Source organism: Eleginops maclovinus, chromosome 6 (assembly GCF_036324505.1).
Source record: "Eleginops maclovinus isolate JMC-PN-2008 ecotype Puerto Natales chromosome 6, JC_Emac_rtc_rv5, whole genome shotgun sequence".
In the NCBI taxonomy this organism is placed as follows: domain Eukaryota; kingdom Metazoa; phylum Chordata; class Actinopteri; order Perciformes; family Eleginopidae; genus Eleginops; species Eleginops maclovinus.
Genome location: NC_086354.1, coordinates 18,688,868 through 18,833,046, shown reverse-complemented (window position 1 = coordinate 18,833,046; position 144,179 = coordinate 18,688,868). Strand labels below are relative to the sequence as shown.

The 144,179-nt window shown below is 39.7% G+C and overlaps 7 protein-coding genes across 12 annotated transcripts in view; 5 read left to right on the top strand and 2 right to left on the bottom strand.

Moving 5' to 3' along the window:
* The window catches only part of and2 (actinodin2), a 5,969-nt gene extending 1,792 nt beyond the window's left edge, over nt 1-4,177 (top strand). Inside the window, 5 exon segments of the mRNA XM_063885928.1 lie at nt 1,176-1,220; nt 1,755-1,933; nt 2,668-3,085; nt 3,088-3,563; nt 3,785-4,177. Of these exon segments, the coding sequence (XP_063741998.1) occupies nt 1,176-1,220; nt 1,755-1,933; nt 2,668-3,085; nt 3,088-3,563; nt 3,785-4,177 (1,511 nt within the window).
* A 26,285-nt stretch (nt 4,178-30,462) lies between these two features.
* LOC134865600 (RNA-binding Raly-like protein) lies at nt 30,463-70,460 on the top strand. Of its 4 annotated transcripts, none has more exons than XM_063885229.1 (9): nt 30,463-30,573; nt 45,977-46,251; nt 63,454-63,529; nt 64,336-64,383; nt 65,178-65,368; nt 66,340-66,453; nt 66,645-66,802; nt 68,302-68,339; nt 69,072-70,460. In XM_063885229.1, exons 2-8 carry the CDS (start codon nt 45,996-45,998, stop codon nt 68,332-68,334), a joined length of 876 nt encoding a protein of 291 aa, XP_063741299.1. In that variant the 5' UTR covers nt 30,463-30,573; nt 45,977-45,995; the 3' UTR covers nt 68,335-68,339; nt 69,072-70,460. The 4 variants fall into 4 exon arrangements, with proteins under 4 accessions (XP_063741299.1, XP_063741300.1, XP_063741298.1 ...); XM_063885230.1 differs by having other exon boundaries at nt 30,498-30,573; nt 45,974-46,251; nt 69,076-70,460; XM_063885228.1 differs by having other exon boundaries at nt 30,498-30,573; nt 45,974-46,251.
* A 1,460-nt stretch (nt 70,461-71,920) lies between these two features.
* On the top strand, nt 71,921-86,021 carry lrrcc1 (leucine rich repeat and coiled-coil centrosomal protein 1). Of its 2 annotated transcripts, XM_063885095.1 has the most exons (19): nt 71,921-72,309; nt 72,800-73,005; nt 73,139-73,204; nt 73,307-73,474; nt 74,718-74,884; nt 75,878-76,069; nt 76,349-76,542; nt 77,337-77,511; nt 78,447-78,595; nt 79,998-80,202; nt 80,425-80,564; nt 81,071-81,272; nt 81,837-82,022; nt 83,902-84,076; nt 84,468-84,631; nt 84,822-85,030; nt 85,120-85,257; nt 85,516-85,651; nt 85,738-86,021. In XM_063885095.1, the coding sequence occupies exons 1-19, from the start codon at nt 72,266-72,268 to the stop codon at nt 85,846-85,848; spliced, it is 3,027 nt and encodes a 1,008-aa protein (XP_063741165.1). In that variant the 5' UTR covers nt 71,921-72,265; the 3' UTR covers nt 85,849-86,021. The 2 variants fall into 2 exon arrangements, with proteins under 2 accessions (XP_063741165.1, XP_063741166.1); XM_063885096.1 differs by lacking the exons at nt 71,921-72,309; nt 72,800-73,005; nt 73,139-73,204; nt 73,307-73,474; nt 74,718-74,884 and having other exon boundaries at nt 76,052-76,137.
* Nucleotides 86,022-86,573: 552 nt separating this feature from the next.
* On the top strand, nt 86,574-97,426 carry e2f5 (E2F transcription factor 5). The gene is made up of 8 exons (XM_063886775.1): nt 86,574-86,881; nt 88,744-88,853; nt 89,130-89,291; nt 89,700-89,808; nt 90,703-91,027; nt 94,214-94,348; nt 94,495-94,533; nt 94,812-97,426. The coding sequence occupies exons 1-8, from the start codon at nt 86,753-86,755 to the stop codon at nt 94,886-94,888; spliced, it is 1,086 nt and encodes a 361-aa protein (XP_063742845.1). The 5' UTR covers nt 86,574-86,752; the 3' UTR covers nt 94,889-97,426.
* Nucleotides 97,242-100,618, bottom strand: ackr4a (atypical chemokine receptor 4a). The gene is made up of 2 exons (XM_063886774.1): nt 100,005-100,618; nt 97,242-98,809 (listed from the first exon to the last, which is right to left on the bottom strand). The coding sequence occupies exon 2, from the start codon at nt 98,790-98,792 to the stop codon at nt 97,680-97,682; it is 1,113 nt and encodes a 370-aa protein (XP_063742844.1). The 5' UTR covers nt 98,793-98,809; nt 100,005-100,618; the 3' UTR covers nt 97,242-97,679.
* Nucleotides 100,619-113,856: 13,238 nt separating this feature from the next.
* On the top strand, nt 113,857-136,262 carry myripa (myosin VIIA and Rab interacting protein a). 2 transcript variants are annotated; one of them, XM_063886921.1, is made up of 17 exons: nt 113,857-114,093; nt 115,560-115,730; nt 122,156-122,377; nt 124,030-124,166; nt 126,949-127,029; nt 128,134-128,231; nt 128,962-129,042; nt 129,238-129,390; nt 129,754-129,880; nt 129,989-130,518; nt 130,786-132,708; nt 133,281-133,337; nt 133,766-133,948; nt 134,267-134,428; nt 134,604-134,705; nt 134,810-134,870; nt 135,457-136,262. In XM_063886921.1, exons 2-17 carry the CDS (start codon nt 115,621-115,623, stop codon nt 135,474-135,476), a joined length of 4,047 nt encoding a protein of 1,348 aa, XP_063742991.1. In that variant the 5' UTR covers nt 113,857-114,093; nt 115,560-115,620; the 3' UTR covers nt 135,477-136,262. The 2 variants fall into 2 exon arrangements, with proteins under 2 accessions (XP_063742991.1, XP_063742992.1); XM_063886922.1 differs by lacking the exon at nt 133,281-133,337 and having other exon boundaries at nt 135,457-136,260.
* On the bottom strand, nt 135,388-143,704 carry plxdc2a (plexin domain containing 2a). The gene is given in 14 exon segments (XM_063886924.1): nt 135,388-136,739; nt 137,065-137,208; nt 137,464-137,519; nt 138,241-138,332; nt 138,480-138,620; nt 139,597-139,678; nt 139,960-140,055; nt 140,172-140,271; nt 140,342-140,460; nt 140,558-140,680; nt 141,029-141,098; nt 141,407-141,550; nt 141,746-141,954; nt 143,413-143,704. Coding segments are annotated over 14 exon segments (1,707 nt in total). The 5' UTR covers nt 143,534-143,704; the 3' UTR covers nt 135,388-136,529.
* Between the last annotated feature and the right edge of the window lie 475 nt (nt 143,705-144,179).

The window sequence follows — 144,179 nt, the reverse complement described above, 5'->3', positions numbered from 1 at the left end:
ACGAAGATTCAGATCGCAGGCAGATGGAAACTTACTTTAATAACCTGCTAAGGATTTCACATTTAACACAGATACTTCTAAAGGTTACATTTTGAAACTTGGCAATAAATTAGGGCTGCCCACTATTAGTCAAATCGTAAACAAATTCCTAGTTTTCGTCTTGACTAACTATGATTTCTTATGTTGACTATGAGATCACTGGTAATCACAAGATTTCAAGGGGAAAACTTTGTTTATGTTTCACTGTGGATATTTAACAAACTATTAGTCGAAAAAGTTGTATGAGTCTTTCCGAGTAAACCCTACAAAAAATTAACAGTGGTTCATCTCAGCTTGGTTCATTTGAAGGATTTTCACTGGCCTTACAATTCTGTCTAATCCATTTAGTCATCTCCCTTCCTTCAGGCGAAGCCTTTGTTGAATAATGTGTGTTTTTGCCAGCAGTGGAATTTAGCACAGTGTTCTGCATCCTAGAGGAGAACTCATCCTTGGTTCCCTTGAAAAGCAAAAATGCATTTTATTATTAATATTATTTGTATTTCTAAGTCCATGAGCATTGGCTTATTATTGTCCCATAATCACAAATTACTTTCTATACTACAAAGAACATTCTGTGTTGTATGCATGGTAGCCATCTCCCTAGAGTCATAACAAACATGAACACCTTCTCCTCTGGGAGGTTTTCCACATTAATAAATGAAAAGGACCAGAAGTTTCTGCCATAATCAGCTGACTAGCTTGTTTTTTCTCATAGTCATTAACTCTGAAGGAAACCCCCGATGGAGCAGAAGAGCGCGATGTACAGAGACATGTCCCCTCCCTCCCACCTCTCACTTTTACAGTGCATTGGTAATTGGTTTGTGTGAGGGCCCACTCTTTGTAGTTTTACAGGTTAACTTTAAGGAGGCCCCCAGAAGCTGCACAAGCGGTCTGGCTCAAAGCCCAGCAGAGTGTGGGGCTGGATGGGGGTCTGCAGGACGAGTGTGGGGGGGGGGGATGTTTAATCTGCAGGATGCTGCATGTGTTGGGGCGCCAGGGCCCCAGCACCTGCCGTGTTTCACCCGTGGGCTTATTAGCAGGTCAGCGTTTTCCCTGATGTTGAGAGAAAGCTCAACATCTGGTCCCAGTCAGCGAGCGTCTCTGCTGCTGCTAATGTGGCTGCTTGTGTTTTACAGAGTTTCTGGGGGCCGTGCCAGTGGAGCAGCGCAGGGAGGAGGAAGGTGAGCATCTGTGATGTGGCATGTGGGACACGATGGCAGTTTAGTCAGTTAAAATATATATTAGGGAGGTGGACTTTAAAAACCTCAATCATGGAAACTTATAAGAGATCATTCCAATGTTCTTCCTTTGTTTCACACAGTCAGTAACTCACAGATGTTGGTCACAAAAACTATCCGCTGCAATTTGGTGAGGTGCAAAGTAGAGCTTAAACACATTTTAGTGACATCACTATTTAACACTCGCGTTTCTATTGGCTAATGTTCCAACACATTGTACGTCATATAATGGGGGGCATCTCTACGCGGTTAGCCAATCACAACAGAGCCTACCAGCCACCCAATCAGAGCAGACTGGACTCTGGTTTCAGACAGGGTGAAAAAAGATGCTGCAGCACAGGCAGTATGAGAAAAATGTAAACATGTCACAGTAGAGGCACAACATACAAATATTAACCTGAAAATGAACATAATTTGTACTCTTAACACCATTTGTCAGTTACTCATCGAGCACAATTCATTTCTCTCTCTCTTCAGTTACTGCAGTGTCTGACGATGTGAGAGTCGAGGCCATGGAGAGCCTGAAGACACTCGTTCGCAACAGAAGGAACATCTTCCCCGTCATGGCTCCAGTGGCCCATGTACCCCATTTCAAACGCCTGCCCGACTTCTGGGGATGGTACAAGTACTTCATGACCAGCAACAACCAGGAGGGAGTGAGTGCAATTTGTTTCACACTAATCAGTTTTTACCAGGGAAGATTATGAAACAGTGCTCTTTTTTAACACTTGATTATAGATGAACTCAACGTTTTATACTTAAAAATACTTATTAAACAGTTTTCGGCCTTCTGAATATGATAAATTAGCAATGTGCTCGAGCATGTTATTACCATTGAGAGCTCAGTGTTTTAAGATCCAGGCTGTATAGATGAGAAACAACACAGTGAGCTGAAAAAAGACAAACTCCTCCACAGACTTTTTGTGTGAAAGTGTTCATCTATCAAGGACTTTGTTTGAAGGTCCCATAGTGTAAAAAGTGAGATGTATTCATGTGTATCTTAGTGCTAGATAATGACTGTGAAAGCCTCAAAACAGTCAGTCTGAGAAATACACACAGCCTTTCTCCGATATCTTAAGCCTTTCACAGGTCGCCAAGACTGCTGCAATGTTGTGCTGTCAAAACTATTCATCTATTCATATATTAATACATTTGTTTTCTGAAAGCAATTCTTTGGTTTAAAGAAACAGGCGCTAAACATAGTGTTTCTTACAGGTATCTGCAGGCAGACAATATGAGAATGAATGTTTTTAACCATGTAGAAAATGACCAAACAAACAAGTATAAATCTGGAAATAAGTATAATATGTTTTATTTAAATTCTTCTTTCTGGCCCGTAAATCCTATTGAATTAAATTATAAATGTTTACTTTTTCACCCAATATTCCAGGTTGAGGATCTAGATCGTCTGTACAGGAACTTCCTGCAGAACAAGCACAGGTCAGAGGAGGGCCCGACCTTCAACCACTACCTGAAGCACCTCAGTGAAATCTACAAATCCTGTGCCGACTCTGATGATCCCGAGTGCATCTCCGAGTCCACCAGCAAGCCTAAGGCTGCCATGGTGATGCCCGAGGCCATCAAGGCTGCTGACGTCAGGATGTGCAACCCTTACCTGGACCCCTACTGCCTCTTCCCCATCGCCCCCAAAGCTGCTGAGCCCGTGCCTGCACCAGCTCCGGTTAAATTGCCCACCCCCATCCTCACCCCCATGCTGCCCATGCCCCTTAAGAGCCCCACCGGCTTCTACTACTACGCCCCCGTCCTGGAGCCCTTCCTCAGTGACGTGCAGAGGGCCGAGCTGCTGAGATCTGCAACTCTGAAGATGTGGAGTGTCTGCAGTATCACCTGAGAGCTGCCTATGGCTACCGCCCAGCCCCTGGCCCCGCCCCATCCTACGCCGCCCTGAAATGCGACCCCAGGGACCCATACTGCATGCCTCCCCTGGTCCAGAAATCCCCCACCGGCTTCTACCACATGTTGTACCCCAGCTGTGACCCAGCAGTGGATCCTCTGTGTGTGACCAACGTCGCTGCCCCGGCTCCCCTCACTGCAGAGGAGGAACCCAAAGAGCAGCACTGCAACCCTCTGTTTGACGGCGGCTGCAACCCTCTGACTGCCACCAAGCTGTCCGGACTCACCAAGCCTGTGTTGGAGTTCGCCCCTAAGGCGGCGGCTGCATCTGGTCCTGCTCCTCTGGCCTGCGACCCCCGCTACGACCCATACTGCATACTGGCCTCAGCTGCCGCCCTGCGCAGGCCCGCCCCGCAGATCCCTGAGCACCAGGTCTGAATTTCAAGTCCTGCTACTAGATAAAGTTGGATGTTTTGACTAATCTAGTGAAATACTGCTTGTTGAATGGTTCTACTAATTTTCTCTTTGTTTTCATTCAGTTTATTAAATGATTTAGTCAAATTAAATGGGTGTTGCATAATGCTTTCACTTGCTTTGTATGATCTGTTTTGCATCTGTTTTGAACCAAAAACACAAATCAATCAATTAACCAGGTCCGCTACAAGCTCGGCGTCCAAGGCAAGACCAAGGATGGCCACGACTGCTACGTGCACTACGACAAGGACTGCACGCCCGTGAAGTCTGGCTCCGAGGCCAAGGCCGACATTAAGGCTCCAGCCAAGCCTTTCTGCCATCCCTTCGACCCAAACTGCGGCAAGTTCGCTCCAGGATCCTCTGCCCTTGGGGCCACAAAGCCCAACGAGGATGGCATCATCCTGCCCGACCCCGACTGCGACCCCGAGATCGACTACAACTGCCGTCTGCGTCGCGCCAAGCCCGTTGAAGCTGCCGCTGATGAGCCCGCCGCTGCTGACGAGCCCGCCAAAGAGGCCGCCATGCCACGCTTTGAAGACTTCCTGCGGGGCGTCATGAGCAAGCACCAGTAGAAACAAAAAAATCAATGCCTGCTAGGTCATTCACAAGGCAGAAATGGAGCTCACTGTGTTGTCCTTAATCTTTACGGACTTCATGGACCACCTTTCACAGTATCACCATACCAAACTATAAAATCAGTCAGAAAATATTGCAGCTGATTTTCCCTGAAAATCTGAACGCATCTTAATTTTGGTCTGCTTTACAAAAGGGGAACAATTCAAGAGGGCCAAGCAACATAGATCTTGTGAAACTTGTGTTTTAAATACTTCATGTATGTATGTTTGTAGAAAGAGTTTTATGTATAGATGTGTAATAGATTAGGGTTAGTTCAATTTGTGTTAGTGGGCAATAATTTCTTTCTGTTGTACATTCTCTGTTTCCATTTGAGTTACCCTATTTAATGTTGTTTTTCACATTTTTCTGTAACTCTAAACCTCATAATGCTTCATCTGTTTAGTTTTTATGAAGTTCTTAATAAAAGAAGAGTAGAAAAACTTCTGAATTTTCTTTCTAGATCAGCTCTTTGAGGTCACAGAACGAGATATGAAAGTATATTACTTGATGATGATAGCAGCAAAACACCACTGGTTAAGTTTCAATATTTTAAAGTTTTTAACATCATTTTTTAAAGTTTACTCTTCAAACAGCATTTCATCACATCAGTCCCCAGATGTTTCAACCAACATGCAGCACGATGTTCAGCCTTGCAGCCAGCTGGCACCAGTTTATTACCCACCATTATAAAAATAGCTCATTGTTGCTACATCTGCACGTTTATATTCAAACATAATTTCCCAAAATATGTATTTCCAAGTTAGAAACACTGACAAACTTCTACACAATTAGAGATGCATTAAAACAGTGTTTTCTGACCGTTATACTTTGGTGATTTTCAACCAGCTTTGTGTCTTTTCAAAGTGGGTAGTACATGCAAATAAACAATGTTCGGCTTCTCTTGATGTTACAGCAGCCTGTAAAGATGGCTGCTGTTAAAAGGGCCTATCTAGCATGCTGATGTTTGAGAGGTACACTCGTGCAGCTGAGGCGTATGGGAGTGTACGTACAGGTATTTGGTCTTTACCAACGTATTGTAAAATTATGACACCGTATCAAAGTATCTCGAAAGACGGTTTTATGACCAAAAGCCAATAGATTCTCAGATTGGGACCAAAGCAGTTGATCATCCATGCTAACAAGGCTAATACAGCAAGATGTGTTTCTAGAAACAATGTCACAGTTGTCCACAGTTGTCTAAGTAATTAACAGTGAGAAGTGGAATTCAGTAACGCCTGGAGCAACGTGATGAAATAATCCTGAACTTTGTCATCACCTGTCCTGTGACATGCTCACACACACTTGTCTTTGTAAGTTGTGAGCATGTTGTATTGACCCACATAAGCTAAAACTAACTGCTAACCTTAATTCAATTAAAATGCTATCTGTAAAATGAATGGTTATAAAGATTTTGGCCCCAAGATTGGAGAGGACCTGGCTGTCTGAAAAAGGTGAACATAGCCATGGACAAAACGAACATGTTTTTTCATGTACTATGGTGTATGAGCAGAAGGATCCATATTTGCAAGTCAATAATTAAAGTAACAACAGATGCATAGTTCATCTACCATCAATAAGGAAAATAGGAATAAATCTTAGTTGACAATAAGTTGACAAAAGCACAATCACAAATTCAGGGCTTTGATATATTAATGTATTTTTAAAAAATGTGAGCAGCCTTATTCAAGAAATCCTGAATGATGAACTACTGTATGTTCCCTTCCACAGCTGAACAGTGTATTTTAGAAACCAGCTCCAGCCCTGGGCTACAAGGACTGCAGTCTCTTTTTCAATAACCAACTTTTCAACAGCTCCAGCACACAGCCGTCTCCTCAAGGAGACAAACGCCGCCGCCGCTGCTGCTCCTGACACTTTTAAAGGCAGATAACACACAGCCGGGCCGGTAATGACTACCTGAATACAACATGCACTCAAGAAAGCACCATGAAGGTATGTTCCTAATTGCAGCTGCTGTCCTGTAAAGTTTGGACTGCAGAATTCTCCTGTCATGCTGAAAAAACAGCGAAACTTTCTGAAGCAAAACAAACTTTAAACTGCATTCAAGTTCAGTCAGGGTTATCAGCTTCAGCGTAAAAAGCCGGCTGTGCTTTTATCTCTTTGTTACCCGAGTCCTTTAGGTACTCAGAGGCACTTTTTTGATAGCATAAGTTACTTTATTTATCCTGGGAGAAAATACAAAGTAATGCAAAACTTATAATATAGTAAACATGATGCCACATAATAAATACTTGTATGCTTAGTACTTCAAGCTAATGTTGATGCTATAGTTAAGTTCAAGATTGAAAGCAAGTCATATTTAAGTAGTTCCTCCCTGTTGAATTTCTAATCTATTTTTTCCCCCATTACTGCTTTTCAGGAAGTAAATACAAACTTTTAAACGGAAACTTTCTAATTAGGTTTCACATTTTAAAGTGTCTTTACTCTGCCTAAACCAAATATCTGTTGTTTTTAACCAAGCAAAATGTTTAAATGTGATGGTGTCAGTACTTGCAGAGGTGCGTCCACGCTATATTGTTGAATATTTACCTGCAGTCTCCAGCAGGTAGCGCTGATCTCCCAGAGCCGTAGAGACCGAGGCTGTCGTCTGTCTGCACCTGCTGTCACCATAAATAATCTCCATCAGTCTGTGTCAGAGGTGTTTTGTAATAACAGCTAGACAGCTCACAGACAACACTTAACAGCATTTAAACCGCGCACAACATTCATTAATAATCATAATTAGACCATTAATCCAACGTCAGTTAGACTACCTCCTCTCATATTTATTATATCTGTTCTTAATTCAAAACCTTAGAAAACAATTTATCATAGATGAAAGTTTAATATCTTGAGGTGAGATATTGTGAAAGCTGCATCGTTGCTCAAAATTGAATTTCATCGAGGGTCGTGTCGGGGGAGCAGAGATCAAACAGTGTGAGGAGGAGAAAGAGAAAATGTTTGGAATCAATTTCACGCCTCCGTGAAGAATAATTGCTGTGGATTTTAAACATTATGATATTAAGATAAGCGCCTTTCAGCTTGCCTCAGTGGAACGAATTTAGTCTACTGGTTTTATCACGGCTGTCTGTTTTGTGTTAATTACTAAATAACTGATGAATTTATCTAACGTGAAAAACCTTTCCACGCCTGCTCCTCTGTGACAGACAGACAGGCAGACAGACAGACAGACAGACAGACAGACAGACAGACAGACAGACAGACAGACAGACAGACAAAAAAAATATTCAACAAAAGATGGGATTGCAAAGCTTGTTTATGATTTCTATATTTAATGAGATAAAATAAAAGATCCAAGCACACACATTGTTTTTTCCTCTCAAATGTCGCTCAATGTAGTGTTACTACTCTTTCTTTGCCAAGGTGATCCATCCACCTGTGTTGCTTATCAAGGTGCTGATTAAACAACGTCATTATTACAGGTGTACCTTGTGCCGGTCACAATTAAAGTCCACTTTAAATGTGCAGTTTTGTCACACAGCACACTGCAACAGATGCCACTACTTTTGAGGAAACGTCCTTTGGCGTGTTGAATTCAGAACTGTTGCCCATTTAATAAATGATGTATGTAGCAGAGTTGTGGACTCGAGTCACATGACTTGGACTCGAGTCAGACTCGAGTCATGCATTTGATGACTTTAGACTTGACGTGACAAAATCTAAAAAGACTTGCACTTTGACTTGGACTTTAACATCAGTGACTCGCATTTGGACTTGGACTTGCCCCTTTTGACTCGAAAAGACTTGCTACTTTCCCCAAACCCAAAGATTAAAAAGTATGTTGACATGGACCGCACTATCTCTCTTTGCACCTTTGTGCATCTGTGTGCGTAACGTGTGTGTGGCATGACATCCAATCAAATTAGATCCACGTTGTTTTGATCTGACAGCATCCAACCAATCAAAGTACTGGACAACCAATGAGGCGGAACAAACTATAAGGCGCCAAGTAGGCACAGATGATACCACAGGTAGTTTCATTTGGATTTAAAAACGTTGAGGTGGTCAACAAAAAAAGAACTGCAGTCTGTAAAACATGCGGGACGAAGATAACAGACGGAGACGCGACAACTTCCAACTTCGTTCGACATTTGAAGTTGCACAAAGAACGGTAAGTTTTGAATGAAAGCCAACACTAGCTTATTGGCTAATTGCTAGCTAGCTACATATCAATGAGACTGTAAACGTCACCTTGGCTTACGAACACGCTAAACGGTATCTCCTGTGGGTTCATTAATGGATAAGTTCACTATTTCGCACTTTGAGCCCCCTTTCTGGGTCGTCTTGGATGAAATAGAAATGTTGACGATTGGTCCAGTCTCCAGCTTTTGGCCAATTTGGAATCACCCCCTGCTTCAGAATGGTTGGCGACAGGCATTCATAACATTGTCCTTAAAACAACCCTAAACACTCGTTTTCAAGGATGAGCAACTCACCGAGTGGTACGTGGTGTTCGTAGTTGTTTTTAAAAATATATCGGCGAAATACTTGGTTTCCATCCGTGTTATTTGCTATTGTGGAACTAGCTATGTCTTCAGATACCTCACTGAGTATAGGCTATTATCTTCCGCTTGATATTTGGAATACAAAATGGCAAATTAAACACGACATAAACTGTATTTCGACTAAGACACTCGCTTTGGAGCATCACCACTAACCAGTGACCACTCGGTGAGTTGCACATCTTTGAAAACGAACGTTTAAGGTTGATTTAAGGACCACTTTATGAATGCCCTTACATGAAGCATGGGGGACCAATCGTTAACATGTCGTTGTCAAACACACTATTTCATCCTAGACAAACCAGAAATGGGGCTCAAAGTGCAACATAGTGAACTTATCCATACAAATATTGTAAAAGGATAGTTTAGGATTTTTTGAAGCGAGATTGTATGTACTTAGCAGCTAGCCAGTGGATCATACACAGTAGACTGCTGCCAGCAGCAAAATTAAAGCAAGCCTAATCAAATCAAGGTCAGTTTAATGTACTTTATATTATAAATATGTGTGCCATTTTAGCTTGCTGCCAGACGATTTTTTCCGATAGGAAAACTAAGTACATCTCACTCTCTCCAGCACACCAGATTCCATTGACAAAAATGGCTATTTTGCTTTGCAGCACAAATGAGTTACTAGTCTACTGCTGCCTCATTGATGTCGTTTGTAATTTAGGTAAATCACAACGAAGCTGAACTATCAACAAAGACATAGAATAGCACAATTAAACTTAATCATTGAGCCAGCATAGACCAGCAATTTCTGTGTGATGCTGGTAAAATTGCTGTTTTTGCCAAAGGAATCAGGTGTGCTGGAGAGAGTGAATTAACAAGCATACTTCAGTTTCCTGTCGGAAAGGGCTGCTTGATGGCAAGGTAAAGCAGGAAAAATATAAATTAATATAGTAAGTGTACACTGAAAATGGAAATGTATTTAATCAATGTTAAAACAAACACAATCTTACAGTATACAATACAATTCATAATAATACAAAAACAAATATTAACACAATGTTAGCATTGATATATGAGGAGATAGTTTCAAATGCAATTTGTGTGGCTATAAGGGACTTTCTGACATCTGTTTTATATGCTTACCTGTTACAGATTTGAAGAATACCAGATGAGTAGAAGCATCATAGATGAACCACAACAGCCTTCAATCTCACAATTCTTGGACAGTCGTGTAGCGCATTACAGCATGAGTCATCCACAGCAGAAGGCTGTCAGTAATGCAATACTGTCCGACTTGATTATTGATTGCAACCCTCCCCTGTCTATTGTGGAACACAAGAGTTTTCGGCACTTTCTGAAAGTAATTGACAGTAAGTACAGCCCAGTGTGTTGCAGAATGTTGCCATCAAAAACAGAGAGCCTCGCTGGGGAGAGACGTTCAAGATTAAAAACTCAATTGAGCAACACTGAGCATGTTTCAGTCACTGTGGACATTTGGTCTGACTGAAAGATGAGGGGATTCCTTCGTGTCACTGTCCACTGGATAGAGAAAGAGACAGCTAAAGAGAGGATACAGCTAAATGCAAATCTCTTGGCCTGCAATCGCTTCAAAGGCTCACACACAGCTGAACGAATCTGTGACCAATTTGGGTCAATATGCGATGAATACAACATCAAAGATAAATTGGACTACATTTTTAGTGACAATGCTGCTAACATGCGAAAGGCATTCACTGTGTGCTTCCCCAGTGAACAAGAGGATGATGACGGAGATCACCTTGATGACCCTGATCTCTGGTGTGACTTAACCCCGGAAGAACAGCAAACGGTAGATGCTGCTATGGCAAAGAAACAGCGCCTGCAGTGTTTTGCGCATACACTTCAGCTGGTGCTGGGAGACGGTTTGAAAGAAACAAAAGTGGCATGTCGTTCTCTTTCCAAGTTATCAAAACTACTAACATTGCTGCACACAAGCACAACATTCAAAGATGTGGTTGATAGTGAATTTGGGGGACAGAAAGGCATCCCTGCTGCAGTCAACACAAAATGGAACTCAACACTGAGGCAAGTAAAGGCAGTTCTCCAGTGTTATCATCTAAAGCTCTGTGCCATTCTAGAAAAGGCTGGGCATAAGGAGTTGTCATTCAGACCACGAGAATCTGTTGAAGGCGTTGGTGGACATCTTAATACCGTTTGGAGAAGCAACTGATTTGACACAGGGAGAGAAGGTCGTCACAATCAGTGCAGTTGTTCCATCCATCTTGTCCCTCCATCTTCATCTTGAGAAGCTGAAGCCTCAAGTTCGTTTCCTGAGCGGCCTGGTCGGAGGTCTCCAGGCATCCCTGAACAAAGGTTTTCTTGGGATCTTCATTAACGTGAAAATGGCCAGGACTCAAGATGGGATCACTGCCCCCTTTTCAGACCCAGTCTACCTCAAAGCAGCTGCCTTGGATCCAGCCTTTTCTCTGCTGTGAGTGGAGCACCATGTACTGGTCAATCGTGACATCAAAGCAGAGGTGGCACAACAAGTTAAAGGTTAATATTATTGACTTCAATGCAACTTTTTTTCTCGTAGTCTGATCTTATTGACAGCATCAATAATAGCATTTTTCAGTCTAACACTGTATCACCAACACCAATGGTAGTAAGGGCTCTTTTGTTTCTGCTGTTAAATGTTTTTCCAGAATTGATCCTGCAAGATGCTGCAGAGACTGAGCAACCTGTGCCTCTGGTTGATGAAGAAGAGCAAGAGGACCTTGGACAAGGAGAAGGGCTGTTTGCTGCATACCATAAGAGGCAAAAGAAGGATGTTGGGACCACTCCAGCACTACAGCTAAGTCACTACCTAGACACAGCCGAAGGACAGAACGCCCTTTTGCTCTGGGCACTGAACATGAAGTCTCTTCCTTCACTCTTCCGAGTGGCCACCAGAGTCTTGGCAGTGCCTGCATCTAGTGCTCCAGTGTAGCGAGTTTTCAGCCATGGTGGCATCATACTACGTCCCCATCGTGCACAAATGACTGACAGACTTTTGGCCAATTTGATCTTTTGCAAATGCAATGCAGCATAGGGCCCTGACATAGAAAAGCACAACTCTGTTCATTGTCATGTTCGTGACACTTCACATCTAATCCACGTCCAGACACAGACAGACACACACACACACACACACACACACACACACACACACACACACACACACACACACACACACACACACACACACACACACACACACACACACACACACACACACACACACTTTTCTGGGAGTGAGGATATTTTAGGGCGGTGGTGGCGAAGTCCATAGGGTCTTGTATAAAGTGGTGACATGTTTGAAAAGGTTAAGGTTACACTTAGGTTTTGAAATGAGTTAAAAAGACTGAAAATATTTTGTATAAAGTGGTAACACATTTGGAAAAGTTACATTCAACAGTTTTTGTGATCCTCCAAATACCTGTTTGAGGGTGAAGACATGTTTTTTAGTTCAAGGCTAGATTTAAGTTTTAAGGTGAAGAGTGTTTTGCAAAAATGAGGATCTTTTGAGACAGTGATAGTGCAATGGAAATACAATGTCAGCCCTTTCTGTGGAAATTACATTTGCCTTTGTTTATTTCAAATGTGTTTGAACAATGTTCTTGGTTTGATAAATATATACAGATCTTAAAAGCATACATGATTTGTGTAAGTATTATTTCGCCGTTGTTAAAAGGACTCGAAAGGACTTGAAACTCAAACGGTAGGACTTGGAACTTGACTTGAGACTTTTCGGTCTTGCCTTGGGACTTGACTCATGACTTGCTTGTCTTTACTCGGGACTTGAAAGCAAAGACTTGAGACTAACTTGCAAAACAATGACTTGGTCGATAGATAGAAAGATATACCTGAATTCCTGAATGATTCACGTCAGTACATTCATATTAACAGCCCTACATGTATTACATTATGCATGAAGAGTCCATGGTCAGCTGCTGCTCTTTGGGGACACGGTTTGATAAACACGAAAGAGCTCCAGTGAAGGTTTTCCTTGTCGTGTCGTTTCCTTGAGTGAGCCACCTTTTATACACTGAATCTATTCTTTATATGGAGGCTTGGCTGTCAAAAAATAATGGACACAGCATGTATTATAAGTCACTAGTGAATACTCTTCTGTGGTGCAGAAATGGTGCCAAAGCTAAGAGTGGTTTGCTGTGTTTGAGGTCTGTGGTCAAGTAAAAATTCTCCAGTCTAAAGTAGCAATATGAGAAAGTTCATTTTCTTTCTCAAATGCTTTTTATGAGTGAGGCATTACAGGGGAAGGGGTGCACTTAACTAAAGCGTTAAATGGACATGGGCTTGTATCTGTAGGGACTCGGGAACTTGTGCTACAAATGCTAATTCTGTTTTGTTCACCGGGCTCTGTATTATTATTTTTCTGCTATTTCAGAGCGATGTGATGGAAAATGCAAATGATTAGTAGAGTGGGAGACTAAAAGTTGTACGTGAGGAAAGTGAGTGCGACAGGCAGTGAGAGTGAATCATTTAAAAAGGTCACGGCACCGTGTTCGCTCTCAGCGCGTTTCTGGATTAAGTGATATAATGAACTTTCTGCATATAGATGTGTTTTCAGCTGTAGCTGATTCTGGACAAAGGTGGCTCAGGGTTGTTTTGGGGTTTTCTTTCTGCCCTAGTTTGCTTTGCTGATGTACTTTACAATTTAGTTTTGTAAAATGAAGTTTTTTTGAATAAATAATTGAATGTGGCAGTAATGGTTGCGTTATGCTGCAGTGCACCCCTTGCATCACCTTGTTGTCCTTTAAGCATTAATTGTGTTTCAAGTCAGCGGTAAGTCACAGCAAGACCACAAACATGAGAGAAACCCCACAGAGATCGAACAGTGCTGCTCCTGTTCCTAAAATCTGTTTTCCTGCACTAACATCCTCCCTTATAAATATGGCCTTCTATATTTTTAAACAGAGAGAAAGCCTGCAGCTTTGTAGGGAAGTAATTGCACTAAAACATTTCAAGAGCTTCTTCCTTCGCCAAAAGACTGCATAAGCCTGAATCCCACTGGATGGGCTTCAAGAGACATTTGGAATATGAAGAGAGACTCAGGTCAATTTATTTTACATATTTTCCTGTCATTTTCCCATTTAGCCACAAAGTTGCTGCCCAGCAAAAGTTGCTGGCAAACAAATGTTCAACACAGACAGGAAGTAATTCAAATAAAGTCAAATTGTGAGATCTCTAAATGTATTTTCAACTTAAGGAATGAATCTTTAAGTGAGGTAGTTATAAAGTCTCTCTTTAAGTCAATGTCTGTGTCTTAGCTTTGGAGCTTACTGCAATTAAATAATTCAGTGGTCGTCAGAAGTGTTGTTAACAACACTTCACTGTTCAGCCACACAACTCCACACTCACAATGGGTCCTCAACAATACACACTACATGACATAGTTGCATCACTTCCCGGTGCTTTCATACAGTATACAGTTACACGAAATGGCCTAACTGCTGGCAATTAGGCACCAGGCTACTTGCTGAAACATAACGTGTGGGTCTTGAAATGTCTGGCTATGCAACACAACGTCAGTCCCTCTTTCTTCATCTGTTCTTGAATGCAGCAAGTGAGGAAAAGATCATGGTGTTGGTCACAATAGATCCTTTCTGGCTGAAATCCCTGAGGGCGGCCTTCTCTGATGTGCTGAGCGAGTTGTGCCCAGCATGTCAAAAGAGGGTTAAAAGGGAGTTTCCTCTCCATATACTACACAGTGTTCACATAACCCACTTACAGTCCTTTCTAGTTAGATACACAGGCAGTAGTCCAATAGTGTTTTTGGTTTAAGAGGTTCGTAACTGCGTAAAATAACAGGAAGGTTTCTATGTTAAGGGGGCTTTGATGCTTCATTTCTCATCTACTTTAAAGTGAAGTCTCGTCAATAACACCTGCGGTCACTATCTAATTAAACACTATGGATTCATTTCAAACATCCTTCCTAGGAGATGTGATTGTGTTTTGGGTAGAACAGCATTGAGTTTGCCACTGTACTTTTTTCCCAAAACGTTCTTCAACAAAAACATCCGACGTAGCTTATTTAAAGTGCAGTCTGATTCTCTCAGCACAGCGGTTTTCTTTTTTACGTCATGATCAATTCTCCTTCTCATCTTTCCTTGACCTTATGCCGTTCTCCAGTGAGGTCAAGGAAAAGTGGCTAAAGACACGAGTAATTTCTTTGACTCTTTGACTGCACCCTGTGAGCCAAACCAGCACAGGGATTGGTGACATCACTCTGCATTTCCTCCTATAAAGGCCATAAAAAAGAAAGACATTGACGTGTGTCAGCTGACGTAGGCTGGCCACTTCTTTAAATCACTAACCGCATGGTGCACAGTCTTTCAGATGCAATCTAGCCTTGAATAACTGTGAGCTGTTCTGACAGGCTTTGTCATCGATCTGTCGCTGCTCAGCAGCTCTGCCAGTGGAGATCAGACCGACGGGTAAACCTGGAGACGCCTGTCGTTCGTCAGCGTTGACTCACAGCACGATGAAGAGAGAAGGAGGAGGGCGAAGGAGACAGTGGGAACGAGTGGAAAGCTGAGATTTAGGTTGGATATTTGCAGAAAGATAGAGCGGGCAGATGGAGACTTGGAGAAAGACTGAGGAGGAGAGATATAAAAATGACTGAAGGAATTGACAGACAAACAGTTACAACCTGTGTCGGTGAAGGAGTCAGACAGCCCTGAGGTGGCGGTGGATAGCAATGATACGAACCAAAAAATAATTGTTATTCAGCTGGCAGTCATCCCCGTTCCTGTGGACAACCATTTCAGCTGACTTTGCTACAAAATCAGCACCTTGCTAAGTCTTGGCCTCGGAGGTTGCGAGGGATACCCAGGCGCTGCGGGAGTTTTGTCGGCTGCTTGAGTCAGCATGAGGTGAGGATTGTGCTGACGGCGAGGCCTCAGCTCTCCGCACCTCCAGAGAGCGGGGGGAATATCATTACCTCCAATCAAACCTGCAGTCTATGAATGGCAATGAGGAGGAGCAGAAAAAAAAAACAGAAGCTAACTGAAATTAGCTTCTCTGTACACCCAGTGCCTCCGCCAGAGTGTGCACCACGTTTTAGATTCAGCACACTTCTGAAGTCTGTTCATCAAAAGTTAAAAGTGAATAGTATCAATAAGAGCTCTTCAAAGTAAAGTTTTCTAATATTCATCGGGTCTATGTAACTTAGAGGATTGACTGTGTTTTTACATTGTTTGAATAAGAATCCCAGAAGATAAGATCTGAAATGGAAAACACATCGTATTCATCACGCAGCAGCAAACAGACTCTGCAGTGTATTACCATTTCATTTGATGTGCTGCTTGTTGAGGGAGATACAGTACACAGCAGAGGGAGATTGTTTGGAGGCAGACAGGGTTGGAAAGGAAGATGTTCTGCTTGTGAATTCAGAAAGTTGCTTTTAATGCATGCAACTAAATTCAAGTCATTTAAAGCGAAAACAAAAAGAATCAGAAAGGTTTCTCTCAGGAGAGCGACTGACATTTTGGGGAGAATGGGAATATTTCATCAGCAGTACAAAGACATAAAACCATTCATTTTAAATCTAAAACAAAGTAAAGATAAATATCAAATGGCACATTTCCTCTAAGTGTGTATTTCTCTCTTTTTTCATCCTTTGGATAAAAAAACCGTTTTGTGTTCAAAGGGAGTGATGATATCAAAGTGCTTCCTAGCCTCAGGGTTCATTCATAATTTAAAGCATTCCTACTTTTTACAGAAGAAGTGGACCAGGTTTGACTAAATACATAATTTGAAGTGTATTAGAAGAAATATGTGCATTTTTACCTCAGATTTTGGGGCAAATGTGAGTCATTTCTTGCTTATTTTTGGCTGTTTCTCCCAGAATCCTTTTTTTGTGCATGACGCATTTTGAAAAGCATTCAAGGAACCCCGTGGAGCTCAATGGTATTGACCATAATATGGATGGCACACACACACACACAAACACTGCAGAGCACTTGCTTTGAAGCATCTGCTGCCCAGAATATTTCTGTCAGTATGAATTTCTTATATAGTTGCTGAATCTTTTACTCTTGTGCTCTTGATGTTAGATGGAAGTAGACTTCACATGTCAGTCTCTACAGCTCTTGACCCAAATACTCCTCGATTTTTTGCTGTCAAACAAGCCACACGTTTATGCTGAACACAGATTTTGTGTTGTGGAAACATCTTCAAAGCCTTCAACGGAAAACAACATACCTCAAGATATATCAAGCATGGCTCATTCTGTAGGTGGAGATGATGTTTTCCCTAGGTGGAGCTTCTGTAAAGTCAGGAGAAGAATAATGTATGAGGGCCTATAAGGACCAATGTAGGTTAAAGTAAATAAAACGAGGAGGAGGGGGTGGTATTGAAACTTGAATATCCACTGAGATCATATTTCATAAATTAAGAAAAATAGCAGTTTATGATCGTTTTGTTTGTTTTGTGTTTTATTTTGAGATGTATTCCCTCTATGTATCTTGTAGTATTTTACTTCCCCTCTTTGGGTTTTATCCAATGCCCTGATTCTTTCCACCTGTGTGTGATCTCCTAGCTGCCTTGTGTCTTGCCCTCTCAGGCTGTGTCTTGTTAATGTAGTCCTGTCTCTATGTGTCTGTCTGTCCAAATGTACTCTGTCAGCTCGTCTTCGTTGTACCCATCAACGTTCCCCCTGATCTGGTTCTTCTCGTCAAGGTTCTTGTCCACGATTCCAGTCTGTGTTTGCTACCTGTAGATTTTGCTCCTTGTGTTTGTCGTATCCTGCTGGTTTTTTCTGTTTGCTACTTTCCCTTTGTTTCACATGGGCTGCTCGTTTATTTTTTGGGTTTTTTTTTTTGGGTACCAGCTTCAATTTAAACAGGCCCTATTATGCCCTTTTCCAGGTTTCACAAGTGTATTTTGTACCTCTACTACTTCTCGCTTTATCTTTCTCATCTCAGCACCTTTTTTGACCCTCTGTCTGAAACCAGAGCCCAGTCTGCTCTGATTGGTTAGCTGGCTAGCTCTGTTGTAAACAGTCAACCAATTGTCGATGCCTCGCCCCTTCACCTACAATGTGGTAGAGGGCTAGTCAAAGGAAGCGCTAGTGTTTCATAGTGATGTCACTATGTTGTGGAGGTAAACAAAGGTCTGAGTGTGACCCTCCCCCATCTTTGTGTTTTTATTAGCATATAACCTACAATGGCCCTATTACGCCATAATAATTATGTGTTTCCTCTGCAGGAAGCATACTGCAGTCTCTGTCCCTGAAACTCACAAGACATTAACGGATGGTCCATTGACTGCAGCAGAGTGGAAGAGAAAGCAGGCATGAGGCAACATGACATCCTTTTGTGTGTGAAAGCAACACACCGTCTGTGTGAGACAAAGGGTAACTGGCAAAGCTATCTTGCTTGGTAATCTTCAATTCTGTGACAGCACCCTTGGAAAACTTCATGATTTCTTTTTGTCTTCTTTCTGTATTACTTGCAGATGGATGCCCCTGTGGTACGCCCACATCGTGAATCTTACCTTTGTTTTTTGCTGAGACAAAAGTTTTTGTGGTTAGTGTATTTCAGATGCAAGAAGGAAGAGTCTATGGTGAAGGAAAGTCTCACGTATCGTAGATACTTTTATGCTTCCTTGATGAGAGTGAGATTTTTGTGTGCAAGGGGATGGTTCGTTTAGCTAAACAAATGACCTCACAACATAGCCGACCAGCCAACCAATCAGAGCAGACTGACCTCTGGTTTCAGAGAGAGGGTGAAAAGAGGTGCTGCCACATAGGCCGTATGTCACAGTAGAGGCACAACATACAAATATGAACCTGAAAATGAGACATTTTAAAAACCCCAATGCTTGTTTTTACAAGTAGGGATAAACAAATTCACAAAGAGTCAGTGATCTTTAGAGCCGCTGGTAGGGGGATTCCTCCACTAATTTAACTTTCAGGAGAAATGTGAAAAGAGCATTTCCCAAATATAAGTCCACTGGGAACAGGAGATGACATGAATACGTTTTACTCTTCATTCCTCTGCTACAGAGAAACACCTTGACAGCTCCTCCTGTGTACTCTGTGCGGCCATTTGTAGACGTTCTTATCTTTCACACACTCTTTTTTTGTAATATTATTTACTCTTTTTATTAAATCAATGCACCGCTGTGTCTGAGGGTATACAGCAATGTAAGAAACCTTGGAAAACTGCATATCTGTAGCTGCACTACGGCAGTAGGGTTTTTTTCTTTCTTGGACTTTATGTGTTTTTAATTTGCTCAGTCTCTGTAGCAAACAGAGAGGACCAGTCTGCAGGTCGGAGGCAGACATAATGAAACAAATGCACGGCAGATGTCAAGGTTCAAACGTGTTTGAAGGAATTCACTTTCTGTTCAACGTGCCCGGTGACAACATGCCTTTTTATCTGTGGCCTGCAGAAGTGGACCCTAGACAGTGTAGTTGTGTATTTCCAGGTTGATTTCAAGGAATGAATACATGCATTTTAAACTCTTGACTTTTCCATGTATGTTTTGGCAATCAAAGCTCTGTTTTTCTTTTGGGTTTTGAGCTGGGATAGGATAGAAACCCCAGGTCTGGAGGAAACATCGACAAAGCACACAGTCGTGAATTTAGATGACTCTCTGCTCTCTTGTGTTTGAGATTGAAGGCAGCTGCCAGCCAAGAAGATGATCATTTTCAAAATTCAACTTAAGATGGAGGCCTGCTGCCTTTTTGAAACTTATAATAATAGCAGCTCTCGTCTTTTCAGATACAGCATGTGGGAGAGAAGCACCTAGAGGGAACGTACCAAAAAGTAGATGTCTTGTCTGAAGCTGTCAACGCTATACGGAAAAAGCCTTGTGGGCTTTTTTCATTGAAAGTTATGAGTTCCCTGCTGCTTTGTTTCAAAGAAAGTTTGACACATATAGAACATACTTGAATACATTACTGATTTTCTCCAATTTTACTGAACATGTACCATAAAAGGAGGCCTAACTCTATGCAGTGTAATTATATGGACACAGTTTCATCTGTTTGGTGGAAACTACCTCTTTAGGAGGATGCTGTGAGTGACATTTTGAGATTTATGGCACTGTAGAGACAGAGAGGAGGCTTCGGATACTTTTTCATCTCTGACAGTAACTAGTTTTCAGCAGCACAGCCCTCCCATTAGTGGAAGGACTACCATTACTTCCCAGCTGCATGCACAAACTGGTCTTCAGAGCTCATTTGGAGGAGAGTGAGCTCTTTGCATTTCTCTTTACTTTGCAACCTCACGTCTTTATGCACGATGAATTGTGTAGTTCTGATATTATTATTTGTTTTATCTAGTTGTTGTTCTGCTTGACATTGAATAAACAGACTTTCTGAAAATGAGCATGGCTGTGTCTTTGGAGAGGCAGCAGGGGTGGGTATGATACTGCAAAATTAACCACCTGATGCTTGCAGTACACACACACACACACTTTGCTCTTTCACTATTTGATAATCAGCTGCAGCAACTATCAGAATAGGAAACAAGCAGCCATAGATCTGTGTGCCTCTTGAGTGCACATTGCATGCAATAAATATGGCTGCAGATCACTCTCCAGTTTTATCCTCAGCCAACCCTGCTCTGCTACTAGTTGTAAGTGATGATTTATTAATCTGTTCTTACTAATACCCTCCAATCATGCCCTGCACCGTGCGGCCTGCAGGGAGAAAGATGTAGTCACCTCTCACTCTCTGCCATCGCTTCAGGTCAACGTCAGGTCAGTCTAACAGAACCTGTTCCATAATTCAAGCGCTGGACCACAGGGTAGGGACCTTCATGTCACACACAATGAGGATGCACACGGCACTAAACTCCAGCCAGGCACTCAAAACTCATCATCAGCCGCCGACGGGTAATGAACCCAAATGACCTGACATGAGCAGAGGGAGATAAATTAAGTGCTGTGCAACTGAAGAGCATGCACAGTGGATATCCAGGCTTCAGATGCTAACTTTATCCCCGATTTAGGTTTATATTATGCCTCAAGAAAAGTTGTGTATTTGTGAGGGTATGATTATTAGATTTTTTTTTTGTTGGATGAGGAGAAGAAAAGCGATAACCCGGTTCTGTCTAAAGGTAACACAATCTGGAAACAAGCATCTCTAAAGCTCACTAATTATACCCGGCAGCAAGTCGGTTTGTTTATGTGTTCATCAGCTGGATTACACATCAACTACTGGCCTGATTTTCATGAAACTTGTTGAAAGGTTGTAGCATGTGCCAAGAAAGAAACCATTACATTTAAGAGCAAATGTGAATAACTGGGCTATTGAAGGTCTGTGCTCTACGAGTGTGCACAACGATTACAGGGGGTTATGTGCAACAGTGTTTTTTGGTTGGACCAAAAAGTTAATTGAGTCAAAAAAGAAGTTGTGTTTGGTAAACTGGTTAGGTGTACCTAACAATTTTTTCCTGTGTACTTTAGAGGGTCTATTGCATGTTTCTCTTCATCGTGATGTTATTTTAAATGTCTGTTTCCTTGTATCTTGTCTCAAATATTTATTGGAGCTGCTGTGATGCAAAACAAATGTCAGACTTTATCTGACAATTAAGTTTTATCGTATCGAACGTATCGTATCGTGTAGGCTATTAACAGCCTATACATGAGAATCTGCAGTCAACGGGACAAGATTTGTGTTTCGAAAGCATTGTGCTTTCCTTTTAGTTTTAGCAGGCTTTGTTTGCATGCAGGTAAAAAATCTGTGTGTAGAGCAAATAAATGCATCTTTTGGATTCCAACCCAGCTATTATCTAACAACAATCAAGCCTTTTCTTAAGTTATAAAATAAACAATTAACTGAGTGTATATTGGCCACTTGTGATTGTAGACATTTATCTCTCAACACAAACTCCATTAGTTAGCAGAATCTAAAGGAAAAAGAAGGCTTGCAAGATATCTGAAATATTGTCTGTTGCTAAATAGTCATTTGACCGAAAGCAGATGAGTTCAGATTTTGGAACCAAGCTTAGCTAACTGGCTGCTCAAATAGCTTCATTTTTTTATTTTTATTGAGTAAACGTGCTTTTAATTCACCTGTTTCATCTTTGTTCATTTACAGAAACGACCTGTGTGTAGCATGCTAAGCCCCCTTATATTGCTGTTGAGCAAGGACTCACTGAAAGATTTTGAGAACTGGTGAGCCTATTAAATCCCTACTGGAAGCTTAATAATCACCCTTGAGCTTTAACTAAGGAGTGAAATGAGGGAGAGCATCAAACTTCTCCATCAGCTGAATTAATTAAGAGTCTGAGAAGTACTCTTCACAGAGCGGGAAAGCTTCACGTCTAATGACTCCAAGTCCAAGCACAACGTGTCCGTAATTGAACTTTCAGCCTCAGAGAAACACAAGGCGCGGCGGACAGAAATAACGCTGTGTTCCCATTACTCTTCACACAGCAGAGGGAAAGCAAGGTTGAATTCTTGATGGGATATAAAGATACAAGTTCCCTCTCGGGTTGAAACGTGCAAACACAGATTTCCACTGGAACGAGAGTCACGATGAATCCTCTGGGTCTGCAGGTCAGGCCTGTTTTTAGAGCAGATGCAGAGTCTATTCTTACTGAACGGGCATTTTCAGAGTACTCATCGTGCAGTAAGACCTTGCTTTTTGCAATAAGTCCGTATTCCCAAGTGTGCTATAATACATCACGGAGTTTGCATAGCAGGCAAGTCAGTAGATTTACATTTGCAATTCATAGCAGCTGCCCCCACACGCCTGCTCAATCTCTGGAGTAATAGACTCCCGTCATTGATGAGTCCCCGGGGTTTGCAGAGTGAAATCCTTTCTCACGTCTGCATCGATCGGCCCGAGAGTCCTACCTGATTTACATTGACAAGAGCACAGGGGTCCAAATGAAAGTAAGCATGTTTTTCAAATTGGAAACACAAGGGACACTTCGCTCTGCAAACAAACAGCTGGGAAAGTAAACGCTGACATTTACACGCTGTGGTAGAAAGCTGACTTTGCTGCTTTTCTGGCTCTTCCCTTCAGTGGTCACTTTATACAAAGTGTGTCTCAGGTTTCAAGGATCATTTTAGGTGTTTGATTTAGATAAAGCAAAACACATATGCATACTCAGGTGACTCATGAGTCATGTTTGCATATTTGAAGGTTTCTTTATTATTTTTTGATTGCAAGGTTTTGAGTGCTTTGAACTTACCATTATAAACTCCACTGACCCTGACCCTACAGTCATACAGATAGTGTAAACTGAAAATCCAAATAGTATATAGATGGGGTCTTGTGTAAAAACAAATGTTTGAACATAAAGTTAAAACTTTATTTAGATATTTCTATAAGAAAACAGGCTGTAAAAACAACGCTGACATGTTGCTACCCTATATGATATTTATGAGCTGTATGTTATTTGCATATCTAGCAGAAGCTGAGGAACATTAACATTTATGCTTGTGTCTTCCAGATGAAAGTAAGTCCAATATTTCTCTCTTGTTGCTCGGTTTTGGTCTGTCTCGTTAGCTGCTAAACGCTTTGATATGTTCCCCAGCTAGTCTTTAACTGTGTCTGCCGTTTGATGCTCAATAGTTGGCGATTTCAGATTTTTGTTGTGCTGAAAACAACTGCCTGCTGTGTATGAAAAATACGATGTAGAGAACTGTGAGAGTGAAGTTAAAAACAGTAAACTTGAAGGCCAAAAAACAAAAACAAGGACCTGAAAGATACTTCCTGTTATCATAACAGGCAGCATCTTTAAAATGTTCTTCAACATGTGATCAGTACATTCATTTCAATGGTTAAAGCTCCACTTTTGGTCTATTTGTTCAGAATAATAACATCATGAGGTGAACCACTGCCTTCGCCAGGTTAATTCCCAGTATGATACCGAGACCCACAACATATGGGCGGCCATAATGAGAAGCCAAATGAACAGATGGACTTAAACCCCTCACAGCCATGAGGTGTCAGGGCTCATTTAAGAAACAGTATCATAGGCTGGATGTTTGATTTTAAGAAGGCAGTGTTGGTTTTTAATTAGATTCTGTGGAGTTTGATGGAAGCAGAGAGAGAAGCATCAGATTTTTTTTTAAAAGACTTCAAATAAACCCATTGACACTGTAGGTTGAAAAATCAAATGGAAGTATTTTACAAAGTCATGAGTGGACAAGATGACAATGAAATAAACTATTCCTCCCACGAGGACGGATCAAGATGATGAGATGTCGAAATGACGTCACACACATACAGTTTGTTTTAAAGCAAAAACATTCATTTAAATTCAGATTTGACATCGGTGGGGGCAGATGAGGTAGTGCAGCTGATGTAATTATGTTGTTATGCTGGTTTTTGCCTGGTTTCAAAGCTGACAGGACAACTCAGGGAAATGTGAGCTTCAAGAATGTCAAGGGTTTTAGATTCACATAGGAACACAACAGATCTCAGGAAATGTCAATGTGTAAACACATTGAAAGGTTATGCTTCATCAGTCGCGTGCACAGACAAACACATGATCCGCACATGCACTAGCTCTCACTCTCAGACACACACACACACACACACACACAGTGACTGCATCTGAAAATGACCTTTTGTCTGATCATTACTTTTGAGTAAGCAGCACAAATGGCGTTTTCATGAATCTCTCAGACACTCGAATTACTTTTCTTTCCGTAGTAATTTCTGTGAAAAATGGCAGTGTATATGCAAAGAAATGCCTGGAAAAATGGGGCAGAGCTCAACAGAACAAAACAGAAAAAGCCACAAAGGCGAAAAGAAGCACTCAACATTTCCTCCGATCTGTAACTTAGACACCATTAAAATGTGCTTTTTTTCATATGACTAAATAATACGGGCATCATTTTACCAGGACAAAGCTGCATGGTTTACATATATACCCAGCTCAATGGCCCACTCTCACTTCCCTTTCCACATTTCCTAAATTGATTTAATAGCTCCAATCAGTGTGGGGATAGTGAATCCCTGCTGTTAATGCACTATTCATGTTTGAAAAGGGAACACTGTGGGCGAAGCATCAGTCCCTTTGCCATTACATGTTCTGTTCCACACAGCAATTACAGCTGAGTGCAGACACATGACTCGACCTGAGGCTTAAAAGACTCGGCCTGCAAGACACACACACACACACACACACACACACACACACACACACACACACACACACACACACACACACACACACACACACACACACACACACACACACACACACACACACACACACACACACACACACACACACACACACACACACACACACACACACACTGTCAGGCAGCATGGCTCAAAGCTGAGAATGTCAGCTAAGGCGAGGTGCATGCCAGACACTGTTGGTCTCTGCACACAGAGCTTTGGATCCCAGCCAGAGGATCACCATGTGTACTGGGGTAGAGGAATGTGGATAGAGATGAGCAGATACAGAAAGCCTTGGTCACACTGTGCTGAAGTGGCAGCTGCTCAGAGACTTGTGTGTGACACTGAGCAGAGAAGAGAGTCTGAGTTCATTTTTTTTTTTTTTTTTGACTGAAGTGAACTCTCTGGATGGGGTGTGTTGCTGGAGGAATGACAGGCATCATATTCCCACAGCAAGGGAGCCTGGTCCCACCAAAATGCAATTTTCGCGATTTTTAGCAACACATATTTAGATTTTTGCGTTTCGATATAAGACCCTAAGTGCAAATGCTCCAGACTTCAGCAGACGCAGTGAAGACAGTTAAAAAAACATCTTTTAGCGGGGCTGTTTGTGTCCCATGTGAAACAAAAGTAAACTGTGACTTCTTAAAGGGACCCTTTTATTCTTATCCTTTTATTCTCGTTTTCATTTTCAGCTTCATATTTTATTTCGTTCCTCTAATGTGACATGTCAAGATGCTTTAATGTTCAAAAACGTCTTTGTTTTTCTCATACTGCCTGAGCTGCAGCACTTCTTTTCACCCTCTGTCTGAAACCAGAGCCCAGTCTGCTCTGATTGGTTAGCTGGCTGGCTTTGTTGTGATTGGTCAACCACTTAGAGATGTCCCCTTCCCTTAGCCTTATCACGTACAATGTGATTGAGCTCTAGCCAATAGAAGCGCGAGTGTTAGATAATGATGTCACTGTGTTAAGAAAGTTAATAAAGGAGTCCAGTGGAGGTATTTCATGTAGTGTGTGGGAGACAAACTCACTCTGGAGGGAACTTTGGGATTTTAGACTTTGCAGACCATTAACATGCACGAAAACCTATATAACACACACGAAAGGGAAAACCCCCAAAAGCATAACAGGGCCCCTTTAACTTGTGTACGCAACTTTCAAACTATCCAAACCAGGATCTTTGCATAAACGCAATAATGTAGTAAACCACACGGTGAACACTATGACCATGGGTTAGGTTTGACCAGATAGGAAGGAGACAAAAAAAACTTAAAATGCCACGTGAAATATCCTAAAAGTAGCATGTTATCAACACACCATGATTACTTCTGCTGCTCTTACTTGAAATGCAACAGAGAATCATCCTCTGACTGCTGCTCCCTCTAGGCTCCATGGACCATTAGGCTTCTTTTAGCTTGTTTTGGTATTTCTCCACGGATGCAAACAAATGAATGCAATCAGGATGGATATCAACAACACTGTGAGCGGAGAACCTGTTTTCATGTTGCACCTTCCATAGACTTAACAATCACAATGTATGTAATGTTTAACGTTATCAAGAGCGCAGAGTTTAAGCAATCCAACATAAAGAGAAGCACAGAGTCACAACCAAGCCACATCCCCTTCGAATAAAGGAAATTATAATTCATTAAAGTTGAAATAACTTTCCTTGGGTTTTAATGGTGCAACCAGAGCTGCAAATGCAACCTTGTGAGTCGAGCAGCAAGCTTTTTATTCTAACTATAATTAACGCCACCAGTTTGACACAGTGAGATTTTAACACCATCCCTAATCATGTTTCATGAAGTCACAGGAGAACCAAATCATGTCTGATACTTGCCGCTCCTGTAATATTTGCCAAAATCTATCAACCAATTCATCCTTGTGAGGGGAAAACAAAGAGTCGCTGCAGGAAGCCCGCTGCCTTTACATCTGTCTGTCTCAGCTGATCAGCCCCTCGAGGAGCCATTGATCCGTGTGGACCCTCTGCTCATACGACCGGCAGACGCTGGAGCGGCAACAAACACTTCTGTTCCTCCCCGACGGCAGGACCACTCGTGTTTCCCTCAAGAAGAATCACTATGAACCCTGGAGCTGTCAAGCGTGCAGAGAGGGATCAAATGAAATGAGATGAGAAGCTGGAGTCTAAAGTTTTCCTGACCAAAATACACTGCTCCCCTCATGTCCTATAGTTACCTTAGGGGGAGACAATACAGATGAATAGGGTGAAAAACTGATAAAACACTTCCCCAGTTCATTACTTGAAGTGTTCTTTTAGGAAATTGTGCTTTGAATATGCAAATGAAAGATTGTTTCATTAAGTATTGGCTCATGTGCATCTTTTTTCCTAAGACAAATCTGAACATTGGAAAATGCAAGGTTCAAAATTGTTGGTTCATTTCATTGACATGTGAGATTCAAAGGTTTCCAAAGAGGGAATTTTGAATGTCTTTTTTAATCACTCCGTAATTCAGAAAATACTGCCAACACCAATTAAGGAAAAAAACTCAATCAGGGAGATGAATTATACTGTGTATGTCACACACTGAGACCCCACATGTTTTGACTGCATTTTGGCAAATAAAAAAGGTTAAGGTGGCTTATTTGAAGCTGAGGCAGTAACACTTAAAATGGTTTGGGTTTTTGAAAGCTACGGTACTGGGTGATTGCACTTGTGGAAGTCGCTTTGGATAAAATCGTCAGCGAAATGATATGTGATGAAATGAACAAAACTTCAGAATACAGATAGAGACTTCTAGCTCAGAGATCAAGAAAACACTTATTATGAGGTTCATCATCTTCTTCTTCTTTTATGAGAACGCACTTTAAAGATGTTTTTAATTCTATAAAGTTAGCAAGACATAAAAGAAAGACATAGTAAAAAAAACAATACCTATCACGATGAAGCCTCACAAGTTGATCGCTAAAACTGAGGCAAAGCCATTTTTGTTCTAGGTGTTTTTGAACACGAGCGATATGTAAAATGACACCTAAAATCGTATTTTCATGCTGAAAGAACACATGCTTTGGAGACAAAATAGCTCAAAGTCGGAAAATTAACCAGTGAATTAAAAAGGTAATTGAGTCCTCGCCTAAATGTTTTTCGGAAGGTCTTCAATCAATATTACTTCTCAATTGAGATCTATGGGGGGACTTACAGCCGGATATTAACTACGCTTTAAACTCTGTTAAAAAAACGCCCCGAGCGTTGACACCTTCATTGATGATCAATATTCTGACGAGGCTCAATATAAACCCAGCTGATTAAACCGTTAAGTAGTTTTTAATGAGGGAGCACCGAGAGGTTGGAGTTGTGATGATACATGGAAACCTTTTTCAGACGTTCAGTGGACGACAACAGCCTTCAGCAATCATGATAATTGGTTTATTAGTTTATTCAGTTATGTAAATAATACAATGAGCTACAAGGAGCGATACAATAGAAAATGCAGATGGATGTAATTACGACGAGTTATTTCCTTTAATGGCTTGTTTGTTTTATAAGAGATCATTCTGGTTTATTATGCATGTAATTAGGTTCTCATTATTGTAGTGATTTCTGTTACTTGTGAGATATTCTGATGCAACTAAAAATAAATATAAGCTTTTAAATTATTAAAGATCAACTTTGAATGTGTCCTGCTGTACTGTTATGGTGCAATGAGGGATTATTACAAACACTGAAGTGCATTTACTCTTGATTTACCTCAGAACTGGTGAAGTAAACTGCCTGTGTTTCTTGTAGTGATGTTGCTGTTAACACAGACCTCAGTAATTTCGTTGGTGAGGTCATCTCAATAAATATAAACAATGAACTGTATTGAACATTAAAACTGTAGTTCGACAGACTGAGTCGAGACCATCTTTTTACCTCACTGTCAACTGTCTTAGTGCTGATATGTAGTTGGTACTGCTGTCAAAAAGAGTGCAGTGCTCTTGAATGCAGCTCCAGGCCTGACTTCCTGCCCACTCCCCTCATTAGTGCTGCTTCTAAATGGCACCTGTTGGCCTTTGTTCTTCCTTTGGCTCTGTCTGTTATGGTTCGTCCTACCCTACAGGTACAGTCTTTTGGTCTCCTCAATCTTTGCCATGTCAAGCTCACTGTGTTCTTCCTTACACTTTTATCCTGCTTGCCATTGTCTTGCACACCAGTGATTTGGTAAAAATTCATACCCGTGTTGAGTAAGGTCACAATATTGAAATGCATTGTTGGTATGCCGCAAGGTGAGCAATTTCTAACCTATTGCCTTTTTGTGGGTTCACCTGCTGCCGTTTCGCTTGTAATTGTTTGGCTTATAGCTTTTGCTGAAAACTTTTGTTAGCTTTAAGCTTCTGTGTGTTTTTGCTTTTTGTTTTTGCCATACCACTTACAGTTTCTTGCTTTTGCCTCTGTTTTGCTTACAGCTTTTTTTCCTATTTACTGGACCCGCCCACTTTAGCTTTGGTTTCTCTTAAGTACACATTTTAAACACATTTTGTAATAAGATAATTGTATCTGAATATTCCTGTTTCCTAACTAAAATATTTTTCTTGCAGCAACAATTTCCTGAGTTTTTGACTTATGATTACATTTAATGGAAATCATTGTATATTTTGAAACCAGTCTCTGTCCCTCAGTTATCTAACCTGTGTGTCTTGATTACTTGCGAAATTAAGGATTCTGGGAGAAGGTTAAGCATTGCCTTGTGTCATTTACTGGGGTGCAAGTGCCCCAGGTGGCATTGTTGGTCTTTTATCTCCTTTAAACATCTGGTACAGTTTAATTTAATTATACTTAAACACCGCCATGCTAAGCTAAATTGTTGCTAGCTGGAGCTTCATATTTAATGATGTATTTTTATTGTATCTCCTTGCCATTTTTACTCCTGGGCTAAAAGATGGGTCATTTTATATCATCCTTTAGACAAAGTCATGTTTAATTACTTAACAAAACCATAAGTCTTAAGTTTTTGATATGAAGGATCCCCAAACAAATGCATATCAAATCCCTTTTTAATAAGAATGTATAAGGACGTTCCCTGTCATATGACATGAAAAACAAAAGGGTTTGACATTATCAGTCTGCATGTGTGCCTTTATTCACTTTGGGGAAAAGCCCAAAAATTAACCCACATTAAGGGGTGGATGGGTCCTAGTAGCAATCGGACAGTGTTGGAGGAAGCAAATGTCCAAGGGCATAAAAAGCAATCCCATTATCAGAAAAAGCTCCTCCATTACACCACTGCATGCTTTCATGTGTAGCTATGAGAAGAAGAAAAAACTGACTGATTCACATTTCAAAAGGAGCTTTATTGGCATGACCATATATAAAACACATCGTAATTCAAAAGCATGTTACAAAAACAAAGTGAACCTTAAAAATAGAACACACATGTTAATGTTACATGTGGCATAGCAACAGCAAAACATTAAACCAAGAGAAACATGTTTAAAATCAAAGATAGTGTGTGTGTGTGTGTGTGTGTGTGTGTGTGTGTGTGTGTGTGTGTGTGTGTGTGTGTGTGTGTGTGTGTGTGTGTGTGTGTGTGTGTGTGTGTGTGTGTGTGTGTGTGTGTGTGTGTGTGAGAGTGTGTGTGTGTTTCAAAAACTCTGGCCAATCCCGAGTCACGTGACTCAGCCACCGGCAGCGATAGAGCGCGCGAAAGGGACGCAGAGCCTCGGTGTTCACGAGCCTGCACAGCACCCATCCGCCACCGCTATCCGCCCAATTTCTTTTTAATTGAACCCCTTTTACTCCCGCTCGGTGAGTACCTTTTCCACTGCCATTTTCTTATTTTTATCCTCTTTTTCTTGCTTTCTTTCTTGTCTTGGTGTTCCGACATGAGGAAAATGTTTTCTGCATGCAATGATTTCAATCTTGGATGCTGAGTGTTGTTGCTCCGGCGACATCCACTGAGAAATACGTGCTTTGCGGACGCTCTTGATATTTTTCCTCTCTCTCCTCCCGAAGCAGCTTCTTGTTATAGTCTCCACCTTTTGCTTATTTTCAGCCTTTTTTTTCCCCCTCCTTCTTTCATCATGGCTTGTTTCGGTGTGGTTTTGGTTTTGCTTTCCTCTGATCTTGCAGTGTTTCTCTGGTGTTGGAGGCTGTACGTCTCCGAGGGGGCAAAAATAACAGTTTTGATTTTCATCCTTGAGGATTTTACTTTTCTAATAGGTGAGGAATTTCACTTTGCCGGAGTTTGTTTTGGTGTTTTCCTGGTACTTCTTTATGCTCCCTTAACGAGAAAATGGGAACTTTTTTGTTTTGCAGAACGGATTTCTCGGGACAGAGCTGGATTTGTATGATTCGTCTAATAGTTTGATCTTTTATATAAATATTGGTTCAAAACTTAATAAAAATTAAACTGCATGCCATAATATAAGGCATTTTTCATCTCGAATCCATATGACCTGCGTCTTCAGAGGAGTATTAAAAAGTGCTAAAATGTCACAAAATGAAGGGTTTTCGTCCTTCAAAGTTGCTTTTCAATTTGGAAAATTTCAAACAAGTTTACTAATGCAAATCACTGCTGTGCAAAACAAACAGGAGCAACAACAGATTCCTGCCAATTGAAGCAGACACAGCTGTGACACACACACACACATACACACACACACACACACACACACACACAGGCATCAGACAACACACGCACACACACACACACACACACACACACACACACACACACACACACACACACACACACACACACACACACACACACACTGGCATCAGACATCACACACACACTGGCATCAGACATCACACACAGAGAAGCCTGGAAACTTAAATAGGCTGAATGAGGATAGGGTCCTTGAGGCCCATGGACATTTTGCAGAAGTTCATTATGCAAATCAGGCTGATAGATGTGATTAATAGTTTGACCTTGACATGCAGCCAAAACTCACACACAAACCTGCAGGCGACAAATTAAAAAGACACAAAACATTATCCGGCAATTAGCACACAAAAAGAAAAAGTGAGGTTAACCTTTTTTCCTGCTGGAGTCACTGCTTTATAATCCTTGACCAAAGTTTGTTTTTGTGCTCTGCTGAAAAGGAAACGCTTCCCAAACCTTTTATAAGACAAAACCTCCTTTCAATCATCCTGGAGAGATACGGGTGAAGGTATTTGACAGCTATTCCAGCCCTCAGACTTTGCAGGTCAGGGAACAGGTGGGGGAAGCCGAGCATGAAATGTGCTGCTACGCAAACAATACTTATCTCTCACTAGGGATGAGGTGGGAGGCTGAGGCAGGAATAGCCAGCCTATATACGCATGCACTGAATCACTGAGAGGAAAGCAGGAAGGAAGGAAGGAATAAAGTTTCTCTAATCTGTCTCTGTCCAGTCGAGGCCTGTCTTTACGTTTCTGCACCCGTGGGCCGGGATGATCATTGACCCTTAGCAGGTGTACGATGTGGGCTGCCTCCAAACCACACAGCACAGATTCCATTTTCTTTCTGATAAAACATTTTTTTTTAGAGCTGCTCTAGCTTTCAGACTGTAGGTCAAAATACAGATTTTGGCACTTGCTTCTCTCCGTCTCTCTTTATATGCCTTCATGTGAAAGATAACAAAGAGAAAAACAGACGAGGAAGTCAGACAAACAAAAAGAAAGATGATGCCATGTGTGAAAAAGTGTTTGAGTTCACACACACTTATGTAATGATATCTCTCTTCACAAAGAGCAGTTTATGTTACATTATGTATGTGGTAGTACCCTCCGCTGCCTATTAGATCTTCTATTCTGGGATCTGCACGCCTTGTTCCACTACTGCATTAGTCATGTTCAACTAGTTTTTTTGTCAATGCACAGTCCGTCTTTCTAGCCAGCAGTTTGGATGAACACCGGTGTACGCCTGCACCTGCCTCTCAGCTCTGTTGTGAGATGTGGCATTAGCGTCGCAGCGTCAGTTTCTCAGCAACACGGCCAGCTCCTTTTATTCTTCGTTCAAAGAGATTGTGGTTGATTTCAGCACCATGGACAGCTGCCAACACTTTATTGCTCCGACAGCTGGAGCGAGCTGATTCTTGCCTGGAAGTCTGGAGTGTCTCCACTCACTAACCCCTGCCCTGCGCGCCACACACATCTCCATCTGAGCCATTTCAAGCTCTGTACCCCCATTTTAAATGCTAAAAAAAGGGGGATTTCACCCTAGATTAGATGGCACTTTCGCTGAATGAGTTCCTGTGTAATATGAATATGTTGATATCTTTTACAAACCAGAACCTTATAGTATAAGGATGGATATGCAGGTAGAAAACCGGTATATTATGTTGTTATTCAGCAAATCACAGGAATACACTAAACACTGCAGCCACGTTTACTTCAGACTTCACTGAGCACATCTATGACACAAAATGGAATCACTTTCAACTCTCTGAATGTAATTTCTATTGCACAAATACTGCATTGTGTTATATTGTCAGGGTTATTTCCATTCAACAGGCTAAAACAACAAAAGTTGGATAAACAAAACAAGCTAAAGAGCACCTGGAGACCTCAGCCAAGGCCGTTTATCTAACTGAAAAATAATGCGTGTATCCAAACAGTGATTCAGACGCACTCCAAAATCAAATGGCTCATATCTTTCATCAAGTTTTATGAAACTATCCTGTAGTTTTCTAAATGTCTTTGACAAACAAAATGCAAATGATACGTTTGGAGATATTTAATGTTTTATCTTTAAACAAATCTGAAAAAGGAGAAAATCAACCATTTTTCTTACCGGTATTGTTTATAAAGCTAAATCCTGCGTATATTTTATACCTCTGTGCCAAAGACCAAAGATTCATATGTTGGAAAGAGAGGAGTGAGAGGAGAGGTTAAAGCTAAAATGATCGGAACATAAACCAAAGGGCCCTATGAATAATTCTCTATCAATATGTACTAGAGGGGGGTCCATGGAAATATTGTGGAAGGAATTTTAATGTGTTTGATATTAGCTCAACCCTTTCTCCTATAAATAAAATAAACTGCATTCCTAATAGTTTACTACGTTTCAGGTTGTAGTTTAAAACTGTGAATTGGAACGAATCCTTAAAAATAACAAATTATTTGGTTTAGTTTAGTAAAAAAAGCAAGGGTTTGGCCGGGGGGAAAAAAAGAGCAGCAGTTGTTGGACAGCTGGTTACAGCAAGACCAATAAACAGCAATGCCCTTTTCAATACTACCTTTGCAAGTCATCTGTTATCTGTTAAATAAATAGGAAAAACGTTCTGGGTGAAAGTTGTGGCGATTTCTTTAACCAATGTTCTCCTTAAGCAGAGTTGCGGCAACTTTTCATTGGAAACCAAGTCCAAATCTAAGGCTATGTTTTTTCAAATCTGACTTGCGGCCATTTAATGCATGTCTTCCCCTCCCTGCAACTTTTCTGTCCATTTTTTATTGTACTTTAAATATAGGAAAAAAGGTATCTTAAAATAAATCCCTAAACCCTGCAGTCCAGGAGAAGACCTTTTACTCTCCACACGTATCTGACAACGCAGCTTTATTGTATGGGAACGTCGTTTTAGGAAAGCAGATCAGCTCTGACAGACCGACTGTTTTCCACCAAGCTGAGCCAGCTGTGATACTTTAACACCACCTGCTGCGATTAAGATTAGGAAAAACAGTAAACAAGTGAGCAGAGGAGTAAAGGAGAGACCAAGCCCAAGAATCAACAACTCAGGATAGGACTGAGGGGGCTCGTTAGAAGAAAAAGGTTGTAAACCTCTACCATAGACTCCTACTGTTATTTAAAACCTGGTGAAAACATCCCAGTGCCACTCTTTCTCTTCCATCATAAGAACCACGGCACTGTAGTTCATTTTGACCAGTCCCACATACACTTTGCTGCTGCTGTTAATACTCATGAGAGCAACAATTATCCACAGCTGAAAATAATCCCCCTCAATTTCCTTTTTTAGAAAACCTGTTTTTAAAGATTAACGCCTATATGGAACCCAATAGGTCACAGCCTGTAGGTGTTTAATGATCAAGAAACGTATTTCTCCTTTGTATAATTGGATGCTTTCATGGGATTTATCCCCCCAAAAATACTCCCATATCCTTTAAATACGCCTTTGGTAAACCACAAATGGATAATGACCTTTATATGGAGGAAAGATGTAAAGCATACAACAGGTAATGGTTTTGTCAACTGCAAACAAACATATGGCAAATCTACCATAGAGTTGCGTTAACATCAATTTTTTTGCAATAAGCCACTATGAGCTTTGCCAATGTAGTAATTTATTGCTTAAATATTGTATTTTATTCTGTTATATTGTCGTGTTTCACAAATATATAATCTATGAAGCCCTTGGATATTCTGAACAGAATACCAGCATCTGGATCTTTCTTGGTCCTTTCCCATTGGATGTTAATTTGCATTTTAAATGCACATTATATAGTGTTTACCAGTTTGGTGTAGCACGTTTCCACTCTACTGTTACTGTCTGCAAAATCAGTTTTTTATCCACTATTCAATAAACTAAAAACATTGCCAGCTTGCGATGTTGAATAGCACATCAGAGCCAAATGTTTTCATTTAAATTGCAAATTGCTCCTGAATCACTTTTTAGTGACGTTGTTTTAGCATTCACAGTGAGTAAACTCAATATTATTCATATGCAGCTTGGCTTTATGCATAGATATGATAATTGGATCAAACCTCCAGATGTGTGAAAGCCCCTCCCCTCGTGTATGTGGCCTCTTGCCCACTTTACCTTCAACCTTTCACCCTTTATTGTTAGTCCTGCCTTAAATCACCACCTCACTTTAAGTCTCTCTGGGGCCATAAAGCAGACATCAGCTAATTACTCTCAGCTCGAGTAACCCAGTTACTTTAGCCTGGTGAAGCGGAAGCTATATTTGGCAGTCACACAAGAGGAGAATTAAAGAAAAAGAGAGAAATATGTCCGTGCCAAGAGATATGTGAAAGCATGGCATATGTTCTCATGCCCTGGAGGGCAGCTGTGGACTACACAAGCAAGTGGAATCTTTTTCTGCTTCTTTCCTCCCAATACACATATTTATGTAGGAGTAAATCCTCCATTCTCAGTGTTTACCACAGTGTGACAATGGAAAGGTCTCCAATGAAGTAAAAAATAAACTTTAAGAGCACTCAGGAGGCAGCAGAGTGGTACAGTGATGCAATAGAGAATTTCTGAAGCAAAAACTGTTTGCAAAGCCTGCTGATGGTAACAACAACAACAAATTAGAGAAATGTTCCCTTTAAACAACATGGCTCCCTGGAATCAATGAATAGAATAAAAAAACTTGAATATACAACTGAGGCAGATGAATTGTCTTTGGTCCAAAACAGGAACAACAATCTCTTAAACGTGCTACAGTCATTGAAGCAGCCACAGTGTACAGCTTTCACTCTCAAATGTAAGTTTACTGCTGACCTCATTAATTGTATTTTGGGGTAAAATAAAACCTATAGACCTGTTTTCTGTGCCAGAGGTACTCTTTAGCATTGCTGTGATGGGAGCATCTCAATCTGAGGGTGAAGGTGATGTGTTTTGTCATTGATGATTGGCTCTCCTCTGTGCAGCAGTGCTGTAGAGTGTCTAATGGCTTCTGTTGGCAGCCTACTATCTTCCCTGCTGTCACTACAATCCAGGTCAGCTGGTTTCCATTTACTAAAGTCAAGTGCCATACCAGACAGGGATATTAAAAGAAGGACATCAGCCAGATTACGAAAAAACAACACTGACTCAAATTGACCCAAATAAAAAACAAATACTTATTAAAAAAATAGAACATATTTAAAGGGGACACATAATGCTACTTATTATTATGTTCCAATAAGACGTTATTCTTTTCATGCTGTCCCTCTGTATACACCTATGTTTACCTATATGAAATGCCCTCTAGAATAAGCACAGGCCCGTTCTTATTAGCATGCATGAAAGGTTGCAATGGCAGCCCTGAAGCCGTGGGTGGAGATCAAGACCCCAGAAAGAGTGCTGGGCATTGAAGCAACATGTTCTGAGGGTCCAAATGATGGAAATGTAATAATACTACTCTGATAATACAAGTTTTGTGTCAGTCATGTGATGCCATGGGGCCCAAAAAGACTTTTCCCTTTGACTGAGCTTGGAAAACAGACGACTCCAACTCAGCGTCACTTCTTTTGGTTATTCTTTTAGATCTTGTTAGGCACCCAAACGAATGTGCATAAGCAATGTGAAAGTAAGTTGTTTTTTGTATATCCTCTAAAAACATTTGCACTGTCAAACAGTATCAGATATGATATTGGTTTCTTAGCCTTGTTTGAAATCAGTTTCTATGTTTTTTCCTGCACTAATTAACAAAGAGCAACATCTGAGGAGCTGTTAGTCTTCAAAGTCCTCCGATAAGTTTCTCTGTGTATCATCTTCGTTACTGTTTACAAAAGCTGACTGTGCAAGTAGTTTTAAGTTGTCAAATGATACACACATGACCTCAAGATCAGGTTGTGTGATACATATTAAAAGCACACACATATGCCCTGATTTACAAAGATAATCATCCCTGGTTTTATTGTAAGATGCCAGATAAAAAGTCTGCTGGAGATACGGCTTCATCCCATCTCAGCGTATAGGTCACATTGTGCTTTTATCTCCTTACTGTCATCGCTGGTCGAGGCTATAGGTTGCTCAAATCAGATTATGGTACAACTCATTTAAGCAGCATGATCACCTACCTTCAGTCGCTATGCTTCTGTGCACACTCATAAATTCTTATAGGAGAGATAAAGCTGATGGAAATTGGATTTTGGTTTCTTTACAGGAGTTCATTTTCCAGTGGGGGTTTCACATGTAAAGCACATCCTTACACTGTATTAAAGGTATATCAATTTATACATGATAAAAGGCTGATAAAATAGAGCTATAAAAGGATGGAGTCACAGTAATTATTTAAAAGCTACATACCTACCGCATGATGTGCGCCTGCATTTTCCATTTTTGATATCCTGGTCTGAGACCTGCGATGTTTAAGATGATTGGCATTGTGAATGTCCACCCCTCCCCCTTTTTTGTGAAGTTCTCTCGTTCTCTCATGTTATTTCCCTCTCTGCTTTTCTGTCTCTTTTCCTCCTTTTTTTTTTTTTCCATTTTCCCCTCTCCTTCGATTCAACTCAAGGCAGGTATTATGCAGTAGGTAATGGGGTTTGGGAACAAAGAGGAGAAAAATAAGAATAGTGCTTGACTGTTATCCGTCCTTGTTAAGAACCACAGCTTAGAAATTCCCGGTGCATACAGTAAACAGGCCTCAAGACTGCAAGCAAGTTGCTTATCATATGTGGGCACTAACACACACTATTCCCTATCTGCTCTGCACCGTTAGCCAGTATTTACTGTACAAGTCCTGCAGGAGAGATTAGACTGCCCTGGGCTCATCTGGGCTGCAGAATGGACCTCTATTCATTAGCCCTTAATTGCTAATTGAGGTCTTTGAATGATTCAGCAATAGCCACCGCTGTTCGGGCATTAGCTGAGTAATTTATGGCTGCGAGGGAGCAGGAAAAAAATGAGCAAGGGCAAGTAAGTGTTATGAAAAAGGACATCAATGCCCTCACAGTGATGTTATTACACAGCCACCTTATGTTAACTAAAAAACGTACAATGTTCTTTTTTCATAGCTGATTTGTTTGAGTAAAACTCATTATGCCCTGTGACTCAAATTAACTTAGCCATAATGCAGTTTGACCCTCCACACCCTCCTTTTGCCTCCAAATTTTAATTTAATTTTCCGTGATTAGGCATAATGTGGATATGCCAATGAGTTCATTGAGCAGCTTTTATGTTATCCACAGCAGCATTTTGATAAATCCTCACATGTTGTCACATAACAGAAGAGGAATGTATTTTAGGGGAGTTCAAGAGTTTAGACTGTTTAAAAAAGAGTCTAATTAGATTTGTGTCAACCTTTTTTTTCTTCTTGTAAAGTGTTTGGCTGTGGTTTGATTCTCCACTCCTTGTGCGCTGTAAATGAGCTGGGGTAGGTATTTTCTGCGGCAAATTAGACAAAAGGTCCATAATAACTGATCAGCATATGGTAATTTAAGTAGCCTGAAAGAGAACGTGACTCCTGCAACTCCTCTGGGCTCTGTTGGTTACTCTCTAGCTTAATCTAGCTTGTAAAAGAAGCCTTTGGAAAATTAGAGATCATTTTGTATAGAGGCTGTTCTTCCTGGTTGTTCTTTAAATTCAGATATTCAAGCACAACCTCTCAGATGGTGAAAACTTGATTCAACAGCAGAAAATCTTGCCAGGAAAAGCTGCTATTCCAGCATTGGCAACAACTGCCTACACTGCAGAGAAACCCAATGAAGGATAGCTGCATAGAAAGTTGAACAATATTGACATTTCAGAGATGGAGAGAAAAAACTCTAATATCTGTAGACAAAGGCTCAATTTGGATACTCCCCTTAGTACACCGTGAACACTTGATCAGCTGATACATTTCAACTGGGAAGCATTGTCTCTACTCGCCCCTCTGCAGCTGTAAGCCAGCAACATTATCGTTTGTGTCACCAAACAATTGCAATTGCTCAACTAACCCAATAAATTAAGCAATGTCTTCTTTTCAGTATAGTGGTAGGATTAGTCAAATTTGAGTAGTACATCTTTGAAAACCCCCTTTAATAACTTTGTGTAGTGATGTGTTCACTCCAGCCACTGCAGTTACTTTAGTTACTTAGCCAGTATGGCGATCGTTGATGGTGAAGAGTGTCTAGTATTCAACACTCAACTTTTTGACCATTATGAGTACATCATCCAGGTGCTCATAGTGCACTACCCAATACCTCTCAGTGGTAGCATACCTAAGCACCCACAATAGCAAGTGTTTGTACAGAAGTGAGGGAAATGGAGACAGCAAAAGACTAACAGCTACGGCTAGCAAAAGGCTAAACCATTAGCAACATTTTCTCTCCATCTGTGAAACACTTCTCTGATGTTGTAGCTTGTTCGAGCCTTGAATTACAATATGTATCCCCTAAAGGCATACAAGTTTGCAACAAAACAGGAAGTTATTTTCCATAGGAGCATTGGGATCTCTATCACTATTGGGATGATGTTTAAAATATGTTACTTGTACTTATGCAGGATACTGTATGCAGAGTGTGCTTTTTGCTCACCTTGTGGGAGGTGTGTAGGGGAGGGAAGCTGCAGGATGAGGGTTTAATTTCAAATGTACAGAAAACTGCATAACTTTAGTCCACCACTTGAATTTCAATATGCTGAAAGGTTATTGTGGAGTTTTGGCCCAATGACGGCTAAAATAAACGTCCTCCCCCAACTTTAAACATCTTATTTGTGCTTCAGTTCCACTTTCGTTCTTTCTTTACCTACAACTGACAAATGGAAAAATGCAGCAGTCAGGTCAGCCACAATCACTTTCCTGGCTATAACATTTCCCAGCGGATCTGTTATTGAGTGATTTTACCACTATTTTCCGCTTTTCTATTATTCACAGCAGCACATTCTGATAAATCCCCACATTTTATGCTGCATGTGTTCTCACAACAGTAGACAGAGGGAAAATAACCCGTACCTGCACTGCAGCGTAGTTCGTAAATTTAGACTGTATAAAAATGTAATTAGATTTCAGTCCACATTTATTCCCCTGTAACTCGTTTGGCTGTCATTCAAAAGATTGAGGCAAAAAGAATAAAAAAATAACAGTCTTTCATATTTCATTCTCTGCATGCAGACATATATTTTTCTAGGGAGTCACTTAAAGTTGAGAGTTAGTTTGAGAGTCGTCTGTCTCCTGAGCCTGATATCAGAAGGTGATGCGATTAAATACAACTTATTTTCCTCTGTTGGCGACAGTTGAGGTGAGATGCTACGCTGTCGAGATAAAATGCTGCATTGCAACATTCAAGCGGCAGAGAGTGAGTGTGGCCTGAATGCATCCATCACATCCCATATGTATTTGTCAGATTGAAGGCGGAGGTTTCATCTTTTTCTTCTCTGACGGGAGGGAGCGTGAGTCAGTGAGGAGAGATCAGGGAGAGAGGAAGTGCTAAAATGATTACTTTCACCAGTTCCTCGCTTCTTTATCTCCAGAGAATTCAGACTCTGAAGACCCTGACAGTCGGTGTGAAAGGACCAAAGAGGATCCATGAAATACTTGGAACCTCCGCAACACGGGAGGATGCTGTAGAAGCCCTGAAGAAAAAACATCACTGTCATGCACTCACTTTGCTGCTATAAGAAAGACTTTTACCAGACAAACAACACGTCTTTGCGTGGAAAAACATGTCAGTTATGAGTTGGGGATGCGAACACTGCTTCACTGATGCATGAAGATGTTATTTAGCATTAATTTCTGGAGCATGAAGCGTGCCAGGATGAATCCAAACTACTCTCTCTCTCCTCTCTTGCCTATCAGGCTGATATGAATTCAGTGTGAGTGTGTTTTATGGCCTGGGATGTTTCCACCAGCTTTTGCCAGCAGTTATGCCCCATCTTCTTCTTAAAAGGCTTTGAGGATCTTAGATACTCATGAATATTGTAAAATAATCTTCTTTGAAGTCTTGTTTCTTGCTATTTTGAGCTAAAGGAATAATCTAAAACTCTTTATTGTCATTTTATTAAAAACATGTAATTGACAAACTACAGCTGTAGTATCTCTGGAGTGTTAATGTTAGGTGATGCATGTGGAGAAATAGAGACGTAAAGCTGATTATACAAATATAAATTGCCTGTAGGTTTAATGACATACGAGCTGCAGGAGATCAGTGAGAGTAACAGTATGGAAGTGATGTCCATCAGGCTATGAAATGGTTGTTGTTCAGTAAAAAACATTATAATTAATAAGCTACTGCAAAATAAGCAAACTGGGTCTATTGGCATGTTGTGAAAAGACATTTTTTGTCAAAGATAACTTTAACTAGATGGTTTCATTGATCTAAATAGGGAGGAATATACAATAGTTATGATAGACTCAACATGATGAAAAAACCACAACCTGGAAGACATACTGTATACCAATAGACTGATTAAGACTATTTAAGTTATCCTCTAAGGTGTCTTAGAGCTTTAATTTTGATTTTAAAAAGTGCAGTGGAGTAATGTGTTGTTGCAAGAAAGGTCTTATCTATCAAAACACAACGTTTCTATGTGACATTTAAGAGGAGACCAAGTTGAAAAACGTTTCCACACATTTGCGGGACAAGGCTTGCAGTTTCTTGCTAATCTGAGCTAAGCTAACTGTCTGTTTGCAGTAGCTTTATACTTTTGTTTATTTCACATGACAGAACTCTGTACTCAAATCTGATCACACAACAGCCACACAGCCCAATTATGAGTTTTAAACTGAGTTTTGTTTATATGGAGTTAGTGTAATAGAGGATCCTATAAGTTCACTTTTATTAAGAATAACGCCCCCCACTCTGACGCACATTTCTCTGCTTTCAACTATTTCAATATGCAATCATTTACAAGCTCAGCAGTCGCTTAGATTAGTGAAACCACATTTTTCTGATATTTAATCTGCCTTAAAATGTGCTCTTGTTTCCGTAATCAACCATCTAATGGCCTCATTTTGCTTTGAAAGAGGCCATTCAGTGCACACTTCACATCCATCAGTCACTCAGGAGCTGTGGTGTTTATTCAAAGGTAGAGATGGACTGAATGGGATTTGATTGGCTGGTTTGACTGATGGGCTTTTTCTTAGACCTTAGTTAATCAACTACAGGAAACCCAATGATAGTATAGTAACATTATGGGTCCAAAAGTAAATTATCCTTCATTCTGTGAGATTTAAAATAGATTATGTGGGTAAGAAAAGTGAGGAAAATTGGGACAGAAAGTGTGTGCAGGCAGTCGTGTGTTACTGAAATGTGTGTGTGTGTGTGAGAAACATGTGTGAAAAATACATAGACAATATACATATCATTACATCTTTTCCGTCCTTTCCCTACTCATTTGTATTCAGGCCCCTGACAGGTTTTTGCTGGAGCTGTAAAACATTTTCCGATAAAAACACATTCACACGTCTGCCGTTCACCTGCGCCGCAACGCTTTGGATCATAGTAGGAAGCCGGAAAGTATATGATATTATTTGTCAATTAAACAGTCAAATAAAAAATTCTTTGGATAGTAAATCAGATCTACTTCCAGCTCTTTAGTGATGGTGATTTGCTGCTTTTTCTTTCTTTCTTCATTATTACAGACTGAATATATGTACTGTATATTTATATACAGTATATATTACAGAAAAAACAATCAACAACTTAGATCTGAGTTAAATTATTAACAAATGAACTCAAAATTAAGATCTGGAACACCGAAGACAATCCGTTGAGGAAGTAAGGAGAACATTTAAGGTGCTCTATTAGTTTTCCCTTTCCTGTAGTGTGTAATGTAGTTTTTTTGCATGAAAATGGTCTGCAAAGGCTACATTTCCAAAGCTTCCTCCAGATGGAGTTGCCACCATTGGACTCCTTTGTTTACATCAGTTAGATAATGATGTCCAGCAGTGGCTCAGTCAGTAGGGGCTTGGACTGGGAATCGTAGGGTCGCCGGTTCAAGTCCCCGAACAGACTTGAAATATGGAAGGTGGACTGCTACTTGGAGAGGTCCCAGTTCACCTCCTAGGCCCTGCTGTGGTGCCCTTGAGCAAGGCACCGGACACCTCCAATCCCCCCTCCCCATTGCTCCCCGGGCGCTGCACAATAGCTGCCCACTGCTCCTAGTACTAGGATGGGTTAAATGCAGAGGACCAATTTCACTGTGTGTGCTCTGCTGTGTGCATGTATGTGACTAATAAAGAGGGTTTCATCCTCCGATTCTATCATGAGGCTAAGGGGCGGGACATCACAACAGCACTAACCAATCAGAGCAGACTAGGCTCTGGTTTCAGGTGGAGGGTGAAAAGAGGTGCAGCAACACAGACAGTATGAGAAAAATAAAGACCTTTTAGAAATGTAAAGCATGAAACATGTCCCTGTAGAGGCACTAAATACAAATATTGTCATGATCTTTGTTTTGTCTGTTGTTCCCTGTTTGATTTTGAAATGTTTTCCCCTCTTGTGTCGTGTTTAGCTTCACTTCCTGTCTTCGGTTCCCTCCTGTGCCTGATTATGTCATTGTGTTCACCTGCTGCCCCTGTGTTTCTCCTCCCTTCTCCAGCTGTGTCTTGTCTTGTGATTACCCCTGTGTATTTAGTCTCTGTTCCCCTCTTGTTCGGTTGTTGTCGTTTCCCACCTGATCTTGTCTATGTTACCTGCCTGTTCCTGCCCGTCCGTCTGTCTGCTCCTGGTGTCCCTGTGTCCCCTGGTTAGTGTAGGTGAGGTTTATCTTTGGTCGAAAGTACAGCTTTGATTTGAATAAAGCTTGCCTTTTGTTTGGACCCCTACCTGCCTCCCTTTGTTTTACTGCACTTGGGTCCTATTTCCCCAACCCTGACAAATATGAAACATGCAAATAAGCAAAATAAGGAAATGTCAAAATATTAGTTGAAGGGTGATGTCTACAAATTAAATGTTTAATTCCTAATCCCAAATTAATATAGATAAATAATAAAGGTTAACATTTGGAACCTGGAACCACAGAAAGAAGCTTAAAAATAAATCAACGAGTTTAACATAGATAGCATTTAAATGATACTAAAAGAAACATGTGATTTATTGTTTCAGCTTAGTGACGGAGCTAAACACAGATCCTTACATGTTTCTGCTCTTCCAGCCTAAAGAGAGATTCTCCTGTGATAATATTGTGTGTACAGTTTGTGGATTCTGGATTTAAAGCCCTCATTGTGGGAAGATACACAAACACACTCAAAAATCATTACCAACGGGGAACTCCAAGAAGCCACAACCTGATCCCCCTGAGGACTGTTGCATTATGGGAACACACACTGAAGCGTGCAAAGGAGGTGTCATTTCTTTGTGTCCCTTTCTTCTCTTATGTGACCTGGTTTCTAATGGAGCTGTCATTGTGAGTGGTGTTATAAAAAGGGTAATTGAGTAGGAAGTTTTCACAATCAGGTTAGTTGCAAAGTAGGTTCTCATGAAATAATGTTTGCTTTGGTGTATAATGGGGAAAACAAAAATTCAGTGAAAGGAATTAAGCTGTAAAATAAAATCACTGGTTCAACTTTTTAACAATGTGTTGTATTATCAAGTATTACTCATTTATTTTTGTATGTAAATCCTAACCTATGAAGAAACTCCAGCTGTTACTTAAATGGAGTGAATGAAAAGTATAATATTTCACACTGATGGAGTTTAAAATAGAAGCGTGAAATGGAAAAGCTCAAGTTAAGAAAAAAGAGGTGAAACAGCGAGAAAGGACTCTTGTGACTTCTTGTGCTATTTGCTGTCGAACACAGTTCTTAAATGAGATTTGTCAATTAACACGTTTGAGTCACAGCTGCCCTCCTGCTGGAAGATTTCTTTCTCAGCCTCTATGTTGACTAATGACTTCAGGATGTAGAAAACAGCTGGAGAATATTGTGTAGCCGATGGTCAATTAATGAAGTAGCTGTTAGAAAATAATGGACGTTTCTTTCAAGAGTTTCAACCATTACATAATCAACAGCTTAAGTTATTTTCTTCCTTTTTCCTGTATAGAAAATGTATACAATGCTCTTCCTTCTCAAAGGTGAATATTTAATGGCTCTCTTAGTCCCCTATGAGGCTTTAGGTTAATGTTCAGTCAATACCAGCAATTATAAGTAGAGCTGCAACAACATGTCCTTAAATCAAGTATTCAATACAATTCAATCAATTTCAAATTTGGGCAGACTTGGTTTTCCTAGTGAAATGCTAAATGTTCACACCCTTAGGTTTCAAAAAGGTCAAGTCAACACTACTTTATTTTAAAGTTGGTTCTTTGTTGTGACTATTGAAGTTGTTCACTACAATTCTTATAGCATCTCTCAATATGCATATTTTGACCATCTATTTTAGTTTGAAGATCTTTGAATTACGGGGAGTCTGTGGGAGAGAAACTCTACTGGGAACCATTTACATGCAAACAAACCTATATCACACTACAGGAAAGGGAAAACCCCAAAAAGATACCTAATACTTATATGAGATGTACCACATGCTTTATGATCTGACCAGTGTTTACCTGCCTCACATGCTGTGCAGCTCTCTGTGTGTAACCTCCACAGTCTAACCTTCCTGGCCTTCTGAGCAGTGTGCACCTGTGTTTCCCAGCAGGCATTGCTGCAGGAATAGGATGACTGGGAAGACCCAGACCAGCAACGTGACCAACAAGAATGACCCGCGCTCACTCAACTCCCGCGTCTTTATCGGCAACCTGAACACGGCCGTGGTGACCAAGGCCGACATCGAGGCCATCTTCGCCAAATACGGCAAGATCGTGGGCTGCTCCGTGCACAAGGGCTACGCCTTCGTCCAGTACACCAGCGAGAGGAACGCCAGGGCTGCCGTTTCCGGGGAGAACGCCAGGGTCATCGCAGGACAATCACTAGGTAATGCTTTTAAATGTGTATACAGCATTTTATCCCACTACAGTATTTAATTTGACATCCTTTTCCTAACTTCAGCCTTGGATTTGGATCTGCTCCAACTTTTCATGGGTTCGTCTTTTGGCACATGTTACATCCTTTCACCAAGTTTCATGTAAATTGTTCTCGCAGTTTTCTTGTAATCCTGCTGACAGCTAAACAGACATAATTGAAAACATGATCCCCTTGGCAGAGGCCTTAGTGACCTTTTACCACATTAGTATACTATGGTTTAAATATAAAGGTATGAGTCGATCTGTTCTCCAGTTTGAATGCTAGATGGATCCCAAACATGCACAAATCTGCTGGATGATTTATGTGTTGAGATCTCACAGTGGCACATTCAAACTGAGCACATTTATAAATAATAATGTAACAGAGAACAACAGCTCACCATCAGCCGCATTTAGACAATGCTCTCGTTTGCAGGTTGTGTTAAGGTCTTTGTCGGCATGCATGATTGAGTCTAGTTGTCTGTTCCTAATGCACAAACTGAAGTGTGAAAGAAAGCTTTTTGTGCTCTACTCCCGTCATTTAGAACAGCCTTCAAAAAGACTTGAAACTCATCGAAATGTGACTGTCTGCCTGACTTTTAAGCTCTTATAAGCAAAATAGTGAATCTGTTGATACTTGTCACTGTGCCTGGGTATATTAGTGTATTTCTTCTATGTTTTGTTAGGGTAATTGTTGTTGTGTGCAACATGTTTTGCAACTGTCTTGGCCAGGTTGTAGATTCAAAAGAGATTCCTCATTTCATTAAAGCTGTTCCATACAAAAAGAGGTTTAAGATTGGAAATATGGTTCAGATTCAGTCAAGTTCAAGCTTCCTTCAAGCCTGTTATTTCAAATTCAACTTTTATTTTAAATCAGGTTTTCTTGAAGACCTAAAGCTGCCATCTTGTTCCTGGTGTTTATGGATAAAAGTTATGCGATAGATCTTGGTGGCAAGCCTAAATTTGATCAATAAAACTTCAAAATCATTCTGAAACTTTTCACAATTTGGATTTGTGTTTCTGTTTATTAAGCCTCAGACAGACACACAGACACAGACAGAGACACAGACACAGACACAGACACAGACACACACACACACACAGACACAGACACACACACACACACACACACACGCCAATTGGTTCAGAGCCCTCCTGGGCATTTGAGTGGATCCCTGTAAATCTTCCTTATATGACTTATTGATTAGTTTGCAGCCGCCTCCACGGAAAATAAAAGTCCTCCCCAAGCCCTGCTCTCTCATTAAATATGAATAAGAGCGCTGCAGGGTCACATCTGTAATTCCACCCTGTGTTTGCACAGTTTCATGCATTTTTGGCTGTGAAATGACATATGGCAGTGGTAAAAGTGCAAGGTGGTGTTATATTCACAGTGATTTACTGGATAATTATGTGACCCAAGAACTAGTATTGTACTTTTGGAGAACTTCAGGAGTCGGAAAATCAAACAGGTTTCAAACTAAATTTAAGTCAAACTATTTGAAGACCTGAAGTGCAAATGAAGGGCAGAGGTACATTTTGACCAAAACCTGCCATTATAAACATCTATCACAGGTTACATTTTGACATTATTTGACATAGTTCTGCTCAAAAGTAGAATAATAAGACCCAAGTTGAAATAAAGTGGAACTATCCATTAAAGGAATAATCCAACATTTTGATGAAAAAGCCACATTTTCTTTCTTGTCAAGGCAGTTGGGTAAGACAATAAATACCACTCTTATGTTTGAAGGGTGGTTATCAAACCTACAGCCAAGAGGCAATTAGCTGAGCTAAGCATAAAGGAACAAATGTAGGTGTATGAAGCTCCCATATTTAGTCTTGGCAGACAGTGGAGACTCCAGGAAGTAAAATCATCCGGCCACTATGTGCCAAGATATAAAAGTGGTATGTAACTACACAAACCCACAAACAGGGATTTGTTGCATTTTAGTTTTAAAGTAAAATATATAACATGATAGTTTGTGAGCTACAGCTGGGGTTTGGCAGATTTTTAAAACTAGGTTTCAAGTCCTTTTGCAAAACTATATTCCTTGATGAGTGGTATCAATTGTCCCGAATGCTCAGTCTTATTGATTTAAGTGTCATGGGTGGTTCCTGAAAAGTGGATTAACTGATTTATTTTATTTTGCACAATAAATGCTTTTTTTAAGGAGGAATTTCATGCTTTTCACATTGTATTAGTGTCAAGTTATACATGATGAGTTATAAAAGGACCCTTGATTAAAAACATTCATCAGACCTAATTACAGGCAAGGAACATTGCATTTCTAAGTACATTTCTAAATACCTCAGTGCTCTGCGTCACAGCAACACAGAAATATTCACTCTGCTGTCAACACAAATCCACGTCTCGTCTGTGTTGTCCTGTTTGCATCATTGCATCCACTTAAGAGAAGCCGCTCTCATTGTTATGCCAATAACGCCACAACACTGTTTTATATAAACACATGGTTTCCGGAGAAAAAGGAAAAACCGCAAACTAAGTGCCAAACGTACATACACACACACACACACACACACACACACACACACACACACACACACACACACACACACACACACACACACACACACACACACACACACACACACACACACACACACACACACACACACACACACACACACACAATATGGAAATTCAGTAAATTAGAAATTCACCTTAAGTGTCAGAGGTATTCTGAATGTGCCTACAATAACGTTTCCCTCTGCTTTGGAAATCATCTTTCCTGCCTTTATTCTGCTGCCCCTGTGAAATCTTACCCTTACAGTCATCATCTTTTAAACATGAACTTTATATTTGATTAGTCTTCGGAGATATATTGCCAAGAGGTGGGCACAGCCTACAGGAGATATGAATTCTTGATCTTTTTTCTCAGTTTTTATTAAATATCACAAAGAGAGGTGGCAGCAGTGAAAAGGCCTGACAAGCGACAGGGAGGGGTCAAGAGTGGAGTCTTAAGACTAACATAAGCTAAAAACTGTAAATCAATAAATTTAATATAAATAGGAATCAATTCAAAAAGTAAATTCCCAACAAATTGAAAAAGAAGAATAAATGAAACCACGAACAGGTGAACAATAAAATACTGAAATATAAAGAGATACAATTATAGTTGCATTTACTATTTTCAATCATTTGCTCTATTTTGTAAAAAATATAAATATAAATTCCACTTTTTCCATTTTTCTCTTTCCTCTTGCCCTTTTTTATTTATTCCCCTTTTCCTTTTTTAACTTTCTGTTCTTATTCTTGTATATGATCTATAGTCAGGGGTCATATTAATATCCTGTAAACAGCATGCATTCACCAGAATGTCCCATACTTGCTTTTGTAGATGTATAAACTGCAGGATACAGAAGCTCCAGCGATTACTCACTCACTTTAATTCCTTTAGACAAGACCGTGTTGCCGACACAATGACTTTAAGTGGTTAATGAAAATAAAAGTGACATTCAATCACACCGCTGCTTGGCTTCGGGCATCAGCTACTTAGATCCTGATGAAGATGTCAGCTGGTGATGAAGAGGCAGGGGAGGCTTTCAGTCTTTTTTCCACCTACTCAGCATTACTGCTCTCTGCTTCTGTGGATAAAATCTGGACAGAGATGTATCGATACGTTGAGGTTCATTTGTTATTATCAGAGTTTGCTGTAATCATAACTGTTTCCCCAGAATATGTGTGTGTAAGAGCTTTAAAGTGAGAGTGCTGTCTGGAAGTCTTAGAGCGCCTCTTTGTGGTTGAAAAGCTTACTGCAGAACAACATAATATTTTAAGGTCGGTTTTTATTTTATTCAGATCCTGTAGGTTACATAAAACTGATTCCTTAGCTGATACATTCCTAGAAAAATAGGTGGTTTAGCTGAAGGATTCTAGTTTTCACTTTTATCCATATCAGATCTTTACTGTCTTTCGAGGGGAAATTTGATTTATAGATGACAGAAACACATCACGAAAAAGGAAATGGAAAATTACTATAAATATCGCCAGCAATCAAGCAATCAATCAAATGTAAAAAGGATTCATAAATAAACATTCTAATTTCACCTAAAAGTCAAATTTCTTCGCAGGTCTTCCTGTTTAAACCTCCATCTGAAAATCTCTTTCCTTTTGGGATTTGTCTTTGTTGAAAAAACAACCATATATGCTATAGAAAACACGACAATTGGGATAGTGAATTGGTTAGACAATTCACTGCAAAAATAAGAGCCAAATATTTTGTTCATCAGTTAAACGTCAATTCATTTTCTGCTAAAATGTCAGAGAATTATGTGTATAGCCTCTCAAATATGGAAGTCTCCCACTTATAAAACAGATACAAAACAGAGCAAAGCTTATTCAACTTAACAATGAGACAAAAATAAGACATCAGCATGGATTTTAAGAAACTGGAATGGACATTTTTCCAATAAGCCAATTAATGTATCCAGAAAATAATCACAAAATCACTTGATAATAAAAATGATCTGTTTTTGTAGCTTTTAAAGGTTAAAGGATGTGACTCAGTGCTTGGGTCTACCATGCAGTTTTCTTCTGGCTTCACTTTTCATGCATTCATGACGTCTCCATCTGCATGAACACTAGATGGTGCTGAGAGAATATCATTGAGCGCGATGCCACAAAAACTGGGAAATCTTATTCCTTCTCTCAGCATGAATGAGTCATATTTCATCCTCAGTAGTCAAACACATGCATGGATCGCCTTTTCCCAGCTCTGCATAATATTCATGTTAACATGTATGAGTGATTTTATGCCGATCAAAGCAGCGTATTAGTGATCATCTTCACTGTTTCCATAGTAGTGTGAATCAAAGTGTTGTTGAATATGACTGCTGCCTCTGATGTGTTTCAAAATGATCTTGAATAATCCCCCTGAGACAACGAGCATGTTTTAGTCCCCACATGAAATAATCACAGAGGCATTTTCAATATACGAAAGATGTCCAAGTTAGTGAGACAGTATTTGAGGATGTTGTCGTTTGAATGCATTGACTGTCTTTGAATCCGTGGCCTCCATCTTTCAGGAGCTTTACTTTCTTGTCTTTTCTAAGTGAGAACAAAGAAGCTGGGGGACCATTATGATGTCAGGCTGTGTGCGAGACAGCTGCAAACCCCATGTCAGTGTAATTACATATTACAATTACAAGGCTTTGTCTACAGCAAAGCCCAAATGCTGCAACAGCTGGGGAATCAGTATGCACCCCCACCACCCTGGGCTCTCTGCTTTTTCATCTTTGTCTCAATTCCACAGCCCATCCACTTTAAATTACATTTAAAAAAGACAGATTGGAGACAATGCCATACAATAGATGAAAGCTAAATATTTGACCATAGTTTTAAATTGTCTTCCAATGTGTGTTGAACAGTGGTTGCCCTCTTGGGTCAAGTTGAGCGTTATGTAAATCCTGAAACAAGACATGCTTTAGTTTATTATTTGATACACATAATTGGCCATCTTTCTTCCGTTTTTTACTCATTTTGATTGGGTTTCTAGTAAGTACATTTTAGAATGGCATGCATGCGCAGTTCCTTCTTTTTAAAATATATTTACAATTAATTTTGCTCTGTCTATGTAGTATTTAACATCCTTCCAATATAGTCTTGTTCTGCTGAGAGAAGCTTTGTTCCATATAAACCATATTTAACGGTGAAATATTTCAACAAGGATACTTCATGTAAACATTCTGAATAGGAAAAAAATAATGTAATGTATAAACTTCTCTGTCACTTGTAATACGACTAAACAAACATATGGATAAAACAGATACAGGATTAAGACAATGTGCATGTGATCATGCATGTGTGTATGTTTCATAACTAAGTATGCATTGACATACATGCAGTTACTAGAATGTATGTATGCAAGTGGACATGCACATGTGTGTGACCGATGAAGAAATTACAAGCTAATTTGATGTTTACATCCTTGTTGCACTGACTAACATCTTCATATTAACATTGGGTCAAATTACCCATACAACCCAATTATACCCCGTAACTCTACAAAGAGTGCCTTTTAACTATTTTGATGTTGAAGTAGCCTAATTTGTTATTCAAAAACACATTGCTTTAGCTTTTCAGCTATGGAGATTTCCTGCTTTTTCTCGTTTTAATAATGGACTGGGAACAATTTCATCTATCAACTTTTACTTTGAGAAACTGAAATGTTATCTACGACCAATGGATTAATCCAAAAAAATGGTCGGTGCTTCACTTCAAATTGATTACTTATGATAACATAAATCTGGCAGTTTTTGGGAGATTAAGACTTTTTTTAAAAAAATGATATACTCTCTCAGTATCAACTCCAAACCATCATTATTAAACATTTTATAGATTCCTCAATGCCTAATCTTCGTGACACAGAAACAGACTCGGGATTATTAGTTGAACTCCTGCATTTGGGGCAGAGAGGAGTATTTTGAGGTGCTGGTTCCCCCCGGGATAGTTTGACAGATGGTACGGTCTGCAGCGGGTCTGCTGTGAGTCTGCAGCTGGAGAAGCTCACCGGCAGTCCGGCTGATTTTAGGCAGAGAAAAGGAGGAGCAAGTCGGATAGACGACAGCAGAGACATCACTCTTGTTTCCCACTTTGAAATGACCATGTACAAAGGCAGGCGTCGCAACCAGAGATGTGAGTATGAGGCGTCAGACACTCATGATGAACGAGTTGGTAAAGTCTCGTTGAAGTTAATGGCGATAGTTTGGATCCTTTTCGCTGTGTTTTCATTAATTCAGGTGTTTCTTGTGCTCAGTATCACTGACTTCACATTGAAATGTTTTGACTACAAATGTCTTATTTATTTAAGTCCTAAGAGTGGTGATGAAGTACACATTTTAGATACTTGTATTTTACTAGATTATTTCCAATTGTTGTTCTTGACTCCTTCACACTTTTACTCCAGTAGGCTACATGAATATTGTTAGTTTACTTCCTACATTTAAAAGACATATATATATCTAGTTACTTTTCCGATCAAGTTGCATACATAAAACATGATTAATTAAAGAAATGTTGCTTTGTCAAGATCATTTTGTTGAAATTATTTGGCACAATTCAGTTGCTGTTTGGACAGTGATTTACATTTCGAATCAAGTCCTTTTTTACTTGTCATAGCCTACTAAGTATAATCTACTGCTAATAATAGGAACGTTTTTAAATTGTGGAATTACTATACTTTAAAAAATAATGTGGTACCTATTCCACCAGTACCAAAGAGTGATAATATCTTGATGAACTTGCTGGTAAATATCAATTGTGTATTGTGCAAAAGTGCATTTGTGCTGTCTACTTTGCAGTGTGAGTGGTTTTCCTTTATTGAATTCGTATTCACTGCATTGTGCCTCTTTCTGATGCTCTGTATGTGTCAGCATTTGAATGTAAATGTAACATTCCTAGGACGGAAAATGAATCCTTCTTTTATCTTAATATGCATCATTAAAAGACGGATTGTAGCTTTTATCATGCATGGGATTAAAGCATACTAATTACTGGATAATGATTCACACGAAAGGCTGATGTGGAAATCATTTAGCAGTTTAGACCATAATCCTCTTTTCATCTAGTTTTTTTTTCTGCTTTTCACTTGAATTCTGTGAAACCAATTATTTCAAGTGACTTGATCACAGGCAGGAGACTGCTGCATAGAGAGTTTTATATTTATTTTATCTGTTTAGTGACTGCAGTCTAAGTAATGATAGTGGTGTTGGTGTGATGATCAGTGTCAGTGCAAAGGTGCCTTTGAGCAAACTACTGCAGCTGTTTTCAGTGTGTGTTGCACATGACAGCTCCAGGTATGGTGTGCACCTTTGCACATAAGACACTGATGGAGAAACGTTTGCACTGTAAGCATATCTGTGGGTAAATGAATATTTTATAATATTAATGAATCTCGTATATGTTTACAGATTCATGGTCAGAATCAATTATGCATACAGTTCTTTTAGTCCTTATTAATGTTCATTAAAATATGTAAATTAAATACTGCAACTGATAACCTTTTTATTCTCAATAGGCATTTTCACAGCAGACCTTATGTCTGCACACAGACATGTGTCCTTCGTCACAAAATGAAATACGTCAATAATGTTTTATCCCATGTGGTCCCAGTAAGCCATTAAAAGGTGTGTTTCCATCCATCTGTTTTAATCTTTTAAAGTGATATCGCAGAAAATTAGACATTTCATCCGTTCAGATTTCCACATTGCTTTCTTTTACCGTTTAAGGCAAGTAGGTCTAGTTTCAGACGTTATGTGGCTATGGTTTGGTGGTAAGGGTTAGAAAAGACGTCAGGCAGGGGTGTCATATAGTGAAGTGGGAAGTTTGCGAGACTGCACCTGGAACATCCTTGCTTGAGGTCCAACTAGTTATTCTAATATCATAATCGTCATGTTGTTGCACCCTCTTTTTCTGCATTGAGGTTTTTTTTTAGCAGCTGAAGAATGTTTGCCACCTACAGCTTATGAGGTAAACCTTATCTTGATGTAGCAACAGATAATATTCAAGTTTACTTTAGCATTTACTTTTTCTTATTTTCTCAAACCATGATTAAAAAGGACTATTGTGACCAGCATGTCAGGAGCTTAAATTAAAGCAGCTTTGAATTCAGCCATAAAAACACTGAAATGCATCATTTGAATAATCTTTTTAAGGCCTGAAACTTTCCCCATAAGATAAAAAACCAAGATTAAATGAGCATCTGAAAAAGATGTTGGGTAGCAGGAACATTAGTTGTTGTTCCAATAATCCTATTACAAGATCTCAATTAAAAGGTTGTGGGGTGCATGTACATTTCAGACTAAAACAATCAATCAAAATCTCCAAATTTTGCCTATACATTTCCTGTGGTCAAACGAAAGATTGATCACCTCAATCATTTCATTAAGCTGAAGCCTATCGCGTATGCAGCTCAAGATTTCCACAGTAAACTCCTGCAGTGGGAGGCCAAGTTTTCAGAGCGGATGAACAGGAAGTTTCTTGCAGGCAGCAGATGTCGGGGTATTTTCCAGCTGCTCGCACAGACTCATGAGCGTGTGGTGAGGGGGAAGTGATGGACCAGCTCCGGGGTTTAAAAATGTTTCAAAGCGTTGCACTTAAGAGCCACACAGTTGCATCATAAGAAAAAAATGCCAAAATGAAAAAGGAGGAAAAGTGCATTAACAGCTCAGGAAAGATCAAAGATTAAATTAGGTTTACCTCAGGCTACAGCATAATGCTCATTATGATTTATTGTAAAACTCAACACATACTACTTTTGAACCACAGCTGCAAACACACTTTACCTTCTGTGCTGCTTGTCTGACTAGCATTCACCAACTCAGATATGTATTACCATATAGTGCAGTGTACTATCTAGCAACCCCACATCACTCTCTCCTCAATGGACCTCAGAAGCGTCTGAAGTAAATCATGTTATTAGATCCCCTGAGCTCGAGGGCAGGCTGCCAAATGTATCCACTGCCAAGTAACTATTTTCCTTAACAGGGCGAAAGAGCAAAGTACAAGAAATTCATTTAGGAAAGACAGCAATTAATCCACGTGTCGCCTTCCAACCATAACAGAACCTCTAAAAGCCTCGAGGTCCTCGCCCTGATTGGAATCAGTTTGGATGTAATACACGGCACATCAGTGCATGTAGCTCACAGAGTTGACAGAGTAATTTAAATAGACATCAATTATGTCCTGTAGCTCCAGATGTAATAGCGGTCGCTATAGCAACAGATGGTTCAACTGACACCACACTGCCAGTGACAGCTAACGTTTTAGAGTTTAAACTTTTGTTTAAAGGGGAAATATTATGATAATGTTCTGGTTCATATTTGTATTTAGTGCCTCTACTGTGACATGTGTACATCCTTCAATGTCTGCTCTGATTGGTTCGCTTGCTGGCTCTGTTGTGATTGGTCAACCACTTGGAGATGTCCCGCCCCTTAGTCTATCACGTTCAATGTGTTGGAGTGCTAGCCAATAGAAGTGCGAGTGTCTCATAGTGACATAGCCAACTAGAAAACCCTTAGCTTTAGTTTACTCGTCAATAAGAGAAGCCGCTGCCTCTGCATTGCTTTCCAGCCCTCAAATCTCCTTCAGCTGACTCCAATGAGCAAAAGAAGAACCAATGTTCACTAGGATTTTGTTCTTCCTTTCAACATGGAGCTCTTGGGATGGCTCGCTGTCAACCTCAGCCATTTTTTTCGTTTTTCCTATACTACCTGGCACACAACAAATAGATACTGTATGTTAGGGATAATGCTATTCAGCTCCTGCTCACCCTGTTGGAGTAAATTTAACAATAATGACCATTTCATGCACACTATCCGGCGTATTACATGGCTACTTACAAAGTAAATAAATTAACACAAAATATTATAAAAAATATTGGATAGCAACTGTTAAACCGCTGCGATCGCAACGTATATCTATAGCCTTCCTAAGATGATCAATTTATGGTATGTCAAACTTTGAGAAGTGTTGACAAATCCCAGCCTCTTCCCTAAGAACGATCATGAACTTATGCATAATATCATCAAAGCACTTATTGAGATTGAGACTGATCCGTAGTGATACAGTAGGCCAGTCTTAGCTTTGCTCTTAAGTTCATTTAATGCACAGTAGAAGCTTAAAAAAAAAAAAAAGGACACACCAAAATTACATTCTGAAACACATTTGTAGATCATGTGAGCAAAAGGTCATCATGTCCACATACACTAATGAATACGTGTGGTGTTTGTAGACTCACTCAGAGTGTACGCTTCCCCACCCTGTCACTCATCCTGCCCTGCTTGAAGAAACACACTCTCAGGTGTAATAAAAAAGCCAAAGCTGCCTTTGCCCTTGAGCTGCGATCAGAGATTAGTCAAGTCCTTCCTGTCAGATTTACAGGGTGCGAGAACACAGCGTAGATTGAATCTACGACCGCTGTCACGCAGGATGTCTCCTAGTCGCACATTTGTATTCACACAGGTTCCTGGATAATCTCTTAATCAAATACTGCTCACCTGCTCTCAGGATGCATGTTACAGCAGAGATGGAGTTTGTTCTGTGCCAGGAGTGATGCTCTGCCTGCCAAAGATTGTGTTAAGGCATTAGAGAAGAGAGGAAATGCATGCTCTCATTAGTTTACTCAGGTTATACCAAGTTGATTAGCTACCTCTTCTACCGTAATTTCCCAGAGAGCACTAGTTTAAATGGATGGTTTGGATTTTTTTTGAAGAGTATGTTACATTAAGAATACTGTAGCCACGTTACCTTGCAGTCAGATGCTCAATTGGAACTGAAGCCATTTATATATGAGCCTTTAAAGAGACATTATAATGCTTTTTGGGGTTTCTCCTCCTGTAGTGTGTTATATACAGTATGTTTTTGTGCATGTAAATGGTCTGCAAAGGCTAAAATCCCAGCGTTCCCTCCCTATGGAGTTTCTCTACCACGCATTCCCCTGAAGCGCCTCAAATGGACTCCTTTGTTTACTACTGTGACAGACTCCTTCGATGAAGACAATCCTTACCTCACTTAACACAGAAGTTGCTGGTCTACTTCTGCCTTGACAGTTATTTATTTTGTGGTACTGCGTGACTTTGTTCTTATTTAGACTCCACAAAGTAACAAACTAACTGATTAAGGCAGGAGTAGACCAGCAACTTCTATGTTCGGTATTGTAAAATTACAGATTTATTCCATAGTCTCGTAACGATAGCATATATCGATATAACGGCTTTACATCACCACCTCTAAACATCCCAACTGTCACTATCCTCACACTATCCTCACAGTTCAAAGTTGCTTTGTAAAGTCTCCTCAAAGGTTTTGTTGCACATCTGAATATCCCAGTCAAAAGGAGAATTGCCCATACCCTATAATTCAGTGCAGCGCCTGTCTAAATGAAAACAGCACAAGGCTATACCGTTATTTAACTATGTTTTCTTTTGAAACTATAAGCCCATCGGACTCATCACTTTTTTGTCAGTGTGTGTGTCTATGCTGTTGGGGCTATAATGACTCGTCCGCACCTTCAGAGAACTCAAGGGCACGCTGAGCTGAAGGGTCTATATTTCAAGGTTTCAAGGTTTTATTTGTCATATGCACAGCAGATACAGTGTATATGTTGGCAATGAAAATCTTATGTCGCATGCTCCTCCAACAACTCAACATACATGGTGCAAAAGATAAATAAAATAGTGAAAAAGACATATATCTAACTAAAATAGACACTCGCAGGTAATTTAGCGGAGCGTCATTAATATGAATGAACCAAAACTGAGTCAGAGGAGCCCTGAGGTGGTGATGATTGTATTCTTGAGGGATCCGCTGTGGATTAATAAAACTGTTACTGAACTCAGACACATCTTTGCAGTAGAAGAGGTTTAATTAAAATGTGGTCTGGCCCATAAAGTGATGCTTTCATCTTTTCCACAGATTAGGGTAGTCGCTGTAAAAACGCCTCTTTCACCTCAGAGTGTGACTTACAAACTAGAACAGCCAAGATGCAACCTCTGAATTAGTTAAATAGATTTCACGGTGTATGTAAATCCTGTATTTTTATATTATATGCTTCCTTGTAATGTGAAAAAGAAAACACAATCTGTGTTGTTAATCTCATTTCAGGGCTTTATTTACTCTCAACTTTGCATCAACGTGTTAATATTTGTAATGCTTTTTTCATTGTCTTTCATTTAATTATGTTTAAAAATGCTTTTCATCATGTTTTCTGTTAGTGTGAAGTACTTTGTAACCGTCCTGTTTTACTTACTTTCATCAAAAACTCTATCCTTAAAATACCAATCTTATCATCCTGATTTTTTTAACATTAACCGTTGATCAAATATCTTAGTGTGATGCGAAAGAGGTTAAACCAACAGATAATAATCAGCAAGGTACCAAAGTTAGCAACTAGCTGAACATGGAAGAAAGGAAATGAAATACTGGATATCAATTTGTAAGGTTATCTTAAACATGAGTTTAACATGTCTGCTCAATGCAAATAGGGAACTGTCTTGCGATGTTTATAAGTTGATACCATGTTGTGTTTGGAGCTTCAGTTGCCCCGCCCAACGTCCAGAAAACGCACTAAAATGCAAATTTCTTCTGCGTTTGGTCTGACTTGTTTCATCAGAAGCCATTTACAGTAATTTGCGTTTGCATCTGTGGATTACATCTTTTTATAGCGGAGTTACACGCAGAGGGGAGTTTCTTGTTGACTGTCGTGCTTAGTGTTTTTTTTCAATTTTTTTATTAAATCAGTGTGACGCAGTGATTCCCCTCTGCCCGCAGCTGCTATAAAAAGACTCAGGAGTTGCATTTCTCCCGGAGCAGCCATGTTTCCCCCAGTGACCCATGCAAATGTACTCTAACACAGAAACTATTCATTGGATCTGTAACATCAAATGCACTTGACATGATGACCAGTCACCACAGGGGTCACTTTTTGTCTCTGAGATTTTATTTGTGACTGTACTGCACCAAGCACTGTCATGATGGCGACAGCAGAAAGCATCAGACCAACTTTTCATATTACCCCTAAATGTGATTCTGCATATATGTTTACAGTATCAATCAAAAACTAAAAGGCTATTGCTTAGCAACACAGTCTCTATCTCTTTCCTCTCCAGTCCTCAACCTTTTTATGGATACACGTACAAACAAGCCACACACAAACACGCACACACTCGCGTTTTATCTTTTGTATATGATTAATAAAACAGCTCTTATTAATCAGAGGCTGACTGCGGGTGTGTGGAGGGGGGATGGTGTTCGTTTAAGAGTGCTTTTTAGTGCTTCGCTCTCTCTTAATGACCCCAGCAGGGGACCAGAGAGCACACTTTACAATGAGAACCATTGCTCACGTCTTCATGCAGCCCTAATGGTAATGATACAGCCGTCCCCTTGTACCTGAGAGCCACCGATACATCCCGGATCCATTAGTCCATTAGTGGGAGTGAGGAGGGAATAAAGAGAAAGAAAGAAGGAGGGGAAATTTCTGGACGGGAAACATATAGCACCATAGTTAATCTGCAGACAATGTGTTGAAAGCTCCAGGTGCAGCTGCTGGAGTGTGTGTGCGAAAGTGAAAAAAAGATGTCTTATACTGTTGTCTTCATAACTTGCATTATTTAATTCATCCAGCCCGGGATATCGTAATATTCTCCCCCCCCCCCATGGTTTGAGTTCAGCGCCTGTCATGACATTTGCTGGTGCATGATCCCCATGGCAGTAGATGCAGAGCTGATGTTATATCCGAGCAACTGCTTCTAACCTGTCAAGGGTGACTCATCCGTCAGACGGGGATCTGTTGTCGGTGTGAGCTTCTGTGTGTGCCTGGGAAGGTGATGTTTGATGTTTGTTTGTGTTGTTTGTGTATGACCTTGAGCAGCACTCCAGGCTGATTGAGCAGACGCAGGGACATCAAGCTGACAGACTAAACAAAGTGATACCAGCCTGCTTTAGCGCAGGAGAGCTCTTGGCAGCTAGAAGGGGCTGTCAATCAAAACAAGAGCCCATGCTGATGAGTCACAGTACTCTGCTAATACATTTTAAGGGAATGTTATTGTCTTTATACTGCACAAAATGTACCTAAAAAGTCCTTATTTATACTGTCAGTCTTTTGTCCCAGTTCTCTCAAGGCCCTTGAAAACTTTATAAAAGTTTACAGCTTCTCTGCTGGTCTTTATTTACATCTCTGTGTAAGATACAGTGGACATATCTATCACTAAATAAATCAATGCTTTCTCCCACATTTGCCTGGATAGTCTCATCACCCAGAGCCGGAAAGGAGCTCAGGGAGCGCAAACCTCAAACAGTTTGATTAAGGCTTACCTATAGACTTGTTGTTAGGGAATAAATTATGTTTTGACAGAAACCATTACAACAAAGAACTTCTTCCATTTGACAAGCTGCAACCAGATAATACTAAGATTTGAACAGATAATATATTTATATAGGAATCTGTTTCAGCCCAAGCTGTTTTTGAATATTTGTCAAATTTGCTATTTTATACGTATGTGTATGGATTTGTTTAAAAAGCCATAACCAGAATGTATTACTACAGTTATATCAGCTATACATGTATAACTCGATCAGCCTAATGAATAAATAGTAAATGTCGTACATGCTGAATCTGAATGTATATAAGTTAAGATTTGACTAGGAGAAAGAGCAGCTTGGTGCCTCAATTGTCTCTGTGGACTGTGTTGCAAAATAACCAACTTTCTGTTCTCAAGCACCAGTATTTTACTTCACACACTGTCTTTCAACTCTTTCAAAAGCTCTTTGTAATAGTTTCTTTGCATTTGTTCAACTTCAGGGATTAGACTGGACTACATTATAACTCTATTAACAGTAGCCTACATATTGAAAAAAAACCAAGTATTAATGTTAAGGCAGCTCAGACTCTACAATGTTGATGTGCTTCATCTAATGAATGCCATGGTGTTCATGTCTAAGGACTATAAGATGCTTTCATATCACAGCGAATAACCTTTGCTGACATTTTTTTATCAAGATTGTTTGGTGCTTTAATTTGATATTGACCTTGTTGTGTTTCAATCCTTTTCAACTGTGTGTTATATAATTTTCTCATGAAGGGAGTCGTTGAAGCAGTTGGGGAACTGTTGTAGGTGCCTTTTGTATAATATGCTTTTATGTTATGTCTGTATTTGCAATGAAAATGTCCTAAACAGTTTAAATCAAATGATGCCTCTTCTTGAATTGTGAACTATAAAGATTTTGCGTTTTTCTCTAAGATGGATAGAGATATGGCTAGTTTCTCCACTAGAGTAAACTCAGAACAGTAAGAAAAACAGTCCGATGAGTCCGCGTCTGAGAAGGAGTTTTATGGGATACAGCCCTCAAGTCAGCGGCACTCTGGCTCTAATCTTACCCTTAACTTTGTTTCTTATCAAGTCAATCCTCTAATTTACCGTGTCTCTTGTCAAGATCCTGAAAGTTCTCTGTGAAGATTTATTTCTTAAAGAGTCGTGCAACTTCAGATGTGTTTTCACTTCGAAATGGATAGCTATGTGTACCTCTGAGGGTGGCTTTACACGGAAACGAAAACGGCTTAAAAACGCAAAACATTTTTGCGGATGCACTATATCGTTTAGATGGAAACGGCGTTTTGGGGGGATGAAAACGCAAGAAAGTGAAACCACCCTCCAGAGTGGAATTCTTGAAAACGCTCCACTGTCGCGCCACCGTGTAAAGGATGAAAAACGCAAAACTTCGTTTCTCGTCACATAGAAATGACGTGACAAGCATAATAAAGCGCCAGAAAACCGAGGGAAACACATTAGAAGGCTATCAACATGTCCGTCCCTGCGGACTTTCAACTCGCCTTAGGCGCTGTAATTGACGTTCAAGAGTCATTTCATCAGATAACAGCAATGATGAGCGAGAGTAGTAAAGAACAGACCAAAAATATGAACTACGTTCTCGAAATTCTTGAAGTTCATAGAGAGAGCAGGCGACCTAGACAGCTGTGGGTGAGACCTGGGAGGACTTCTCAGTGGTGGGATAACTTCATGAATGAGGTGGTAGACGACCAAGCGTTTCACCCTAAAACGCTCGTCTAAATGCAGATTTAAAAGTGAAAACGAAACGCCACTTTTGCGTTTTTGTTTCAGATCGTTTCCGTGTAAAGGTAGCCTTAGTGTTTCTGAAAATTGTGTCATGGTCGATCTGTCATCCTGATTGTTGTAAGCGTGGTAGATTTTATTGACCATAACTGGTTATTCCATGGTATACTTTCCTATTGATCTTTGTTACAAAATGTGTTACTGTGATTCATTTTTATCTTCCATTCACCCTGAAGTTTTAAATGCTGTAGCCTGTTTTCCTATCAGTGATGTGTGGGACATTGCAAAGATCCAAGTCAAACCAATTTAACGGTATTACTATGGCAACGTCTTTAATTAAATTACAGTAAAACACCTCAGAAGCTCATAAAACTAGCTTTTCCTAAAGCCATGAAAATATTCATTGTTACTTTTACAAAAGGTAAAAAAAAGAAGGTATTTTAGGTCTTCAAATATTCCTTTAACCTTTTTGTTTAACAAATAATTTCATTGTAGCTGCAGCATGGCATATTTTACAATATTTTAGTTTGGTAAAATATTCTCCTACTGTATCTCATTATGATGTTGATTTTCATTTTGCTTTCAGATATCAACATGGCAGGAGAGCCAAAACCGTACAGGCCTAAGATTGTCTCCAAGAGGCCTCTCTCGTCCCTCTACAGGTCTGTGTGAAACGCTTTTTTCCCCTTTTCTTATGTCGGTTATTGCTTTGTGACCTAGTTTTCCAACCGTACTCATATTCTGCTATCATCTTGGCTAATGCTGGAGGAACAGCCACTTTCCTAACTGGAATATCAACGTCTGCTATTATCACACATTCACTCCTTGGGAGCAAACGAACTGTTCCCTTCTTAACCGGCTTAAAAACACACAAAAGAGGTGGCTGCCAATCTGGGTTTTTTAAAGGAAATAAATGTATTATATAAAATGATACTGCTCTGATGTCTGTAAATATGAAGCTGAAGTAACATTTAGCAGCTAGTTAGCTTAGCTTTGCCCATAGATCTTGAAACAGGGGGGAACAGAGCTCTAGTTAGAAAAAATTCTGCCAACTAGCATCTATAAACATCATTAATAAACACAGCTTTGTTCATAAAATCTAAACGTACATTACGTGTACGTTTAGCTTAGAGACTTTCTGCTCTTACCCAGGAAAACGTCCATCACTTAAATCCACTAAAAGTTTTCTTACAGATTAAACCAACAACATATGATATATTAATAAGTGGGCTTTAAATATGCTGGTAGGGAAATGTTGTTACATTAAGCCAGAGCGGTTCCTCCTGTTTCACTCTTTATGCTAAGCTAAGCTAACTGGCAACTGGCTGTAGCCTTATGGATACAGTGCAGATATAAGAATAGTGTTTTCAGTCTTGTGTTAGGGTTTGGTTTGTTTTCTGGCAAAATGTATGCATTTAACAGTAGGCTATAACAGAGTAATTAAAAACAGTCTGTATTATCTTCACAGTGGCTACGAGTTTGACTATGACTACTACAGAGACGATTTCTACAGCAGGTATGTAAAAAGGATGATCTTATGGTAAAAGCAGAAGCCTGTTTGCACTTCTTCCTTTTTAATTCTCAATATGGTGTTTTCAAGTAATTTTCCTCCTGATATTTTGCCCTTCAGTGTTCACCCTTCTTTCTCCCCATGTCTCAGTCAGCTACTTAGATAAAGATGAGTTTTGAGCAAAATAGCCCCATTTCAATCTGAGGCAGTGTAACCACATTATCATAGGCATAATGAATGTCATATTGGGGAGGTTTTATTTCCTCTCCGTTGGGCTTACTAATGATGCTTTTATCCGCATATGCGAGGACTGAATGTCAGATAGTCCCCCAGCTGGTCATTTGCGCTGGCAAGGCAGCAAATGTTTCTTGCTTCTGACATTTTCATTGGTTTGTTGTTTATTTCCTATACTTTGCAATATCCCTGGGAGTGGAATCCTTCAGCTTTGAGTCATTATTGCTATTTGGGCAATTTGATGTGTCATAAGCAACCGGGAACAAGATTTTGATTGGATGGCCACCGTGTTGTTCAATATGTACCTCTATCATTCAAACAACTTGTGCAAAATGTCTATTCAGTCTTTTCTAAGCGTTGCTTGTTGCTTCGAAAAAAACATTTAGGGATCTTAGGAGGGACAGCTTGAAAAACACCACTTTCCTGTTCGATTCCCGTAATATATTCAGAAATACTTCATGCTTTCAGAAAAGTGTTTTTGCGGCAGACTAATATCTGTTTTGTAACATTGCTCTTCTTACTAAGTTTGCTGCAAGTTTACATTATGTTTAATGTGTCTTCTTCAGACTGTTTGAGTACCACGGTCGTGTCGTGCCCCCGACCCGTGCAGTGATCCCCATCAAACGCTCACGGCTAGTCGTCCAGTCCACACGCAGAGCCAAATCCTCTTTTCCAGTCAGGGCCTGTTCTTCCTCCTCCTCCTCCTCTTCCTCCTCCCGAGCATTCAATGTCGGCTCTTCCATCACAGTCCCTAAACGTATGTTCTCTTTGTCCCTATTTTTTACTCTAATTGCCCTTTTCCCGCTCTGTTATAAAGACAGTGTCTGTTTATTACTACTTGGGTCCTATTTGTGAAGGTTTGGCCATCATTTGTATCGCGTGTGAATGTACTCAACTAAGTGATTGATTATATGTGAAAAAATGACAAAATTGCTTCAGTGTCAGGGTTAAAAACATGAGCTTTTAGACATCAATATGGACTAATACTGGAAACAGCTATCCTGGTTCTGTCAGAAAGTACCAAATTACCTTCAATGCTTGAAAAATATTATTATTATAGTGAATAATAACAAGCAAATTATTTTAAAAATGTCCAAATATTCCTTTTAAGTTGAGATAAGCTTAGTGTTATTGTTACTGACAAGAATGATGGCCAAAACTAAAAGATAGATTGTATGAAACCTTGATGTCTTCTACTTGTTAACAAATGCATTTGTACTGCTCCCTAGTGTCCACATTTCCGCAATTCAGTAAAATATACCATAGGACTGGACAAAATATAGATATTAAATCATTTTGACTAGATATTATCTTAGGTTTTGGATATCATAATATGGCACAACTGTAGTCTTCTCCTGGAAAAGACTATATTACAGTAAAGTGATTTTTTTTTAAACTTACCACACTGTTCTAGCTTTACTTGAATTTGCTTTTACTTCCTTTTTCGTGTAATCCACATTACCGATGATTAGTTAACAAAGATCTCTCTGTGTTAATATTTTGTGAAACTGCCAATAATTAACCCTAAAATAAGTTCACAAAATTGATATTGAGGTGTTTAGACCAGTCCGTTTTATATATCATAAACTTTGTCTTACCTTCATTCGCCCTTTACTAATTGTACCTCGGCCAGATTTCTCGCAATAACCTTGTCAAAGCTTTATAACCATGTCCTTGTCAAACTGGAAATTAATGATGCTTTTTCACTGTATTAATGTATGCACACAGTGAAGACAGACCAGCTCGTAACAATCAAGAAGGAACTGTCACAGATAAAGAACAAGATCGACTCTCTGCTGGGGCGGCTGGAGAAGATTGAGAGGCAACATCGCTCTGACGGTGGTGAGATTTGACAGAGGGGGAGGACATGTCTGCGTGAAAAACATGAATTTAAACATTTGGAGATGAAAGACAAACACGGGGCCGAGTGATACAGAAAATATTAACGCTGAAGACTGTTGAATTGGTCAAGAATAAGATGTTAAATACATCTGAAACGCTCTGATGTTAACTGCCACTCTCTCTTTCCCCAGACATACAGAGGAAACAGGAGGAGGTGTGTGAGTGTCTCCATGGTGATGCAGCAGACCACTCGAGTGGGGAGGAGGCGGAGGGGGCGGCCGAGGTGGAGGCGGGGGAGATGACGGACGGCGGCGAAGACGACTTTGAAGATGAAGGCACCGGGGATATGGTGAGTAGGTCAAGTAGACATTTAGAGTCTCAATAAAGAGCCAGAGAGTTCCTCTTGTCTGTGAAGGAAATGCTGTGATATATAGGAGGTGGCTTCGACCGGATTTGGTGTGTGTGTGTGTGTGTGTGTGTGTGTGTGTGTGTGTGTGTGTGTGTGTGTGTGTGTGTGTGTGTGTGTGTGTGTGTGTGTGTGTGTGTGTGTGTGTGTGTGTGTGTGTGTGTGTGTGTGTGTGTGTGTGTCTGTGTGTGTGTGTGTGTGTGTGTGTGTGTGTGTGTGTGTGTGTGATTCTCTAGAAAATAAAAGTCCCCTGATGTGTGTTTGCACAGGCTGTACAGTACATTTATTGAACTTCTTCAATTTGCAGGATTGACGTCTTAATGTTAAAGTACTAGTTTGACATTTTGAGGAAGAAATTCATTCTCTTTTTGACGTAGAGTTAGACGAAATGATTGATACAACTCGGGTCTGTAACTGCAATAAGAAGCTACAACCAAGAGACGCTTAATTTAGCATAAATAATGGAAGAAGGGGAAACAGCTAGCCTCGATTGGATTGATTTGTGCAATTAGTACAAGTGTATTGGCACATTTAAAAAAACATGAAGACAAAATGATATACAGTGCAGGAAGAGGCAGAAAACCCACTGAGCCAATTTTAACATTTGTGTTATAGGGAATATAAAATTAATATAGAGAGACTGTTCAGTTTATTAAAAATGATATCTATTGGTAGGAGCAAAATATGGTAACAACTTATACTCTTACATCAATTTAATAGAAAATAATCCTGATCCTTATGTGAGATGTGGCTCAGAGTGCCACATTTACTGGGCAATTACTATACAGACTATCTGATATGACTCTGCAACATTACAGCTGTGTCTTTGCATCTTGGGACTGATGATAAGCAAAACGAAATCTGAGGTAATACTATACTACTCAGTGTCTTTATCCTAAAGGCAAAATATTTCATTTATTTTAATAGTAGATTATAAAATATATTATATAAGATTTTTTAGATTAAAAATGCGGTTCACCTGGAGTTGCTGAAGCTATAGACTATGAAACTTAATGAAAAATCCTCTGCACACTCAAATCTCTGCAAAAAATGTTTAATAAGTGAGCTCAAGGTCAGAGAATTCTTTAAAGCAAAAAAAAAAAGGAATCCTTTCAATGAAATATCTGGAGCAAGAACTGTTAATCAATGGCATAACGGCCTCCTATGCTGCCTGTTCAAAAAACAGAATATGTTGAGGCTTTATGGTTTTTGTGTTATTTATTGTGGAAAAGTATGAAAACTATCAATAATACTGAATAGCTTTTGAAGCTGTTATAAACTGATATATTTTTCGGTTGGTATGTCATGAAAACACATCCATGTACATTTTAAAACACATTTTAAAGAGTATTAAAAACAAAATTCATTAAGAATTAAAGAAGGACCAGTTAGAACAGCTTTCAATCTCACTGATGTCTTTGTGTTTCTTGTTTAATTTTCAGATAGAGAACCACATATCGGATATTGACAACTGAGCAAGGTCAGTATTTAATCCCTGCTTAAAAGGGAATCATTCCTATTGACATGAAAGCAACTCCCTGGCATTTCCTTTTGTGAATGGACTTGTAGCAGCAAAGGGATCACAAATGAACAGAACCCCTTTTCGAAGTCCAACGACTTGGTAGTTAATAGTCAACAGCGACAACATCAGTTTATTTTTCCACTTTTAGGCAGAGTGAGAAACGCTGCTCATCCCGTCTTCTTAATGGCCTGTCATTCTCTCAGTCTGCGGGCGTAAGCGAAAGCTTCTCAGCAGTTATCGCTGATGATGTCTGAACAGCCGCTGAGATGCGACTTCATCTCATCCGCACTTTCCATCAGACGACATTTAAATCCCCTGATTTTCTTTGTATGAACAAATAGCTCTGAGATTTAATTTGCCTCTCGGCTGACATTTCCTCCCTGCTGTCCTCAAGTGCTCGATAACAAAAATCTTTTTCAGCCGCTCTGAACATGATGGATCATTAAGATGATAGTATAATGAACTCTTTCCTCAGGTGGTTATCTTAGTGGTTGCAGGTAATATCAGAAGCAGTAGTTTGAATATACTCACAGCCCCATACACCTCCTCTGTATTCCACCTCACAGGGAAACCTTTCAGACAAAGCACCTTTAAAATATAACTACCTTTTCTACATAGATTTCCTGTGAAAAACAGCAGATAATAATTAAATGTCAATCTTTCTGTCTTGTTTTTCATCTTTTTTTCAAGCCAGGGGAAAAAGGAAATGTAAAGTTGAAGAAGCTGGGAGAAGAGATACCAGCATACCTTCTTGATCTAGAAGGTGTATATGAAATTAAAGGATGGCAATGACGGGAGTGACTGACAGCAGAGGAAGAGTTTTTCAAACTAGTTTTCTTTGCTTGTTTGCCTCATTACAACATGACACTTCTGATGTGTACTTCATCAAAATGCTGGTAGTGAATATCCTCCAGACTACTGCGAGATCAACCGCAAAGAGCAATCAATAATTTACCTTTTAAGCTCATTGCATATCTGAGAAAATAAGGACACTATATTGTGTGGTTACTATATGTTGGTCTGTAATGTGCATTAACAATGAGAAGAACAATGAAATTCCCTCTTTTGTTGTAACGTTTTTTCCTGTTTCTGTGCTTTGAAAACTTGCGAGCCTCGGCGCAGGCAGAACGCTGAATTGAATGTAGGAACAACACTTGATAATTATGTGATTTTGCTTAATTTGTACATTTTGCTGAAATGTACACAGTATGTAATTTATTCACAATGTCTCTACATAGTGTTGTGTATGCATATCATGTTTGCCGTTTGTTATACATGATGAGATGCATTTTAAATTCATTTTACATTGTGTTTATGGTTCACAAAAGATGAATATTTTTTACTATCAGCATGTTTAAATGTGGCTATTATGGCTTGTTTGTATTCATTGCATCTGGTGTACAGCTATGGATGATAGAAGTTTTTGAAATAAACCTGTTCCTCCCAACAAAAGAAAAAAAAAAACAGCCTGAGTGTTGTGGCTTTCATTTTCACAATCAATCGTGAAGGAAAAAATGTGCATTGTAGGGTTTTATGCTCGGTAAATGAACATCGCTTGCAGAAAAACTTCAAGAATCTTTTATTAACACTGTACGACATGAGAAGCAGCAGTCGAAGGTTTATACCTGACTAAACTTTAAAGTTGACTTCCCTCCAGCCTCCAAACATTTGTATCCTCATTAGCAACATGGCGGTGGGACTCTCTCTGCAGGTCCACCACTTTAGTTTAAATTAAAGAATATAAAGACTGATAGTTTGAGGTATGTTGTTAACATTTGTTTAGATATCAACATCCCTAAGAAGATGAATCCGGCTGGCTTTATCGATCCTTTGACTCTTCCTCAAGCATCGTCATGAGTTTGACTTCTGTATTTGATGGAAATGTTTTAAAAAATCTGGATGATTGCTATGAAATTCTGTTTGGTGATATACATATAGTTTGTGGATTAGAGGAAGTTAATTGGCAGCTATTCTTTTCATCAGTCATTTCATGGCTACTGGTTTTTTATATGTGATGCTTTGCTGTTTTAACCATGTCATTATTTTCATAATTTGATTAAACAAGCATTGTGAACAGTGTGCCTCTCTAGTTTTCTTCACAAACAAAACAATTGATTCACCAAATATAATAATTTAAAGTAAAAATAAACAAGTTGCAACCAACAGTTAAATGCTGCCTCCATATTAATACAGGTATTAAGTCAGAGGGACACTTTTAGACATTTAGCTGTACTTTGTAGTTCCAGGTAGTAGTAGTTCCAAATGTTAACATTCAGGCTATACATTCTTTACAACAGTATGTTTGCATTGTCATTGATACAGTAACATCACAGTGCTACGAGATGTGGGCTTTTTTAAATGTTAACTTCAAATACACATATATATGCCTGACTAAACTATAGTCTTACTTCTGAGTAACTTTTCTTTCCTCATTCAGACTTTTTTTTGTTTGTTTGTTAAACAAATGGGAGTAGCAGGGTGAAAATAAAGGCACATACATTTAACAAATTCCCCACTCAATTTAAATTGAAGCCTTCCTTTGCATTAGTTTTGTTCTGTAATTTGCCAAAAAGAATATTCGTCTTAGTTTTTGTCTTTTTATCCAGTGCCCTTGAAAAAGAGTTAATGAGTGGTAAGTGGTGGTGAGGCAGCGGCAGATGGCATTTCTATTTCACTCACTTCATTAGCACCAGATCATAATTTTCACAGGTTAAGGAGGGCCATTGGCTGGGCTGCAGGTATAATTGGTTCTATCATCGCTGGCTAGCCGCCAGTGAGTGCAATGATCAGTCATGCAGCTCCTCGAGTATGGACAATGTTCAGTGTGTGATGAAGTGAATCAATCACCGGCTTGTAGCTGCTGCTGGAATTATGAGTATAATAGGGGTCAGGATCTTTATAATACATCTGTGATTACTTGAGCAAGGATGCAAAACTTGCAGCAAGCTTTGAGGCCTATAAGTCAAAGATACAGCTAAGAGGAGGTTTGGTGCATTTTTATCTTAGAGAAAGCAGGCATAAAAGGAGCCATTTATATTTAATGTATTCCTTTATGAATAATCCCAAAATGGCAAACTCTTCGGTCATCAGCTAAAGCTCTTCTAACTTTGTATTTTAACGGTCAGATTCGATTCAATTTCCATTCACACTATTTATTGGATAAAATAAGTCCAATATTTGATAATATGCATGACATTTTCAAGGGTTATATACATATATGGTGCAATACCACGCTACAAATATCCCCTTTCATTTGCAAAGTAGCCTACCTTAAATCGGCTTTGAGTGCAGAACATTTACTTCTAGGCCTATATATTTCTATGCTGTGGTAATGCTACTTTTACTTAAGTACATCGTTTTTATTTATCAGTCATTTTTGAATGCACATGGACCTAATTGTATGCTCATTTTGTACGTGTTTGTATAAGAGAAAGTGTTTTTTTTTTTGTAAAAAATTAACCCAAAATAAACTAAAACTAAAGCTAAGAGAAAAAAAGCCCCGGATGTTTCCGTTAATGACGTCACCGGAAGTAGGACACCACAAGCGGCTAGTTCAACTCGACAGAAGAGAGGCTAACAACAACAACAATAACAAGTGTGTTAACCAGCTCACAACTGCTTCTTTGATACAATATAATAATTATAGGTATAGTTAAAAAAACAAAACAACACTTGCTGGTTGTTTTCCAGCTTTTATAACTGTGCTTTGTCAACGGTGTGTCTACTTAGCTCTATCGCTGTGAACTTGTGCTAGTCTGCTAGGTACATTTAGCTTTAGATTTGACTATGATGATAATGGCTCCAGTTTGCATACGTTACTTTTGACGGTTACGCTATCTTCAGTACAAACGGCTTAATAACGGTTTACACTGCATGTCATCGTCATGGGAGACAAGGAGCTGAGTCTTATTGACAAAAAGATATCAAGGTAACGTTATTAACTGCTCATCACTGCTATTCTTTGTAAACGCTTTATTGAAAACTTGCTCAATTTATTCCTTTGTCATTATTAATTTGCCAAGTAAAAGTGCATGAAGATTGTCAGTCAAAAGAACAATAGATGAGATGATTAACAGAAAGGGAATAAGCAAATTCATTAGTCATTCAAGCAAACAAAAAAGCCAACTACTTGTGCTCTTGTTAAATGTGCGGAAATGCTGTTTTTTCTGTGTCTACATAGTAAACTGAAGGTTTTCTGTGGCAAGACATTTTAATATGTCACGTTGAGCTTTCAAACCTTGGGAAAGGTATATATTTTTTACACTTTATGGGACAACAATTAGTCGATTAATTTAAGTAATTGTCATTATTTTGCTGCAAATTTTGGAAAACCTTTCCGACCTTTTCCTTTAGGGTCAGGTCACAAAGCAAAAGTGTTTTTCTTTCATGGTCAATGTGTTGTTTCCTCTTGTTTCTAGCCTGCTGGATGTCCCCCTGAGTCCCACTGTAACATCACTGAATCTGCACTGCAATCACATCCCAGGGATCGAGGGCCTGACCTCAGCTTGGCACCTGCGACACTTAGACCTTTCCTCCAATTGCATTTCTAAGATTGAGGGTCTAAGCTCCCTGACTGCCTTAAGGACTTTAAATTTATCCTGTAACTTAATCACGAAGGTTGAAGGTGAGTCTTTTGTCACACATTTTTCTCTGATGATTAATGCTTTATGGGTGTTCTCCAAGTCATAACTCTTCATTATACACTCTATGAGGTGTATAATCACTCAGTTGTTAATATCCCCTCCCTTTTACCTCAGGACTGAATGGCCTCGTGAACCTAACAAGATTAAACTTGTCCTACAATCAGATAAACAACCTCACTGGTGAGTTTAAAAAAGGACTGAACAGACTTTTCTTTTTCTACCCTCAAATAAAAACACACTTACTTGTGAGTGACATTTCAATGCTGTTGATCTCTTCATTAGGGTTACTCTATCTTCATGGCACGGGATACAAGCTGAAGCACCTTAGTCTCCATAGCAACAACCTGGACAACATTGATCACGTCCTGCAGTGCCTGCTGGGATTGCAAAGTTTAAGAGAGGTCACTTTGAGCCAGGATGGCAGAGACAACGCTGTGTGTATGTTGCCAGGTAAGACATGGAAAGCTTATTTTTGAGTAATTACTACTTGGGAATGTTACAGATAAACTGTATAAGTACGTGTTAAATGATATGCGACACATCAAAACAACATGGTTCTGTTAGAAGAAGTAGGAGTAAAATATTTGGTGCAGAGACTCTTAAACTCTCATGTTCATCCAAGCTGAAATCACATGTGTTTATATTATACATGCTTATCATATTACTCTCAAGTAATACACTACACTGGAGAGAAGGCATTTAATTCAGAATATTCTTGTTTTAAATTGCGTTGGAGAACAACTTGAGCCACGAGAATGTACCAGGTCGTAAGATCAACAGCCCTTTCTAAAGCCAATAAAGCTCTCGTTCTTGTTAAAGACGTGCAGGTTCAACTCTAGGGATCTTTTGTAGCTTTGTGTTTTGCTATTCTGTTTGAATAACTTTTCAATCATGGCAGACTAAAGACTAGAAACACCTCTCAATCGATGAAAAACCACAGCCTCCATAACAAACTCTTAATCAGTTTAAACGCCATTGTGACGGTAGAATTTATTTGATTCAATTATTTATAATGTTTAAACTGACAACTTGAGTGTGAAGAAAAGATTTTACGCCTTAATAAATAAATGTTATAAAAGACATCCACACAGTTTTAGCTATAAACCACTTTTTTTACAGATCTGTTTTTAGTGCATCTCTGACAAATCCGGAGGATAGCTGTTTTTAATAGCAACGCATACATCTCCCCTTGTAGAGTCAGTAATGAAAGTCAGTGGTAGACAAATTGACAGCTCCTGCTAATAACTTACTTATCCCTCATCTTATACCTGTTTCTTTTCTTCTGATCTTGACTGCAGATATATAGACTAAACATCTTTCCAGTGTTTTCCTTTAAGTTATGCTTTGCACCCATTATCCTTGTCTTCCTGCTCATAATTCATTCATGACAGCAGCGGTTGAAAGTACGTGTTTGGATCCACGAGGGCACACTTAAAACATTTTTACAACCCTTGCTGTCAATATGCGAGGGTACACTCATAGTAGAGGTGCTCAGTTCTCATTTAGTGAGGATAGCACACGCACAGGAGAGGTTATTTGTTTAGATATAGATTTATTTGACTGTGCAGCATAACACCTGATATTTTAACCAAGCCATATACCACTGATGTTACAATACTTAATAATGGTGTATTTTTGGACAGTCTTGCAGCTCTAGCCTGGTAATGTATAGTGTCTGTGTGTTTGTCTGCAGGTTACAGGGAGATTGTTATTCAGTCCTTGCCACAGATCTCTTCTCTGGATGGAGTGGACAGGTTGGGAAATCCATCAGCTGTAGGTCTCGGGAGTCCCTGTGATATCCCCGGTCTGGAAGACTATGTGGACCTCTTACTTTCCTCAGATACCAGTCACAACGAAGCGGTAATTTTGAATGCCATACTACCATTACTGGCCTTCATATAAGTAACTTTGTATTTTATTATAATCACCATGGTCCAGTTCAATTGATTAATAATTGAAACATGTATTCAACCAGGTAGGGATTTTGAAAGAGACACCTCCCCAACATGGCAACATAGTAGTGTCAACACACAGTTGCAGCATAACACACAGTTTCTTTACAACATTTATTTACTGCATGAAAAAACTACGAGAGAAATGAGAGAAGCTTGACCTCAAAATGGATAATTTCCTTAAAAAAAAGTGTTTTGAATAGCAGATATGAAGGACACTTTAGAAAATAAAGTCTTGTAAAATAGCTTAAAATCATGAATTGTTTGGTAGTGGCAAGGATCAAAGCGAGAGAACGACCGCTCTGAGAGATAAATGGTCATCTTATTTATTTTAAGCAGAACTGAAATGCATTTGGTTTTACCCACAAAGGGAAGACAATTTATGTGTGAGTCCTGTATCTGATCCTTCCAACTACTTTTTAAAAACAATATTTACAATACAAATGGACAAAAGCACCAAATGCAGAGTACAAAATCAAATGTTCCACATTATGCTCAGACTCTTTGTTTACTGTATGTACACTTACTTCTTTATACTAAAGGAGCTCCCTGTTGAAAAATAATTCAACACCTTTTATTGTGAAGACATTAGAAAAATTAAAAGATGTGGCGATTTTTATCAAAGAAAGATCCAGCATTTAAATTTGACTGGCTTTTATTCCACACCTATATGTTTGCAAATAAGTGTGATTTTGCTGTCTTCTCACTTTCTGAAAAAGTGCTATCAGAAAAAGAGTGTTGTATTACTTGTGTTTGGGAGATGTTATTACTTAGGACCATGTTGCTGCGAAGTGATCGTCTACCAGGGAAGTGAACATTAAGGAAACCAGTCTCATAAAAGACAGCTACAGTACATATCCTCTCATTGGGAAAATAAAGCTAATTGAAGTGTGTGTTGCAGGTTAGAGAGGATGTCCATCTCACCACACCCCGTATCGATGAGGTGCTGAACCAATTTCGTCAACGGATTGCCTCCGAAGTAATCTCAGATCCAGTTGCACAGGTTCGCTTGTCTGTGGCCGATCCAGCAGACCCAGCTAATGAACAACGCATCAGGAAACTGGAGCACCAGGTGTCCCAGCTCATCCAGAAGGTGCTCATATAACACTGCTTAAATATAAGTCAATGATTGCGAAGCATTTCCGTGAGGCATACCGCCAGGTGAGAGAAGTTAAGAAACTTATGGTGCTCTCTTTCCAAAAAGGATATAAATCACATGATTGGTTAAGTATTTGTGTTATAAAGGCAGCTCCACACTTTGTTCCCACATATATTATATCTTGTTCTTGACTTTGAATCAATGTTAATTAACAAAAACAGTTTTGTTTTCATCCAGTCACATATAATGAGTATTTGTGTGTTGTTTACTCAGGCCCCTACATGTGACAAATCTAGTAGCTCTACTGTGGTGACAGTACGGAAAGCCAAGAGGGACACAGACCGCACTTCAGAGAGTGAGTGTGACAGCGGGAAGGAAAACAGGAGGCGCACCAGGATCCCCAAACATCGAAGCAGCATTACATCAAGAACGACCACCAAGGAAACCAGGGGCCGAAGATCAGACAGGTGATTCTGCAGCTGCGTATCTCTGCACAACACAGATGTTTCAGGGGTCAGGTTCACTGCTCTGTAATGAAAATCATTTGTTTTTTGGCCAGGTTTACATGAACTCCCTGATTCTTTAATAGCGGTTTACTGTCATCCAGACAAAGCCCAGAATTCCTGAGATCTCTTTGAGGAGACTGAAAAGTAGTGCTCAAAAGCACAAGAACTCTCTTGCTCAATATAGCATGTCATTAATTGATTCAGTTACCAACATTTACCATCGACACTTAATCCACATAAAAGGTGACAAATTTTCCTTCAACTGTGTGCTGGGATTAAAAGCTCTAATAGACATTAACCTTTGAGTAAAGATAATGAAATTAATTTATCACATACAGTATCATCAGGTATCTTAGGATTTAGATTTCCTTTCTTAGCTGGATGGTGCGGATAAATGTTCTTCTTTGTGATGTAGTAAATTTCCTCCTCTCTGCTAAAAATTACAACTGTCATCTCCCTCCCATGATTAACGGCCATGCCTTTATGGTCTGCCCCCTCATCTTGCTTCATCAGCCGCTGCTGACACGTGCTCAGTATTCAGTTATTTAACTTAAGTAAGTGCCCAACTGTCCTTAAAGGCAAGGTGATTTTAAAATATTATCTCCAGATTAAATTCAAAGTTGTTAAAACTTTACCTTCCTATAAAAGTGAGCAGGTTGTCTGCTTTGACCTTTATTGAGACAGACATTAGCTTGAGGGCTTTTTATAATCCATTTTACTGCCAGTTCAATACCTGTGATTTGTTTTATGTGCAGCGATCAGGAGAATCATAAACAGAGGAGTTCAAAGTCTGCTGAGGGGCTCAGAAGGAAGGCTGGTGGTACAGGAGGGAAAAACGCAGCGGGGCCGATGAGTAAGGGAGCTGTGAGAGCTGCGAAGGCCTCAGGCGATGTCAGAACCAAGTCCACTGAAGAGCAGGAAACCTACAGGGTACGGCATGGATATGCTGCAGTCTGAAGGCAGTTTTTTTTTTATTGAATGAATGTAATACGGAAAAGGTTATGACTTCGCACAATAGGGATGTAAACATCCCCTGGGTGTTTGTGCCCAGAGCGCTGCGAAAGCAAACTTGTTTTTTTTTTGGTTTTACATAAAACTATTACACAACAATATGCACATTCAGGAACAGAATAAAAGATTCTGAAGAAAATTAACAAAGACGATAACAAAACAACAATAACATCTTTCATCGACTTTTGGTCCTTTCTAAGGTAATCCTATTGAATAATTTTACGACTACAACATTACCCACAATTCAGCTTGACCGCAAACAGTTATGCCAGATTTTTGGGTGTGTAATGCCAGTAACAGTTAATGCAGCCTCAAGCTGCTAGCCTGAAGCAGAGCTGAGGAGCAGGCTACAGAGATCTAATCAAAGTGTTTTAATGCCCCATGACCAGATTTCTTCAGATCAACCAAGTTACATCACTTGAGGCAATTTATCAGATTTCATGCTGCGGCTTCTTGATCCACAGATATTTAATAAAACTTGTTCAATCAGTCAAACAAACTTTATTTATTGACACCTTTCTTACTGGTAAGTACACTACAAAGTGAAAATAAGACAGAAAAGTACAGACCATGAAAACATAAAAAAATACACACTGAGACCAATTCATGCAAGAAATTAAAAAAAGAAATTTAAATGAGAAAGGTTTAAAAGCGTAATAGCTGTAGTAAAACAGCGTGAAATAAAAACTAGATTGAAATGAGTACACCCAACACCTGTAAACAGACTTGGATCGGAGCACTTCTTTATTTTTTATCAGTATTGTCTATAGAAACGTACTGATACTGCAAAATAACATTGATATTTATTGTTCATAGCCTTGATATGTGTGTTTTTGTTTATGTGCATTGGTCAGACTATTGTGGAAGAGCGTGACCAGGAAAGGGAGAGGCGTTGGAAGGCTGAGCAGGCTGCGAGGAAACTAACCGAGGATCTAAAGTGCCTGCAGACGAAGATCAGCGAGGAAAAAGACCTGCAGAGCATGGCCCTGCACACCACCGACAGGTAACAGGAAAACCGGTTGGACGCACAGATGTTAGCAAACAAACTTCCACACGAATCGGTGCAGGGGCTCTGAAGCATATACCATGATGAAAAGGGATAATTAAACGTGTCTCTGTGGATTTCAGTTGTCAACTGCAGAATGGATTCTCCTATATTTCCGCTCCCTTCATCTTTTGTATTGTCTCTGCCGAGACCATTGCCCGCTGCTTGTCTCATTCTTGAACAATGAGTATCCGTCCACCACTTAATATCCTCACTGTCATTGTCCCGTAGCCTGTTATGAAATCAAGCACTCAATTTTGCAAGGTATAGTTCAGATGTTTTCAAGTGAAGTTGAATGAAATACTAATCTATATTTCCTACACTAGATGTCAATCATCATTCCAATAATTTGGAGAACCAAACAGTACCAGCACAGGAACTAAGCCATGTCCTGCTGTAAACAGAGCTGGTTGAGCTAGTGATAGACAAGCCAGCTCTGTTTTCTGCTGGTAAAAATGACCGAGTCGTCTGGTGACTTGAGAGAGAGCATAGATAACAGCTTCAGTACACATCAGAAAGAATTGTCTGACAGCAATGTAAAGTTGTTAAAACGTAGAGTAAACTGTAACGGGTATAGATTTTATAGATTTTTACAGTCGGACTTTAGGTCGGTTAAACAGTACTGCAGCAGTACAATGCTTTTGTACTCCCTGCAATTCCTTAGTATGCCTGCAGGTGTTTGCAACAATGATTTACCCACCTATACATCGATCAGTATACCTTATACTTAAATTCTGGAAGGTACAGTTATCTATAATAAAATACTCCTATATGTGAGAGCCTGGTGTAACTATTTTATGCAGGGTTATTGCTTGAATCACACCCTGCCTAGATAAATCTGCATTATGTTTGTAATTAGAAGCCTGTTGACAAGTGTATGTCAGCTCTATTGCATGAATCAATCTCCACTGTCACTTTGTAATGATAGTGAAGACGCCTGATACTGTTTACTCCCTTTCACATCAGGAGACAGATTACAGTGAAATGACTCATCAAGGCTAATTTAAAGAGGGAGCAACTGTAGGAGCAGTCTTCATCGGTTGAACTGTGTGTCCTGAATAATAAGCCAAGCTAGTTCTTAGTATCCTAATTATTTTTCCTTTTCACCTGACTGCCCTTTTGTATTGATATTTTTTTGACTACATTTCGGTTTTCTCTTCCTTAAGATAACATTTTTGACTATGCTGTTTTGGCAGATTTCTTCTATTTCACAGGCAATCACATTTTAACAGCAGGCGATAAAACACAAGGGACAATCAAGCGCATCACAACATTGTGCCGTTGCCTGTATCAGTCTCTATATGCAGTAAAAACATCATTCAGGGTATGACTCCTCTTATCTTGTTTTCCCCCCAAATAGACTGAAAGAATTGTTGCTGAAGGAGCGATCGGGGCGATCTGAACTGCAGGCTCGGGTAGAGGAGCTGGAGGGGAAGAGTCAGTCCCAGAGCCGGCAGCTGGAGCAGGCCAGCAGCAGTGAAGAACAGCACAAGACTGCACTGCACAGACTGGAGGAGAGCATCTCCCAGGGAGAGGCTCTCAGGGTTCGCCAGCAGGCTGAGGAGGTACAGGAGATGGTTCTAAGAAACCCAGAAACGTCTGAAACATACAACATAGTGCAAATACACTCTGGAGCAAGTAGAGTGGAGCATTGGCACGTGTTTATAGCTAAAGCTTATTTCAAACAACAGACTGAATAGTCCTGCATAGTGAACCAATGCAGCCAGAGAACAGGATTTAGTAGAGCTCTGACAGTGTTGATTTAAACATGTGCTGACCCTCCTCAGATGAAGCGGCACCAGCAGCTGGAGAACAAGGCAGGAGCTCTGAAGAGAGAGTCGGACATCCTGAGAGCGTCAGTCCGTCAGCACAAAGACAAACTGCAACAGCTGCATGAACTGCTGGCGGTCAGGGAGCAGGAGCACAGGTACTGGGGGGTTTCACTGTGGATCACATGAACGGGATCATGTGTTCCTTTATATCAGCTCTGCACAGTGTTATGGGATGAAAATCAATATTCATAATCAACCTCTTTCTATAAGTGCATGAACACCAAATATAAAAATATGTGTTTCAATAAAATGCCGTAACATGAGTATTTACCAAGACAAATCAAAAGTTTCGAAGTTAGAGCATTTTAGTACAAATTGTTGTACTAAAATGGGAAACAGTGACTTTATCCTTTATCGTTTAACAGTGGATATACACCTAACGTCAAGAGTGTTGGCACGTCAGTTACGTTGATCAATGAAACTTTTCTCTTTCCAAATTATTGTGTGCTCAACCTACTTTTATTTTGAATTATTATAAAATGTATTTTACGTACACAATTGAAATTATACGCATTTGAAACGCAGGCTTTCTTGTTCATGTTCAGGCCCTCCTAAGCATTCTAAAAAGAGGTTGCATCAACTGTACAATTACGTTTTACAGAACACAACTGGATTTGCGGTTGCAGCCTGGCGGGGCAGATTTCCGAGAGGCAGTGGCTAAAGAGGTTGCATCAGTGGAAGAGAGACACGGCCACAGGGTGCTGGAGCTGCAGGAGAAACTAGAAGAAGGCAGGAAACACTACGCAGCTCTGGAGGATGAATTTCGCATGGCACTGACCATCGAGGCTGCTCGCTTCTCTGAGGTCTGTCAAAATATGGACTCATGCCATGCAGAAGGCTTTTAATCACAAGTGTTCTACTAAAATGTGACTATTTTTTAGCTGTTAAATTATTACTGTGTCTAGTAAAAATTGAAATGATTTAACTGGATTTGGCCCCAGTCTAGATGGGCTCTTTTGGATTATTTTTCTCAGCCCAACGATGAAAGCTGAGATTGAATTTGGGTCATCTGAATCTGGACCAGTAGACTGTGATTGCCACAGGAAGAAAGCTTTACAAAAGGATTGGATTTGAATCAATGCTCTCGTTATGGTTACAGATCTCCTTCATACATTCTGCAGAAAATCTCATCTTGTCTTTATTGCTACAACTTTCACAATTTTCTACTTTAAGTGTACAATATATGACCTTTAGAAAAGTCTGAATGAGATACATATTGCCAACCCAAAGTTAAACCCATACTGTACAAAGACATAGCTTTCTTTAGAGAAACTTTTCTGTCAGAATGTGAGTCAGGTAATGCTTCAATCTGTTGAACTATGCTTCTCATTCAAATTTGATTTGCCATCTTCTCTCTGCTTCTGCAGGTAAAGGACGCTTGTGATCAGATGACTGCCGAGCTGCTGGGGCTCAAGGCGACCCTGGCCCAGTCCCAGCAGAGGGAGAAGAAATCTGCCTCTCTGGTGCAGGAGCTCACGGCCATGGTCAAAGAACAGAAGAACCGCATCACTGATCTTATCAAAGCCAAGAAAGAAGCTGTCACAGCTCTGAAGGTACCGCACTAAAACAGATACAGTACAACATCCTGTGAATAAGAAAGAATAATGGTTTCTTAGGAAAAAGCTAACATACTACTTCATTACACCTAATATAAATTGTCAAAAAAACTGTCAAATCAACTTACATTGACGGGATATATAGTAAAAGAGAAGAAAGCCAATATCATATATAATACTCATTAAGGGTAAAATGCACATTCGACAAGGTATTCTGGGATATGCAGTACCTAAGAAATGCAACATCAGGTACCTTGAAAGTATAAATGATTATGTCACTGATAATGATTGATATTTAAGCATCATAATGAGAAGACAATGAAAATAAATGAATATAAGACTGAATAAGCCAATATATAGCAAAGGTAAGAAGCTACAGTGAAGGAAATAAGTATTTGATCCCCTTCCGATTTTGTTAGTTTGCCCCCTTTAAAAGAACTGAACAGTCTATACTTTTATTGGTAGGTTTATTTTAACAGTGAGAGACAGAATATCAAAAATAAATTCCAGAAATGTATATTTAAAAAAAAAGATATAAATAGATTTGTGTTTGAATGTGGGAAATAATTATTTGATCTCCTTGCAAAACATGGCTTAGTACTTGGTGGAGAAAGATGGTCACCAGGTTTGCTCACATCTCAGGAGGGTTTTTGGTCCCCTCCTCTCTGCAGATCCTCTCAAAATCCTTAAGGTTTGGAGGCTGATACTTGGCAACTGGAAGCTTCAGCTCCCTCCACAGATTTTCTATGGGTTGGAGATCCGTAGACTGGCTAGGCCCTCCCATCACCTTAATGGGCTTCTTCTTTAGCCACTCCTTAGTTGCCTTGGCCGTATGTTTTGGGTCATTGTCGTGCTGTGTCCTCATTTAGGGAAGGTTATCAGCCAAGATTTTACGGTACATGCTTCTTCCAGTTTCTAATAAACAAACCAGTTGTCTCTCACCAAGCTGCTTGCTGGTGGTCTTGTAGTCTATTCCAGCCTTGTGCTGGTCTATAATCTTGTCCCTGATGTCCACAGACATTAGATCCACCATGATCACAAGACCTGTCTATGGTCTTGCCCTCGTGGAGAGGCTGTAATCTGATTTATTGACTGTGGACAGGTTTCTGTTATCCAGGTGAAGAGTTGATATTAGGAGTACTTTCTTAAAGCGACAAGAATGATTTAACCGGACTGTGGGAGCCAGAATTCTGGTTGGTTGCAATGGGATCCAATACTTGTTTTCCCCAATTAAATGCAAATCAATTTATATCTTTTTTTTAATGTACATCTCTGGTTTTTCTTTTTGATATTCTGTCTCTCGCTGTTAAAATAAACCTACCATTAAAAGTATAAACGTTTCATTTCTTTGTAAGTGGGCAAACTTACAAAATCGGCAGGGGATCAAATACTTATTTCCTACACTGTATAGAGAGATTTATACTAAGGAAAAAAGCATATAGTGAGAGAAAATGTTTCAGGTAGTGAAATGGAACAAATCGATGATTTCTTACGCATTGCACATGCTTATCGATATATAAATATCATGGTAGTGGTATACACCCTTCTTCAATAATGGACACATGGAACCATGCCCTTTTTTGTTTCTGTTTTTTGTTAATATCTAAATATCTTGGTTATATTTTTGACTGTAAGAAGGTATATTAATGTTAAAAAAGGAATTCATTATCTGATCAGGTTTTTGAAAAATTCATAATCCATAGATAATATAGAGATGTCCTGTTATGGTCAGCAGTCATTGCCTTGGCACAGATTGTGCAGCCTGAGCCTTCAGGAGACTTCAGCGTGAATACTGGAGGGTCCAGCTGCCTTTCCATCTGTCAGCCAATGACCGTTGATCATTAATACTGTCTGTCTCTGTCTGTACCTCTGCCAGAGCCGTCTGCATTCCTTGGAAGCAGAGGCAGAGCAGGACCGGCGTCTCAGCCTGCAACTCGAGCTGCTGAAGAAAGACAAGGGACGACTGTTGTCTCAGCTCACAGCTCAGGAGTCTGTGATCGACGGCCTCAGGGCCGAGAGGAGGATCTGGGGCCAGGAGCTCGCTCAGCAAGGTGGGAGACTTCCAGCAGTGCACATGAAATTGACTGTATGAGCCTTATAGTGCATGGCACACATTCAAACACAAGTACAAGTCTTCCTTGAGTCTAACTCTTTCTAGTTGGTCATGGGCACAGTGAGTCACTCTTAAATTGTAACTTTAGAATCAGTATGAAGGACATTTTAGCTGTTGGTTTTAAACACTATATGTGCTGATGTTTTATTTCCTCTGTATTAAGTCAAGTCTGTCATCTAGTGGTTGTTTGGGAGAAACACACTCAGGCAGGGCATGTTAATTAAACACTGTAGAAAATGCTACAATGGAAATTATTTATATAGGCAATCAAATGAACTCTAAAGAAAGATGAGATCTGATTTACAATTGTACGTGTTTCTCTATTCTAGGAGCGTCCCTGTCTCAGGATCGTGGACGCCTGGAGGGCAGGATAGAGGTGCTGGGCGCTGAACTGGAGAGTCAGAAGAAACAGAACGAGAGAGACACTGATGCCCTTAAAATCAAAACCAAAATCATTGACGACCAGACAGAGACCATCCGCAGACTCAAAGAGGTAGTGGGATACTTTTAATATTAAAATCACTGAGTTGTTCTAAAACCAAAACCTTGGCCCATCACCTCAGAAACTGCAACATCCATAGCGTGTGCCTTTGTGTATAATTGTCTGTCGTATCTGTTTTTTTTATTTATCTTGAGACACACTCAAGCCATTTCTCTTTCTCCTCTGCCTTTGTACTATCTAGTCTATGCAGGAGCGCGATGATCAGATACGCAGGCTGCGCGATGAGGCGATCCAAGCTCAGAAGAGGTTCCAGAAGCAGCTGGAGGAGGAGACCTCTGAGCAGGCTGAGCTGAGGGAGCGAGTGGAGCATCTGAGCCTGCGCAAGGAGGAGCTCAAACAGCAGCTGGAGGACAAGGACGCAAAGCTTGAGGAGATCAAAAGAGCTTACAGGCAAGCATCCCAACACACACACACATTAAGATGTACTTAACATATACAGTATACAGACATGGATATATGTGTATCTATTTTTCTATTAGTGATTCCAGTAAGAAGTGGCAGGCGAAGGCCGACCTGCTGACTCGGTTGGAGAGCCAGGTGAAGAGCATGAAGGAGAGCTTTGATTCCAAGGAACGCTTGCTGCTGGAAGAAAGGGATAAAGCAATCGAAGCACAAAAGTATGATCAATTACATGAGAAAAATATGACTTGTAGTTATCAAGTAAAGGTTTGTTATATTTTATATGATGGTATTTTAGCTGACACAGAGCAGGTCACTTGACTCAAATGTCATTTTAAATGAAACATACATTATTTGTTTGTCTGTGGTTGCTTTCTGGGGCTGTCCATCCAAAAATATCCTAACAAGGCATTTAGGACAACATCCTCTTAGTGCCTTTTTTAACATTATGTTATATGTGTTTGTCTGTCTTGCAGAGCTGCAGTAGATAAATTACACTGTGTGGATGATGCATTTCGTCGACAGCTAGAGTCTGGTCAAGCCTCTCATCAAGCTGAGCTGCTACGACTGGCAAATGATAAGCAGAAAAAGATTGAACTGGCCAATCAGAAGGTAAAATATAGACAGTAGGATAGTTTGTATATTAACCTCATGTTGAACAATTTAAGAAAAGTGGTATAACTGTGTGTCCTCCTCAGGTGTATGAGGTAGAGGAGGAGATGCGTCAGCTCCTGGAAGAGACGGAAACTATGAAAAGAATCAACGAAGAGAAAATGAAACGTCTCACAAGTGTACTAAAAGACTTTTAACACATGACATATGACTTCTTTACTGCCATGGCAACTTTAAACCCACAGGAGTTTTTTTCACGTTAAGTTATTTATGTTTTTTTGTATATCATGATTTATTTTATAAATTCTCTCTTGAGCATATTTGTTTTTTATTAAAGAGCATTTTCACATTAAAATGTCTAGTACCACGAGTATTACGTAATATATTTTTGTTGTTTTGTGTACTTACATTAAACTAAATGGATATCCATCTAATTTCAAACCTAGAGAAACCATTCATTTTAATCTCGGTAAGTGTAACTGTGAGTGTATGAAGAACGGACATATTTATTTTGGTTTACTTTGTTGTAATTACAGATGTGTATACAATAAATCTACAAAAAGCAAAACCTCTTTAACAGTCAAGTTAGCATACAGGAGAATAAAACTGACTAAACTGTGAGTTTAAATGTACTAAAATGATATGTTTTGATAGCTTTTGTGTACTTGTTAGTCCGCATAAAGTCAAAATGAATGGAGGTTATAAATATTACTTAATTATAATTTCTGCATCATCCGTTTTTACTTATTCAAAGGGATTAAATACTTAGTATTTTACTAGTTTTTCTGGCTTTACTTTTTAATTGATGTGTTTTTGACTCTTCTCGGCATCCATATACATTGATGGCGATTGATTGGTTTGAGGCGGCGGGGCTAAATTCATGTCGAGAAGGGGCGTCGCGAGCAAGACAGCGGTTGCCATAGCAACAGTAACCTAACGTAACGTCCGTTGATTTAAAAACCCAACAGGTACTGGACGGTCGTCGACCCGTAGCTACGGTTAACTTAAACAGACGCTCTGTATCGGAATAAGAAATGCTCGTTATTTGTGGTTAAAAACACAGACACTTGGCTTTAAAAGGAAGTATTTTTCTTAAGGAAGATGGAGTTTGAGATGACGGAGACTGTTCGCTCGACACCGAGTCGCCACGAGAAAAGTTTGGGGCTCCTCACGATGAAGTTTGTCAGGCTGCTTCAAGAAGCGAAGGATGGCGTCCTGGATTTGAAAGTGGTGAGTGAAACGGAGAAGGATAACAGGCGGCTCAGGGTGGCTGTTTCTCTGTTGATGTTTTTTTGGGGGGGGACTTATCCGTGTGCCACCTGGGAACAAAGGGCTGTCAGTCACAAACGGGGCCGGTCAGGTGCATTGATTTGCCTAACAGGTGGTCTGGCTAGCCGCCATTAGCTTCTTGTTTGTGGGTTTGTGCGAATCACAAACAGAAACAACTGTTTACATAGGGTGTGTAGGGAGTTTCGAGTTAAATTATTAACGTGTATTAAGATAAACCATCTTTATAATATAACTTTGTATTAAAAGTCGGGCTCGGGGTCTAACAATGTTATTACTCGAGTTACTTATCTCTCCCCTCAAAGAAAAACAAACCTGAAAAAGGCAGTCCCATTTTAACTGCAGTATATTTAAATATATGAATTGACCCGAGTGGACAAAAGTCTAATCAAATAAGTCTTAAAAGTTGTTTTTTTTAGCTAATTTGAATTCAGACTCTACTTTTATATTTTATTTTTATATTGAACTATTGTTTCATTCAGTGCTGTAATGTCACTAAGTACATTTACGAGGTACTTTTACTTTAATTGAGTATTTCCATTTTATGCTTCTACTTTACTACATTTTGGAGGAACATATTTTAATACTTACAAACTCGAATTTTTTCACAACATTAGGACTTAGAAGTGTATTATATTAATACAACAATTAAATGACCTTATACACTTTGATGTACTATTATGGATGGAGATACATGGCAGTACAAACAGTCATTAATGCTATCACATCCTGCTGAATTAAACTGATAAACACATCATCACTTTTATATACCTGTGATAAATTATTCTAAAAAAGGCTACTTATAATAATGAGGATAATGAGTACTTTTACTTTTGGTACTTAAATATTTTTAGCTGCTAATTTTTTTTTACATTTCCTTAAGTAACATTTTGAAAGGTCTTTTACTTAAGTATAAGATCAGAGTACTTCTTCCACCACTGCTTATATTTCCCCTCTGAAGTAGCAATCCCATTGACATTTGTTATGGATCCTCTTTAATGTAACCTGAGTGGAAACTTGTCTAATCAAATCGCTGTGAAATTTCTTTTGGCCTATTTTTAATCTGGTTCCCAAACTTTTGGAACACCATAAAACCACCTCTTTTTTTTTGTTTTTGTCTTTTTCTGTCAAATCTGATACAGCATGTGACATTAGTTCATCTTTGTATATCGCCTTGGACTCAGAGGAACTAGTTGATACATCAAAGGGTAATTGGGAAGATGATTGAAAGATGAATTGAGGAGAAAGGTCGATACAGTAGTTGCAGTATACATATTCTTCTGAAAGTATCCTCCCTACCATCTCTTAAAATATTAGTTTTTTTCTCATGGCAGTCTGCTATCAGCTAGAAACCCCTTCCACTCAAACATCAAGTTTGTGATTGGTGGCCCTGTTGTCGCTGCCCATGTGGAGGAATCTTTCTTTGTGAGACCTAACTGCAGTATCTTCCACACATCTCCCTTCTTATCATCACACAAATAGGTAGTTTTCCCTCCTTCTTGCGCGCCAAAGCTGTGTAATGTTTACACAGCAGGCTCCTTAGACCCTTTCCCTCCTCCTTCCGCCTCTGCCATTGTATAACTGTCCTCTTCTGCCAAGGGGTTTTATTTCTGTTTGTGCAGCTTAATTTGCCAAATCCTTAATTTGCCGCCTTTGTTTGGATCTCTCTTTCTGTTGTTTACCACCCAGATTTGGGGTGTCCTGTTAAAGCCTGGTAAACGTATCTGTGATGTATCTTGTCAACTAGGGTGCATATTAAGCTGCCTACTCTGTAAGACCCTTTATGGAAATTTCTGAATTGACAGGCTGCAGACAGCTTGGCAGTGAAACAGAAGAGGAGGATATACGACATTACCAACGTACTGGAAGGAGTTGGGTTGATTGAGAAGAAAAACAAGAACATAATCCAGTGGAGGTTTGAAAAAAATATTTTCATACGTAGGATCTGTCAAGTATTCACTTTAAGTAATTGCCTTCGATATGTTTAAACTCTTTAATGTTGTCAAAGTGAAAGATTTGATTACACTTCCTATGCTACTATTCATGAAAAGTAGCATCTTTCCACCCTTTTAGCAGGCAAATCTAATTTTAGGATTAAGCAGGTTAACAGATTAAGAAGTCTGTTTACCTTTTAATGGAGAAAACCATCGCTAATATATCACACACCACCTGCTTTCCTCTCTGTATCCAGGGGAGAAAACTCAGGCAGCCAAACTCAGGATGTGCTGGAGAAGCTGACCGTTTTGAAGGCACAAATCTCTGAGCTGGAGGCCCAAGAGAAAGAGCTGGACCTCCAGAAGGCATGGCTGGAGAAGAACATCAAAGATCTTAACAACGACACCATCACCAGCACATATCCTTTTATGCCATCTGGCAGTTCTTAGCTTGTGCTTATTTACACCACGGCTCATAGAAAGCAACTTACTGTTGGACTCAACATATTAATAGAACAATAGACATTTCCTTTGTGATCTTGAGTATTTGTTTCTCTCTGTAGTTTCTAAAGCTAGCCCTCCTGAGGCCACCTTTTATTCATTTAAAAAGAAAACACATTTTTGCTTGTTTTCTTACCATTGTTTGCTTTTTGAGAGAAATGTATAAACAGAGGATTGTAAATATATTTACTATTGTCTGTCTCTTGTGAATTCACAGCTACTCTAATCCTGACGTGCACAATGCTCACAGTGTTGTTTTTCCAGTTTATTGTCTCTATTTTCCTCCTATAAGTAATCCTACTTTGGTTTCCTTAACACCTCTCCACTTATAAATTTGTTACGCATGAAGATATCTGCAATGCCTTCAGTGGAGACACTCTTCTTGCTGTAATGGCTCCTGCTGGGACTCAGCTGGAGGTACCTCTGCCAGAAACGGTTGGTGACTTCCCTAAAATCAGTTTTTATTGATCAGGATAGATGGGCTGTGTTTGAAATGTTAAAGACATACTGCCTCCTACAGTACATACCCAAATCCTCATTATTGTTCTGCTTTCTAAATTAAGGATTAAGTCTGCCATCACCAAAACACTTTGACGCTGAAGTCCTCTCAAGCAAGAGAGTCCCTTGACTTCAAAACAGCCAGTCTGACCCGGCAAACTATTCCTCCAAAAATGAAACTAATCACATATCGGTAATTTAAAGAGACGCAATGCATTGTGGGGTAGTAAAACATCCAAGTATTTCCTGCAGACACAAAACCCATAAACTATGCAGTGCCAAAGTAACATTTACATTTGATTCAAAGTTAATAGACATAAAGTAAACCTGTATCTGAACATTATATGTATCGATATATGGTGTGTTTTTAGGGCAACTACTCTTACAATGATAAGGTATCAGATGTAGATTCATTTAATAACTCAAATGAGACAGTCCAAAGGTAATACACTTTAGCTCAGATTAACAAACACCAAAGTTCGAGTAACTTGCTCCTTATTTGTAAAGAAATTATTGCTGTGGCTACTTCAAGGAAGCTGAAACGCGCAGTGACCACTACACCTCAGTTGTTATGGCAAACTTGTAAGAAAACGACTATCCATTCAACCACCCAGTTGGTGCTTTGGCATTCATTTGGAGTTGCTGCCAAAAGGTGAGCTGAAGGATACCTCAAACGACACATTGAGGGAAACTCCAACTCCATTTTTTTGGTTTGCCAATGAAAGACACCCCTTTCACATACAAGTAGTCCTTTGATCCATTACAGTATATGTTTGAAAAAGGTTGACTAAATCTGCTGTCATGGCGATAAACCTCTCCATCTCCGCGCAGGGCCAGAGTGGTCAGAAGAAGTACCAGGTGAACCTGCGCAGCAACTCGGCTCCCATCCAGGTGATGCTCATCAACAGGGATTCAGACTCCACAGTACCTGTGGTCTTCTCTGTGCCGCCCACCGACGACCTCTGTCCAATGCCAACTCCCCCCAGCACCCCCGCCACCCTGCAGAGGTTTCCCCTCACCACGTCCAGCTTCTCCTCCTCCAACACCACCTCCTCCTACTGCAGCCAGGACTCCCTCTGCTCAGACCACCAGATGGTGCTGCCCGACCACGATGATGCGCTGACGCCGTCCTCCACCCCTCCTGACATGCAGATGGGTAAGCGCAGAGACTTCAAAGCTTATTAAGTTCTACTATAAGAAAAACTCCACATGGAATGATATATTTTATGGGTGCAGAGACATATTTTATACACACAGTAGCATCTTTATAACAGAAAGGACTTCATTATTAAACCTGCTAATAGCTTTTAATATTTTATGTAAAATATTGGTCAATGTTCAATTTCTCGGTCCACACACTTCGTCTGAAAATATTGATAAACATTTAACAAGCCTCACAAGAAAATAGACTCTTAAACATTGAGTAAACATTGGATTAAATACCCTTTATTGATGTTCTAGTTATAAAATGCTGTACACTATGAGTCAAAAGACGTTAGTTATTATGACCCTCCCATGTTTTGTCAATTAGCATTTTTTATACTGTGTTATATCGTAAAAGCACTCTCTTGTTGAACAATTTAAACGCCCTTTGGCGTGTCATAGTCATGTTGGACCTTGGACACGTTTTGGCAGTCTTCAGAGAGTCAAAAGTTAAATAAAGTTGTCTAAATGTACTTTCCAAAGAACACTTGAAACAAATGATTAGAGTCCAGGAACTGATTCATTCGAAATCCTACAAGTAACATTATTAATGACTGAATGCAGTGGAGGTTTCGGTCAAATAAGTCCATATTTAGTAAAGATAGTCACACTGAAGTAGAAAAGCTTTCTACAAATATAAGCTCTGTTTCCACCAGTTAATTACAGGGAGTGTGTGTGTGGCCTCGTTCCACATAGAAATCAATGTAGTTTTGATCTGACTGCACCACCGGAAACACCGGCTAGAAATGGGAAGTGATTACTCATTTTACTGTAAGAGAAAACTTTCGACACCCAGTTCTTCAACATCATATGCTGCCATCCTTTTTTAGTGCAACTCTATTACTCAACGAGTAATATTCTCCTCGTTGATTAACTATGGTGCCTTACACTGAGAGTAGATTTTGCATTTGGTTCATTTTAGCTTTTAAGGTCTGCTGACTCAGAAATGTCTGATGTTGGATCCAAGATGCAAGGACAAGTTCCTAAACCACATGATCATATTGTACCTGACACTCTGTCAGCCATGACGGCCTACCTGTCGCACAACCAATGGTTTTCTGGACCATGAGAATATACAGTGGGGCAAAAAAGTATTTAGTCAGCCACCAATTGTGCAAGTTCTCCCATTTAAAAAGATGAGAGAGGCCTGTAATTTTCATCATAGGTATACTTCAACTATGAGAGACAGGATGAGAAAAAAAAATCCAGGAAATCACATTGTCTGATTTTTAATGAATTAATTGGTAAATTCCTCGGTAAAATAAGTATTTGGTCACCTACAAACAAGCAAGATTTCTGGCTCTCACAGACCTGTAACTTCTTCTTTAAGAGGCTCCTCTGTCCTCCACTCGTTACCTGTATTAATGGCACCTTTTTTAACTCGTTATCAGTATAAAAGACACCTGTCCACAACCTCAAACAGTCATACTCCAAACTCCACTATGGCCAAGACCAAAGAGCTGTCAAAGGAGACCAGAGACAAAATTGTAGACCTGCACCAGGCTGGGAAAACTGAATCTGCAATAGGTAAGCAGCTTGGTGTGAAGAAATCAACTGTGGGAGCAATTATTAGAAAATGGAAGACATACAAGACCACTGCTAATCTCCCTCCATCTGGGGCTCCACGCAAGATCTCACACCGTGGGGTCAAAATGATCACAAGAACGGTGAGCAAAAATCCCAGAACCACACGGGGGGACCTAGTGAATGACCTGCAGAGAGCTGGGACCAAAGTAACAGAGGCTACCATCAGTAACACACTACGCCGCCAGGGACTTAAATCCTGCAGTTCCAGACATGTCCCCCTGCTTAAGCCAGTACATGTCCAGGCCCGTCTGAAGTTTGCTAGAGGGCATTTGGATGATCCAGAAGAGGATTGGGAGAATGTCATATGGTCAGATGAAACCAAAATAGAACTTTTTGGTAAAAACTCAACTCGTCCTGTTTGGAGGAGAAAGAATGCAGAGTTGCATCCAAAGAACACCATACCTACTGTGAAGCATGGGGGGTGGAAACATCATGCTTTGGGGCTGTTTTTCTGCAAAGGGACCAGGACGACTGATCCGTGTAAAGGAAAGAATGAATGGGGCCATGTATCGTGAGATTTTGAGTGAAAACCTCCTTCCATCAGCAAGGGCACTGAAGATGAAGCGTGGCTGGGTCTTTCAGCATGACAATGATCTCAAACACACCGCCAGGGCAACGAAGGAGTGGCTTCGTAAGAAGCATTTCAAGGTCCTGGAGTGGCCTAGCCAGTCTCCAGATCTCAACCCCATAGAAAATCTTTGGAGGGAGTTGAAAGTCCGTGTTGCCCAGCGACAGCCCCAAAACATCACTGCTTTAAAGGAGATCTGCATGGAGGAATGGGCCAAAATACCAGCAACAGTGTGTGAAAACCTTGTGAAGACTTACAGAAAACATTTGACCTCTGTCATTGCCAACAAAGGGTATATAACAAAGTATTGAGATGAACTTTTGTTATTGACCAAATACTTATTTTCCACAATCATTTGAAAATAAATTCTTTAAAAATCCTACAATGTGATTTTCTGGATTTTTTTTTCTCATTCTGTCTCTCATAGTTGAAGTATACCTATGATGAAAATCACAGGCCTCTCTCATCTTTTTAAATGGGAGAACTTGCACAATTGGTGGCTGACTAAATACTTTTTTGCCCCACTGTATTAACCAGAAAGACACGGACAAGCACAGGAAACACAGGTTTGCTCATTGTAGTTACCATGGTATTTGCATTACAAACATCATAGTACTATATGGGTACAAAAGCAACAGCCTATGGTGTATGATTGTTGTCAATGTAATGTTTATGCCTAATAAAATAAAAGACAGCCTGAGGGAAAAACGTAATACCTTAATAACTTTCATACCGTATATAGAAAGGAAAAGGCAGAGTAACCAAGACTTATGATTTCCAAAACTATACGGGTTAAGGTTGTTTCCTCAGATACCTTAACTCAAATGTTACATAGCGCTGCCCACCACCAACATGTAGAAGTGTCACGTCCTCTTCTAATGATTCTAGGTCCAGATATTTGAGCCCTGTAAAGTTGCTGGTTTAATTTTCCACAATAGACTTTCAAGTATAGCTTCGTTTTTCCCTCCCCGATGCTCCCTGCAGAGTGTCACGTTCAGTCAGCAGTGATGTTGGGACAGCAGCAGATGGACCTGGACTCAGAGTTTCAGTCCGTTCTGGACGTGAGCAGCCTGCTGAAGCTCAGCGTGACTGGAGACCACATGAAGGATGACCGAGAGGGTATGTGAATGCAGCTACGATGGTTATCTCCATAATTACATCCAGCCATGAAACTCAGGGACATTTAATCTTTGCTTTACATGCGTTTCAGTTAAGGCTTTAAGATTTAAGGGTTTTTTTATTCAGAGTTTTGAATTCTCTTGTAGGTGCTGTGGACCTTATTGATGAGCTAATGTCCACAGATGGTAAGCCTCTCAAAACCTTAACTAATGTTATGAATGAAAAACTGTGTCAATAACATGTCTGGAATTACAGTAGGGAAGGTCATTACTTTGCATCTACTTGATCATAAACCAAAATATTGTTATCAACCCATGTCCCAAAGCATGATATATAATCAGGGAAAATGCCACATTGAGCTATTTTGCTAGCGTAGCTTAACATCCGTAAGTAGTGTTTCTTTCCTTGTGTTATTCATGTTTACAGTATGTTTTGTTGTTAAAGCTCCTCTCTTCTCACACAGTAATAGACTACAGCTTTAACCTGGATGACAACGAGGGAGTGTGTGACCTTTTTGATGTGCAGATCCTAAATTACTGAGGGCTAACTCTGCTGTACTCTTGTACAATCTCAGGAGGCACTTTTTGCTTTGCTCTAAAGACACCCTAAAGATGCCTTTCCCTATTTTTGTTATAATTGCACAGCTGATACTTAAGCATACCACTGTCGTCTGAAAAAACACAGACTTTTTGCTGTCTGCCAGACAACTTCAGTCTGCTACTGGCCATCCAACACAAAACCAAGTGCCTGAAATACTTACCCATACAGTATGAACTTAATGAAGCCACAATGAATCAGTATATATCCAATTGAATTGTTTCCTAGTTGGATATCATTCAGAGTAATAGTTGGTGGAAATAAGCCGGGACAATCTTCAGCTTTACTGCACTTTAGCGTGTATGTATTTTTGTATTTTTCCACGTCCAGAAATGTGAAAATCCTCCAACGTTTTTCTACTTCTTCCTCTTTCTGTTAATGAATGGTTCAGATTGTGAGTGTCCTCTTTCGGTTGGTATTCACAGTAACATGTAACTATTCGGTATTGGCTTCTTCCTCACATTTAATACAGGGTTAATGATCTAGTTCAGGGTGTGTAAGAAACTTTACATGAAAAGCATATTTTGTAAAACCTACCGAACTCCATGGTTATTTTCGATAAAATGGCATGTTGTATTTAATGGGTGAATCTTTTGGTTACGTTTTGTAACCTTGTTCTCATGTGAAAATGCCTGAAAGATTTATTTTCTAAATTATTGAGACACTGCCATTTAAGGCCTCTAAAGTTTTCTTTTTTATATATTTTGTATAATTAGTTATCTATTTAAATAACTAATATTTTTTATTATTTAATGAAAAAAATACATTCTTGGTTGTAGTTTGTTGAAAATGAAGCTGTTCGACTGCCTTAATTGTGATAATAAATTAATCAGCCAGATATATGATCTGAATTAAATGTTAATTGTTGAGATCTGAAATATTTTGTATATTTATAGTTTCCTTTGATTACAGAGGTCATGTTTTTGTGACATATTGTTTTTTATTTGCACATTTATGACGTTTTTTCAATAAAGCTCCATTTAGAAAGTTGCTGACAACTAGTGATTCGAGTTTGATTTCAACATACTCGATCTTCGTTATGTAAGACTTGTTCGTCTGGGAGTATTCAAGGTGTGTTGTATCCAAATAGTTCCTTTTTTTGGCTGAGTGAAATGTTTTGCGCTAACAGATGGCAAACATCAGTCCAATGGTTTCCACATGAGAGAGCATGTGTGCCAGAGCCTGACCTGCAGCATCACTTGATTTGTACCAGCTGGGAAACGGGAAGGAAAAAAACATTAAATGGATTTTTTTTTCTTTCTAATCTCATTTTGGAGAACTTGTGAAATTCAAATGGTCAGAAAACACTCTATGTTGACATTTTGTCTGACGGGATAATGGCATGACACACCACAGGGGGGAAAAAACCACAGACATGCAAAGTCATTATTTCAAGTGCTGTGTTCATGTCGGATTTGCAATTTCAGACATTGTTTTAACTTGCTCACAAACAATAAGCCCTGGACTTTTTATGCAGCTATATATACCTGTGAGAAAATGATGTAATATCTGACATCCTTCAGCTGCTGCTTTAAACATTTTCTCTTTAAAAGATAATCCTGTTTTGTTTTGAACCCTAGTATAAATTAATAAATGATCTGTTCGCATAGGGCAATATGTAAAGCGTCTTTGAGTACCGTAAAAAGCGCTATATAAATGTGATTTATTATATTATTATTAATCCTGACAGATTACAAGAGCACATTTTAGAGTTTAGACTACTGGTAATTACCACTTACTTTGTGTAGCTAAAGAGGTACACAGTGTACTTTTACTGGACGTTAAACAAGTCTATTACTCAATGTTTAAATGTGTGCATCCCTCCTCCTCTTTGCCTCTTCAAGTCATCTTGTCTGGTTAATCAGTCCTAAAGAGAAAGATCTGTAATGAAGAAATAGAGTTTGCAGCTATCGCGACGGTCGGCCATTTCCTCGTAAAAAGAAGTTACTGGGAGTTTTTTTTCAGTGCAAGTATGTGTGCAGTAAATGTGCCTCAGATGTTCTGAGGAAGTCAGGAAACTAATCTGGTTGCCCTGCATGAAGGGAAGTTAAATCCTGCTGGACTTAGATCTGAGACAAGACTCTGCAAGCAGCACCACGAGGGACATAAAGCTGATATGTGGTAACTTTTCATTTTTAGGAACTACATGTCATCTAAGAAGAACAAACCCTTGATCAGAAAGGACATAGTTCAACTGGAACATTATTACTGTTTCAAAGTCATACTTATTCACTTCTAATCAGTGGAGCAGCCATGTGCAGTACATCTGGTTTATAGGCTGTGGAGATGGCTAAGATCAAGTAAAGAAGGAGTGTTTATTTGAGTTGATTTACAATTAAAACAATCATGAATCTAAACAAGTTTCAAAGTTGTTTTTCCAAAGCAGCTGGGTTCCAGTTCATTCGTTAAGTGTGTGATGAAGAGTATCAAGTTCAAGTTTCTTTGTTAACTTTTTGTACTGTGAGCGCATCTGGAAAAAACAGTTGATGTGTCTTGTGAAATCCTGAGGAATGTCTGTTATCTCAGATCTGGAGGAAGAACAAAACAACCAGATTCAAGCTTGTAAGTTATCCTGCAATGAGTGCTTTTTTATAATTCTGTAAAACTTTTAAGTAGAAGTACAAATGGTTCATTTAATATACTCAAAACATAAAGCCAAATCCATTTCCATTCATCACTCATGCCTCTACTGTTCTTCTACTTTACTAAATGAGTGATAATGACTGATTTTGAATCATATTGAGAATGTGTTTGTCTCTTGAGATGCACTGTGGGAGTTAAATGACATCTCCATCTGTACTTCCTCTGCAGGGTTTTCTGTCCTCTTCCTTCTCTGTCTTCTCTTCTCGCCAAACTTTTTGACCACTTTCCCCATGTGCTGCCTGAAGGACGACCCCACGAAGGCGTAGAGGATAGGGTTGAGGCAGCAATGAGTGAGGGCCAAGCTCTCTGTCACCTGAGCCGCCCGATCCAGCACTTTACTCGTCCCACAGTGGGTCACCAATGCGTAGACTGAGTCCATTGCTCGGTAGACCTTCAACACGTTATAAGGCAGCTGGGTGACCACGAACACCCCCCCCACTGTTAGAAGGACACGCAGAGCTTTCCATTTCTTGCCTCTGCTCTCCGCGGGAAGCTCCTTCAGTGCGCGGCCCACACTGCAGTAACACACCACCATCACCAGGAGAGGAAGCAGGAAACCCAGCAGCACTTCGGCCATCTCCAGAGCAGCTTTCCCTTCTCGAGCCATGGATGCAGGGTAGACGGCCAGACAGACGCTCCTGTTAGATGCCCATCTCACTTCTGAGAGGATCAAATCAGGAAGTCCGAGTAAAAAAGCAGTCGCCCAAACCACAAAAAAAATCCTCCAGCTGTGTCTCCTGGAGAAAATCCTCTGCAGGCGCCCACTGTGTTCCCTTCCCTGTGCCCTGGCTAACGCCAAGTATCGATCCAGGCTGATGCAGGCGAGCAGCATCATGCAGCAGGTGAAGTTGACCGTGTAGCAGGCCGACACCATCTTACAGACGACCTGGCCCAGCTCCCAGCCCCTCGCTGCATCTGCAGCCCAGAAAGGCAACGTGAAGAGCAGCAGCAGGTCGGCCACAGCCAGGTGGGTCAGGAAGGCGTCCATTAAGGTCTTTAGGCGTTTGTGGTAGGCGTAGACCGCCACGACTAAGCCGTTTCCTGCCAGCCCCAACACCAGACATACTGTGTAAATGACGGGGAGGAAGAGGGCTGCGAAGGAGCGGACATCAGCCTTCTCACAGAGGGCCGGGTAGTCGTCGTAACTGAAGTTGAAGCTGATGTTTTCATGGTATAAGTAGTCGTATTCCCCTGAGACATCCATGATAGTCAGATAAAGAGCTGTGAGGGAGGACATTTTGGAAATGTTAATGTTGAGAATCAATCAGTGGCAAATAGATCTCAGTTATATAGATTCTGTAATGAGAGACATGTGAACGGTTCCACCCCTGTTGTACCCAAACGGATGCAGACGTGGACAAAATTGTTGGTACCCTTCCGTTAAAGAAAGAAAAGCTTACAATGGTCCCTGAAATAACTTGAATCTATAACGAAATGAAAAATAACGAATGAAAATCCGACATCACTTTTGAATTGTGGTTCAACAGAATCATTTAACAAAAGAAAATAATGAAACTTGCCTGGAAAAAAAAGCAAAGCAATGTCTGATTTTCATTCGTTATTTTTCAATTCATTTTTATTTATTATTACTTTTGTCAGTTTCAAGTTATTTCAGTGACCATTGTGGCTTTTTCTTTTTTTAACGGAAGGGTACCAACAATTGTTCCATGTCTGTAATAAACACTGTAAGTTTATCCAGCCTCTCTGCAGAGATAAGGGGTAAAGGGCAAAGTGCTGGTTGTATAAACTATCACATTCCCCTGGTAATACCCCTGCTGTGATGAAGAGTTTATTTGAGGTAACCTCAGATTATTTGCGGAGTAAGATAAGTACAAAAAGCATCAACAAATACATGATAGTGTGACATTAAAGATTCATATAAAACTGAATTGATCGCAAGGTGCTAATTCACAATCTACCCATCAGATAAAGTATAAAACTTCAAATCAGCTCCACCTTAGCTGCAACATTGAAACGATATTTACTGATTAATGCATCAATACTTTTTATTTTATATTATAATATACATTATTCTGCCTAATGAGTACAGTAACTTTCTGTACTTTAAGGATATGATCCTAAAGTGCAAGTTACTAAAAATGTACTTAAGTATAGGGCTACAGTACTTGATTAAATGTATGTATTTTTCTCAAAGGGATACTGCAAAATGAGCACTTTTGATACTTTAAGGATACTTTTCCTTAAGGAAAGTTTGAATTCCACAGCTATTTTCATGTTGTTCCATGTGCACAGCATGATAAAGATAGTGATTAAGGAGACAATCAATGACACTCCAGCTGCATATTGTAAATCTAAATGTAAGTGCAAACTGCGCTGAAGAGCAGTACACCATTATTAAGACAAAAACGTTACAGTTAAAAGTGAAACGGGTGATGAATTATAGACATATACTCACGGTGATTCTCCTATCTGTCCCGTCTGTGTTTGCCATGGAAGCACAAAGCGCTCAGACTACGTGCTTTTCTGCAGAGAAGGGTTTGTTTGATTTTTCTCCAGCGCAGCACAAGTGGGTGGGATGCGGGAAGTCACAAAACCCAGCTTTGTAAAAAAATAAAAATAAAAACCTTGTGCTGCGGCCTCTGCATTAATATTATCTGGTCATATTAATGATGCATTAATATTTCGTGTTCGCACCAGGTGGATCTAATTTCAAGACTTTTATACAGTTTGTTTTGTCAAGTGGTCACGTGGTAAATATTGGAGTGATGAGATGGTTAATGGGACAGTAAATTAAAAGTTAATTACATTTAGTTTGAGGTTAAATCTGTAGGAGGAGTAAGACGTTGCCCTTGTAGTGAAGCAGGAGTATTAAGTAGCAGAAAAAGTAAAAATACTTTAAAAAGTACCCAATAAATATACTAGTTAAGTGCTTCAGTGTTTCCAGTATACCTCCTTTGAGCTGTACTGTATGTTAACATAACTGATGGTGACTCGTGTATAGAAATGTTTCATCCACTCAGATCTTCTCTCATCTGGAAGATTTCAGTAAAAATAATAAACCCAAAAACAACAAACCATTTACGTTTGAATCTTTGAAAACTAGCCGGGCAAGCTTTTCCAAAACTGCAAGTGATCACCAATGACATTATTACAGTAACGGCAATATTTGCTTCATGTCTGTAATGTGAATACGCCCAGAAACCAGTGCAGATCCAGCCTTTCCATCAATTACTGCCAGAGAGTCGGGAAACAGTCCAGCATCGAATCCAGCCGAGTCGTGTAGAAACACAAACACACTTCTGAGCAGGATGAGTCAGAGAGGGAGAGAAACAAGTCAAGTGACAGAAACAGAAACCAAATCATTTGACTGTTTATGAGGGAATCATTTCTGTGTATCAAACTTGAATATACATGTTAAAACTGGGACAACACAAACAATAAATCGTTGCGCCATGCGTGCAGTAATTCAAGTTAAACCTTCACTTTAGCTGACTTTGATGACATTGAAGAGGTTAATTCTAGCAGTAAAGGCAAAGAAGGAGTGTGCTTTTCATAAAACATTAGGACAAGGTGCAAAAGAAACGCATACAGCAAAAGACATTTAGAGGAAAGCAGGATAAGAGTAGCACAACAAGCACGAGCTAAAGCATAATAAGAGAATACAATGGAAACAAATGACTGCAGACTTGCAAAATGATCTATTTATCATGTCACACCCATAGTTGTAATAATATCTCCCCAGCTAGGACGAGGAGGGATGTTCAAGATTAACTCTCGGTTTTAATCCATCATGATTTAGCATGCTGGCCTCCTTTCCTTTTTTATTTATTTGTTTTTAAATCAGTGCTTCCTTCTCTGCCCCCGCCCAGTTACAGAACACACCGGTTTCCTCTCTTCAGCATGAAACACTTTTGGTTGTTATGGTCACATTAAATCACATACACATGTAGAGAGACGTCAAAGGGAACATTGAAGTATTTTGTTTTGTGTTATTCTCTTTGTTGTCAATGATTTATCACAATGTAGTTTAAATTCAGACAGCTGATCACATGTCAGGTTAAGAGTATTGTTTTGTGTGTCATCTGAAAGAGAAAAAAAGAGTTCTGCGGTTAGGTGGTGTACACCCTGTTATTACATTTAACAGACACCATGAGTGTTTCAGACATTTACTTAGAGTCCCTGGCTGAATGATGGTTGGACTCTCGTACTGATGGTTTTTGTTTATTGTATACCCTTTCTTGTATAGAAGTCATTACCAACATAAGAGTTTGTGCCTCTATCAGCCTGGTGCCAAAAAACAAACTACCCCCTATATAGTAATAGATTCATTGTGGATCGTCATTATACATGGGTCACTTTCACTGCTGCGTTGTCCGTTGGGTTCTGGTAGAAGATCTTTCAAAGTAGAAGTCTGGATCTTATAAATAAAAGTGCAAAAAGAAACTCCACCAACGTAGATATTGACACACAAATACCATCCCTTCTACAAAAGGTAACACATTTTAAACAAAGTCAAGAAACACCAAAGGTCATTTACACTTAGAGTTTTACTAACATGCAAGGAGCTCTATAAACTGTTTTTTAAAATCTGACAAGCTAACAGCTAATACACACTGTTCAATCACTGTTGAATATGCCAGTGTCCTAAAAGTGCCCAAAAGTCACTCCCTTTCCCATAGTTCACCTATCATAAGAACATTTGCATCATCACTGGCAGATGTTTTTCGATGTGCAACTGTTACCATAAATTGCAACACACTGCATTGTGGGTTGTCGCTGAAAGAAGTTCCTTTCAGCGACAACCCACAATGCAGTGTGTTGCAATTTATGGTAAAGTTTGAGGGCACTGTATGTGGATACAGGTACACTCAGTATCCAGACCCTCCTTTCAATCAAATATAATAAATAATAAATTATGTTTATTCACAAACAGTCTAAATCCCAGTACAAGACATAATGGAGATACAGTATGTAAGATGGGGCACAATGATAAACTGAAAGTAGAGGTTCAGATAATAAACAAATAGCAAAGCATGTATGTTTACTCACACGTTCCTCAAATGTTATTTACTTTTGTCAACAAAATATCAAATAGCACGGAAAAATACATATTTTGTAATTAATTCTCTGGTCTCTCACTCTGATTTCTGACAGAGGAGAAACGTCATTGAGGAGGAAGGCGGCATCATAAATCAAAAGCGCACAGGAGAGTTTCTCTATGTTTGTTCAAACAAAGGATGTGGTTCCTTATTTAATTTGGCATCAAGCTGCTGAAAGTAACTAATAAAGTAACTTGTAATCTAACTTAGTTACTTTTAAAATCAAGTAATCAGTAAAGTAACTAAGGTACTTTTTAAAGGAGCAATCTTTAATCACTAATCAGATTACTTTTTCGAAGTAACTGTGGCAACACTGTTGGTGACCCTTCAGAAGTACACATAAGTATAGGTAAAGACGTTCGCCTACCACAACATAATAAGAAATATCATGTAAAAACAACTAACCATGAAATCTGAACTCAATACAATACAAGCAATGAAAGAAGATTTATAGGGACAGATATAATCTGCTCCCTCTCCCCGAAATCCCGTCTGAAATATTTTTTCCATTACAATTGAAAACTTTTTGTGAAAGCGTATGGCAGCTTAACTTTGCTGAACTTTAAAAATCATAGTATTAAAACTTTGTATGCATCTATTTCTATACAGTTAACAAAATGTGAAGTGTGGGACCTTTAACACAGAGAGCAGCTGCTTTGATTTTATAATTAGAATATACAGAGATGTTCAGTATTTACTGACCCAGATGAATGCCACACACTGATAAAAAATAAACACATAAAGTTTCAACTTACAGGTCTTTAATAATCATATCAGCAACAGTTACATAGCAAAAGAGACTGGCAATGAACACGTTAAGTTATAGGCTCCCACCATCAATGATCCTTCAATAAGTATTAAAAAGAAAACAACATAATGAAAATACAAATGTGGCTAGAGTCTAGGCACAAGATAATGAATTAAAAAGTTTACTATAGCAGTATTTGTAAATGAAAAAACTGAATATTAAAATAAATGTTTTCATGATCAAAAATGCAAATGGTTGGGCAAAAACAGAACAGCTGTCCTGTAGAGAAGCTGCGGGTGTTCATGTCCTTCTTCGTTGCTGTAGACTGGCCTGGTCCACTTTCTTCTAATCACTGATGTGGAAATAAAAGGAGAATAAAAGTAGAGAAAGAACACTTGAGAAATATTACATCAACAGAAGTCGTGTTTATTTCACCATGTTGCAAAATATTGGAAATACAACCAATGCTTAAAGTATGTTTATCCTCAAAATATGAAGCACATTTACGTGTTTTTTGCTAAAGCGACCAGCAGTCGAGGGTTAGGGGTGTTTGGGACCTGTAAACAGAGAACAAGAGAGTTTGAAACAGTTCAGAGATAAAGACCGAAAAACAGCTTGTTCTGTTTCCTGTCTGCTGGTGTTTACAATATTGGCGATTAAGTCTTAATCTATTTATTGGCTATTATTGTTCTTTTTCACAAAAGATCAGATTAAATACCTCCTTGGGGTCCGGCTGTAAGAGAAAAAACACAAATAATAATTAAGTCATATCATTGCTGCTATTTATAGAAAATCCTTATTGACTTAGATTTTGTTTTCAATACAAAATCCATCAAATTCAGTTTTACCTTTAACAAGGATGAACATCCACCTATCCTCCACCAGCAGCCGGAGAATCTCATTTTTTTTCGCCCTTGTTCAATCTTCTCTCTCTCAAGTGCATTCAAATCAACCTACAACAAAATCATGAAGTCATCAAGTAAGAAATGATTTGCTTTTACAAAACTCCCTGCTTTTAATCTGTGCAGTGGCATTCAGAGTAAAAGACTCCTGTTAGAAACACAATTTCAATCCAAGACATCACAGCTCCTGCCTCTTACCAGATCAGCAGGCGTAGGTGGTTGATCATCTCTCACCAGAGCGACTGCATGAGAGGAAGTGAAGGTGGTGATGAGCAGGAAAGCCTGCAGAGACAGGAGGAGCAGCAGTGCACTTTTGTCCATGATGGTGAAAAGAAGAGTTTGATTAGGCTATGGAACACACAGGGATTTATATAGTCACTGCTGACCAATCACACCGATGAGAACAATGAAGAGGGAAGTTAGAGGTTGCATGCTGAGGCACGTTTTGAAATGATTGCACAAGAACAGTTCAGCATAGCGGAAAGAAGAAATATTTAATCATTTATTTTCGTCTCTCTCCCTCTGATCTCTGACAGAAACAGAGGAGAAACGTCACTGAGGAAGAGGGCGGCGCCATCATCATGAGCGCACAGGTGAGAGTCTTTATATCTGCCCACACAACTGATGGGATTTCAGTTTTTAATTTGGCATCATAACAACAGTAGCAGCAGCTGTCCTGTCTGACACCAGTTTGGGACAAAAGCAAGTCCAAAACAACATGTTGTAAATACTAACTCCTCCTGTGGACGCCCGTATAAGGTGAGGCCGGTGTATAAACAGAGAGTAAATGAGGATATAGTAAATCTCAATATAAAAAGATTTACAAATGTCGACCTACTTCAGTATATTGATAAATACTGAAAATATAGATATTGATTTGTGGAAAAGTGTGTTACAGAAAAGTACAAGTTCATAAGTCAAGTGATATTCAAGTTAATAAGAAATATCTTATAGAACATATACAAATGAAATCTAAACTTTATACCAATACAAAAAAACAAGAGAAATTGACCCAAACAATGTTGTGCAATGTTGGTTAAGTAGCAGTTTAAGGTGGACATTCCTTAAACTGCTACTTAACCAACATTGCACAACACTCTACCAAATACAATGTGCTTTTAGCAATGTACGATCATTAAAGTACATATGAATTTAACATGAAATCTTTCTTAATAGGGTCACTTAAAGTAAAGTGTTTCTAGTGATTTGGTATTTACAAAAGCCTCAATAAGGTGACTCAATACTGCAAATTCAAACCAAACACAATCATGGTGTTTTGTCTCTCAGTGAAAACATGGTTTATTAAGACACATCCATTTTTAATCATGGATATAAAAAGCTTCTTGCTGTCAGTGACCAGAAACTAATCCTTTTTACTAAACCAGGAGACGGTTGATTACCAAACATCTTTTGACACGGACTGCTAACAATTAGTTTCATGTGGACAAAGAGGGTGCAAGTTTGTGTTACCACAAGCTTAATTTAGTTAAATGTCAGTAGGCTCTCATGTGTATTTGACAGATATAATCTGCTCACTCTCCCTGAAGTCCCTCCTGAAACTTTTCCTTCCATTTCGTTTGAAAACTTTTTGTGATGGCATGAAGTTATGGTGGCTAAACTTTGCTGAACTTTACAAAGTCGTAGTTGAAGACTTTTGTATTGATCATTTTTTAATACATTGACAATATGTTTACTGTGGGACCTTTAACGCAGAGAGCAGCTGCTTTGATTTTATAATTATAATATACAGAATGTTCAGTGTTTACTGACCCAGATGAATGCCACACACTGATGAAAACAAACACATAAAGTTCAACTTGTACTTCTTTAATAATCATATCAGCAACAGTTACATAAGAGACTGGCAATGAACACTTTAAGTTATAGGCTCCCATCATCAATGATCGTTCAATAAGTATTAAAAAGAAAACAAGATATAAACTAAAAATGTGGCTAGAGTCTAGGCACAAAATAATGAATTAAATAGTTTAATATAGCAGTATTTGTAAATGAATAAACTGAATATTAAAATAAATGTTTTGTGGTATTTAATGTGGGATTGGCCCTTGATTTAGCATTGGAAGCTACAGCATTAGCAGAGCATATTTGATATTCACAATGCAAAGCAATGATTGATTATTGTGATCAAAAATGCAAATGGTTGGGCAAAAACAGAACAGCTGTCCTGTAAAGAAGCTGCGGGTGTTCATGTCCGTCTTCGTTGCTGTAGAATGGCCTGGTCCATTTTCTTCTTATCACTGATGTTGATATAAAAGGAGAATAAAAGTAGAGAAAGAACACTTGAGAAATATTACATCAACAGAAGTCGTGTTTATTTCACCATGTTGCAAAATATTGGAAATACAACCAATGCTTAAAGTATGTTTATCCTCAAAATATGAAGCACATTTACGTGTTTTTTGCTAAAGTGACCAGCAGTCGAGGGTTAGGGGTGTTTGGGACCTGTAAACAGAGAACAAGAGAGTTTGAAACAGTTCAGAGATAAAGACCGAAAAACAGCTTGTTCTGTTTCCTGTCTGCTGGTGTTTACAATATTGGCTATTAAATCTTAATCTATTTATTTGCTATTATTGTTCTTTTTCACAAAAGATCAGATTAAATACCTCCTTGGGGTCCAGCTGTAAGAGAAAAAGCACAAATAATAATTAAGTCATATCATTGCTGCTATTTATAGAAAATCCTTATTGACTTAGATTTTGTTTTCAATAAAAAATCCATCAAATTCAGTTTTACCTTTGCAAAGGGAAAACATCCACCTCTCCTCCACCAGCAGCCGGAGAATCTTAGTTTTTTTCGCCCTTGTTCACTCTTCTCTCTCTCAAGTGCATTCAAATCAACCTACAACAAAATCATGAAGTCATCAAGTAAGAAATTATTTGCTTTTAAAAAACTCCCTGCTTTTAATCTGAGCAGTGGCATTCAGACAAATACCTTCAGCAAGTCTGCATTGAGGTCCTTAGAGGGAACCGGCTGTAACAGAACAAACACAAATAATAATCAATTGTATCACGTTGCGATTTATATAAGATCCTTATTGATTCAGATTTTCAATAACCTGCTAAAGTGTGAACATTTTAAGCCGAAAAATAATAGATGACAACAAGTTAGAACTTATTTAAGGACGTGGGGAAAAATAACAATCAAGTTTGGAACACATCATTTCTTTTTCAAATAAATCCTATATGATAAAGGAAATATACATTTTTTAAATCAAGGACCTTCGGTTCTCCAATGAGTGAACATCCGCCTGGATTCAACCAGCAGCCGGAGAGTCTTGGTATTTTCTTCATTTTTGTAACCTTCGCGCTTTGAAGTGCATTCAACTCCACCTGCTGCAAAATCAGGAAGTGGTTAAGTAAAACAATATGTTTTGTCTGCAGCTGTTTAAAACTCCCTGCTCTTAATCTGTGCTGTGACATTCAGACAAATACCTTCAGCAAATCTAGGTCCTTAGAGATGTCAAACTGTAACAGAACAAACACAAATAATAATGAAGTTATATCATCGCTGCGAATTAAAGAACATCCTTATTGATTCAGATTTTCAATATCCTGCTAGTGTGAACATTTTAAGCTGAAAAAGAATAGATGACAACAAGTTAGAACTTATTTAAGGAGGCGGGGAATAAATACAATCAAGTTTGGAACACATCATTTATTGTTCAGAAAAATCACATATGATCGTAGAAATATATTTTTTAAAACAAGATGGTTTTACCCTTCCAACGAGTGAACATCCAGCTGGATTAAACCAGCAGCCGGAGAGTCTTGGTATTTTCCTCCCTTTTGTAACCTTCGCTCTCTCAAGTGCATTCAAATCCACCTGCAGCAAAATCAGGAAGTTGTTAAGTAAAAAAATGTTTTTTTGTCTGCAGTTGTTTAAAAACTCCCTGCTTTTAATCTGTGCAGTGGCATTCAGAGTAAAAGAATCCTGTTAGAAACACAATTTAAATCAAAGACATCACAGCTCCTGCCTCTTACCAGATCAGCAGGCGTAGGTGGTTGATCATCTCTCACCAGAGCGACTGCATGAGAGAAGTGAAGGTGGTGATGAGCAGAAAAGCCTGCAGAGACAGGAGGAGCAGCAGTGCACTTTTGTCCATGATGGTGAAAAGAAGAGTTTGATTAGGCTATGAAACACACAGGGATTTATATAGTCACTGCTGACCAATCACACCGATGAGAACAATGAAAAGGGAAGTTACAGGTTGCATGCTGAGGCACGTTTTGAAATGATTTCACAAGAACAGTTTCATCACAGCATTGACTCTAATAATCTCTGCTTTGTTGTTATAATCCCTCTGTAGACATCCCTGCCCATACCAGGAAACACGTTTACATGCCAGACGCCTCTTAGATAAAAGAAATGTATTGAACAAAATCCCTATTGCATCTGAATATGATATACACCAAGATTAGTCATGAGCTAATTTGCATGTGAAGGGATAGATCAAGTGTCCCTGATGACAAGGGTTGCAAAGAGTCAATTATTTTCCAGGAAGTGTTCAGTTATTTTCCAAGTGTGTTCCCTTTTGTGAGATGATCAATGGGGTAGGAAAGAAGAGTACATGTTTGGACTCATAATTGCTTCTTTTCCCAAAAAATTATAAATATATTTACCTTTTGAACAGTTATTTATCTGAGAGGTTCAGAGGGGAAACGTCTCTTTAGATGTATTTTAAAAAGTGCAATAATATTGTTCTTCTTAAATGTAGTAAAAAGAAAAAATGTTATCATTGAAATGAAATTTACATTCTGCTTTTGACCCATCCTAGTGTGAGGAGCAGTGGGCTGCCATTATGCACGGTGCCCGGCGTGCAGTGTATTGAACGGTGCCTTGCTCAGGGACACCTCAGTAGTGCTTGGTCTTTCCGGGACTTGAACTGGTGACCTTTCAGTTCCCAGCCAAGTCTCTACGGACCTCCCACCACCGCCCTAAATCCTAATCTTTTCCAATTGCTTCTCTATCAAGCACACTTACTCCTGTCTCTAACTACAGCATTATAAGGAGATATACAGCCCAGGAAAAAATTAAGAGACCACTTCAGCATTTTCATTTTCTCTTGTTTTATTATTTATAGATGTGTCTTTGAGTTAAACGTTTATTTGTATTTATTGTATTCTATAAACTACTGAGAATTTTTCTCTGTGTTGAAATTCAACAGACACTGGAATGGCTGCCATACATGTAGAGATAAAGATTTAAGAGCTGTGTTTACATATATATAAATATATGTATATATAGCATCTGGAAACGCTTGAAATCAACATGAGTCTGAACAGCAATGATTCAAAAGCGTATTAGTGGGTGAGGACCAGATGCAAAGGGGAAGTACTTTTCTCGAAAGTGTTAATGATTTAGAAGTCCGGAGTGTTCCTGTAGTTTACTTGAGTAATAATCTTTGCTTTTTTGATTAAAAAACAATAGACACGTTTACCTGTTGAACAGTGAGAGGTTTAGAGGGGGGAAAGCATTGCAATGAGTTACAAACAGCGCAATTATATTTTCCTCTGAAGTGTTGTGGAGTAGAAGAAGAAAAACGTTAACGGTTAAACTGAAATATACGTAACCATTCTACAAGTCTTTGCACAGAGAATATTGAACAAAGCTAATCCAGATAATTGTTGTGTGTTAGTTTAGTCCGGTTGGCTCCAGTTGCTATAACAAACCTCTGCTACACAATTGATGGATTGTAGTCATCTTTGCTGTGTTTTGGAGTAGAAGAGGAAACTTTTAAACTCTTAATACATTTCACAATTCTTCAACGTTTTGGACAAATTGTCTCACATATATAAGAACTTATTTCAAAAATATGACTACAATGCTCTCAGTATCAATAATGAAGGCCTAAGAAACTACCCATGCTATGTCTTTTCAGTTCAAACTCTATTCTTATGTGCTAAAAAACAAAGCGATCTGTTGCTATGAAAGAAAGAAAGGCTGGCTGACTCCATCTTGTGGTGACACCGTGCAGCACAATGTATCCTGTTTATTATTAGCTGTAGTTTAAGTGTAGTAATAAGTATAAGTAATACATAATATAACATGTTTTCATAAAGTTATTCAATCTTCTTTCCTTTCCTTTCAGTGATAACTGATTTGGGAACAGAAAACTCCACTGGTTTGACTTTGTTTATCTGAATGATATCTTTTCTTTCATCCCCTGCAGACTTTTATATTTCCTGTTTATCAGTGAAAGCATGGTGAAGGAAAATAAAACCTTTATCTGAGTAAAACTACCAATACCACAATCTCGCCTACAAGTGCTGATTTTAAAATGTGACCAAAGTACAAAAGTATTTCTTCTTCCATCAGTTCAGGAAAGCACTGGTGTGATCATTGTCGCTACTGAAAGACCAGCTGGTGAAAACAAGTAAAACACATGATACATTACATTTTATTCAGTGATATTTTATTGTGACATGTATACAACTTGAAGTGAAATGCATACTGTAAAACAATGTGAGCACTTCATTCTGCACAGGAGTGATTCCCTGTTCCTCACTGTTGACTCTGTGCAGCACAATGAATCAGTATTTTTACTAAGAGTGCTTTTTGATTTAACAGCAGATAATATCAGAGCAGTGTGTATGCGATGCAGGTACATGATAAACAAAAGTCATGTCCTTGGAAGAAGCTCTATAAGCAACAGTTTTAAAGTTTGCCTATACACCTAACCTTGTTCACGTCTACTGGCCTGGAGAGAGACAGAGAGAGTGCGACACAAAGGAGGGGAAGAGATGTCGTTCGTCTATCTGCATGATTTCTGAATCATTGGTTGAAGTTGAACACACTGATTACAAAAGCTCTGAGCCATAAAATATGACTCATGTTTTCTGTGCTAAGTTGTTTATGTTTCACAAGATAAAGTTCAAGAAGCTAGAAGGACAACAACCCAACGTAAATACACAAGTGTATGATTGAACAATCACTTTTTGGAAAAGGAGTTAAGCTTAAAACAGAACCAACAGAAATATAATTACATATGCTTACAAACTTCTGTATTTAAAAATACTTTACTTTTACAACATTTATTTATTAATTCATTATCAACTAGAAACACAGCTGATAGACAGCAGAGAGGATTTTGACTCTGCATTATGTGTAATGTAATGTCTTGTTATTCAGCCATGTGATGTGGTATGTTTGTGTTCAGATGAGGAACAATCTCTTACCTAGGAGGAGTCGGACGAAAGCCTGGAAGAGCCACCATTGAATGGCCCTGTATCAGAGACATTGCACACTTATTAGATTCAGTTACGTGATGTTGAAATGGAACGGAATAAACTCTGTGTTGGTCTTACCGATGAACCTGCCAATCCACATCCTCCTGGCATCCTCCAACAGTTGGAATGTCTTTTACGTCGGTTTCCACACCTCTCTCCGTGATTTCTTCTCCCCTCCTGTACAGGTGGATCAAATTCATTTTGATGAACACTTTAGATTGCAACCTGAAACCATACAAATAGTTTGTACACATTTTGTATTAACAAAAATAATTACTGTGTTAATTTAAGGGGAAAATGTGGGACCTAGAAGTTTTTTAAAAAGTAGAAGGAATTAAGTCATGAGAGGTAACACATTTAGTTTAAGAGGGACTCAAACTACACTGATAGTGTTTCTTAAATTAAAACTATCAATTATTTCAGGAAAATGGTAATAGTGTCAATGATGAAAAGTATGACGATGTAAAAATGACTGTAGAATATTTATCTTTAAAGCCTATTTTTACTTCAACACTTCTTTAGGCTAAACCAGGGAAGAAGGGTAGTTAGACTTTACAATATTATAAGTAGGTTTAAAAGGATAATAATATAATGACTGATCCAGCTGGTGATCAAAACTGACTCTTAATCCATTAGTAAAAACATTGTGTCACAACCCTCATATACTCATAGAAATCATGTTTATTCAAAACATTTTTGTCAACAGTATATCCTTTATAGTTATTAGTAAGTCATGCCTGCTGATTAAATGTTCAAATTACATAATGAAGAAAAGGTTCTTCACTTTAGTATCTGCCATATTGAACAAAGCAATAAAATGTATTTAAATCCAAATGTATCTTATTGGATTCAGAACATATTTTACCGCTGTAAGCTGAAAGCATTTTGTTGACTTCTCCCCGCAACAGCATGTCTGATATTTTAACCTGATCTGTGAGAGAGCACAGTTTTAACTGGGGACATTTGACCATTTGAAAGCTTTTTACAGAATCTTCTTACCAGGTCAGGAGGAGGAGGAGGAGGAGGAGGAGGAGGAGGAGGAGGAGGAGGAGGAGGCTCTCTCAACACAGCGACTGCATCAGTAGAAGGGAAGGTTGTGACGAGCAGCAAAACCTGCCGAGACAACCGAACCAGCAGCACACCTGTCCAGGACTGAAGAGAAGAGTTTGATTCAGCTGTGAAACACACATTTCTTTATATACTCTTTGCAAAATAAACAATTTACTATGGAGAAAGGGAAAAAGATTAAGAGGGTGTGTACAGAACATAACCCGTCTCTACACAGCTGCACTACTTTAAATGATTTATTTAACCACAAGAGATATTTAACCACAATAATATGTATCTAAAATGTTTTCTTCCTTCCTCCTTAGACTTTTTGGGATCACATGAATGGAAATATGCCAGCAGAGTTACAGAGAAACAGCATTACATAACAATGGACTTGCATGAGCTTCATGATATTTAATAACCCTTTCGTTGGACAGTACTGTGAAATATGTTAATAAACCAATCTGTTTGACACAGAAGTGTTTAGAAAGATTATTCAAAGAATCCCTGAGACCTTCTGTGCTTTGATTTACCGATCAACAAAACTAAATAAGGGGCTACTTAGTTGTTTCTCTGGCAATATCTGTTGCCCTGTTTGATAACAACCAAAACATGTAGCTTCACCATCTGTAGCATAGAAAGTAACTACACTTGTCAGATAAAAGTAGTGAAATAAACACATACAATATTTAACAGATTAGTAAGTAGCATACAATAAAAACATATGAAATATGCACTGCAAATAAAAGTACCTCTAAATGTACCAAAGTAAACTTTCTCAGTTAGATCCCCCCGTACAGTATTTACATTACTCACTTGTAGTTCTCCAACTGACCACTAGTAGCCCTCAGTGTTTCGCGCCACCTGCTCCTCATTATCCAATCAGAGAGCTTCCTTCAGGCCCCCTCACTGTCTGAGCTCTTCAGCATTTATCCTTTTTCAAAAAACTGGATTTATTTTATCCTCAACTAAGCGATCTGTTGGACTGCTTGTGTTACACAGTTTTACAGTTATTCATGGAAGTCATGTGATGTAGTGAAATCTAAAAATCAAGACACAGGGCACAAAATTGCGTGAATGTGCCCGAAAAATCAACGTATTCTAACGTACAAACCTCCTCAAGAAATATAAATCAATTATCTTAATAGTCATTCTTTAAATGACATTATAAACATGTTTTCTGTCTGACTTGTTTTTCTCAATCTTGCATCACCTCCATGTCGCCTAATTCCTTGTTCCCAGCAGAGAAACTGTGGACCGGATCAGACTTTATCCTGGTTTTCCTTCAGAAACACGGACAGGCTGCACAGATCAGACCTGTCAAAACCTCTCCTCGACAAATGAAGCAGGAACAGTTGTATAAAAGACGACTTTAAAGACTTCATGCGACTTTGTATTTTAATCGTTTTTTGGCTTCACTTCACATAACTCACATGAGTGAACTGGAGGTGCCCCGGTGGTCAGTTTCACTCAGCCAGGAGAGCACACGCAGAGATCGGTGAGTTTACAATAGACATTAAAACAACTCCTGCTCAGAAATCACCATCAACAATTCAATATTTACATTTAAATAGTCTTTATTAATGGTTTTGATTTCATAATCTTTAAGAGTAATATTTGTTTAACATTCTAGTGACATAATTCACAAGATTTGATGCATAAGAAGTGCAATAAATACTGATTATCAGTTAAAACTGAGATAAACGGTGTAGCCTATCTTGTACTGGCACTGTCTGATCTCCCCATCCACAAGGGATTAACTGCAGTCTCTGATCTGATGTTTGCTTCAATCAGAGCAAAGTGTGTTCTACTTTATGTCTTACAGAGAGCGATTTGCTCCTGAGGAATGCTAATGCAGAAAACCCCAAATCCTGCTCGGTGTTAATTCCCCTGATTTATTTTAAGTGGCTTGTTGGACCTCCAAATGCGTTTGAAGTGCATATAGTTCTGTGGGCTATATAATATCCACCAGGAAGTTGAATATATGCATGAAATGTCAAGTTAAATTCATGTTATACAGCTTAAAGTGTGATATAATTGGTTATTTGTATTCACTCATACAGCAACCCAGTCTATTCCAGTTTTTCATTATGACTTTGAAGGGCACTTTAAAACAATAATAATATTTCAACACAATGTCTCTTTAACTGGTCAAGTTTAAAGCCTTTTATAAAAGAAAAACTTCATTTAAAATGTAGTTATTTCACAAAAGTACCTATACTGCCTCACAAAGGTAACCAAATTCTTTTTAGTTTTTTGTTCACCTCTATGGAAGAATTACTCAGATGTTTTACTGACTTTACTTTAGTGTCTGCATTTATACTTTTAGTTCATGCGTTACTGTGAACAGCACATTCATTTAGTAGCTGATACATGTAAGACTCATTTTTACTATTCATTGGGTTAGGTAGTTTGTGAATGTTACCAATAAAACCCTATTAAACAAAGTCCTGTCTCTATCGTTAATATTAAAAAAACATGTATCTGTTGATTCTCCCCCCTCCCCATTGCTCCCCGGGCGCTGCACGATAGCTGCCCACTGCTCCTAGTACTAGGATGGGTTAAATGCAGAGGACTAATTTCACTGTGTGTGCTCTGCTGTGTGCATGTATGTGACTAATAAAGAGGGTTTTATCCTCCGATTCTATCTATCTATCTATCTGTCTGTCTGTCTGTCTGTCTGTCTGTCTGTCTGTCTGTCTGTCTGTCTGTCTGTCTGTCTGTCTGTCTGTCTATTCTATGTTGAGTTATCTTAACCTGCAAAGCAACTACATGTGTTAAGTACTGTTGTGGACTAACATTTTAAATGATTTGGTAATTGTAGTGGAGTATAAAATATCAGGTAAGGAAATACTCAAGTAAAGTAAAAATATCTAATCTAATATCTTTCTCCACTGATTAAATACACTGTTATGTGCAATTGTTGACCATTAGCCCTTTGTTGTTTCTATTTATCTTCTTTAGATGATAACAACAAGTCTTCTGATTGGTTCGAGGGTTGAGTGACAGCTGGAGGTTTGTCAGGATGGGCCGGAAGTTGGATCTGTCTGGGCTGACGGACAACGAGGCGGAGCATGTGCTGCAGGTGGTGCAGAGGGACATGAGGCTGCGCAAGAAAGAGGAGGAGCGCCTCAGGTCAGATACTATACGATAATACTTTATTGTCAGATCAAGTCTAACATTTTTCTTGCATCACAGGGCCTTCATTTGCAACATCGAACAAGGAAAAATATTCAGACAAAATACATTTGAAAAAATATTAATATACTTTTACAATCACTGAAGACAATATGTTCAAGACCCGTACATTTGACCGGGGATTTAATCTTGTATTTAATTTCAGGATTGACTGGTGCACAAAAGAGTGCTCGAGTCTATCCTATCCTGTATTTCCAGTTTGATGGTAAGAACTCATATGCATTGTTCAGGACATGTTTGTTGGCCATCCTCACTACGTACTTATGGTAGAATGAATCATAAAGTTTCTCACTCGGTTGACATACAATCTTTAAGCAGTTTCTCAATTGGAGTAGACTTTAAAGTGATAGGCAAACACTTCCATATAGTCTTGCAACGTTCTGACCTCCATTGTGACTTTTAACACATGTAACAGTTCTCATTATACAGTGCTGTCTGCAACAATGAATACAACCATAGTTCCTTGCAGCCCTACTATGCTGTTTAGCTTTTAAGAATAAGACATTACATTATTTATTTCTACAATATTATACAATTGACATTGTGTGGGCCTTGCATTCGAGGCATTTTTGACATCTTTAAGGGTGTTTTCCTATCCTGTATGTCTACTCTGGTCAGGAAATGACCTCCCTTTCCTGTTTTACTTCAACAAACAAAGCATGTTTAGTCACAAAGACAGAATAAGATGCTAATAGTGTGCGGGAGTCAGAGGTACATAATAGTAGGAAATGATTGTCTGCTTGTTAAAAATAATAGTCATGTCATTTCCTCTTGAATCTTTTGCCTGCTCCTTGTGCTTTTTTTTCTTAATATGATACTATTTTCCTGCGTACTTAACCTTAACCATTTAGCCATCAGGGAACCCAATCAAAGATAACGCACTGGACCACTAATGAAAGATAAACTTAATGGTTGTTATTTCCTAAAGAGTTCCAACAGAGGAACGTGTGGAAAGTGTACTGAATTTCACCCTATGGGACATTCACTTACACTGCAAGTTCATGTGAGTATATTCATTTTTCTAGTGACGGATGCTGTTAAACTCTGACAAAATGAAAGTCAACTTTTAATGTCTCTTTGATGTAACTACTTATTGACATTGAAGAATGGGCATAGTGGCCATAAAACAGACCCGGCCTCTTTCCTTGGGGCACCAAGCCCAAAAGTTTGTCATATGTAAATAAAAACACATATTTCTTTTGCATAGTGTAAGTGCAGTCTGATTCCCTTAAGTTAATCTAAATATGATCAGCTTGTGAGCTGTAAACCCAAAATATGTTTTTCTTAGCTTTCTAAAAGTGCTCTTGACCGCTTACTTGTACCTAAGATAAGAGCAGTCTGAGAAAACAATGGTGCATCCAAGAACTCAAAGGGTTCTAACAACAAAAAAAAACATCATGAATTTGAACAAAAACGACAGGAAATAATTTCTTGTGTCATTTCCTGCATGAGGTCCGCTGACGGGCGATCATGTACGATTTCCAGATATCACATCTGATGGTAAACACTTCACGTCATGCAGGGTTTGCACTTCTTCCTCTTGTCGCTTAGTGAACACTGACTGCATACTGCTTTTCAATTTCTTTCTCTGATACTCTCTGTGATGAAATCCAGGAGCTGCTCTGAATGTCAAACAGCAAAGAGCGATAGCCAGGCGAGGGAAAACAGCATTGAAGATTACTTTATGTGGTTGTGGTTGTGGTTGTGGTTGCAAGACAGGGCATTCCTTCTTCTGCAGAGAGGAAGTCTGTCTGCTGACTGATAGCGGCATAATCTTGCAAAGGTGTGTGTGTGAAAGAGAACTGAAATATCATACAGCCATTTGTAACAGAACTCATATTATGCTAGATAAAATCTCCCCTCACTTGTTACGTGGTTGATGCAACAGTATACTTGCTGTAGGTAATTGTACTCTCATAAAAAAGCATATGCATGTGTCTGTCAACTGGGGGAGTCGTGAGCAGAGTAAAAGGTTTTCAAAACTGCAGTAAACATTTCATTTGTGTGGGTTATTTAACCTAATGACTTGAATAATCACACCTACTAAGTGCACACGCAAATTGTATTCATATTTAATAAACTGTGAGATGAGACAACAGCGTAACCATATAAACTTCAAAAAGGTAGCATCTTCTGTGAGGATTGATCTAGATATTAATGGGTTAATATGGTGAGAAGTCTCAAATGAAGTAAGCTCATTGAGTTATTCCCATTGTTGTTTTGATGGCTTTTATTGACACTTTCCATTGCAGAGTTTCCCTTTTTCAAAAGTCTTTCTGAATGTCACATCCAACCACAAACCAGGATGAAATCATTATTATTTTATTTACTAATTAAAATTATTATTATTATAAAAGTAAATATATGAAAAATAATAATTGTTGTTCTCGAGTGAGGGAACAATGGAGCGTGAGATGGGCCGGAGAATCGGAGCAGCGGGAGCGGTACTGCAGTCGCTTTACCGCACCGTTGTGACGAAAAGAGAGCTGAGCCAGAAGGCAAAGCTCTCTGTCTACCGGGCCATCTTCGTTCCTACCCTCACCTATGGTCATGAAGGATGGGTCATGACCGAAAGAACGAGATCGCGGATACAAGCGGCCGAAATGGGATTTCTCCGCAGGGTGACTGGCATCTCCCTTAGGGATAAGGTGAGAAGTTCAGTCATCCGGGAGGGACTCGGAGTAGAACCGCTGCTCCTTCGCGTTGAAAGGAGCCAGTTGAGGTGGTTCGGGCACCTAGTGAGGATGCCACCTGGGCGCCTCCCTAGGGAGGTGTTCCAGGCACGTCCAGCTGGGAAGAGACCGAGGGGTAGACCTAGGACCAGGTGGAGGGATTATATCTCTTCACTGGCCTGGGAGCGCCTTGGAATCCCCCAGTCAGAGCTGGTTGATGTGGCCAGGGAAAGGAAAGTTTGGGGCTCTCTGCTGGAGCTGTTACCTCCGCGACCCTGACGGAAAAGCGGGAGAAGATGGATGGATGGATGGATAATTGTTATTATTAATTTAAGTATTTCCATTTTTGATGCTTATGGAATATACTTTGCTATAAATAAATACAACACAATATTTCAATTACATTTATTTCCAAAAGAGAGAAAAAACTATATGAATAAAAACAACTTTAGAAGGATTACAATCTGGCCTAAATAAAATAGGGCCAATTAACAAAACAACCAATCAATAAAACAAATTATAAGAGCAAATGTCTCGCCAAAATGAATTTCAGCCTCAAATCAGGGGAATAAACAATCTTAACTATCCTCTTAAACCTATTCCTTTCATTAGCTCAATCAAATAATGGGTTGCCATTAGCAATCACAATAAATGACAGTCTCACAACGTGACAGCATCTGTTGAAGTCTTTAGACACAAGCAAAAATAAACACATTCACATAAATGCAGCTCACATAAGTGGACGTCCCTTCATCTTATTGGTTTGAAACAGAGTTTTTGTGAGGATTATTGCAGCTGACAGCTCGAGCCCCTCCTGTTTGTTCTCGTTTTCCGCCCGAAGATAGAAAGCTGCTTTAGACGAGGCTGTGTGAGGACGCAGCTTCTTTTCAGATAAACTGTACAGAGTGAGCGGATCAACATTTACAGCGTGTTTCAATCCTCTAAATTATTCAGATGGGAGTATAAGAGATGATAAATGACTGCTGTTGTTGTTGCATCTTCCTCTGTTGGCTTCACTTGCAGTCCTGCTGAGTTGTGTTTACACATGTGAATGGATGTTATTCTGTTCATGTTTATTTCTGCACGTTACTCTGCTACCCTCCTGGGCCTGAGTTATTAATACCGTCACTAATGGAGTGTGCTGCTGAAGTGAGAGGGCAGCCGGGCAGCTGAGGGTCACTGTCAAATATTTATAGTTTGGAAACTCCTTTCATCCCTGAATCACACACTTTGAATTTGGGATGTGCTGAATAGAAGAGATGAAGAAAATAAGACGGTCTCTTCAAGAAAGATAAGAAGCATTTGTGAAAGTCTTGGGACCCAATCTCAAGTATATGCAGAGAGTCTTTTCAGTTAATCCAACCTACTAATTTAATCTGGGGTGGTACAGTTTTAAAATAAAATGGATTTGAATCAGAATTCAATTGTTTGGCAATGCAAGATTTTATTTACATTTTTTGATTCCATTTTGCTTTGTTTCATGGAGTTCCTGATTTCACATTTTAAAAGGAACTTGTAATTCGTGCAAATGTTATATAATCCTGCAAAACCCACTCTTTAGTTTGTATAATGTATGAGAAGAAGAACACAATACTTTCTATGTCATGAAGTGTGAATCAATTCATCTCCAGCCATTTTGATTATCATTGATAAATTGTTAAGATTGTGTTTTAAGCAAATGTCAATTTTTGTCTCGCTGAAGTCTTCTTGTACAACATGTTTAGGTTTTTTTGTCTTTTGGGACTAATCATTTAAAGACATTAAAAGATGTAGACTAAGGTTTTAGGAAGTTACTAATTTCTGTCAAATCATAAACAATACTTTGACAGAAACGCACGTTAATCGGATCGAACGCTTAATGAGAATTAGTGAGATCCTCATTCTTAACTATTTCCATAATCACCTTTTTGTCATTATGGGACATTTTTACTTAACCACTTTTGAAGTAGTTGATTTATAGCATTTTTTTGTAACTGGATTATACTTCAATTCTCTATCTATTCATCAGGCTTCTTCTTTCCCACACAGCACTCAGCTAGTCACTTTAAAACATCCATATCAGGAAGCAAATTTCCTTGAACTGAATACCGTCTCTATTGAAGCTCTGCAAAAGGAAAGGAGGAATTCCTTGGAGGCCTTACATTCACAATTATAATCATTTAAAACTGAAAATAATTAAAACCCACAGTGGCTTTTTCTGCTGTCCTTGTGTTGTCAGTCTCCATCAGTCTGCAGCAGTAATCACCTATAAATGATTCAGTCGTGGCTGGTGCTCCTGCCGTCCTGATGGGAAAATAATGGATTTCTGTGACACTTTCCTTCCAGCGCTACTTACACCAGATCCAATTTGTCTTTCTTCTGCCTCCATCCATCTTGTTTCCCTACAGTAATGTTGTATTCTGTCACTATAAGCAGCTGTCTGACAGCGACTGTTCGAGTGTGTGTGGTTGTCGATTCTTTGCAGTTGTATTTCTCTGCCAAGCTGCATGCATGTAAAACTAGTATTATGATTCACAAAGAAATATTTAATTTTGCATATGGTTTGTGAGTTTTGCTGAAAAAACTGTTTTTTTAATATCAACATAGAAATCCAGTGGTGGAAGGAGTAGTCACTAAGTAACTAAAGTAAATACCAGTGTACTCAAAGTTAGTGAATTTAAAGTAGCAATGCCTTACATACTTTTATAGCCTAGTTTATGTTACAGCAAATTTAACAGCTTTTCCTAAAACTGTTATTTACCAATTAACACATTTCAAATGCTGCAGCTCAAACAACATAGAAGTAAACATAAAACAAAAAAGACATTTAAGTATTTTAATTTGTAATAAGAACAAAAGCTCCAGATCAGCCACTTTATGGCCCTTGTGGCCTTTTTTCCTTGTACAATAATAAACGTGTATAGTTCTCCACATTCATAGAAAAGCTCCTGCTGCTGCAGAGGAGAACACACTGATGTATTATTCAGCACGTCCTCCCGCTTCAACCTTTATATGAGCACAGCAGGTGACATTTAAATGAATGTGAAGTGAGAAATGCTTTGTTCAAATATTCAAACAAGACATTTATGGATAATAATTTGACTTTTAATAAGAGCTCTGACTGCGTTTCGCCACCTTGGAATGAATAATGTAAGTTAATATAAGGCAGATATAACCACCAACAAAAGTGGAGACTTTTAAAAACTGTTACGTATATTTAATTCAGATCTTTGTTCATATTTTTATTGCATTTCTTTTATATATTCATGTTTTTTTACAACACTGAATTTATCTTATATGTCTTTTTCAATCTTCATTTTCCTTTGTAATGATGATTAGAAAATAACTCAAATAACCAACATTTGAGGTTCACATTTGTACTTTGTGCCTCTACTGGGACATGTCTCCTTGCTTTAATGTTCAAAAAGCTCTTTATTTTTCTCATACTGTCTGTGCTGCAGCACCTCTTTTCACCCTCTGTCTGAAACCAGAGTCCAGTCCGCTCTGATTGGTTAGCTGGCCGGCTCTGTTGTGATTGGTCAACCGCTTAGTGGATCCACAGCCACACACATATTTAAATACTTAATAGTCTTTTCCGCTGTATCTCTCTCTCTCTCTCTCTCTCTCACACACACATTCCTGGTTTCACCATCATCCTCCCTCCACCCTCCACCCTCCCCGTCCTCTCTCTCTCCCCCCTCCCCCCTGCAGTGATCTGAAGCAGGAGCTGGATGAGGAGGGCAGTCGCTGCCTCCTGCTGTCACGGCAGAGTTGCTTCAACCGGCGCTGCTGCATCCGCTGCTGCGCGCCCTTCAACTTCCTTCTCAACCCCAAGCGCCCGTGCCACGACTGCCACTTCAACGTCTGCAAGGCCTGCTGCGTCTACAGCAAGCGGGACAAAACCTGGCTCTGCTCCGCCTGCCAGAAGAGCAGGTAGGTCAGGTGGTGAAGTAGAGTTAGTAGTGTGTGTCTTAGTATAAAGAGAATGTAGTGCAAGTGATGATTGTGTTATTGTTGGTAAATAGACTGCATTTATTTAGCTCTTTTCCAGTCTTTAGGACCCCTCAAAGTGCTTTTACCTTTACAAGTCAGCATTCACACACCAGAGGATGTCTTACAAGGGGCTACCTGCTCGAGGAAACTAACATTCACACACACCCACACACTGTTGGCCATACCATCAGGAGGAACTTGGGGTTAAGTATCTTGCACAAGGACACTTCGACATGACGACTTAATGGCTGGGGCTGAGATTTAACCACTGATCTTCTTCTGATTGGTAGACGACCACAGCACAGTCGCCCCTGTGGCGTAAGTGTTAGTATTTGTAATGTTTTTATTGTTAGTCCTGGTGTTAGAGGTGTTGGTGTTTGTGCGGATGGTTTGTGCGTACATGAGACTAGATTAAGGATGAGAGGGTGATGCTGACGTCAAAGGTTATTGAGGTCTTTTTCTGCTGCTGGAGAGATGGATTTGGCACTTATTACTCACAAGATACTCACTTAGATGGAGAGCAAGATAAAGCTGGTCCCTCAATATTTGTACTCGGTGCATAGATGCAATAGTAACATCATTGACAGGAAAATATCAATACATTATTATGACAATTGATTCATGTTATATGAGTTCTTCATGCAGAAAAAGCTCTTTAAATATGGACATTTTCTGGTTTGTGTCAAACTGAATACCTTTGTAGTGTTGTAGACCTTTAGAGACATTTTCATGGACATTGAGAAAGTTTTACTCTATATTTTTTCAAGCCAGAATGTAAAGAGACAAAATCAATTATAAAGAATTACACTACATTTAGCTGACACTTTTATCCAAGGTGACTTACAATAAGTGCAGTAAACCATTAGGATACAAATAAGAAGAGTGCAGATAAATATAAATAAGCCCTTGTGAGTGCTGGTGCATTAGTTTCAAATAGGCTAAACAGTTTAAGTGCTTTGTAAACAAATGTTTAACTTAATGGCCAAGGTACAAGCAAAAGAGGTGAGTTTTTAGTTCCCGACAGAAGATGTGTAGTCTTTCTGCGCCCCTGATGTCAATGGGGAATCTCAGCGGTCCTCTTCACGAAGAAGACAGATTCGTAAGGAGACATGGAAGTCAGACGTCAGTTTTCTGTACTTAACTGTTCTGTTTTAATGAGATGACACAAACACAGACTGCAGGAGTCATCTGAAGGTGTTTCACAACTGGATATTTCCTGTCAACACACTCACTGTTCACACACTCACAGTCCACACACTCACTGTCCCCACACTCCCGTCAGCTCATAAACACTGAGACAGCTGCACAGTGAACAGATGGTAACTCATTAAACGTGCTGACATGAATATCTCTGCAGCGCCCTACAGCTGCCATTCCTAATCATACACTTATATCATTTCATCTTAATAATAAATTAACACTTAAAGACATATAAATGACCACTAAAGCAACATATTCTGACACCTACCACTGTGGTTTAATTCACTGAGGCCGCTGTACAGGTAAGAAGGTGTATTAAATATCTTTTGAAAGGATCAGAATTACATACATTGATTGTATTTGACCTCTCTGTCTGGCTGTGTGTCTCTCAGGCTGTTGAAGACACAGTCTCTGGAGTGGTTCTACACTAATGTGAAGACGCGCTTCAAGAGGTTCGGCAGCGCCAAAGTGCTGAAGACTCTTTACAGGAAACACCTGGCGGAGCACAGCGTGCTTTCAGAGCTAACAGGTAAACCACTCTGTTTATTTGTGTTGTGGATAAAAACGTTGATGATATGAGTGAATTTGTCTTATGTGACGCATTTTAAAAGGCTTCATATATCCTGAATTTGACCCCTTTGGATCTTTTCTACGGGTGTAATCCCACATTGAAAGCTGTAAACAGATTACTGTAGAATCTACCCCTAGGATAAGTGATAGTGTGTTTCTATAAGGTAGTAGGTGTTTACCTATGTGCCTGATTTATTTTGTGTGTGTATATATCCATGTGTTTGATATCTCAAAGCTGTGTAGAACAGGAAATTGGGAAGAGAGAGCAACAGGATTAAGCTCTTGCTTGGCTTTTATCTCGAATAACTTCTGCAGATTATTATTTCTGCTGCCAGATTCCAAGTCTTTTTTTACATTTTGTTGGCTTCCTATTTCTTTGGTAGAGGTTATACAAATAATAATACTGCCACTATGGTACAGTATGAAATAATAAGTAAATATGGTATAATATATAAAGATATCTCAAAAATAGCAAAGCACATGAATAAATCAGTCCAACAGAGAGGCAAAGCTGGATTCACCCAAGCCTGAAAATGCTCTGGTAGTACTACACAGTGTCTTAAATAAGACCGTTCACCAGGCAGCATATTCTCCAACGTGACGGGTGAGAGTGGTGCAGCCAGAGGAGTGCATCTGCAGGCCATTGCTTCAGAGTCTCTGATCTGCTGCAACAGACGAGGGATTTCAGAGAATTATGAGTGATTGTGGAGGAAAGGTTGCCGACTGCAGAGGATGCAGAGCTGTGACCCCCGTGGGAGGAGGACTGATGTGGGCTGGCATCAGGCCACCGCTCAGCGTCTCATTCTGGTTTACTGTTTTCATTCTGCGCTCTCAAACGCACACTGTATCATACAATTTAATTTGTTTACGACTGACCCGCAAAGCAGTGTTTTCATCCAGCTGCCAAATGTGCATCTGCATAGTCTGACTCATCGAAGGCTGACCTTACTTTGCATAAAAACTATGTGATTTGCATGAAAAGCATCAGAATTAATAGAGCTGACATTTCGGAAAATAGCTGTGGGTAGAGCATCATTGTGTGAGATTTGTGTTGCAGCTCAGAGACAACAACAACAAAGTGACACTGAGGAAAAGACACATACAGAACAGACATAGTAGACGTTACTTGTTGCTTTTTTTGCGTGCAGTATTGAAGTATGGACATTGAGAACAATAAAGAAAGCTCTACAGCCATGCTTACGGATCTGTATGGTTGTACTTATACACATTAGTGCCTTTAGCAAAACTTTCATGTCAGAATGCCAACATGCTCACATTGCTTAACATGCAGATATAAGGTTTACCATGTCAACTATCTTAGTTTAGCATGTGAGCATGCTAACACTTGCTAATTGGCTCTGAACGCACAACACAACTGAGGCTGATAGGAATGCTTTTTTGGTTATAATCCAATACAACTTTTGATTTTATGATGGCAGATGGGAAGTTAATGGGTCAATAAAGCATATATAAATCAGTCTAAAGGGGCAAATGTCTGTATATATGAATGCATTTAAAATATTTCACCGAAAACCAGATGTGTGGTGTGGAGCAACAGGAAAACCGTCAGCGCGCTATGTATTCTAGGTACAATTCATGTCCGTAATGTTAAACATATATAAAAACTACAGACGTTGTGGCACAATTTGGGTTTAACATATTTTTTTGTAGGCTGACATTACATGCCAGGCTTTTGTTGATCATTTTTATTTTATTGAGGGATCGTTGGTCAGAATTAAAATGTTGTACTGTATCCTCAACGACCTTTTATAAATGTATGATGCACATCACATTAACACATTATGTCTAGCGTAAAAGTATACGTATAAATGTATTACAGGGATATAAAAACACTTTAGTATAAAACCTTCCTGAGAGTCTCATGGTGCCTTTAGGTTCACCGTGACCTTTTCTGCTCATGAGTCTTTTTCTTGCCCCTGTGCTGCGGCCAAATGTGTCCAGACTCATTAGCTGTTGCAACACAGATGTCCACACACACACACACACACACACACACACACACACACACACACACACACACACACACACACACACACACACACACACACACACACACACACACACACACACACACACATATATATTTATACCGGAGGTCACAGAAACACATTCCATGCTGCTGCCCATAAAACACGTCATTTTGTCTGCAGGATATCTCAGATCAGTGAACTCATGCTTGCCTGAAGAGTTTTCAGCAATGAAGAGACGAGTGCTCTAAAAAACAAATATATAAATAACGACAGTTCACATCGATTGGTGCAAATCCTCTCTCTGCCCGTTAAAATGATTGGAAGTGACCTTGTGTTCTCTACTTGACCTCTGAACCGGCACACAGATCAGGTCACTGGTAATACCATTTGTGAGGCCACGCTAATGCACTTGCATAACCACAAATGGCTGCATTGTTTAACGAAGGAGAAACTATCCATGGTGTGACAAACTTATAATGGCAGTATAATGACATGTAACAAACCAGAATAGAGACAGTAAAAAAGAAATGGACGAATTTAATTGAAAAAACATATTACATTCAGAGTCAACCAAAATCAAGCTTTCTTTTTCTATGTTTTATTCATCTGTGTGTGTGTGTGTGTGTGTGTGTGTGTGTGTGTGTGTGTGTGTGTGTGTGTGTGTGTGTGTGTGTGTGTGTGTGTGTGTGTGTGTGTGTGTGTGTGTGTGTGTGTGTGTGTGTGTGTGTGTGTGTGTGTGTGTGTGTGCAGAGGGCAGCGGCTACGAGGAGAGTATCTGCAATGAAGGCAGCATCAGTGGGAGCGACTCAGCCTTCTACAGACAAACTGGAGGTGCAGTATCTCGATATAATAGTAATTATGATGTATCAGGGCAAATATTGTAAATAAAGTCTCTATCTCACAGAATTTCTGAATTAAAGTAGAAGATGAATGAATAAATGAATCTGTACGGTGCATATAAAGCTACTTAGGAGGTAGTTAGCTTAGCTTAGCATGAAGACTGGAACAAAGGGAATCTGCTTAAAGGCCCTTTTTTATTACGTTTTTGTACAGATTTAAAAATATAAAGTATATCTTAACTAGTGAGCTTCAGAGGTTGTTGATGAATTTCGTTACGTTGAACAAAGACAGGCTGGCCGTTTTGCCTTATCAGACTAGGCGAAGCTAAGCCAACTAGCTACCTCTTCTTTACGTAAATTGAACGTCTCGTGTGACTCTCTGCAAGAAAAAAGCGGGAAAGGGGGCTTCCCAAAATGTTAAACAGTTTTGTTAAAACTGGATTTTGTCAGCCCAGAATACTGGGGTCATGTTATGACCTTTTCCATGTCAGTTTCTGTTAAATCATTGCGGTGAGCGTCATCTTTAGGGCTCGGGGCAGCTGCCCTACATGCCCAGTTGGTAATTTAGTCTCGTAACAGTGAGTGCTTAATTCCAACTCCATACTAGAGTCGCTGCAACTGACCCTCTGCTGCATTATTATTATCCAGTTCAAGGTTTTTCTGGGATCATTGTTATCCTCTCATGAGTCCATAAACTCATATTTGTTTCCAGCTGCGATGAATTGAAGGCTTTACAGCAGATGGAACAGTAGAGGGATGAATTTTGATTTGGCCTTTCTCGTAATCTTTAGACCATCTGTTCTGTTCTCTCGTTTGCTGACCTGCTGTGGTTATACTTTTCCCAGTTCACTGCTCTAAAAGGATAAGTGACTGCAATCATGAATGAGAAGCTGGAGCGGCCTGATAGTCACGTACTGTATCTGTCCATAGAGCCTCAGTCACATGAAAGTGATCAAGATAACAGATTAGCAGCAAACGACTTCAAAACAGAAGCAATAAATGATGCAATTACTATTATTACATTGATATCAGATACAACAACCAAAAAAGTGAATATTGAGATTAGTGAATGATTATGAATGTTTCTTGTGTTCAGAGCACAGCATGGCAGAGACCCTCACTGTGGCCTTGCGGGTGGCAGAGGAGGCGATAGACGAGGCCATTTCCAAGGCTGAGTTCGACACTGCCAGTCAGGTTATTTACGTTGTTCACATATTATAAATAATCTGAGATGTTCTTAGATTGCATATCAACACACTGCCTTGCACTTTGTGTTGCATAAACTTGTTTAGCTTCTATTTTTTCCAAACTGTGTACTATAATAATCGTGTGTATTATTTTTACCCAGTAATGTATTGTAGATGCTGCAGTATGTTATTTTTGATCCATGTACTTTGATGAGTATCCCCTGCAGTCCTATGATCATGTTCCTCCTTAATCTGACACCTCTGCTTTTTCGCTTTTTTGGATCAAAGTTTAAATCAGATGATGGAAAACAATCAGGATGACGCTGCAATCCAAATGACAGTTTAACACTCCAGTGTAAAATAACCTCTGGGCCATTGTAAGGCCAACAAAAAACGTTATAAAGTGCAATAAGTCTTGCTGCCGTGGTTCATAATATCTCCTGATATTTTTGCTAAAGCATGTCAGCAACTTCTACAAATCTTTATAACTCGATAACTATCTGCAAGTTAAAGTACATTTCTGTTTCTGCAGCCACTTTCTAACACACTACCGTATGTGTGAGAGATTTGCTCCCCTCTAATCTGTTAAAGTATCCCAAAGCTTTTGAACTGAGTACAGCAAATATGTACTGTATATTTAGAGCGTACGTTTAGAGGCGTAATCAGCTTATGGTGTGTATGTGTGTGTGTGTGGTGAATAGCTTTCTAATTTGTTTGTGTGTTTGTTTGTTTACCAGGAGAAGCAGAATGAGGCTCTGTACCTGCGGGAGCACCGAGGACAGCTCATTGAAGAACTGTCCAAAACTATTGTGCAGAAAGTAAGAAAGGGAACAGATTTTGCCAGGTTTATAGTGTATGTTGATTCACTGTGTTTAAAAATCCATTGCGTAATACTCAAATGTGAGTCATCTGTTTTGCTTCTACGAACATATTGAAAGAAAATCAGCTGATGTTTGATGTCTGCATTTGAACTCAGAAATCTGCAGTACTTATCATGTGCCCGTGTCTCTCAGATTATTAGTAGGAGAAACACTTTGGCTGAGATGAGGGCAGAATACGACCAGGTTTGGCCAATTGAACACACCACTGACCTTCATCACCCTCATCATCATCAGCCCGACTGTGATCAAGCCTGCAGCTCCATTAAACACCAATCAGGCCTCTGGGTAAAAACATCTCACTTCAGTTTTACTGTGCAGTAAATGAAGAAGGGAAATTGTATTTTAGTTATTATTAAAGATTATCAGAAGGTTTGATTTTAAGGTTCATTGTAAGCCGTTTAATATAGCACAAAAGTATTTGATAAGTAACACATCAATGCACAAGTTTTTACAAACTGAAAATAATGTCACACATCTCAAGTGAGAAAGAATGATGTATGTTTATCTGAACACGATTTCAATTCTACAGAATGTTCTCATTGTGTGGTGACATCTGCTGGTTAAAATTGTCAACGGGCTCTATTAACTTCACCTTATTGCACACTTCCAGTGAGACAATAACTTTTATTTTCCTCCCTCTCCTCTCAGAGGTCACACTCTGCTTTCTCCCTGCTGGACAATAACCCTGCAGGTCAAATACAAAACTCTCAGTCGCTGAAGAAGGACGGAGGCACTCTGTCGACCTGGAAGAGTGTCGACCGGCTGGACAACGCTGGTGAGAAACACACCATGCATCCTTTTTGATTAGGTTATTTAGTTATTTAACATAAATTACTTTCAAAAATGTTTTTTCTGCATAATGTGTGTGCGCTCACATTCCTAGATGTGTCATCGGTGCTGAAGAGTCCAGACGGGAACTGGATCGCCCTGCAGAGCGCACAGCTGTCCCGCCCCAGCCTGCTGACGAAGAGGAAGAGCCCGTTCCTCAGCACCCTGGAGAGGGAGTCTGAAGTCATGTCCGCCTACGAGGGAATGGGCTCCGACAACGAAACGAAACCCAAGCCCGACAGCTCCTGGGGCGGCGTCCTGCAGGAGATCCACAGGAAGATGACGGACTCTAACTTCAACCTGCAGGACGGGATCCCCTTCCAGCTGCCGGGAAGCAGAGACGACCTGTTCTCTGACTCGGACGACGAGAGGAAGCCCAAATCTCTGCTGGCGCTCTTTAAGAGGAAGGTGCCCGCGGAGATCAGGAAACCTGCATCGCCAAGGAGGACGAGCGTCATCGACGTGAACTATAACGTGGAGGGAAATGGAGAGGAAGAGGAGAGCATGGTGGCTGCAGAGCCAGAAGTTTTGAAATTCAGGAGATCCCGGAAGAAAAGGAGGAGTAAAAAGTCTTCTTCTGTGCGGGTAGGAAATATAATTTCTAGAAACTAGGAACCGATGAAATGAGATAGGATCTTGTAATAATTACCGGCAGAAAAGAGTTGAATTAAAGTAAAGATACTGATAAACATGGATCTATAGCACATTTCTAGTCAAGGTTAATACATTTAAAGTCTTAACAACAGTGGCTTCATTGTACAGAAATGATCCAATGTTGTGATGATTACAGACGGTATTCCTTCATTCACCACAGGAAGTATAAATGTATTCTTAATCTATTATCTCTTACAGCCAGAGGATGAGAGCGAGGAAGACGACCATTACCAAACATATGAGACTGCGATTCCGGACACTTTGCCCTCTGGAGCCTCGACCCCTGAGTCTGTTGACCTTGAGAGTGACATGACAGGAAGTGGAGCCGATCAGACTCAGCAAGACCTCACGTCACAACTGCAATTTTCGAAGTCCTCCAGCGAAGAAGAAGAAGTGGAATTTGAAGGAGAAGAAGCTGAGGGTGGAGGTGCGAGAGACGCTAGCGAGGATGAACAAAGGGAGGAAGACAGACGAGAAAGTGAGGACGGATATGAGGAAGACGAGGGTCTATGGAGGATGGATATCGACCCTGAGGAAGGAAGAACAGCGGAAGACGAGGAAGCGGATGATGAAGAGATGGAAAGCAGATTGTACAGGCTCATCGCACACTCCAGACGCACGTACTTCTCTTCAACTGATGACGATTTAGACAAAGTTGGGCAGAGTGACAGGGAGTGTGACGAAGACGAGGACGAAGATGTGAAAGAGGAAAAGACGGAGAGACTGAACTCAAAACTCTGTGAGCTGGAGAAAGAAGTCCGGGCCAACCAGTTCTCCTCCACCGAGGACGAGCTGGACCGAGTTGGAGTCATGGATGAAAAAGAAGAAAAGAAGGAGGATGAGGAGGAAGAGGAGCTGACAGTGAAAGTGTGCAGATTAGTAAACCAAGCAAACACAACCATGTTCTCTTCCACAGAGGACGAGTTAGACCGAGTGGGAAGAGATGAAGAAGAGGAGGAAGCGAAAGACGAGGAGAAGTTGTGGAAGATGCAGCAGGAACAGGACGTCCAGGTCACTCAACTCAGAGACCTGGCCAGCCTGGTGAGCGCTTCTCAGTTCTCTTCCACCGAGGATGAGCTGGATAGAGTTGGAGAGAACGAAGAGGAGGAAGTAAATGAAGAAGGAATTGCGAGGGAAGAGATTATCGGGGAGAGGAGAGAGTCTCTCGAAGATTTAGATGTGGACATGTTTGATTTAAGGGATGAAAATGAGGATAGGAAGATGGAGAGCAGTGATGAAGATCAAACGGAGTTAGAGGTAAAGGAAGATCGCATGCAGGAGAGAGTACCAGACAAGGCTGAAAAGGTGGTAAAGCGGTACATATGTGAAGAAGAGGTTAAACAAGCAAAGGGCAAAGAGAGAAGACAAGAGGTGGAGTTTGAAACAGTCACACAAGCTGAGAAAACAGAGGATGTAATCTTCAACACGGCAAAGGTCCAACAAGAGAATGAAAAAGAGGCAAAGCGGCAAGAACAAGAGAAACAGGAAGAGGTAAAGATCAACAAAGAGAGTCAGGACGCAGCATCCGACAGCGATGTGGACGACGCTGAATTTGAGAGGATCATCAGCAGCATGTTGACGATGACTTTGGAAGACATGCAGGTCGGGACATTAAAGGACGAAGCTGCAGAGAACAGGAGCGATATAGAAACGGAGGATACAGATGAGAGTGCAACAGTTGGGGGATTCGAGGACAACGCTGTCGATGCACAAAGCACAAAAGCGTCAGAGGAGACAGGGAAGGAGTTGCAGAGTCGAGGCGACAACGTGAAAGGAGATGTGCAAATTGGGGGAGACATTTCCAGAAAAAAGGAGAGTGGAGATGCTACAGGCGGGAATGAGAATGAGCAGCAGGGAAAAGACACAGATGTAGGAAAAATGAATGCAACCATGGAAGAGACACCTGAGGTCAAACAGACATGGGAGGGAATAGAAGAGGATGATAAGGAACAAGAGGAAAGAAGAGGAAACGTCCCGACAAAGATGGAGACACAGGGGGATCGTGAAAGTCAAGAAACAGATGAGAGACGGGGAGAAACCAAAGAGACCGTGGAGGACATGGAGCAGAGCAGCACGCCTTCTCCTCACGACGGTTTACTTTCACCTGAGGAGATTCAAAATGTAAGATCTTTATATTCTCACTCCGCACAGTGATATATCACGTATGCAAGAGTAACACAAGTCAGATCCTGTTTTAAAACCTGTTTATAAAATACTTTATGTTCACCACTAACAACATGTTATGATTATAACATTTAAGTGAATCTGTGTTGCAATGTTTCTACTTTTTGATTCAACACACTCAGAGGTTTTGCTTACTTCTCCCCGGCCTCTCAAAGCAGAACAATACCTTTTCTAAAATAAATATCAAGCTATCTTTATATACATTTCAATACATTGCTCTCTTTGCCCATTAGCATCTGCTAGTTTAGTTGGGTTTTAGTGCATCATTTTCTACCATTCACAACATAAATGTTCCTCAATTTGGTTTTTAGTGTGGTTTGAATATCATAGCCTGCAGCACATGTTTACGTCTACATTTTAGAGAGGCGGGTCTGAAACTAACTTTTACGTAGCTGGATTTGAGCTAATTTCTCCTTTGCTAACTAACTTTTAACATCTCTGCTTGATGCTGATTTTCTCTCCCTGTCTGTCCTGTGTTTTCTTCTTCTGTGGTTCTCTATGTGCTGCAGGGTAGCGACCTGGAGCTTTACAAAACACTTCAGTTTATATCCACTCTGCTGGAGCAGGTGAGATCTAGTGGTTGCCTGTACTTTCACTTTATCATCAGTCGTTGTTCTGTCGATGCTCTCCTGTTTGACCTGCATGCATCTACTTTTCAATATGCTGTTATGCTTTTCAGACTGAGTGAATTAGAAATGATCCATTCATCTATTCACTGTGGATATGAGAAACGCCCTCCTCCTTTTCATTGTTCAAAGCAACAGTTTGAATGACTTTATTATTAAAACTCTCTCATGTGATAAACAAATAAATCACATCATTGCCTCAGACAGTATTCCCTATAGCAGCATGTATTTATGCAGCTTCATATAATTTGCATATATTATCCATGATTAGCAAAACAGTAAGAAAAAGAAACAACCATGTTTCTGATTCCAGTGTATTTTTGTTGTTTGACACAAGTAAAATTCAAATGTTTTTATCCGTGTGTTAGAGGTACTCGGCGGTGTCTCTGCGCAGCATCACCACGGAGGTGCTGAAGGTTTTGAATGCCACTGAAGAGCTGCTGCTGCTGCAAGGGGGGGAGGGAGGAGACGGCCCATCACCCTTCTCCTGGCTGCCCCCCGACACCGACCCGAAGAAACTGGACCAACAGTTTTCCCGACTGGAGGAGAACGTAAGATCAGCTTTCAATATGTTTTCTCTGTGTTATGTGGTGTAAATGAACAAATTGGTCATAATTGAAGAAACAACGTAATATCAACCGCTACATAGCATGTTTAAAAAAAAAATAATCTAAATATGCATCTTACAAAGTCATAGTATAGCATGCACTTACATATTTTTATTAAAATTGTCATAGTACAGTTTGCCATGGGCTACACTTTCCTAGAACAACACAATCTACACACAGGTTTAATTCAGATAATAGCAAATGTTGAAATGAGCAAGTTTTGCAACTTGTTACTCTTCTGTTGATGTGGACGTCCTGCAGGTGTACGTGGCGGCTGGAGAGGTGTACAGTGTGGAGGCGGAGCTTGGAGACCTGGAGGAGTGCGCCCGCGGCGTCTGCAGCGACACGCCCGACCTGGAGCTCAGCTTCCTGGAGGAGCAGGTCGCCTCAGCAGCCGCTAAGGTGCAACAGTCTGAGCTGCAGGTGAGTGGATGCTGAGTAAACAGAACACTCTGGAGCTGTGTGATAAGTTTATGAAACACAGATTGGCCTCATGGGAGCGCTGTAATCAAAGGTTACATATTGGAAAGACAACTGTAACAACATCTGTGTGATCTTAAACATGTTTGAGTGTTATGTTGTGTTGTTCCTGCTTCAGATTTGTGACATCTCGGCCAGGATTGCTGCTCTGAAGAGTGCAGGCCTGAATGTGGACACACAGCAGGCACGCTTCACCAAGACCCGGACCGTTCCATTTATGGTACCTATATATTCAATTATTATTATGGCCCGTTAACTACCACAACATCATGTCAGACAGCTCGTACAGGAATTAAACCTCCTGTTGTGTCACACGTGTTGCAGCCGGTCACTGTGGACTCATCGAGACAGCTGAGGAGGAGACTACCTGCTCCCCCTGTGAAAGGTAAGAACTGGTCCTAATTCTACCAAACCTACTTCCTCTGTTTGATGCCATAAATACAAACTCAGATAATGTTTTTGTAGATGGTGTAAAAATATGAACATGCTTACATGTTTTACACTAATGGGATCAAATGTATTTAACTTCAAGTGTGTTTTCAGATAAACATGTTTCAGATAAACCACATGTTTTTCAAATGATGCAATTTTAGTTTTTTGGTTTGCAAACTAACTCTTGTGAATATACTCCGATGTAATGTTCGGTATGATTTATTTTTTTTCCCCGTCGTCTCATTATTGAATCTTTGGAGACAAAAAACAAATAATATGACGTACTTGAACGAAAATGAAAAGAACCGCCTGAGGTTGATCCAGAGATGCATAAATAACCAGCCTACAGCGACACTGCTATTGTTTATTTCAACACAACACCTTTTAAATAATCAAGAGATACAGATGAGGTTAAGACAACAATGTGTTCAACATGAATATTTAAGAAACTTTTTTAAATTAATGAACCTTAGATCTCTTTGAAATTGAAATGAATGTGTAAGTTGATTTTCTGCCTTTTTGTTCGATCTCTCTGTCAGAGGAAAAAGAGGAAAACTAACTCTACGAGCGAGACCTCAGCAGTGCCTTCCCCTGCAGCCTGCAGGACAGCCGTGCCTTGATTTAGACTAAAACTGTGTCACTGAAACGGCGTACGTACAGCAGATACAGTACTGTATAACGGTTGGAGTTAATCTGGTGATGAGAAGAGGGTTGACCCTTCAGCTCAGTAGAAATTCCCCAACATTTGACTTTATGACTCTTAGATTTCCATAAAGTGGGATAAAGCTGAAATGATTACAGTAGTTTATTACAGCATGAGAACAAGAAATCATGATTTAATGAAAATATTTGATTTGATTTATTTTAACATCAGTAGAAGTCCATCTGCTGATGAGAACAGCTAAACAAACATTGTATAATGACTGAAATGATCATCTAAAACCTGCATTTACACCACTTTTACCGTTATATCATAAATATACAGATACATGGGATTAAACGAGTGTTGCTGCTAGACTGTATCATGTCTAAAATAAATATAGATATCTATTTGTGATGTTGTATGTACATACATGTACAGGAAACCAATCAGTCTATGTTATAATAAAGTAAACATTAAAAAAGACACGTTGCCTTACTGTATGAGTGTTTCTCTCCGAGGTAAACAGCAGGCAGACACTGTGCGTCAGGTGAAGGTGGGTGTAACGGTGAGGAATTTAGCCTGTATTTTTGAGATGAGGATGTGACACCCGAACATGACATTCCTGCTTATGAAGAAGGTGTGGGAAGGACACATAACAGCCGTCTTTCAGAAAAAAATGGTCTGAAAACAAACATCCAGCGGCGCAGTAAACACGAACGAGTGACCTGAGAAAAGTAAATAACGTTTATATGAATTGAAATACTCTCATGTTTTATCAGATGTGAAGCTAAATGTGAATAAATTGCTCCGTAGTGACTGTTTCCTCATAGAGGTTCGGTGTTTTGCTCTTTTAACACTCAAATGTGTCCTTAAAATAAACTTGAGCAACAGCTGAGTGGAAAATAATAGGTCTCCCTCACATGGTGATCCAGCTCTGTCCCAAAGCCTTCTGGGATACGTAGTTTTGGGTCAGGAGCTCTCAGACACTAAGAAGCGCTCCCTCTGGTCGGGAACTATGAATCCTTCTTTCTGCTCGCTCTCTCTCCTGTCAGACATCACAAACGACTGTTTGGGGTCGATGACGTCCGCGCTGTCTTTTTCCGGACCCTCCACCTCAGCGTAGGAGGGGCGACCGGACCCCCGCCTGAACTTCATGATGGGCCAGCGGGTCGGTCGCCGCTGAGGGGGAATAAAGGAGAGAAAATGAGCAAAAAGGCGGATATAATATATAGAAAACTTTTGCAGACCAGGACAGAGCACTTTATACAGTTATGTATTTAACCGTATTGGAGTGAGGGTTTTTTTCTGTACCGCTGAACCTCCCTAAAACATCTTTCACAGTATATTGCACTATTATAAATAATATAACTACTGTTTGGGCCAAGAGAGCCTTTTACATTTTCTAATAAAACTCATAAAAGGGATATTTTGCAACCTAACTCACATAGCAAGGTGTGCAGGAAGTGTGTCATAGCTTCAGTTTTGTGGTTGTGGTGTCACTGACCTCCATGAAGAAGAGGCTGGCGCTGCAGGTTGGGTGGGTGTACATGTAGACAGACATGAAGACGGCAGCTCCCATAATCACTACCACCATGACGATGCCCGCCAGCAGACCAGTCTGCAGCTGCTCGTCGCTCTCTACAGTGGGCTCCTTGTGTCGTGCTGTACGGAGAGGGTTTATACATTAAAGACTCTGTGTGGACAATGTGCATCTCCTCGTCCAATTTAACAAGGACTCTAATTGGTCTTAAAAACAGCTCATGCAGACATTTCAGCGCTGGAATCATATAAGTATTTCACACGGCGTGGCTTTAACTTTCAGATCAAATGCAAATATTTATGTTTTGACTCAAACTTGACTTGAAAACTGCGGAAAAGAATGAGCAAAATGCCAATCAGACACAGAGCAGGGGAATGACTTACGTTCTGCCTTGATGTGCAGTGAGATCTTTGTGTCATCTAGGAACAGAAAGACCGACATTATACACTATTTCAAATCAAAGTGCCAGTCGGTCATGTACAAACCAATGTTGTTGTTCCCCCAAACCCATCACAAATTATCACTTCAATTGACCCAATCCAAACTCTCCTTTTGGAGTCAATCTTTTCCAAACATCCAGGAATATTCTAGTTTTTTAAAGATTTCTTGGGATCAACTTGGGGAATAGAAATCAAGACCAAAGTAAAAGACTACTAAAATCTCAGTGCTTTAGTTTGAGTGGGATGTTGCAGCCATCCTATACTCTGACTGCAGCGCCGACGCACACATACATTGAGTCATCCTCCAGCAGCTGAGGACACTATGCAGTATTTAACATGGCGCTGTGACAGAGGGCTGGGAAATAGCTGACCACTTGACCCTCACACTGTCAGCCTTTACACAATGCACTGTGCGGGGTTACCATGCACAGACAACAAGGATTAACTCATTAAAGAGGGTGATGGCCCCCACTCTCAGCTGTAAATGACTTTACATTACATGTCATTGTTATACCTTTGATGTGCAATAACTCTGCCTGTAAACATAAAACGTTGTGCAATATTCCCTCCCGTGTTACTAACAACTCTAATTCATCTTGTGAAGCTATCAAAACAAGGACAATTAAAAGTAGTGGTACGACTTTCTAAGACACACACAAGTTGTTTACTACAGATGGTTGAAAGCATGTTGTCAGCTGACCTTCTGCAGGTCTGCTGGTTGGAGGCTGTGCACTGGATATTATCCCTCTGCTCTTGCTGCTGCGTGTTGACGGGCGGGTGGCGGGGGACGTCCTGCGGAGGGGGGATGAGGTCATGCTGGAGGTCCGCTGATGCATCGTAGTCGTCGTTACAGGAGCGGTCGTATGTGCGAGTTGGCGAGATAAGGTGTTGGTGACGTGTGTGAGCCGGAGACAGCGGGGATCTCTTCTCTGGGAAAACAAACGTCTGTAAACAGTTGTTGTGCCGACAAACTGAAATATACTTTCTGTAGTTTACTAAAACGCTAGAATAATCCGAACCTCTTCTGGGCAGCCGAGGTCGACCCAGTCCTGCCGGTTACGATCAAAGCCACTGGAGCATCTGAGAAAGAAATCACAGAAGATTTCTGTTTACAGCTTTTGTTTTAGTTTAAACATCTCTCCCCTGTAATAGGTCAACATGTTAGCAAAGCAACAGAGAAACAATGAAGATCAGACAAACTGGTTTCTATTTAAAGGGTATGTTCATATTTTTTTCAGGTCTATCCCAGTACACACACCTGCTCCTCGCTGAAAAGCAAAGTGTTTCCTGGAATTGTGCTGCTCTGTTTGTAAACGCTGCAAGGAGATCCTTTGCCATTTCTATTTCAATGTATCTGTATTCCTCATTTTGAAAGAATTCACCCACGCTAAAAAAGTGAGGCTTCTGAGTTAATCTGATCAAGCGGGTGTCTTGCAAACTTAATGTATACCAAAAAGGAATTAAATTGAATGAATCCTGTAAATGGAAATCACTTATGAAGAGATCTTTGCTGCCAGTACAGACGAGGACATGTACAGCAGTAACTTCACTATTCAAATTGAGTAAACAAATTGATAGATACAGTTTGTTGTGACTGCTACTTGGAGAGGTCCCAGTTCACCTCCTAGTCCCTGCTGTGGTGCCCTTGAGCAAGGCACCGGACACTTCCAATCCCCCCTCCCCATTGCTCTCCGGGCGCTGCACAATAGCTGCCCACTGCTCCTAGTACTAGGATGGGTTAAATGCAGAGGACCAATTTGACTGTGTGTGCTCTGCTGTGTGCATGTATGTGACTAATAAAGAGGGTTTCATCCTCCGATTCTATCTGTTGATTTCTGAATCACGTGATCTTCTTTAACAGTACAATACTGTTTCCTTCAAATCTATTCACGTTCCTTTAATTTCATGCCGTTCTCATTTCATCAGCTATCTGTCCACACTAAAGCAGCACAGGATTGATATGAAGCAGTATTTTTTTTAACCTTTTTTTGGGGTGAAATTAGTGGGAACGCGCAGCTGGTCGGTGGTATGTTACTCTCAGTGATTTCCAGTTTACCTTTGTATCCGACTGCACCAGCTGCAGTTAAAGCCGATCTGAGAAGTGACACATGGACCACAGCTGGAGAACTGGAGACACGCTGAAAATAAAGAAAACAGAGATGGGCGAGGAGGAAGGGCGAGGAGGAAGAGCGAGGAGGAAGAGCGGCTTCTGTGAGTTAAAACCAAATGCAGATGCAGACCGTCCTGCTGCCACTGTATTATCATCCCAGTTTTACAATTTGACTGGTAAACAAAGGTTAAAACAAATAGAGGAGGTCACTGATGATCTAAAAATACAGAACATCAGAACCTGTGCACTAACTGTGCATATTTTTTTAATTAAACATGTCTTTGTACACCGTAAAAAGGATTTACTTACTAGGGAGAGCGATCATCTCCACTGCTGTAGAATTGGAGATGTGGGACTTGAGGATGTCGACTTTATGATACTCATAAATGGTTCTCCGACGAACATCTGCAGCAAGTCAGAGAGGATATGATGTGGTTAACAACTAGTGAGATCCTTAGATTTGTTAAATGAGTTGTTTGGAATAAAATATGGTAGGAAATTTAACAAAATGTGCCACTCACTGGGGATCTGCTCTATCTTATGAAGCACCACAAAAGCGTCCGACAAGCCCACCTTCACCGGATGATTCTCAGAGCTGATGTCGTTGATGTCTAAAGGAATCTTTGAAAAGAAAACTGTATAAATAAGTTTGGCATTAACAGGAGAACAGGGATAAGGGAAGAAATGTCACCTCTTTGTATGCAAACACGATGCGTCCGTCGCTGTGCAGAACAGCCTGAAAGGTGAAAGGTCCCAGACTGATGTCGTCCTGGAGGTGGATCCGGTTCCACTGAACCACCAGCGCAGTGCCTACACGGTCAATGTGCATCAACACAATCATTTGAATACATTGCAGATCAAATATTCTCTACAAGTACAACTGATGACACTTAAATGTCTCTCTTACCGTTATCAAAGTAAACCACAGTAGAGTTTTTGGACAGACTCGGGTCGAAATTGGCCATCAGCGGGGCGATGTACTGAGTGGCTGTGAGCATTCGGTGGATTATATCTCCGGTGTAAATGAATCCTGTGAGAGGAACACATGCAGAGGTTAGCAAGAGGGTTAGTTCAGCTTTTAAAGAGTGAAATTAGAGCACTTTCAAGCTAAAAAAAACCCTTCTTTAATCAGCTCATCTCAATTGTTGCTATAAATGCAATATATCATGTACCAGGTTAACTTTGATTGTCTGTTTGGATCTTGATTATTAAATCCTTAGCTTGCTCTGGTCTAGTGGAAAATCTCTGAATTCATATAATGTAGTTCTAATTGTAGCTCAAATTAGGATGACATTTTAGGTTGAAGCTTTAAATAAAGATCCTCATAACTCCGAACTCTCGGCTTCCAAAGAAAAGACGTGTGTAGTTAAAGACTCACCTCCAGTTGCCACCGTGATTTCCTTTAGTACGTGTCCGTAGAAAGGGAAGTCGAAAGAGAGATTCACTCTCTGGAACGGAAGAGAGAAAAACTGTTATTAACTGTGTGTCAAAGAAGGTCAAAATACACTTAAGTAGCTTCACTGCTACTAAGTGAGAATGAATCCAGCTTTCGTTGTAGTATAGAAAAATAAAATGATGAGCAAAACAAAATGTAAATGTCTGAAAATCATTCAAATATGTATTTTTTGTATTAATTAGAATCAATATAAATACATCAGTGAATAAAAAAATGTATCGTCTGATAAACTTCTTCAACAATAAGTGTTTCATTTGCATTAATCCCTGGCTGTCCCCTTCGTAATGTCTGCTTTCATACCTCCGCCTGTCTGTGGGTGCTGGACAGGAGGCCGCACACCTTCCACTCGTCCTCTTCCAGCTCATCCACGTTCACCCACAGGTCTCTACCGGCTGCGTCTCCGGAGCCGTACACTTTGGATGTGTAGTAGGCATGATCAATGTCCTGCCAAAAATCCAGGGATTGAAATGCTTTAAAACAAACATTAAATAAGTACTATGTCGAGATAAGTATAAAGGAACTAGCCTACATGTTGTTTGAACAAGGAGCTGTCAAAGGGGAGCTTCAATGCAAGTGAGGCTATCGAGTTCGGAATTGTACTTATATTCAGCTGCTGAACCTTTCTTTAGATATCTTTACCACAATCTGTGTGGAGTTGTCGTGTCCCTCCTCCATCAGCAGATCTGGATCTGACTCCTCTGGTTGATGCTTGTCTCTGTAGTGGCCCCTCTTATCTGCAACCCAGCCAGGGGCCCGGGTACTCCTCTCTGTGGGCTTGTTGTGTTCTGTGACAACATATGACGCTCCCTCTGGAGAGGACAGTCCCGGTGTGTCAGCCCGGTAGACTCCTGAGGAATCAAACCAGGGAAGATGAGTTAATTTCCCCCAAAAAATGATTTAATCGACAATCAAAACTGAGGCTGCTTCAGTTTCTTTCCATTGACACATGTTGAAGATCTTATTTACCCATATACATTTTACAGTTGATTTTTTGTATCTAAAGGTACCAAATCTGCCATGCCACACTGTTGCAAAGTTTTACATTTGTAGGAAGTCTGTTTAAAATGATGCACAGATATCCCACTCCGTAAAAAAACTGAAAAACCAAATACTGTAAATGTATAAAATGATGAGAAATGACTTTTTTTTAACTACCATAGATGGAAATAAATAAGGGAAACTGCGTGTTAAGGGAATGTTGGATGTGCAGAACGCCTCTATGAGCATCTCAGTAAACAAACTCCTGCATCTCTTCACTTGCATCAGGACATAAACAAATCCTTGGTGGGTGCCATGTGGCAAACCTGCTGGTCAGTGGTCACCCCGTCATTCTGCCCCTTCCAGTGACAACAGAGCGTCCCAATTTCTCTTTTCACAGCGGAGGGTGAAAGCATGCTTCACATTCTTCACACCAGCAGCTCCAGGACCAGGCATGTGAGGCCGGGCGGCCGTGGGTGTTGTGTCTATATTTCTGTCACATGGTAGCCCTATGGCTGCAGGGGCCTCAGACCCTCAATGTGTATTGATACATAATCTGTAGACGTATCAGGAGCAGTTTGATTGGCAATAAAAATGGTTTAAATACTGTGGGGACTACCACTGAGATTTGTCTGTAGATCAACACAAGTTAGACTTCAATACAGCTCACTCATTGCTGTTGCAGCTTAAAACACCTCTTCTTCTGAACTGACAATAAACAATTGAAAGGTTAAGTGTTGTTTTGTCAGAAAATAACTACAAGATCTGGCAGAAACCGGGTAAAAACATTCAGCTGCTTCAGAGAAAAAACCTAAAAAGATAACATATGTAAAACTGAAAATGGCTCCAAAGACAGGACGTTGAAATGTCAAAGTATCCCCCCTGGTATCTCCAAAGAGAGCATCATAAATGACTTAAATTCTGTAATTGTAATGTGACCTACATTTTTGATCAACTTTTATCCACAAAAACAAAGGGGGAACACTGAGAAAGAAAATGTCGAGAGATCTGCTACATTTTCTGTACTTAGCATATTCAATACAACCACTTAGACATTGGTGTAGAACTAAGCGTATCTTTCAAACCAATAATACAATATGTATAGCATTAATTACAAGAAAAACTATTCAGTAAAACAAAATGTTGCAGATCCACACAGGAGGAAACTTTAAAGCTGAGTTTTAAGTTTGTATTATGTTAGCTAGTTTAGTGTACTGAGTTAAACCGAAAAATAAAATACTTGCATTTACAATACAAAGCTACTTCATAAGCGTAATGCACAAACTTACGACCATTATTAGCAGATGTAAAACATATACTTTACTCACCATAAACGGATTTCAGTTTCATGAAGCTTATTTGTAACTGGAAAACAATAACTAGTCCTGTGATGAGATTAAATGTGCTGGTCAGGGTCATCGCCATCCTTCCTCTCAGCTCGTAACGCATGTTAAACGCGCATAAAGTAATTGGATGCAATGAGTTTGCGCATACAACTGCTCACTCGTCTTATTAGAAAAAGAAAAGTGAAAGACAGAAAAGTATCACTCAATCTAGACTAACGACAAAATTGCGTCATGATGTTTATGATAAAGGTTTGGATTATCCGCAGATCATCTGTGTGTCAATTTGGTCTCAGGAATAATCCACCGCTGCTCCGTGTTGAGCGCCTGGACCAAACGCTGCCTTCACGTGCTGTGGGGATTTATCGCTTTTCATCATCATCCCAAAGCAGTGCTGAGGAAATGTTCGGTTGTTTTTAATTTAAAAGGCTTTATGCTCAGTCATAATTCATAAAGAAATATGTTGTTGAAGACATTGTTTACAAGAGCACAAGAATGTTGTTGTCCAGCCTCTTAATGTCCACTTCGTCGAGATTGGTGATTTTACTAAACATTTAAAAAAGGAGTTACATTTTGTCTGGCACTTTAAAATGACATGGTTGGAATATTTTTAAAAGATGTTGATTGTAGTACTGCAAATCCCCCTACTTAAAAACAAAATGTAACCCCCGTTGATGGTAATTCTCCACCTACTGGTGAAAAAAATCGGGTTATTTGATATGGACAGCGTCTACAGGGGATTTGAAAACTAA

What these genes read in the sequence shown, in the direction of transcription:
- LOC134865600 (XM_063885229.1), top strand. Translation starts at nt 45,996, where the DNA reads ATGACTGGGAAGACCCAGACCAGCAACGTGACCAACAAGAATGACCCG. An exon ending in CATCGCAGGACAATCACTAG is followed by an intron (nt 46,252 to 63,453) that starts GTAATGCTTTTA and finishes TTTTGCTTTCAG; the next exon opens with ATATCAACATGGCAGGAGAG. An exon ending in TTCCATCACAGTCCCTAAAC is followed by an intron (nt 65,369 to 66,339) that starts GTATGTTCTCTT and finishes GTATGCACACAG; the next exon opens with TGAAGACAGACCAGCTCGTA.
- lrrcc1 (XM_063885095.1), top strand. Translation starts at nt 72,266, where the DNA reads ATGGGAGACAAGGAGCTGAGTCTTATTGACAAAAAGATATCAAG. An exon ending in CGCTGTGTGTATGTTGCCAG is followed by an intron (nt 73,475 to 74,717) that starts GTAAGACATGGA and finishes GTTTGTCTGCAG; the next exon opens with GTTACAGGGAGATTGTTATT. An exon ending in AGGCTGCTCGCTTCTCTGAG is followed by an intron (nt 81,273 to 81,836) that starts GTCTGTCAAAAT and finishes CTGCTTCTGCAG; the next exon opens with GTAAAGGACGCTTGTGATCA.
- e2f5 (XM_063886775.1), top strand. Translation starts at nt 86,753, where the DNA reads ATGGAGTTTGAGATGACGGAGACTGTTCGCTCGACACCGAGTCGCCAC. An exon ending in GCGTCCTGGATTTGAAAGTG is followed by an intron (nt 86,882 to 88,743) that starts GTGAGTGAAACG and finishes CTGAATTGACAG; the next exon opens with GCTGCAGACAGCTTGGCAGT. An exon ending in CATGAAGGATGACCGAGAGG is followed by an intron (nt 94,349 to 94,494) that starts GTATGTGAATGC and finishes ATTCTCTTGTAG; the next exon opens with GTGCTGTGGACCTTATTGAT.
- ackr4a (XM_063886774.1), bottom strand. Translation starts at nt 98,792, where the DNA reads ATGGATGTCTCAGGGGAATACGACTACTTATACCATGAAAACATCAGC.
- myripa (XM_063886921.1), top strand. Translation starts at nt 115,621, where the DNA reads ATGGGCCGGAAGTTGGATCTGTCTGGGCTGACGGACAACGAGGCGGAG. An exon ending in CTTCTACAGACAAACTGGAG is followed by an intron (nt 127,030 to 128,133) that starts GTGCAGTATCTC and finishes TCTTGTGTTCAG; the next exon opens with AGCACAGCATGGCAGAGACC. An exon ending in ACCTGCTCCCCCTGTGAAAG is followed by an intron (nt 134,871 to 135,456) that starts GTAAGAACTGGT and finishes TCTCTCTGTCAG; the next exon opens with AGGAAAAAGAGGAAAACTAA.